The sequence below is a fragment of the Myxocyprinus asiaticus genome, chromosome 25, assembly GCF_019703515.2.
Source record: "Myxocyprinus asiaticus isolate MX2 ecotype Aquarium Trade chromosome 25, UBuf_Myxa_2, whole genome shotgun sequence".
NCBI lineage: Eukaryota > Metazoa > Chordata > Actinopteri > Cypriniformes > Catostomidae > Myxocyprinus > Myxocyprinus asiaticus.
In genome coordinates, this window is record NC_059368.1 from 5,477,974 (window position 1) to 5,622,152 (window position 144,179).

Here is a 144,179-nt window from a genome sequence, read left to right on the forward strand (position 1 = left end):
TGAGAGGCGCCAGGAGGTTGAACCCTCCTAGGCCGTGCCTCTTTCCCTCATGGGACCTCTCTGTGGTCCTTTTAGGCCTACAGAGAGCCCCGTTCGAGCCCCTAGAGTCAGTCGAGTTAAAGGCAGTCTCATTGAAGATGCTCTGAGCAGCTCTTTGTCTGCTTCGGCAGACAGCGGAAAGGGAACGCTGTCTCCAAACAGAGCCTTGCCCACTGGATTGTGGATGCCATTGATTTGGCCTACCAGACCCAGTCCGTGCCTGCCCCTTTGCGGGTTCGACACACTCCACAAGGAGTGTGGCATCCTCGTGGGCACTGGCCAATGGCACCTCTCTAGCAGACATCTGTAGAGCAGCGGGCTGGGCAACACCCAATACCTTCGCAAGATTTTTCAATCTCCGGGTTGAGCCGGTTTCGTTCCGTGTTCTTTCAGGTACAAACAGGTACGTTTTGTTACGCGGGGCAGCTAGCGGGGTGTACCGCTTGTGTATAGCGCCTTTCCCCTTCACGAGGTGAAGCTGTGCGCTCTTCTCTCCCATGCGTGTTCACGACCTGTGAACCCTGGATGTCCTTCCTCCCAGCCCTCTGGCTCATGAATTCAGTGGAGGAATTCATAGTCGAACCCAGTACGTGTGCTAACGTGCCCTGTACTGGGGTAAGTGCTCCACAGGTCTCGGTTACCCCGGTAACCTTCTGTGATGTATTTTCCGCGGTACGGTCTCCCTTTTTCGGTAGACCCGTGTCTCCCTTGGCAGAGCCTCTCTGCCCCGGTCGCTGCGTTTGTAGAGCTCCTCCCCTACGAAGGGCAGGACCTACCACCGCACCGCTTCCATGTGACGCCTTAGGCCCATATGACGTATTTGCCACTTTTTTACCCTACCCTTCAGGGCAGGGTGTGGCCTCCACGGGGTCTTTTCCCCCTGAAAGAATAGGAACGGAAAAGAACGCCTTCCACGGTGCATTTTATGAGTATTTAAAGGCCCCAGCTGAATCTAATTTTCTGTGGAGAGAAAAACTTAGAGAGAAAAGGCTGTGGCTGGTGCGGCCTGCTCCCATACTAGATACATCTCCTTCCCCCCCCCTCAGGGTTGTTGAGAATTACATGACATTTTGGGGCATCTGGGGAGGCAATGTGCAGTCCGAGTGCATCTGTTCCTACGCTCACTGTAGCTTGCCTACACCTGCATCGGCAGTTCACGTAACACAGTTCAGCCATTGTGGCATTTCGTATAGGGACCGCTAGTGTCATTACATCGAAACAACGTCGAGTGAGTGACAGAAGGGGAACATCTCGGTTACTGTCGTAACCTCCGTTCTCTGATGGAGGGAATGAGACGTTGTGTCCCTCTTGCCACAGGCTGAACTACACCGCTGTAATGGCCGGGACCTTGTCTCGGCTCCTTAGTGCAAAAACCTGAATGAATCCGCATTCCTTTTATACCCGTATGTCGGGGGGAGTGGCATGAAAATTCTACTCGCCAATTCTCATTGGCCTTTTCTCAAAGATCTGATGGTGTCTCTGGTTCTCAAGATCGACCCCTAGTGTCACTACATCGACACAACGTCTCATTCCCTCCATCAGGGAACGGAGGTTATGACAGTAACCGAGACGTTTTGGATTTGTCCTTGTTACTTTCCTGAATTCTTAAGTAAATTTCTGGCTTTGCACTTAGGCCTCTACTTGCTTCATTACAAGTTTAATAATTTAATGTTTAATAAGAGTTTTAATAATGATTCAAAGTTTTAAAAGTGATATAATTCAGCATATGTTTACACAAAAACAATTAAAACAGTTTGAATTACTTTTCTTTTCCCTTTATTTTGAATGCCTTTTGTTTCTTAGTGAGTAATGATTAATTAGATAAACTCTAATTATTCCATGTGATCTGTAATTGTGTAGTAACTAACTTGCCAAACATGGTCATATCGCTCTTAGTTCTGTTCTTTTACCTAATAAACATTTCTTTATAACAACTGACAACAGCTTTTCGGTGTCCAAGACTAGAGCTTGTCTTTATACTTGTTCATGTCAGTGTCATGTTTTTCTAAACCTTGTTTGTCTTAGACTTTTTGCTTGTTTACTTCCATTAACATTGGGCAAGTATTACAGGGGTATTTCTATGAAACGGTTGCCTTTTCCATTATGAAAATATGAGTTTAAAAAGTTAATATCTGCAATATTTTGAATATTCTATCAGACAAAGAAGGTCTTTAAGTGATTATAATTGCATTGTGTTACATCAAGCATTGACTTGTCCTTGCAGGGATCACATCATTACGAAGATGTCATTATAAAAACATTTTAATAAGGGATAGTTATGATAATAGGGCTGGCGCATTATGGAACATAACTTCCCAAAAGTCTTGTCAATAATATACAGGTGCATCTCAATAAATTAGAATGTCGTGGAAAAGTTCATTTATTTCAGTAATTCAACTCAAATTGTGAAACTCGTGTATTAAATAAATTCAATGCACACAGACTGAAGTAGTTTAAGTCTTTGGTTCTTTTAATTGTGATGATTTTGGCTCACATTTAGCAAAAACCCACCAATTCACCATCTCAAAAAATTAGAATACATCATAAGACCAATAAAAAAAACATTTTTAGTGAATTGTTGGCCTTCTGGAAAGTATGTTCGTTTACTGTATATGTACTCAATACTTGGTAGGGGCTCCTTTTGCTTTAATTACTGCCTCAATTCGGCGTGGCATGGAGGTGATCAGTTTGTGGCACTGCCGAGGTGGTATGGAAGCCCAGGTTTCTTTGACAGTGGCCTTCAGCTCATCTGCATTTTTTGGTCTCTTGTTTCTCATTTTCCTCTTGACAATACCCCATAGATTCTCTATGGGGTTCAGGTCTGGTGAGTTTGCTGGCCAGTCAAGCACACCAACACCATGGTCATTTAACCAACTTTTGGTGCTTTTGGCAGTGTGGGCAGGTGCCAAATCCTGCTGGAAAATGAAATCAGCATCTTTAAAAAGCTGGTCAGCAGAAGGAAGCATGAAGTGCTCCAAAATTTCTTGGTAAACGGGTGCAGTGACTTTGGTTTTCAAAAAACACAATGGACCAACACCAGCAGATGACATTGCACCTCAAATCATCACAGACTGTGGAAACTTAACACTGGACTTCAAGCAACTTGGGGTATGAGCTTCTCCACCCTTCCTCCAGACTCTAGGACCTTGGTTTCCAAATGAAATACAAAACTTGCTCTCATCTGAAAAGAGGACTTTGGAACACTGGGCAACAGTCCAGTTCTTCTTCTCCTTAGCCCAGGTAAGACGCCTCTGACGTTGTCTGTGGTTCAGGAGTGGCTTAACAAGAGGAATACGACAACTGTAGCCAAATTCCTTGACACGTCTGTGTGTGGTGGCTCTTGATGCCTTGACCCCAGCCTCAGTCCATTCCTTGTGAAGTTCACCCAAATTCTTGAATCGATTTTGCTTGACAATCATAAGGCTGCGGTTCTCTTGGTTGGTTGTGCATCTTTTTCTTCCACACTTTTTCCTTCCACTCAACTTTCTGTTAACATGCTTGGATACAGCACTCTGTGAACAGCCAGCTTCTTTGGCAATGAATGTTTGTGGCTTACCCTCCTTGTGAAGGGTGTCAATGATTGTCTTCTGGACAACTGTCAGATCAGCAGTCTTCCCCATGATTGTGTAGCCTAGTGAACCAAACTGAGAGACCATTTTGAAGGCTCAGGAAACCTTTGCCGGTGTTTTGAGTTGATTAGCTGATTGGCATGTCACCATATTCTAATTTTTTGAGATAGTGAATTGGTGGGTTTTTGTTAAATGTGAGCCAAAATCATCACAATTAAAAGATCCAAAGACTTAAACTACTTCAGTCTGTGTGCATTGAATTTATTTAATACACGAGTTTCACAATTTGAGTTGAATTACTGAAATAAATGAACTTTTCCACGACATTCTAATTTATTGAGATGCACCTGTATTATGTCAGCCTAAATATAAAATGTGTAGGCCTTTATAAAGAAAGAGATCAAATACATTCTGGCTTTATTTCTTCATTTGTGTTTTTAACCAAAATGTGGCATTGGCTAACACAACAAGCTGAAGTTGAAAATCCGGCTGTGGACAAGCCCAAAAACTAAAAACATTAGCAAACTACAGTGTTACAAATAAAATGACTATTAGTTGGCTTTTTCTATTCTTTATTAAAGTCATAATTAAAACATACAAAAGACACCCATTTTGAATATCCCGCACACAAACAGAAGAGTTAAAATCCTGCATTGCTTCCTTGAACACACCAGATGAGCAGTGTGTCAGTATCACCAGTAGAGGTCAGCGAGGCGCTTTAAATGATGAACTTCAGTTTAAAATTCAGCTGCTAATAATCTGTTAGAATGAAATAAAAATTATTGAATCGGCACAAGAAATATACTTGAGAGGGTCTTTATAGCTGTTCAGATTATATGCAGATTACATATATAGTATTATAGAATACTATATATATATAGTATTCTATAAACAAATAAATCTCCATTGGGATTGATGATCACAGTGACTGTGAAAATCCTTCATTACAAATCTATTTTGCCCCACTTAAAAAAACAGTGTGTTTTATGAGTGGCTTTTAGGCCCAGAAACAAGGGAGCTTTTTACCTCAATTATCATCTTTGGAAATGCAATTTATTGTTTGAGTTTTTTTTTATTTAATTAAGGGGCAAAATTTTCCCCTCGAAACTGATTTTCAGGGGCATTTTTTGCTTTATAAGGACATATTTTCCTAACCTTATAAAACACTATGTGTAATGTAAAATGTTTTTAATCAATTCATTAAAATACATTTTAAAGCAGAGCAATAAGGTAACTAGAAAATTATATCAGCATCAATACAATGTTTTGTATGATATGACATTTTACTCAGCCTAGAATCAAATCTATGATACAAACAAAACTTAAAAAGAATAATTCATTACAGGGGCATTTTTTGTCCCCACATTTTGAATTTTGTCTTCATTTTTGTCTATATCAGTGGCATTTATTAATTTCTGACACTGCCAAATCCTTTCACTCATTGGACAGTTATTAAAAACTATTTTAATCATATTGAATTAAAAAATACTGTCAGTATTTTGTCTCAAAATAAATGTAATAATTTCAGGGTATTTCATTAGCTACATAAATTTGAAACATTTTAAAATGATTAAATGCTAGATTTAATTACCTCAAAATTAGGCTTTAGACATTTCATGGATGACCTCATAGATCAGGAAAATTTAGCAGTGCATAGCGACAAACAGGTGTTTAGGAAAGTGGTGTAGTTTTTTTGTTTTTTAGTGTTTTGGAAAAAAAAAAAATTATTAAAAGTGCCTGTAGCCCTGTTGTACCCCACCATTGTAATATTATGAATTTGGTAATCATCCAGTACCATGGTACCAAAGTAGGCTTACCAAGGAGGAACACTGTGGCACACTTAACATGTCTATACACTAGGAGTATATGAGGGCAGCCCATCCATAAAGCTTTAGTCCTGAACGGAACCGTCACAGTACTCTCTCAGTTCAGGGAAATATCCGTTTGAGAAAATATTAAGTATTTAACCTTTATCGAGTGCAAAGAATGACTAACAATGACAAAATATGTTCACATTTATCACAGTTAGTGAAATAATCTGGCTTGACATTGGTGTGGATGCCTACACACAAGGAGCTGAAAACTGCTTACCTTATTCTTCAGGAATGTGTACTGCTTTCTGTTCTATTTTTATAACTCAGATAACTTTGTGGTATTAAGGTGGTGGGACATCTGTTCTTTCAGTGAACACACACATATGTACATACTGGTTTATAGGCTGCAGGAGATCCCAGGGGACCCTATTGGATGCCAGGCTGCAGTTTGCTGACATCACCTGTCACCATCTTTCCTTTGGGCCCAGGAACTGGTGCTGCTGTTGTTGACATCATCTGTGGGATTTCCAGTGTTGTCACACACACACACACACACACACAGAAAATGCAACATCTGCTGATTCTTTCAGCCAATGATTCCTTGCACAATAGAAAAGTATGAATGATTGACAGTTGTCTTTCAATAATTTCAACTATACAAAAACTCTGAGTAAAGTGAGGCTTAAGCAGTTAAGGTAATGCATTTTTAGGTAATGAACAAAGGCATGTGTAGTATCAAAACTTTATGTTGTGTTGTGTCTGTAACACTTTACAATAAGGTTCTATTCATTAGCATTTTTCTACAGCATTTTAAATCTTGGTTAATGTTGATTATGAAAATTAAATTGTTCATTGTTAGTTCAGTTCATAATGCATTAACTAATAATAACATGTACCTGTACAACTTTTAATTTGAATAAATGCATTTGTTTATGTTGAAATTAACATGAACTAAGATAAATAAGTGCTGTAAAAGTATTATTCAATGTTTGTCATGTATTAAGTTGTATTAAGTAAATATGTTATTGAATACAACATTATTTTAAAGTGTTACCGTTATATGTCAGTACTCACTAATGCAGTACATCATCATCCAGGTTTTCCATACATTCATAGAATACTATTATATTCTAGTTTTGTCACGTCACATATCATTGTTTACACTCAGTGTTGACGAACTGTTAGAATGGATAAGAATACATAAATACATGACTCTCTAATAAAGCAGTGCTGATTCATAATCAGTAGGCTAATTAGTAATATGTAATAAACATATTCTCAGTCTCAGTCATCTTGAAGGTGCATGGATGTCTAGAATGATCCAAACATCCTTTTTGCCTGCTATCCGACAACTTCAGTATTCCTGATTTTATTATTATCCATTTTAATATGTCTTTAGCACATAAATGTAACATTCTAAATAACAGTTTGATAATTGATTCTTTGAGTTTATACAGTGCTGCATTCAGAATTCAAAAAAGGTATCTATTAATATGCCAAGTGGAGATTTTCTTACAACGTCTTCCAAATATATCAAACTTTTGACCGAATATCTGTTGCAACAAGCAATTATGGTTAAAAAGAGTTTAAAGCAGCCTTTCCTGAGACGCAGCTGGCTATTAAACATATTGAGCTACACATATCAGCTACACATAAGCTATTCATGTGTATTTTCTCAGGCACTTTTTGAGCCTAAATAGACAGAATTTCAATAGTACACCCAAATGACAATAACCAAATCATACTGTTCATGTGTTACACTTGCTATAGTTTACTTCCACATTGTTTCTTCATTGCAATGTCAAACGTAAATCAAGTTAATCACTGAAACATCAGCGCCACCTTGAGTAAGAACTAGCATGTATAATATGTATGTATACACACATATGGAGTACTGATAATTCAGCATTGTTGCACAGAAAATCAACATGATTTAGTAATCATTTGTATGAATATAATACTCATTTGTCTTGTAATAAAGAGGCTGAGGAATACTTAAGAGTTGTGGGTATAACTCAAAAATGAAAGAGGTCCCGGGACACTAAAGACCCGAGGTATGCATTAAATGGTTTATCCGTCTTGTCTGAAGCATGATGTCATGCAATCTGCCAGCTATGATGTCACATCTGATTTATTTTTGGGTGTGTTCGTGTTCATCTGGGGACTTATTCTTCATTCTAGGTGAATCATTTGCACAAATCTCTACGGCTTTGATCAAAGTTTAAACATCTAACAACATGAGAATGACGAGTGAACACTTTGTGAACATAAGGACTAAAAGGTCAATTGCACCTTCTAAAATATTAAGTTATGTATGATATGTTTTTTAGATTTACTCTAAAATGAACATTTATTCTAAAATTCTATTTATTATTTAAACTTTCAGACTGTTTGTTACTGGGATTTCAGGCACAAACAAAATCCTAAATTTCTTAGGCTTACTAAAAATCAGGGGAAGACCAATGTGAACCACCGAACTAACATTTCCATAATGTAAATTTGGAAGAAAGATGCCCAACAGGAGCACAAACATCAGCACTGAATCTTAGCCAATACTGTTGTGTTCAAATATATAAGAGCAAACATTTAAAGAACTCATGTACATATGCTAACAATACTTGCACTAGTGACATAAGAAGTAGGAATTTTATCGAGTACATTTACTGAGAGATATTACAAGTGGAAAAGGTGTGTAATCATTAGTTAATGAATGCTTGTTTATCATACAAAATACTTCTTACTAAGAGCGGAACGGCAGCAACAACATCATGTGTGGCCAGAATTTGGATGATTGACACAAGTCTAACAACACCCTGTTTCAGTAATAATGGTTTGTTACTAGGAGTCCACGTTGTTGCTCAACCAATCAGAATGAAGAAAACTTGACCTTCTGTTGTGGGTGTATCCCTCCAGGGCAAGAGAGAGCAGTGCAAAACATATGAATGACTGGCAGATCGTAATGAGTAGCCAATGGGCACTGAGCACAGATCAAACCAATCAGAGTTGCATTCTGTTCTGCTAGCTAGACAGTCACCAAGTCACTGTTACTGCCTGATTTGGCTAGGGCTGTTTGCCATTGGCTGAAAGTGGAGAAAACTCAGCGACTCATTGGCTGAATAAACACACGCCGTTGCCGGGGAGCAGCACCAATCACAGTGAGGCAGCAGTCAGCTGTTTGGTTTCTAGGCAGGATTGAGGTTCTGAGATGTTTTGGCGGGAGAGTGGGAAGGAAGGGGGAGGGAGGGGGTGCTCTAGAGTGAAGTGGAGCATGTGATGTGTTTAGCTCTTCCTCTTGTAGGATCTTTCTGATGCAACATGCAGTTGAGGGAGGTGTCTCTTGGGCCTGTTATGTTATTTTTTTTTAACGGGTCTTTACTCTGAAACAAGAACCAATGATGTAGCTGTTGCCACGGAGGCAGTGCCAGCATTTGTTTTGCCTGCGCTCTCATCTCCTGTACCACCCCATCCACAGTTACCGTAGAAACAGAGTCACTTCGAGTCTATTTCAATCCTCTTCCTCTAGTCGCTGATTTGTCTGTCCCTCATCTGCTTCTAAACCATCCCAACTCTACACTTTCCAGCAAACTGAAATTGCTGCCAGCACAGTGTTGGCATGAACTGACTAATGAAGTTAGGATGCAGCCTGTACAGAATCAGATAGACACTTATTTTCATGAACAAAAACAATTCATCCTGACGACCATCTCCCCCCACCCAAAAAAAAAAAAAAAAAAAAAAATAGTGAATCAGTATTTTCATAATCTAAACATCAAGATGCATTTACTTGAGACACAAAATAATAAGCAAAATGTCACAAAATATAGTGAGATTTAAGCTTACAAAAAGAAAAAATATACACATTTGCCAATAGGGTAAGAAAAATAAAATCTTATCTCATTGTTTTAAGCTCACTTTGTTTTGTCAAAAATATCTTATGTAATTTTGTTTATCAAGTAAATGTATCTTGTTTTAAGAACTTTAAATCTTTTTACTGGAAAAACTAGACAAATATACTGATCAAGAAAATGATTTTCTTTGCAGTATATATATATCAGAGTTTTCTAGTGCACTAATTAAACTTTAAATTGGTCATTGCAATCTCATGGTTGAGAACCACAGCAACAGTGTGCAGGAATGCTGAGCGCAAGGGCTGTCAGAAAAGATGATGTCATCGTAAACCAGTGAGTAGAGGAAGACTGTAATATTCATGTGACTCACTGCCCATTTATAAGAAGTGCACTAGAAATCTGCCTTATGCAAATACACATGCACAAAACTTAAAAATGGGTTTGTGTAAATTTATCACAACAGTCCCACATCTTCCTCTGTAAGGTCAATTTAACTAATAAATGCAACTGGCAAATGGTCATCATTGTATTTGTCTTTCACCAAACACCATGCTTTTTCTTTAAAGCAGAAAAGTATATAAAAGTTGGGATGGGCATTTCGAATAATTTTGTAGTGGAGTACTCTAACATGTAAAAAATGAAAAATGGAATACTTGAAATTTAGAATTAAGTTCAAACTTCAACCTTTGAACCTGTATTTCTTTTTTTTTTAGAACTGAGCACTTAGTATAACCAACAACATCTAGATTCAAAAACTAGATCAACATACTTCATATAAATGCTGCTATACTGAATGCATGCTGAAGTCTCTACTTTATACCATAATATTTAGAAGAGAGTTGTTTGATGTCTGGCGGAATGCATATTTTTATTTATTTTCTGCAATAAATTAATAATTTATGGAGAAATAATACTGAAATAGTATTTGCTATTTACCAAGTGTCTTTCTTTAAAAGATCCGAGTGAGACATTAATATAGGATCAGTTTCATTGTGGATGTGTGGTTCATGAATTAGGGACATGTATATCTACTGTAGATTTACATTTCCCTATAGAGGCTTTAGATCTAGATCTCCACTCATACTGCGGCAGAACTGGGGCTCATTACTAGACTGTACTGTTGCATACATTTTGCCTATGAAAAGCAGAAAATGCATTTCTGGCAGAAAATGCCAATTATGTTCAGCGGCAAAGGGACAACCCACTCTTCCTTGACTAACCTTGCAAAAGGTTTTTGCCTTTGAGTTTGTTTCCTCAAGACGTTGTCCTTTAACACTGATATCCTTAACTTTGTTCATGGTCTGTGGCTCTGGATCTCTGTAATGCACTGTTGTTGTAACAATCAAGTTCTTCAGAAATACAACAGAACAAAATTATTCAAATAAGAAATCAATGGGATAAGTAGTTTGCAGTAGTTTGACTTCAACTATGTATTGGTCTGCTTTTGTGAGGCACATCCATAGGCTTCAGAGAAATAATGGGTGCGTCTCATCTCGCTCCCTATGTTGTGAATCAGTATATTGTGAACACGAATTTGGGCACTGTTTAGGTGTTTATCCACTGAACATTGGGTCACTTGTAACTCAAATCACCTGCGACACAATAAAGAGGTCGGGCATTTAAATGCATCTGTTATTAATCAGCAACATTGCTGTATAAATTACAGTGTTGTGAATTAAAACTTACAATGTTTTTAATGAAAGATAAATTACATAAATGAAGAAATAAAAATACAAAGGAGTGTATTTTTAATCTTCTGCCTAAAGCTGAAATATTTAAATGTTTTTTCCCTTAAATGCACGATGGTTTGGATGAAAAGATGAAAGATATCACAAACAACACCTCTTTTAAAGAGAAAATTAGGCTTTCACTGCATAATTTTACACTTGCACTGGTCTTCTTGAGTGAGAAGCTTCAGAAGACTTGAGAGAGTCTTCAGAAGACATGATGTGTTTCCGGTTAGGGAACATAGTGAGCAGCGATGCTCCCTTGTTTTATGGTGCATTCTGGGAATTTTTAAGGTGCTAACATTTCAATGCACTGAAACGATTTTGCCCTAGAAATGGCCGACTCCCTGGTCAGTGCCCTGAATACTAAACTAGGGAGCTTATTGATACGCACCATCATTTTTCAATTTTGTATGGATAATATTTAGTTAGATTGCATAATGTGTTCAAAATATGGGCAGTCAGCCTTTTTAACAACAACATTTGCATCATAAAACACCAAGAACAATACCAACAAAGAAAATGCATGGTAATAAGTTCCTCAGAACTGTTGGTTGTAAATAGATTCAAGAAAGGAAGATCACAAATCACTATGCAAATATTAAAATTACGTCACTGTTGATTACATTCTAAATGCTGAAAACAGGTCTACTATCAATGTTAGTCAAAGGGAGACTTTTAAACTTAAATCTTACATTTCTTAAAATATAAAGTGATGAAGTAGGCAACACAGCTATGGCTGAAAATATAAACGAAACAATGTTGGAATGGAGTCTGTAAAGTTGGCAGATCGAGCTAAATTAAAAGGGCTGTATGGTTTGCTAATGCTAACGGCCTTTCTCCAAAACCCTGAACTTCTAAGACATGACAGCCAATCCGGTGTCAATGAACCTCCATGTGAAAAGCAATAAGTGTTTCTGATTGGCTAAAATAAGGGCGGGCTGCTCCTCCAATTATTTTTGTTGTTTACATTGTAGAGTTGTCACAGAGACAGGTTTGATCTATTACGATACCCATTTCAGTCATACCTGAATTTTAGTTGGGACTTTTTATGCATGGTACAAAACAAATTGTATACAGCACCTTTAATTGCAGAAGTTTAATGCTTATGGTTAGCGATTTAGAACAAACCCCAAACCGTGAATGTTTGAGGAATATCAGTAATACAGTGCTGCATTGCAAACAATTCCATCAAGTTCTCTGCTGGGGGGTATTCAAGAAAGTAGGTTAAGCGACTTACCCCTGTATATTTACTCAGAGTAAGTGGATAACCTCAACTTTCGGTTCCAAAAACTGAGGTAACTTTCGGGGTATGTAGTAGCCATAGCAACTTACTCTCTGAACATAACCTGTTCTGGAGTAGGTTATGTTCCAGAGTTCGTTTATTTCAGGTAGATGTCATTAAGTTTCAGAGGTTGTCAGTGCATGCATGCCCTTCTGATAGTGACACAGTGGGCGTAGAAACTCAGATTATGCACAATATTATACTTTTAAAGCATTATTATGGTAAAATGCAATCTTTACCTTCTTCTCCCTGGCATTTCCAGTCTCATACACCGCAGATCTGCATTCAAAAGTGATCCAGAATGCAGCAGCACATCATGAACCAAAGAGAGTGCATGTTACACCACTTCTTGTCTCTCTTCACTGGCTGCCGGTTGATGCACGTACCAAATTCAAGGCTCTGATGCTGGCATACAGAACAGTCAATGGGTCTGCACCAGCATACCTAAAATCATTTCTGCAGAGCTATGTCCCCGCCAGAAGCCTGCGGTCGGCTAAGGAACGCCGCCTTGTTGTACCAACACAAAGAGGCACCAAAACACTCACCGGACTTTCGGTTTCATCGTACCATGTTGGTGGAACGACCTTCCCAACTCCATCCGTGAAGCTGACTCACTTTCTGTCTTCAAAAAACAGCTAAAAACACATATTTTCCATGAGCACTTAACCAGTCACAAAAAAAAAAAAATCTTGTTGCACTTTAATCTGTCTTGAATACTACTATTCTGATGCTAGTGAAACTTTGTAATATGGCACTTTTCGTACCACTGTCTCCTTAAGATGATTCGCTCATAATGTATTCCTCTTTTGTAAGTCGCTTTGGATAAAAGCGTCTGCCAAATGAATAAATGTAAATATAAATATCAAAGAATAAAGGTATTATAGCACCCACATTCTTTTTACAGTTCCTTCAGTCAGTGAATATTCATGTTATTTATAACATTACATTCCATAGTATCAATATCTTAAGAAATTAATCACTCATTCTTCTTCTTCACTAACTAGATAATGTGTGATCATTTCACAGACCACATATATAGCATAGGGGTTAGAGATTTGATTCCTTATCACTTTAATTCATGAAATGTACATATAAATGCACACATTGCCAGACTTGTTCAATATACTCTATTATCTGAAAATATAAATGAGACATGCTGTCATTTAGAGTAACCTACAGTGCCCTCATGTAGCTTGTGGTCAAGTGATTCAATGAAAAGATGTCTTTCTGATGCTCAGCCTCCTCTACTCCATTAGAAGCTGTATATGGTCCTTCTCTAAATTACACATCTGCCTTTCAATATGGACCTTTTACAGTTTCCTTTACAACTAGGAAGAGATGAGAGTTACTTTTCTCTAATATTCATGAACATCTATAATGTCTAATCAGACACATGATCTTCAGTTAAAACAACATAATTTCATTCAGTTCCAAGTTGTTGGAGGTAGATGGACCTGCTACATGAGACTGCACAGCCATGACCTTTTAGGGAACAAGACAACAAACAAGTTTTCTTGCCACACCAAATAAGGACATAATGGTCACATAACTCTGTGGGCCTCCCATCATTCTCCACCTCTGTTACAGCAGAGTTTCATCTTATGAATAATCAAGTGTGTCCTACAGATAAACATTACTGTCAAGGTCCTGTCACCTTGTCAGGTTGGTTTTTGTCTGACGAGGACCGTGGCATCATCGTTCCCTGTTTGTTTTCTTCCAAGCGTGTCAAAGTTTTTGCCCTCATGTGTTTCAGGTGCCGCTGGCACGCGGAATCAGCGTTTCCATGGGAACCCTGATTGTTTCCATGGGAACACTGATCATGCCAACTTTCATCTGTGAGTGGCACCTGCCCCTTGTTTGTTCATGCCTATATTAATCCCCTCATGTGTCATGTCCGGGGCTGGATTGTTAAATGTAGTTAGATGTTGAATGTTTAATGTTGCTCAGTTTTTGAGCATTGTTGTTTGATGTTGAGTACTAACCTCACTCTCTCTGCCTAGTTGATCCTGTGTATCTGTTGATTGCCCGTGTGTCGGGTATGTGGTTGCCTTCCAGTTTTGCTGTGTGTCAGCTGGTCTTCCATGGAGGATACCTCGTCTCTGCCTGTGTCTCGTTTGGAGGGATACGTCGCATTTCTCGGCCGCATACATCATCGAGGCTGTCTCGTTTCAGAAAAGCGAGTAGGACACTTCGAATGCAGCCTTCGGATGCGACCTTCTTTCATGGGAATTTGGAGGACGCATGAGGTGTATCCTTCATGGGAACTCACAACCCACAATTCTTTGCTTTGGAAATGTCTAAAAAATAACGCCAATTTGCCAGTAAATATGATGTTCAAACGCAAGTAATGTTAATTACATTAAAAGTTGAAGTACCTCAGTAAATGAGTGCAGAGTATATCATATGTATAATTATATTGATATATAATTAAAGTATTAGACTAAAAGTACACCTGTAAAATCTATTTTCTTTTCTCTTTACATCATTATAACTCTCCTAAAATGTAACTCATACATTCCTTTCCAGAGGGAATTTGTTCCCTTCTCACTCAAAGCGCTCGTGCTTGTTAAAGAGTGGCGTGCTGTCATAGCAACCATGTTACGTTCTGTTTCCGTTTGTCCTGAAGGCCCTCTCGTTTAAATGTCGCGACGCTGTTTTGTGGCGCGTTCTGCATAACGCGGCGACCCATGCGGCCCCATTTCGCAGCCACCCCACCGGGAAAAGTCCCGGTTCTCCCAGTCCGGCACTGCATAATATTAATAGAATGTGAAGTTCAGTGCAAACAAATAACATAACGGTCGACATATTAAACATTAATGTAGACGAGAGAGGTCTAATATTAGTGTTGAATAATATAATTTAATATCAAGAAAATGTTTAAATGCTGCGTACTTTTAACAGAGATTGACGGATTCAACACAAACCCTACACTGACGTTTTCCCTCGGGCACCAACAACACACACAGACACCCCGCCCCTTTTAAATAAATTACCATATCATGTGACGTCACCGCAGATGGGCGTGACTTTCGCTGAGCTCGTGTCCAACACAAACAACTCGAGCTGCGGGCGCAGAATGAAAGCGGAGAGAGTCGGTGTTAGTAAATAGACCAGCGTGTACAAGCGTGAAGACGGAATAAAACAGTACTGATACAATATACGGAATAAACAGCACTTGACAGACACATTTTCGCACTGGTGAGTGTCTAAAGTTTATGTGACTTATTTGCGACATTCATTTCTTACTTTTCTCAGTTGGGACGTGATTTGTGCTTTCATACTTAGAAATAAAAAGAACTGAAGTGACTGTGTCAGTTAGACACAAACTTCTTGTGATGGTCTATGAAAGAAAATGTTAAATTACAGAATGAAGAATGATTATCACAACGCACAGAAAAGTATCAGTTTCATTCCAAACTTTAAACAATCAGTTGTGCTTATTCAAATGTTCATGTCTGTCTGAACATTTCAGCTACATTCAAATGATGTTGTATGTGTTTTATTGTGGTATTACTTTATGATAGGTTATGTTTTATTTTGGTTTACTTTGCTAGTTTTCTTAATAACATATGCCCATATTATAATACCTTAATAACTATCTGTTGACATAATTACTTATTAATTATTAATATACTTATAAATCAGTATCCTTTTATATTTAACTGTTCAGCATTTTGAAATGATAAATGATCTGCTGCAGATCTCAAGCATTGTAAAGATCTTACAAGTCTATGCATGCCAGAAAACTGTTTATAATGGATCAGTTTTACTAAATTCACCACCCACTGTAATTGCCCCAATTATATTAAAACATTCTCATTGTAGAGAATCAGTGCTAGACAGAGATTGATTGGTTGATTGTTTGTTTTGATGGGGCTGATTTAAATTGTACCAGTTTGTTTTCTGGGAAATATAATATCAGCCACGGCATACAGAACACCAGCACAGGCCTGAAACTTCCCCTTATTTGCATGTGAGTGCTTTGAAACGCTGCCCTTTCACGTGCTGGTGGTTTTGCTTGCCACTTGCCTATCTTAGTCATCATCTCACAGTCCTTTGATTCCTGAAGTTGCATTTTGCATGCTGAATATTCCTTGTTAAAGCAAACCAATATAAATATAATGACTAAAACTTATTTTAGATCAGTCTCGTTATTAATTGATCATGTGAATATGTGTACACTCACAAAGATACATTGTTTTTATCAGGTCAATTGTTCCAGGACTGTATTGATAAGATGTTTTGCTTTTGAGCAGGGTGGGCCATTTCTAGTCAATATTCTGGGAATATTTTAGAAACTAGAAACTAGATTTCAATCATTTCCATGTCTTTTCCACACCTGGAAACCACAGTTTTAAAATTCACTGATATAGCGAGTTTTTCCTTAACCAAAGGAACTCTGAATCTAGACACAAAAATTCTAATTTCGCATAATAATTTGGCATAATCCTGACTGATATCTACAGGGGTCTTGTCACAGCATGACAGTCTGTGCTGTATTTCAGGGCAGTTTCGGTGACTCCTCTGATGGAGGATGAGGAGGATGAACAGCTTCCTCACTGCTGTGAAACACCATTAAGAAACAAGAGCACAGAGAACAGAGACGCCTTGCGTCGAGAGGTGGGACAATCGACAAACCGACACGGACGTTTTGAAGACAGATTCACTCAGACTGCGAGCTCTGTCCAGAACTCAGGGAGAGCTGGAGATATGGCACCATTCCAGAGGTCTGAAGCAGAGACATCATCACGTCCCTGTGGAAATGTTGATGCCAGGACTGCATTTAGGGCTAATTGTGGAACTGGGGGCTGTGCGTCACTTACTGCGACCCCAGGGGCTCCTGAAGAGCCAAGAGCACTTTTTCATGGTAAAGAAATACAATGTGCATCAAATCCATGCTTGTGAGATTATAATTTGGTTTCTTTAAGGTGAAGTGTGTTATTTGTGCGCCACTAGTTTCAATGAAATGGAATTGCAAAAATAATGACTGTTTTCAAACAGGTTTCCCGAACACTCCCCCGTCTTCTATTGGTCAGCCAAATAGACTGTCCCGCCCCAAATTCACACCTTTGGAATACTCTAACAAACAGAGCAATGTTTTGAAAGCGCCACAGAGGCACAGTGTTTACACTTTATAGGAAAGTCATCCTACGATTGGCTTACTTATAGTTGTCTCTGCATATTAATATGAAAAATGAGAAAGTATTTTAACATTCCAAAAAATTTAACACTTCACCTTTAAATTTGTTTTGCAACTAAATTTAAAAATGTAACTATCACACAGACAAACTGCCTTGAGCAAAATAAGTCAAATTGTTGCTATTTGTTGAAGCAATTACAAAGTTTAAAGTTAATAATTCATAAATGTTTTCCATCTGTAAGGAAATGCTGGGTTTCGAGCCCACTTCCCTGCCCTGTTCGAACCCGTCCCGGATGGTACACCAAACACAAGAGACAGAGCGGTGGATGAAATGAGGCAAGAAGAAAAAGAAGATGAACCTGAGGGGGGGATTAGTGTGGAGATTCAGATTGGACGTAAATTACGAGAAATGGGTGACCAGTTTCAGCAGGAACATCTTCAGCTGGTAAGAGTCATTTCAGATCAGACTAGTTCAGATTTGTTTCTTTCCCTCATGCAAGGCTGAACTCTTGCCATGTGAATCAGATGGGGTAAAACATTTCACAGGTGTTTTGAGACTGGTTTACATTGCAGTGGTTATTGTCATGATGTGAAATGACATCATCGTGTGCTGTTATTTCTACTGCATATGCAAATGCTCAACCGATGACATCCTTGGTTTACTCTTCTCAATGCTCTGTTTACTCATGACATGTTCTTTTAAATTTGTTCAGATGACTTAACAAAAGTTATACTGTATGAAAATACATAAGCCTTTATCCATTATATTACACACAGTTGTTTGTCAGTAAGCCATTTTAATCGCTTGATGCGTTTACGTATATAGTAACATGAGAGTTTGCATCAGTATCCAGTCAAAATTAAGTTTTGGGGTCAAATTCATTTATTTTTAAAGTGTTTTTCAAGGAAATAACACACTAATATACTGTAGGACAGTGGTTCCCAACCCGTTCCTGGAGGCCCCCCCAACGTGGCACATTTTGTATATCTCCCTTTTCTGACACACCCAATTCAGGTCTTGGAGTCACCACAAACAAGCGGATGAGTTGAATTAGGTGTGTTTGATTAGGGAGATATCCAAAATGTGTAGTGTTGGGGGGCTTCCAGGAATAGGGTTGGGGACCACTGCTGTAGGAGATACATTTGAAACAGTGTTAGAAAAAAATATATGAAAGATGGCACATTTTATCATGTAAATATGACCATGTGAGGAGTCTTAGAGTGTTTTGCTATAGAATATTTAGGTTAATATACATTAAGTGCATTCAAGGTATACATATCATCAGTTTATGCAATTCCTGGGAATCAAACCTATGACCTAGGTGTCGCTAACGCTGTGCGCTACCAGTTGAGCCACGTGAATGTGTGAAAAATATTAGAGATATTCTGTTTTGAAAAAAGTGATGTAGTTAAATTAAAATGACCGAAGCAGATGAAGACGACAAGGTTTGATTCAGTAAAGTGGTGTTAATGTTTGAGAGTTACCTACATTTACATTGATTCATTTAGCCACTGACACTTTTATAGAAAGTGACTCTCTACCACTGCATTAAAGGGATTGTTCATCCCAAAATGAAAATTCGGTGACCCTTGTGTTGTTCCAAACCCATATTAATTTTGTTTCTTCAATGAAACACAGAAGGAGATGTTAAGCAAACATTTTTAGCTTCAGTCCCTATGGACTTTTATTGTGTTTGTGAGTGGGGGAAGATGCAATGAACATTTATGGCTGACATATTTGTGTTCCATGAAATAAAGATGGTACTATCCCTTTAAGTACCATAGGATAAATGTAGATCTGTCGAGACTTTCAAACTATGCAAGTTGAATTTAGCTCAGCCCTGACTAGCTGAAGTTTGTGTGTGAGAGCTGAAAGAGGATGTGAAGTGTGCTTATACTCCAGGCTAAATTTAGACACTGACTCAAACTCCACGTCAGCCTGCATGTGACAATGCTTTCAAATGGCGGCTAAGATAACACCGTTTGTTACGCCCTGTGTATATAGTAGTGTGAAATGCCGAACGCGTGTATCTGAGATGGATTAATTGACGTACAGCCCGAAAATGTCCATGTGCTTTTAATAGTTTATGGAAAATTTGCCGGCACGAGTTCAGATACAATTAAAAACTGAAACTTCATGTTCTTACGTATGAAACTCGCCCAAAGGCACTTGAATAATAATAATAATAATAATAAATAATAATAATAAAATTATATATATATATATATATATATATAAACCCTGAAGGATAAAAATATAGCTAAGAATTGTAGAGTGTGTCGGAATAGCAAGGTAATCTAAATTAAAGATTTGATAATTGATTTTAGCGCTATATAAAAGACAGTCGTTAATGTAATACACTGCAAGACTGAACTACAATTCCCACCCACAACTTAGCTGGATCAACTATTGATTGGACACTTTAGCTGTCCATCAATAGGGGTTTTGAAACCAAGCGTTAGGCGGGACACAGCACCATCCAGTGGCAGTTACTCGCCACTGAATTAAAACAGTTTTAACATGAAAAAGTGAACACTAAACAAAAATCTACACTATTTACTTGGTCTTATTGTGCACAAGTCATAATTTTATGTTATTCCAAAAAAATAAAATAAATAAAACGCTTGTCTCCAAAATCTTTCATCATCATGTAATAATTGCTCTATTTATTTATTTTAATTGATTATTAACAACAATAACATCAAGAAATCACGTCCATATGAACAAGATGAGTTCAAAACAAAAGAGGACAATATTACAAAACCCTTATACAGGAAGAAAAAATAACGAAGAGAGAGAGAGAGAGAGAGAGAGAGAGAGAGAGAGAGAGAGAGAGAGAGAGAGAGATGGGCATTGTTTTAGGCTACTGCTGTAGGTAATACAACTTTCTCTTAATGCCAAGAATTAACTCGCTAATTTAATGCCATTTATCATAAAAGTAATAAAGACTACAGCAGTAAATTCAGAGCTGTCTTCATTCTGGTATAAAGCGGCCACTTCTCATGATCAAATTACTTCCCAATGGTCAAAATTAAGTCAAACACTACAATTTGTTTTGTCGTTGCACATTCAGTTTCAGTCTGGATATGTCACCTAGCAGAAGTAAAATGGCTTGCAAATGCTTTTCACGCTGACCTTAAATTCCAACATAAATATAGGCCTTATAATGGATCTTTGATTAATTTGGTCATTTCACTTTTATATTTACATGTTTCTTTTTCTACAGTTCACTCAGCACCACAGGGGCCAGTTGGGTTGGTTCCACCTAGTAACATCACTGTACAACTTCCTGTTTCCACGAGAAGGGCCCCGAAATACAAGAGCCCAGAGATGAGGGGGCCACAGCACAGGTTCAGGACCCAAATGAGTTTCACGCAGCACTGCAAGACCTGGACTGTGCACAGATATGGATTATATGGCTCAAAAACAGTGTGAAAATGAAGCGAGTTGCCGCTGGTCTGAGACTTCCCTCCTTTTTCAACGAAGTCATTATCAGAATGGTGCACTGGGGGAAATGAGACATATTCTGCAGGTTGCATATCAATAGTAAGATATTAATATTCTGCCTCATGTTGTTTCCCCAAAACATCTTCACATTTGAGCGGATCTCGGTGCAGTGGATGCCTTAAAAAATCCCAGAAGAAAGAAACTATGCTGTGAGAACACCGAAGAGGTCCACAGAAATATATTTGTGCTGAAACTTCTACACATACTACACTCTGACACATTCCTGAACAGATCTGGATTGAGCTTTTTCTGCTGGTTCATCAGTGTTCTTGTTTGATTCCCATCCACGTGGCAGTTATCAGTATTATTGGGACAGAGTTGAAGCACTTTTTTAATTGGCAACAGAGACCTGTCGTCTTGACCAGGGCGTTTGTTCATCCATAGGCCAGTAACATGCTTCATAAAGGACTGATGCACAGAAATTTAAACAATGAATTATTTGTTGAAATGAAGACAAATACTTGAACATCAGGTTTTACTCTATCAATATCGAGCCTTTTCTAAAAGTGTTTGCATTTGAGAGGAATGTGAATTTTCTGATAAAAACATGTTGGAATTCCTGCAGAAAATGATGCTTTCTCATTAAGGGAGAATGTACCACAAATTATTCAATTCACAGGTGAAAAACATAAAAAAAAGCTTTTGAAAAATCAATTTGCCTTAATGAATTTGTCTGTTCTGTTGTCTTAAAGACTCCATGAATTCACTTGATGAGACATTTCATTCTAGAGAGCATTTGATTGGACTAAAAGATAGACACGCCCATGAGTGCAGGATGAGTCATCAATATTTTCAGGTTCATTATCCCAGAAAAGACTGTAATTTTTACATTTTATGTGTACACCTACCAGAAGTTTTAGTAAACTTTTAGTAGTACACTAGCTTATGAATTGTTTTGAAGCCACAAAATTCCAATTCCAACTTCATGTGGTCTTCAGGCTCTGTATTTCTGTTCTTCTGTCTCATATCACAGACCTTTGACATTTGATATCAATATGAATTACATAAATGATTTCTTTCAGGCACTGAGGTATTAGTTTAGATATCACTGTTGAAAACCTCCTGTAGTTGTAATTGGGGGTGAGATTATAAAATGTGCTTGAAGAGCAATACACCAAATCATCTTTTACTGTTTAACCCAAGCGAAAAATGCAATCACTAACATAAAATCTGCAAATATTATCAGTTACCCCCCCCCCCCTTTTTTTAAGTTCTAGGAAAAGTTGTATATGTTTGTAAATAGCGATCACTGATTATTGCAAAGATGATTTTATAAATGTAAATGTCTTAGAGGGAAAGTTTCCTCGTTCAGATGGCATAAATATGCTTTTATGAGGAGGACATGAAGGAACTCATGAGAGATGTAGATTTTTATCAGAACGCCCAGTGAGAAGGCCCAGTGACTGGCTCATGATTTGGTGTTGATGTTAATATTTTAGTTTGAATATGATTAATGATAAACTGGGAGATGATTTATTTTCCATATATATCTTTTTAAACTCATATTGTAAAGTGAAATGTATTTAAATATAAGATTAATATAAATGTAAGTTATGAAAATAGATATTCCATTTCTAGTTTCTTAAAGGTGAAGCGTGCAATTTCTGAGACACCAAATGTGATGGCAAAAATAACTAGATAGGTCAAGTTTGTCAAGAGAAACTTTGATGTTGGCTTGGCAAAGCTTTGTCTGAAAGTTTGAAAGTAGTTTTGAATGTTCAAAGTTTGATGGTTATACCAGAGATTATTTAGCAGAGATGGGCCACTTCCATTAAAATGAATGGGAGAAATTGGAATGCTTAACGGCAATCAAAGGTCAACAGATGTAGAAAAGAAGTCCCACCTTAAAGTTAAAAGAGACAATCACCTTTTAGATACAGACATCGCCTGTCAATCAACTAGACAATGCGCGTGTGCGTTAGCTTTACAAGCCCAGAAAATGAGGTAAATATGAGGTAAAGAAGCACAATTTATGATACCAGTGTTTTAAGATTTTACTACTGATTTGAAATATGTCCTTTGATCGTAATCTTGACCAACCGCTTAGCAGATTTCGTTCTTTCCCCATTCAAGTGGAAGCTGCGCTGTCATGACTGGAAATAGCCTCCTGAGAGCATTCGAAAGATGGCCGACATTGGACTGACTTGCTAGAAAGAATTTGGTTATACCGACGCTGCAGTAAGACAAGCAGTTAGCTAGATTGTCAGACTGTCACATAGTCAGATAATCCATCAGATAGACAGAGAAAAGTAACTTAAAGCAGATTAAAAGCCTTTTGTTTGTTTGTTTACATTTGAATTTTTGAACAGTAGGAGTTTGAATTAACGAGCATTCCGTTGGGCAGTTTGAACATTCCGTCAATGTTCAGAATGTTCTATGGGATTTTTCAGATATTTTATTGTCTACTTTTATTTGTCAAGCCAACATAATGATGGACACCTCCCCCAGTCTACCAATGGACAGATAAACAGGTAGTCCCACCCTGAACTCACACCATTGGTTGAGCCCATGTCGTTATGTCGAGCTGGTCAGGTAGATCCTCATTGTTTACACTTTTCAGGGAAATCATCCTGGGACAGGAGGAAGTATCTGAACATCAAAAAATATTACACACTTCACCTTTAAATGCTTTTTTTGTGGTACAATCAAAAAAGGTGCCTGTACTTTGCAGTTCACAACTTTATATAGTTTGCTTGCGCATTATTGATAAAAAGATATACAGTTTATGACATATTTAATGTTGTCTATGATTCCAGCATAAGACGAAACCTACAAATCATGTCTTATAACTTCCTCTGCAATTATTTCAAGACCATTTTGTTTCCTGAAAACATGTTCCACAAATGTGAATTCCAGTGCAGTGACATTATTGTCCTTTTGTTCTTTTGATGAGTGTGCCTGTTATATTTGTGTATTGGTGACAATGACACTTACAGACAATCAAACAGCTGAAGGTGCCTTAGAACAGCAGGCCAACAAAGAATTCATATCACCATCACGCTGAGCTTCAGTCATCATGGGTACACAAATACTGTCGATCCAAATGCTGTTAATGGTTCTTTGGGTCAAGGCAGACATGTATTACAGTTGGGGTGACAACCAATTTTGCAAATACCTCCAGCTAAACAACAGGGAGCTCGAACAGACTATCAAAAGATTTACGTGAGCACAATCTCGCCAACTGAACTGATTTTTGCAGGAAAAAGCTGCTGCTGCCTCTTTATCTGAAATGCCCTTTCAAATGCACTCAAAAAAACAAAAAAAAAAAAGAAAAGAAAAAGGAGTAAAAACTCTGTACTGTTTTTTTATTTTATTTGGAATGTGTACAGGACATTCCTGCTGGTTCTTTTTTAATCTTGCTACTTAAAATAATTTGATAAATGCACAATTCTCATATTAAATACTGTTATGAAAATGTAAGTAAGATGTTTTTTACATACATAAATGCTGTTATATAAATGCTGACACATTTTCTGCAAGATTTGCTGCATTAAAATATTTATGAATACTCATTTGAGAGCTTGTCTTGATTTTATTTCTGTGATTATATTGTATTACTATAATATAATTTAAATATGCATTATTAAATACTGTAGAAGTCAGAAGTTTACATACACCTTAGCCAAATACATTTAACCACAATTCCTGACATTTAATCATAAAACGCATTCCCTGTCTTAAGTCAGTTAGGATCACTACTTTTTAAGGATGTGAAATGTCAGAAAAATAGTAAAAATAATTATTTATTTCAACTTTTATTTCTTTCATCACATTCCCAGTGGGTCAGAAGTTTACATACACTTTGTTAGTATTTGGTAGCATTGCCTTTAAATTGTTTAACTTGGGTCAAACTTTTTGGGTAGCCTTCCACAAGCTTCTCACAATATGTTGCTGGAATTTTGGCCCATTCCTCCAGACAGAACTGGTGTAACTGAGTCAGGTTTGTAGGCCTCCTTGCTCGCACATGCTTTTTTTAGTTCTGCCCACAAATTTTCTATCGGATTGAGGTCAGGACTTTGTGATGGCCACTCCAGCACCTTGACTTTGTTGTCCTTAAGCCATTTAACCACAACTTTGGAGGTATGCTTGGGGTCATTGTCCATTTGGAAGACTCATTTGTGACCGAGCTTTAACTTCCTGGTTGGCGTCTTGAGATGTTGCTTCAATATATCCACATAATTTTCCTTCCTCGTGATGCCATCTATTTTGTGAAGTGCACCAGTCCCTCCTGCAGCAAAGTACCCCCACAACATGATGCTGCCACCCCCATGCTTCACAGTTGGGATGGTGTTCTTCAGCTTGCAAGCCTCACCCTTTTTCCTCTAAACATAACGATGGTGATTATGGCCAAACAGTTTGATTTTTGTTTCATCAGACCAGAGGACATTTCTCCAAAAAGTAAGATCTTTGTCCCCATGTGCACTTGCAAACTGTAGTCTGGCTTTTTTATGGCGGTTTTGGAGCAGTAGCCTCTTCCTTGCTGAGCAGCCTTTGAGGTTATGTTGATATAGGACTCGTTTTACTGTGGATATAGATTCTTGTCTACCTGTTTCCTCCAGCATCTTCACAAGGTCCTTTGCTGTTGTTCTGGGATTGATTTGCACTTTTCACTGCAAACTACGTTCATCTCTAGGAGACAGAATGTGTCTCCTTCCTGAGCGGTATGATGGCTGCATGGTCCCATGGTGTTTATACTTGTGTACTATTGTTTGTACAGATGAACGTGGTACCTTCAGGCATTTGGAAATTGCTTTCAAGGATGAACCAAACTTGTGGAGGTCCACAGTTTTTTTTTTCTGAGGTCTTTTCTTGATTTCTTTTGATTTTCCCATAATGTCAAGCAAAGAGGCACTGAGTTTGAAGGTAGGCCTTAAAATACATCCACAGGTACACCTCCAATTCAGTACACCTCCTATTAGAAGCTGATTGGCTAACTGTCTAAAGGCTTGACATCATTTTCTGGAATTTTCCAAGCTGCTTAAAGGTACAGTTAACTTAGTGTATGTAAACTTGTGACCCACTGGAATTAAAAGTGAAACAATCCGTCTGTAAATAATTTTTGGAAAAATTACTTGTGTCATGCACAAAGTAAATGTCCTAAATGATTTGCCAAAACAATAGTTTGCTAATATTAAATCTGTGGAGTGGTTAAAAAATGAGTTTTAATGTATTCAACAAAAGTGTATGCAAACTTCTGACTTCAACTGTATTTATTACTGAAAGCCATATATAATTCAGTGAAAACCAGGAAAGCTTTAACCTCGTGCAAACCTGTGCCCACATGTGTGGATGCTGTATTTTGGCTTTGCCAGTTTAATTAATTAAAACCGACTGAATACTGTTCACGTTTGACAGACATGGGACAATGATAATCAGTAATGGTCGACCAATAAATCACAGAGGGCGATAAATTGGCCGATATTTGGAATTTTTTAATTATTGGCATTGGTCGACAAATTTCCCCCTTTGGCCGATTTGTTTCTTGAGGGCGCTGAGAATCACCTGCTTGCACGTGAAGCGACTGAGACATGTAAACGACTAATCACAGTTTGTTTTGTTGTTCTGTGCCATCGTGTTACTATAATATTATACCGGTGTGCAACACAGTGTCATTTAAATAGTCTGCATATCAGAGCGGCAGACGCGTTTGAGCTCATAATGCTAAAGCTGATCACCTGTTTCATTCTCCCTCTCTCTCAACAGTATCCTGTAATTTTTAACTGTCTTGTCTAATGAGAAAAAGGCAAATATCAATAAAACTAATAATAAATCATATGCCATCTGCAAATATGCGCATATCTCGTTTAAACAGATGTAATAAACCAACCTCACACAACTTCAGCGCTCATAAATCTTCCTCTGAAGCACGTATTCCGACAGTCTCTCCTCAACAGTTTCCTTTAACTTCTCTAATGATAAAAAGCAAATATCAATAAAACTTGTATACCATCTGCAATTATGCACATATCTCATTTAAACAGATGTAATTCACAAACCTCACAAAAATCCAGCGTTTTCTTCCCGTAGAGCACTCATCTAATATCTTCCTCTGAAGCGTGTATTCCATCAGCTAGAATCAAAAAAGGATCAAAAGTTCCTCTGATTCACAAATCATGAAGGTCAGTCCGTGACAATCCAAGCAGGTGATCCAGTAAATGTCTTATTCACTATGCACTGTATGTGCAATTGGTTTGATTCGGTATTTTTGGCGAAAATGCGATTGCTAACGTGGACATGCCATCCATGGTTGCTGGACTACTGTGTGTACTGTTATTTCCTTCTTCCTAATATATTAACAATTTCTTCATGTGCAAATAAATTACTAAATTTTTATGACTAAACAGAAATCTGAAGAAACTGCTATCTGCCATTTAAAATACAATATATTTTAAGTTTAGTGTGAATTTGAGTAAATATAATTTGAGTAAATAAGAGTTTATTTATTATTTAGCAATTTGATATTTATGTTATTTACTATATTAAATTGTGTGATATATCGCATTGTATCAGCCTATTGACAACCCTGCTCTCTGGATATCAGCATCGGCCATTAAAAAAAAACAACTTAGTCCCGCTGTCTACATGTGGACATCAATTTTTAGGAAAACTATTTTTTTTTTTTTTTTTTGCATGTTTATTAGGTGCTACTAGTTACAAATCTAAAAGGGAAATGGAAAATGCACACAGCAGTCTCAGGATGATAAACATTTTACTAAACAAAAAATAAATAAATAAAAACTTGAAAGCGCTTAGATGTGTTAAAAAAATTTTTTTCATTGCAACTTTTTAGACCTTTAATTATGGTCAAAATACTAAAGAAGAGTAGGAAAATATTGTGTTTTTATTAAACACAATTTATATAGCTGCATAAATGGAAACCAACACAGTGCATTTAACCATGATGCTCTTATTTCTATTCTGTTTCTATTCAGTCACAATTTCTCTTAAATATGCACAATACTGACAAACATTTCGCATTTTTCTTATGGGTTTCATCAGAGGATTTGGTTTTGAAACCTTCTATAAAAACTTTTTGTTATTAAAGAGAATGTTACCCTAATTAATTTTATTCACCAACTGATAAACTAGTTAAAAATTAGATGATATCCTGAGATGATTAGTTAAGATTAGGTAAACTTACAAAAAATGATCTTGTTGAACAAATAGACAAACTTAATAGCAAAGAAACAAGTTCTGTTGAAACTAAAGGATGCAATCCTTGGCTGTTATAAACGTTCAACATAATACAAATTCACACACAAAAACACACACACATAATACGTTTTGAATGATGTACAAGATCCTCAGAAAACGTTTTAGCTTCACTCTTGACATTGAAGGCCAGTTACAAACTATAAAGAAAAAAAAAAGTGTGAAATGCTAAATAAGATCCATTCTGAATTCACATTATCTGACAGAACGATGTGCAAGTGCGTTAGAGTTTGGCTTCAGCTACAACAGAAGGTGCAGTTGATCTCTCCAAAGGGTCCTAAAAACACAACACACATAATAAATATAACAGTGAAACAGCGCCCCCTGTCTGTCTCTCATATTTCACACATGCACATACCAACTGGAGGGCAGTTAGTGAGTCCAAAAAGTTTAATAAAGCTAAATACGACTATAGACAAAACAAATAATTGACAGTGTAGAAGTGCTATTATTAATGAAAACGATTTATTAAAAAAAAAATTGAAGAAAAAAATAAATAAATTGAAAAACTGAAAACTAAATAATTTACACTAAATTAAATTAAGTATTTAAAATACAAATGACTAAAAATGTATTTTAGTTTTTGATATAAACTATTATAAAATATAAAACACTTACAATCTGCATTCATTGCTTATAAGAATGCCACTAGATAGTGATAACAATAGACAGCCTAGAGAAATTAAACAGCGTTAAATGTAAGAAAATTATATTAATTAACGCAACAAATTTGGAAGCCTTAATATACTAAAATTAAAATAAAAACTAAATATATTTAAAAAGCTTAAATTAAACTAAAACTAACAGTCAGAGAGAAGACTAACAAAAAAAAAAAAAAAAAAAATGAAATGTAATGAAAATAACACTACAATGCAGAAAGCAACATGCTACAAAAGACATGCACAGTGCTCAAGGATTAAGTGTTTGGATAAAGCAGACATTTCAGAACAACTAAAATCAAGTAGAACGTCAAATATATCAAAGCATTTTTGAATCAGTTTATAAGATACAATCAAAATGTGTCATAGAGTGTGAATCAGATTGGTGTGTGCCACCTGTACCTGAACCACCAGTGAGTGATAAAATAAGGCACTGATTGATTGATTGATCAGATGTGTGTAGGTGGGAGGAGAGACGTGCCACTGTGATCCTTAACGTCTGATCTGCCCACTGCTGCCTGCAGACACACACACACACACACACACACACACAACCACATCTGATTTGTGCAAATGAGCCAAGCTGAACAAAGAGGAAACTATAACAGAGACGAGAGAAGAGGATAAGTAGAAGAGGGAAAAGGATATGCATACAGACAGAGCATGGGATAAATGAGGAAAAAGGAAGAGTGGAAAGAGGAAACAGGAAGAGTGGAAAGAGGGAACAGAATATAGGATGCGTGGAAAGAGGAAACAGGATGAGTGGAAAGAGGGAACAGAAAATAGTATGTGTGGAAATAGGAAACGGGATGAGTGGAAAGAGATATCAGGATAAGTGGAAAGGAAAACGGGATAAGTGGAAAGAGTAAAACGGGATAAGAGGAAAGAGGAAACAGGATGAGTGGAAATGAAAATGGGATGAGTGGAAAAATAGATGAGTTGAAAAGAGAAAACAAGTTAAGTGGAAAGAGGAAAATGGACGAGTGGAAACAGGAACTGGATGAGTGGAAAGAGGAACTGGATAACTGGAAAGTAAAATGGGTGGAAAAAATAGAGTGGAAAGAGAAAATAGGGATATGTGGAAAAAGGGAAAGGGATGAGTGAAAAGCAGGAACAGGAAGAGTGAAAAGAGGGAACAAGAAATAGGATGTGTGGAAAAAGAATGTAATGCATGGAAAGAGGAAACAAGATGAGTGGGAAAAGGTACTTGATGAATGGAAATGAGTGGAAAGAGTAAAGAGGATAAGTGGAAAGAGGAAATAGGATGAGTCAAGAGAGGAAACGGGATGTAAGGAAACAGAAAGAGGGATGAGTGGAAAGGGGAAACAGAATAAGTGGAAAGAGGAAACGGGATGTAAGGGAACAGAAAAAGGGATTAGTGGGAAGGGGAAACAGGATAAGTGGAAAGAGGAAATGGGATGTAAAGAAACAGAAAAAAGGATGAGTGAGAAGAGGAAACAGGATAAGTGGAAAGAGGAAACCTGATGAGTGAAAAGAGGAAATGTAATATAAGGAAACAGAAAAAGGGATGAGTGGAAAGAGGAAACAGGATGAGTGGGAAGAGGAAACAGGATGAGTGAAAAGAGGAAACATAATGTAAGAAAATAAAAAATAGGATGAGTGGAAAAAGGAAACAGGATGAGTGAAAAGAGGAAACGTAATATAAGGAAACAGAAAACGGGGTGAGAGGAAAGAGGAAACAGAATGGAAAAAGGAAATGGATGACTGGAAAGAGAAAATGGGGATGAGTGGAAAAGTTAAGTCAAGTAATTTTTATTTGTATAGCGCTATTTACAACAGACGTCGTTTCAAAGCAGCTGTACAGGAAATATTGCTATAATATTGCTATAGTATAATTGCACTTAACCCCACACAAATAGAACACTACAGACCAGTCTCTCTCATCCCATTCATGGCAAAAACACTAGAAAGGCAGATATTTGAACTGCCCTATCTCTCACAGAACAAGCTGCTGGATGACAATCAGTCAGGCTTCAAAAGTGGACACTCCACCGAGACTGCCCTGCTGTCTGTCACTGAGACGCTGAGACGGGTGAAAGCTGAATCCAGATCATCCGTCCTGATTCTACTAGACCTTTCTGCAGCCTTCAACACAGTCAACCATCAGATCTTACTCTCCACCCTCTCTTTGCTGGGCATCACAGGAACTGTGCTTGACTGGTTTAATTCCTATCTCTCAGGTAGGTCCTTCAAGGTAGCCTGGAGAGGTGAGGTGTCCAAGTCACATCAGCTACTTACTGGGGTACCTCAGGGCTCAGTGCTTGGGCCACTTCTCTTCTCTATATACACAATATCACTGGGACCCATCATTCAGGCACATGGTTTCTCTTACCACTGCTACGCTGATGACACGCAACTCTACTTGTCTTTCCAGCCCAACGACACCACAGTGACTGTTCGAATCTCTGCCTGCCTGGCAGACATCTTGGCCTGGATGAAGGAACACCACCTGCAACTTAACAGCTAAGACCGAACACCTTGTCTTTCCAGCCAACCCTGCTGTTGAGCACAACATCACCATGCAGCTGGGTGCAACTACAGTAACGCCTTCCAAAACGGTCAGAAATCTAGGGGTAACCATCGATAACAAACTAAATTTCACAGACCACATCTCAAAGACCGTAAGATCATGTAGATTTACATTCTACAATATCAGGAAGATAAGACCCTTCCTCTCTGAACATGCCACAAAACTTCTTGTCCAGTCACTTGTCATAACTAGACTGGACTACTGTAACGCTCTCATTGCAGGCCTCCCTGCATGAGCAATTAGACCCCTGCAAATGATCCAGAATGCAGCAGCACGTCTGGTCTTTAATCAACCAAAGAGAGCACATGTTACACCACTCCTTGTCTCTCTTCACTGGCTGCCGGTTGATGCACGTATCAAGTTCAAGGCTCTGATGCTGGCATACAGAACAGTCACTGGGTCTGCTCTAGCATACCTAAAATAATTTCTGCAGAGCTACGCGCCGACTAGAAACCTGCGGTCGGCTACGGAACGTCGCCTTGTTGTACCAGCACAATGAGGCACCAAAACACTTTCCCGGACTTTCGGCTTCATCATACCACTTTGGTGGAATGACCTTCCCAACTCCATCTGTGAAGCTGACTCACTTTCTGTCTTCAAAAAACGGCTAAAAACACATCTTCTCCATGAGCACTTAACCAGTCACAAAAAAAATAAAAAAATCTTGTTGCACTTTAATCTGTCTTGAATACTACTATTCTGATGCTAGTGAAACTTTGTAATATGGCACTTTTCGTACCACTGTCTCCTTAAAATGATTTGCTTATGTGTTCCTCTTTTGTAAGTCGCTTTGGATAAAAGCGTCTGCCAAATGAATAAATGTAAATGCTTGTCTCTCCATGAATATACAAAGAGTTATGGTGCAATTTCAGTCATATACATGCAAGTGCAGCTGCAACTGTTCCACAAAGCAGCAGGCGTGTTTGGTTTGGTACTTACAGCTGTCAGTGCTTGCTGGTTTGCCAACTGTCTGCGTAGATCTGACTTAATACAGCCTGTAATAAAGAACATAAACTCAATGAGACACATAGGACAGATTCTCAACTTTCTCATATCACTTCACAGTGTTAATTTTAAAGAATAAGATGAAAGATGCGACTTGTGACCTCTATCTATCTGGAGAATCTCACTGCCCATTAAGATTAAGATTTGACTTTATTTTCATGACAGTTAAGCTAACCATCCCCTCCATTAGAATACTATATAATATTTAAATAAATAAATACCATATATATTTTTTGTAACTCTTTATGGTTGCATGTAAAGTTGTATATGTTAAAACATTTTAACTACATCAGTTAACATGAAGCAACAGTGAACAATACTTTTAAAGCACTTATCTTTGTTATATTAATTTCAAATTCTTATGTGTACTAATATATACACTAACGGTCAAAAGTTTTGAAACACGTACTCATTCTTTATTATAATTTTTTTTTCCACATTTTAGAATAATAGTAAAGTCATTAAAACTATGGAATAACATAAATGGAACTATGGGAATTATGTTGTGACTAAACAAAATCCAAAATAAATCAAAACTGTGTTATATTTTAGCATCTTCAAAGTAGTCACCCTTTATCTAGAATTTTCAGAAATGTACTCTTGACATTTTCTCAACCAACTTCTTGAGGTATCACCCTGGGATGCTTTTTAAACAGTATTGAAGGAGTTCCCATCTATGTTGGGCACTTATTGGCTGCTTTTCTTTATTATTTGGTCCAAGTCATCTATTTCAAAAACTTTTTTTTTTTAATTAAATGTTAGTTTTATAATGAAATAAACTGATGTGGTGGCACAATTATATTTTTGTCTACAAAACTCATTTCAAACATTTAAGCATACGCCGTCAGATCAAAAGATTTTTAAGATCATGAGAAACATTTCAGTCAAGTGTTTCAAAAGTTTTGACTGGTAGTGTGTATATATATATATATATTAATTAAAAGTTACATTAACATTACATTAATTGTATTTAATTACCTAACAAAAACTTTTGGCATTTTTACATTTTCAAAAAAACATTGTTTAGTATGTTTTTTATGATGGTTGAATTACGAGGACACTATGGGTGTCCTCATAAACCACGTTTATAGCATAATACCCTTGTAATTACTAGGGTGTAACATAAAAAAATGTCCATGTAAACCACAAAAACCAACACACACACACACACACACACACCTTCATAAATTAAAGACTTGTCCCTGCTGACGCCCAAAAGTCTACCAAAACGGGTGTAAACGAGTTAAAGATGCCTGAAAAGAGTCCACAAAAGCTGCTCTGTTCAGTGTCAACTGTCTTCCAGAACAAAAGAACGATTTTAACTCTCAGCTGAAGGAAGAACAATGCCGTTTTTTTGCATTTCCACAATCCAGTGTTTTTCCGTGCATGTAATCGCTCATACTTTAACTGAAACATTAGAGAACAGAGCAGCTTTTAAAATATCACTCTTGCAGCATAAACTTTTATATTTCTAAGAAGCATTGAAATCACCAGGATATATACTGTAACTTTAAAAAGCAACCACACAATGACCAAATGAGTAAATCTCTAAATTGTGAGCTCTAGTAGACTGTAGAAATAAATGCTTTAAGTGTGTACCTTTAAATGGGATAAAAAAAATAAATAAAACAAAACATGGCTGAACACTCAAGAGCACAGACAAAACAATACAATTACAGTAAGCTTTCTTTATCTACAGTTCAGTTCACATTCATTAATAGTTTATCCATAAATTCAAATTTAATCACCTTTATGTTGTTCCAAATCCATATGACTTCTTTCTTATGTGGAACACAAAAGAAGATTTTTACACTGTTTTTTTCTTCTTTTTTTCATACAATCAAAGCATTTAGTCACCAAACAAGGGCACTATATGGAAAAGAGCAGCATCAACATTCTCCTTTTGCATTTGATGGAAAAAAGAAAGTCATATGGGTTTGGAATGACATGAAAGCGAGCAAATGATGATAGAATTTTTATTTTTCCCTTTAAGAGCCTGTGAGGCAGGTAGAGAGACACCGAGTTGTCTTCACCTGTCATAATGGTTCCTATCAGAAGGAAAACACATAGGAAGAGATTTCCAGCCAGAGTGTTAAACGAGTCCATAATTTTCCCCTGACAGATCGTGAATATGATCCCAAATACCTGCAGTAAGAAAACAGAGTGACATACTGAATACGAAACCTACAGATTTTAGGAGATTTTAGCTGCAGTGATGCGTCATGTTCATAAGGTGCTGCATTTCAGGATTTGGAATTGTTGTGTATCACCATGGAAGCAATATAAATGAGATTCTAATATAAGAGACAATCTGAGCCTCTAATACAGGGGTCGGGAACCAATGGCTCATGAGCCACAAGTGGCTCTTTGTTAAAAATCAAGTGGCTAGCCAGGTGTCTCACCATTCATCACCAACACATAATCGTTTAAAACCTTTTACAATTTTCCTGCAGAAAGTGTGGGTGCGATTGCAAAGTTTGAAGTCAATGACACTGTTTTGATTTCCTTTCTCTCGAATTTGTCGTACAGCCTATTCCTGGTGAACAAGGTTTGAAATGAACACCAGCCAAATGACGAATTTTCATGTGGAGTATTTTGCTGATGTACCAGCCACTGTGGAAGGCGACCTGTAAGACTTCTCGGAGTGATATTTTACAAGATACTAGACACAAAGATGCGCGTTTGACGAAACGTTATTATAATTTGAAGAACAGACGAAAAAAAGCCTCCGATGCACGTCTGATTTGATATGTGTGCACAGTGAGCTCTGCTATTCACGAGTGCAATGAAAGCGCTTCTCCAAAACACGCACATTCATAGAGTTCTGGGCCTCATTTCCCAATAACTATTGATCTTAGCTGTTAAGAGCATTTTCTAAGAGTGATTTTATGAATGTTCGTTATTTTTTATGTGCGCCCAGGGTGTGAAATAGCACCCGCCACACTCCAAATGCGACAAGTCTCAATCCAGTTCATGAGCTCCTCATCCAAATGCAGGTATTTCATGCGTGTGTAAATTTGCTCATCTACCCGCAACAGGTGGGTGACCTGTAACATCTCAGAGTGACACATGACAAGAAATGCTGTTAGTCAAAAAGACACGTGCTTGAAGAAACACACTTTATTATATTTTTAAGAACAGACAAAAGAAAAGCCGTAATTGCTCGTGACTGATTAACTGTTTGTTCAGAGGCATGCAACGGGACCCTGTCTCGTGGAACAAGGGCATGTAAAGAGTCATCACTCCTTTTTCTCTGTTTCAATCGACTGAAAACTGTTTGCAAGAATAATGTCATCTATAAGAATGCTGCAAATGATCTCCGATCATCTCATGAGTTGCTGAGTTTCGCTTTATTTCCACAGAGCAGTTCACTCATACACATTGTGAACACAACTCTGCAGGTTCAGTAATATATACAGGTATCTTTGTATTGAAGAAACAAAGACGAAAGTGATTAAATCATAAAGTAATACAAGACACGTTCACCTTGAACCTAAAATTGAGTTCTATTTTCTTTTTTTTAGGCAGCATTAACTGTATTACCAAAATGCAATACAAACACATTCGATAAGAACACACATTTGGCAGCATTTTTTAGGAACACAAGGGAATTTATTAGACTTATTTATTAGGCTTATGATTATTATAATTATCTTTACATTTATAATTGTCTTTAGTTCTTAATTTGTAGGCTAATAGTAATTTTTCACCTGCTGTCGTTGACGGATGCTTGCACGTTGGCAAATGGGGCCGTTGGAGACGGTAAATGTTTGGATTTGGGGAGGTGGTTATATATAAGATCTTTTAATCACTTCGTTATTTTAATTGCTTTTTTCATTTCGTTTAAAGTGCAATTTGAAATTAGAAATGTCTTTTGTTTAAGTTTATTTTTCAATAAATTAATTACATTTTTAAAGCTATATCAATAAAGCAAAAATATTCACCGACTCTTGGCAGGGGGGTTGACCACACCAGATATCATGATATTTTAAAGGCGATTATCATTCAAATATTTTTTACACATCGCCCAGCCCAAAAGGGAAGTTACATTTTTCATTAACAATTTTAAAATGAAGTAATTTTATGGAGATCAGCACAAACACGTGTACTCAATTCCATATTGCAACATGTTAACTATTAATTTTTGCATATTTATTTGTTTTTGTGTTTTTGAGTAGTTTATGGGCAGTATACACATTTTATTTTATTGAAAAACTTTGTTTTTGAAAATTGCAAATTATTCGTTTGTGCTATGGCTCTTTCGAACAAATGCATCAACCAAAAATTACAAAATTGGCTCCATAGTGAAAAAAGGTTCCCGACCCCTGCTTTAATAAATTATTATAATTTTCCTGCATAGAATCTTTATCTTTGGCATGTCTTTATAGTGACATGCCAAGTGAAATGGATTGAGTTCACTGTAGCAAAATAATACCATGTCTTGCAAATTAAATACTTAGAAAAGAAATAAAAATGATTGACTACAGAAATGTGCATGACTTCAAGATTTTACTCAATTTCCACGACTTTTCCAATGTTGGAAATCACAACTTTAAAATTCTCAGATATTACCAGGTTTTCTATGACTGTAAAATTATTCTGCATTGTCCTAAATGGGTTGTTTTGTGCATTTGAGCATGCAAATGACTAGAGTGGGATTCACCTTTATTTAGGTATGCAAGTGTGAATAGTTCTGATGCAAATTTTTGCTGATTTGCAATATGTTGATTTCATTGTATATGACATTAAAACAGACCTCAGTAATTAAATCACACACACAGACCTGTGCGGAACAGTTCAGAAGACCTGATGATGTTCCCTCAGACTCTGGGTAAGTGAGTTCCACAGCAAACTCAAAGCCGAGGGGCAGATAACCCGTCATGAAGAATCTACAGACAAATACACAAATAAAACCTCTACCATAGATATTTTTGCCCCAAACATACAATATATTTAATAACTCTAGATCCAGGAGCATTTTTCATTTGATAATTAATTTAAGAGGGAACAAAACTTAGCAATTCTATGAGTGTGTTTGGAATCAAACTTAAATAAAAAATGCTGTAAATAATAGTTAGCTCCTGGACAGGCCCCGACAGATTGTCATTTACAAAATTCTACACATCCCCCACCACATGCATCTTAAATTCTCTCTTACCCGAGGCTTCCCGCTGTGATGAAAACCACCCACAGGTGCCCCAGATCCAAAGTAAAAGCATAAAGCAACAGACCCAGAAGGGACATGAGATACACAACTAGAGTGGTCTGTCTGTGGAGAGATCAGATACACAGCTAGAGTCAGAAACACACTTAAAACAAAAGGTTACGGGGTCAGTGAGGTCAAGGTTCAAGGGTCAAAGAGGCAAGCACCTGGACAAACACACTAAACTAAATCATATGAACAGACTCACAGGAGGGAGGACACAATAACAAACTTGTCCAAGAAAGAATCTGCTGGTTTTAAGACTAATATTTATGGAGTGCTGCTGATGTCTGAAAGCCATCTCCAAAGACTTACTTGTATGTTTTGGATCGGTCTAACCAGATTCCACAGATGAGGGAACCCACCATGCCAGCGATTACAATGGTGAGGCCGATCCTACCCACGTTCACTTCCTCTCCCTGCCAAACCAGAATAAACATTCACATACAAACTCTACTGAAATGGTTCTCAACTGGTTTTGCTTCGAGACAACCCAACACAGTGTCAACATTGTTTACTGTACAAAAGTAAACAGAAATATTGTTAAAATCAAATATTGAATTTTTTCAATATTACCACCATGAACTGCATAGGCACAACAAAATACAAACTGAATATAATAGTCTGAATATGGTTCTAATAGAGTTTGAGTGTTTGGTTTCTAAATGTCCACTGAAGTTTGTTTTATGGTTTTGGAAGGCCAATAATTCACTCATCAAAAAAAAAAAAAAAAAAAAAAAAAAACACTGTGGTTGAATTCTCATTGCAAGTGAACCCATATTTAACTGTAGACTTGGTTTAACCGTGCACAGTTTTGTTCATGGTTTTCAAGGATTTATGTTCCAAAGTTTAAGGGATTAGGGGTTTGTCCAAATCCCACCAAGTTTTTATTAGTGTGAATTTAGTGTAGGTCAGGGTCTCTTATGATTGGCTGGACAGCCGATGAGTGGGAGGGACTTACGCTATAGTGTTCGATGATCATTCGGTTGAGAAGTGTACCAACAGCATAGAAACAGCCAACATTCAGTCCTGAAAAAAGACAGAAAAGTTAAATAGCCAATCAGAAACAGGGTCGAAAAATTAAGGAGGGTGCGTTTATATGTTGAGATTACAATGTAGGGTTTAGGGATTTTTTTTTTTTTTGGCATGTAAAGAAAGTCCAATCTTACGTCCATCAAAATGTCCAAAAAGTCTTAAAGGGATAGTCCACCTGAAAATGAAATTTCTGTCATCATTTACTCACCCTCATGTTGTTCCAAACCTGTATGACTTTTTTGTCTTATGTGGAACACAAAGAATTATGTGGAGCCTCAGTCAACATTCACTATTTTTGTATTGAAAAAAGCTGACATTTAGTTTTACAGCTCCTTTTGTGTTCCACATAAGAACACAAGAGGAGAAGCGGTCTATCAGGAGGAGTCTGCAGTTGTGTGTAAGTGTGTGTTTATTACCGTTTCACTTGTTTAGGAGTACTATTCATTGCTAGGTTAGAGTTGTTTGTTTACTGTGTTCTGAACTCGCATTTGCTCCCGTGTTTTCATCTCGCGAATCTCTCAATTTCTGTTAGCCATGTATAGTAGCTTTGTTGTGCTAAATAGAAGGACACAAACTCATGAGGGACGATAAAGGTGAGACAGTCACTGGTCCACGAGCATGTTTTCCAGGGATTTTTTTATTTTTTTTAAGAATAAGCTAAAAGCACCAGTTCCAGTGGTTTTAATGACTCAATTGTAGTAAGTGAACTTCACAACCATCAACAACCAACTCAACGTCACCAACCACATCTCAAAAACAGCCCAATCGTGTAGAATTGCACTCTACAACATTAGGAAGAAAAGACTCTTCTTCTCTGAACATACCACACAACTCAGTTTCTTGTCATATCTAGACTGGACTACTGTAATGCTCTTTTAGCAGGCCTCCCTACATGCGCAATTAGGCCTCTGCAAATGATCCAGAATGCTGCATGCTCAACAAACGCAAGACAGTGCATGTTACACCACTCATTGTCTCTCTACACTGGCTGCTGCACATATCAAAGTTCAAAGCTCTGATGCTGGCATACAGAACAGTCACTGTCGGTCGCTGTCAGTCCAATGGCTTATTCCTTTTTTCATGTAACCAGTAGGCTTTAGTTACGTGCAAGAAGAGTGGCCTGTTTTCCCAGAAGATAAATACTTTTTAAAGGGGTGATGTCATGCATTATAAGGTTCACTTATAATGTTAGAAAACCATTCCAGGCAATAATTGACAGCTATATACCATTTTATGTGAAGCACGCAACCAAACTACTACAGTTGTTCTGACTAAAATAACAATAGAAAACTGAAGCAAAGTTGGCACACTGTTGCTCCCCAATACTTACTTTATTAGGCATATAAGATTTGGTGATACAATAATGCTACTGCATATAAAGTTGAGAAGAGTGAAAATAGTCTAGAATTGCACAAGCTGAGAATGTGAAGGGTTAGGCTAATAAATCTGTATCCAGCTGCAATGGACGGTCACCCTAGGTGTTCACCTCTATAGTGTGGCTGTTTCAATATGCACCCCGTATAATGGGAACTACAGAGTGTTCACCGGGTGGGGAGTTGTACCCCCGATCATTTGGTCGGTCGACAGGGGGAGGGGATCGCAATCAGGGTCCGGTTGCATAAAACTGTTTTAGGCTACTCTTACAAGTTAGTTGTCTAACATTTTGGTCTTTTGCATAAAAGTCAGTTGCATAAAAACTTAGATTGATCTAATTTAAGACCAAAATGTAAGACAGCAGACCCCTAGGCTAAGTTTTGTTTACATTCTATTTTGCCATGGCACATAAGTGTCAGCTGAGCCAGTAGGGGCTTGAGTTGAGACTTTGTAGAAGACTTTGACTTCTACAATGGTAACACAATTCCTTAAGTTTTTTTTATTTTTTATTATATGGGTTAAATTCACTACATTTGTTTATTAAAATCTTTTTTTTAAGCAATATATTCTTCTAATAAGCAAATTTTCCCATAATGCAATGCAAATTGTCTTACTAGGGACAACTGTGAGCTTGTTTTTTGCAACAGGCTTTCTCTGGTGTCTTTAACTAGTCAGACTAATTGTTAGACAATGTCTTAAGTTAATGGCTATGTTTATGCAACCGGCCCTAGGAACCATGTTAAAACTAAACTTCAGTCACTCTTTCCTCACGTTGTTGTCCATCGGAAAACAATGCAGAAAAGCTGAATTTCCACATCCAGGAATGGCAAAACATTTTCAAATCTTCCCAGACATTGCAATCTACTTGTTAGTTAAATAACAACAACAGCAATGGTCCCTCTAGTTGTGCAGCAACTTATAGTGATGTAGTGCACCAGTGGACGGACCAAAGAGGCGATGATGTAAAAGGAGGCATTGATCTCTTGCTGTGGAAGCAGTCATGCATTAATGAAGGCCCCCTAATAACATAGAGAAGTCGCAGAAGTAGAGAACAAACTGTATTTGCAGCTTTGTGTCAATAAATGCTCTTTTTGAACTAGAGAGGAAGTTTTGAATTCTGAAACTTACTGTATGTTTTTTATAATACATTAAACTCTAATGAAACTCTTATTTTAAAATTAAGGAAAATTTGATTCCTCATGACATGACCCCTTTAAATTTTAGATGCATACAACTGCTTAGAGTTAATTTGGTAGACTAGCATTTAGTTGACCTCAAAGCTAATAGACATTGCTTATTAGCCACGAGGGTTGGGCTGTAACGGAATACATGTAATGGCATTACGTATTCAGAATACAAAATTGAAGTAACTGTATTCAGCCGCCTTTACATTGTCAAGCACCTGTTTTCAGAATACAGTTACTTTATAAAATTTTGTTAGAATACTTCTCTCATAATGACCACAAAATAAGGCAGAAAAAAAAAAACATTCTTGTAAATCAAGTGCGAAACTTGTTTGTTTTTCGGAACAGTTTTTCTGAACAGCACTGCACACACGTCCTCTCTGTCTCTCTTCCCCAGAGCAGCTGCAGCATGAGCAGTGTTACCAGGGTTTCATGCCAAACTGGGATAATTTGAAAACACAATTGCGGGATAAAATCACCGAATCGCGGGTCGCGTTTTTGGGATACTTTAATAATGGACTGCAGTCACCAAAATGTTTGATGGTAGTGAAATGTTTGATTTGGTGAGTCACATCCACACAAAACTCCAGACTTACAGAATAAACTGTTTAGAAATAGCAGTTATTAACGAGAGGGCAAAGGACTTGAAGTAGATCAGAGGTGTTCCAAATGATGGCAGAAAAACCTTGTGTAAATAACTACTGTAAAATGTGTGGCTTTTAGATGTATGGGAGGCTAGTTCAGTGTGACACATATTGTAATATACAGGCATATTAATATTAATATTTATATCTCACTTTTTAAAAAACATCTCATACGAAGTGATTCACAAAAAAAAGTCTAAAACAATAAAAATAAAAACAAAGGACGAGTAAAAGAATTAAAAGCACCCAAAAATAGAAGTGCAGATAATAAACGAGATAGAAAATAAAATTAGTAAATAGGCCTAAATATGGAAATATGCAAGCAAGCCTAGTTAAAATCATTAATATACTACATTGTTGTCACATAATCTCACTATGTTTTTTATTTCTGCATGTGGCAATCAGTTATCATCATGAAAATAATTATGGTTAATTTGCATCTCTTATCTAAATTTGTGTCCAAATGTATTATTCTTTGTCAGTCCAATCAAATAATGGGTTAAGAAAAAAGTTAAAATGTTGTTAAAATATTAAAATATTGTAGTTGACCACAAATTGCCTTCTGTTTGTCTTCTGCCTTCCATAAAGAAAAACATTTAGTGTCCTACTCCACATCTAATTTAAAGAAACTAGCCATTCAGATTCACTTAGATGAGTTAAAATTCCAGGTGTAGCGCTTCAGATAAGATAATAATGACATATCACACTTCATTCTTCCAATTGTGATTTGCCTTTATAAATATTTATTCTAAAAGTATTCTGAATACTTTACTTTTTATGTAATGTATTCAGAATACATTACTAAATACATTTAAGAAAGAATATTTAGTATTCAGCCCAGAATACATTCCTCAAGTATTCTGCCCAATGCCACAAAAACATTCTTTAAATGCCAAAGAGCATATGTAATTAAGCCAAGTTCTGAGGTCCTAATTGGGGAGAAACATTCACCATAAGTGATGACGAGTAGGATGAAAGCTTTGTTGCGAAGCAGTCTGAGAATGGAGGCTGTGTATGAGTAGCTTTCCGGAGAGATCTGACGAGCCACGGCCTGGGCGTGAGTGGGAGGGACCTCCGGACGGTCCTGAAACACTGACAACAACATAAAATCACAAACTCATCCAATCACCTGCCAGACACTTCACAGAGAACTCTTTAGATAGAAAAGTTTGAAAGAAAGAAAGTTTGAAAGAAAGAAAGTTGGAAAGAAAAAGTTTGAAAGAAAGTTTGAAAGACAACTCGAAATTTTTAAAGAAAGAAAGTTTGCAATTTAGAAAGAAAGAAAAAGGAAAATTCAAAAGTAAAAGAAAGGTTGAATGTTCGTAAGAAAGTTTGAAAGAAAGAGAAAGAGAAAAAGTTTGAAAGTTGTAATTAAGATAGTTTGAAAGTGGAAAAAAAGTATGAAAGAAAGAATATTCGTAAGTGAAAGAATGTTTTAAAGTGAAAGAAAGTTAGAAAGATTGCAAGTTCGAAAAAAGTTTCAGAAGAAAAAGTTTTCAGGTCAGTTTGAAGGTTTGAAAGTTTGAAAATTGAAAGATAAAAAGAAAGGTCACAGCAACTACATTTGTCAGCGTGTTCTCAGAGGTGAATTTGGATGGAAATGTGCTTGAATTCACCATGTTTTCACATCTGAGAATGTTTGTGTTAAAGTACAAATTTTGCCTGCTGTCCTCAAAACCGCAGGTGACTGAACCCTTGATATTTTCTCTATCAAACATGTGCTAGATATATAAAAAACTCTGCAACAGGATTTGAGCTGTTGGAGATATCTATTAATAGAACTATTAACCAGAAACTCTAGTGCTGTCCTTTAGAAGTCTGTTCTTTACTGAATAATTTCATGACGAAAACATCAAAACAGATCATTCCAAGAGAAGTTAAGACTACACAATAAACATAAAAAAAATTAATTGCATGTGAAACAGCACTGAATTCACATGAGTGTTCCTAAAAAATGTGACCTGGTTCTTGCATAAGGTTTTGTGGCCGTGTCAAGATAAAAAATGGCAGATCGGTATTTAAACAGCTGAAACAAAGAGAATGTAAAGAGTGAAAAGAGAGCAAAAGAGGCTGAAAGTGAAAGAAAAAAAGAATTTCCTTTTTTTGTGATTTGTGCTAAAGGTCATTTTATCATCATCCACACTATCAGTCTCCATTTCTTCCACAGCTGACAAAAGTACACACAAAAAAATACGCTACATGTCAAAGTATAAATTGTGTGTTACAGTACGTGCATGCACATAATCCATGTACAAATATATATTTATATATATGTGGTTTTGTTCAAACTAGAACAAAAACAGGACTCAAAAAGAGGAAGAGAGTCACACACTAACAGACAGTTGAATATTCAGCTTGATCTGAGACATTCTCTGACATCAGCATTGACATTTGTTCATACCAATGACAACCAAGACAAACAGAAAGGTAGCCACGCCCGCTGTGATGTAGAACATGACTCTTATGTGACCCGCCAACTTGTCCAGATCATCCACATTTGGAACCAGGATTGGTGGAACAAGAAAGCCAATGGCGATCCCTAACTGAAAGGAAAACAAATATTTCTAAGGTCAAAAACAAAGCAGGGCTTCTAAAATACATGCTCTACACAAGTTCATGAACGCAAACGCTACACAAGCTCAATTTCAAATGTCGCTGCATTCCGAAATGTGTCCAAAGTCTTTCTAGCAAGACAGTCCACTGTCGGCCATCTTTGGAATGCTCTCGGGAAGCTATTTCCAGTCATGCCAGTGCAGCTCCTATCTACTTGAATGGGAAAAGACCAAAATCTCCTAAATGGTTCGTCAAGATTACGATCAAAGGAGATATTTCAAATCAGCAGTAAAATCTGACATCAATGTTACCCTACCTCAGATTACGCTAAAACACGCAATTTTCTCGGCTTGTATAGCTAATGAACATGCGCTTTTTTGAGTTGATTGACAGGTGATGTATTTTACCTGTAAGGCGGGACTTCATTTCTACATCCGTTGACCGTTGGCTGCTCCAATTTCTCCCATTCATTTTAATAGAAGTGGCCCATCTCTGCTAAATAATCTCTGATGTGTCCGAAAGAAATTCATAACAGCTCAAGTATGTGTTGCATTCTAAGGGTTGCCATAGGAGGCACTAAAGTGGGCATTAGAGTAAACCGTCTTTTTCAGTTTTCAACAGTCAATTTTCTTTTTCCGCTCAACTACCGTTATGGTGGAACAGCATTTTGAAAAGGATATTGCTGAACAATGTCAGTTAAATTTGTTAAACTGTCGACATGTTTTGCTAGCTAGCTACTTCAATAATATTATATATTATAATATATTGCTACCCTTATAATGGGTTTCATTTATGACGATGTAATTTCAAAATCTGAAGTATATTTACTCCTTACCTGGGATTTCAAAGCCCTCAATTGCTCTCACGTACCCAAGGACCAGGGCCGGATCAAAGGACCTTGAGGCCTTAGGCTCAAAAGTCATGAGTCGGGAGCCCTCATAGTGTTTTGTTGGGGTGTAGTGACAAAATGATAGGGCCCTCCATGGTGTTTTGTTTTCGGGAGGGGCCCTAACTGTTTGATTCATATGTAATCATGAAACGACAATAAAAGTTCAGGGGTGAGTTTACTCTGTTTTTTGAAGCTCATCTCAGAGTTGTTGTCATAACAAGGGGAACATAAACTCAAACCTGCTCGGGAGCAGGCTTATTTACCATCAACAGGATTAGAATGCAGCTTTATAAATGCCGGTGATACTGGATGTCCATACAAGCTAAATTTTCTAGGAGCACCCTGTTGAACTAAAGGCAATAAGAATTTTGTATTCTAAAATGTAATAAAATTAAATAATGATAATACATAATAATAAATATTTATTTACTGATAAATACAAAAAATTAATTAACATAATTTTAAATATAAATGATTCGCACAAAAAATATCAAGAAACATCTGGGTTATATTTTACCCTAAAATAATATATATTTTTTTTATACTATGAATAAAACGTGTATATTATATACTATAATTACTATAATTTATTATATCAACTTTTACTAGGATATTAACCTATAATGGCTTACTTATAGTTGGCTCTGCATATTAAGATGGGATCTGAGAAAGTGTTTTTAACAAAAAAGTTACATACTTCAGTTTTAAAGGTACAGTAGCAAAAACAACCAGCATGTTTAATTCCAAAGCCCAAAACATGTTTTCAGGCGAACATTCTAGCCTTTGAAATTATACTCCATCTGACCGTGTGCATAAACACAGATGGTCGACGCATGTACACTATGACTGCTATGAGATACTGGACTATTTCTGTACAGAAGTTCAGACCCATAAATATGTCTTTAAAGTCTTTCAGAGTTGAGTTAAACAAATGCAGATATCACCTGAACTCCTTCCACATGCACTCTTGATGTGTATGACATCCACTGTTGTTCACCGGAGTTTAAGTTGTCTTCAAGCTGTTGGGCCGCACACAGACAGTCCACGCGGACTGTCCTGATGACGACATTTGCGTCACGCATACTGTGCGGAGAGAGCGATCAGCAACGCAGACAAACAAGGTATTCTTTGGCATTAAAGGCCAAAGTATACTTTGGATGTCTGCGTTGCGGATCGCTCTGCACACAGTGTGCTTGCTTGACGCAAATTTCGTAATTTGCACAGTCTGCGCGGACTGACTGCGCGCAACCCATTGCCATTGACTGTACTAAAAGAGATTCACAAAGCAGCTTTACTGGGCATGTGTCAAACACATTCGTATTTGCCCATGGTCTGAAGAGTATACTTTGAAAAGCAACGCGACTGACTGAGTACCGAGCCTTAAGGGTCTGCAAGAGAGTGGAAAATGGTGCAAGAAATCTTGATTAACATTATAAGCAAACTTCCAGGAAAAGAAGTCAAACAAAATTTATAATATGGCACTGTTAAAAAAAATCTTATAACATTAGATTAAATACAGCTCAAATATAAAACTGTGTTGTTATTACAGTGTTATTACAGTTTGCTCTAAACTCATAATCCTAAATATATTAACTTCAGCCATCAGTTAAAGGTGCTGTAAGTGATTTTAGCCTTCTGAAGCTTTCACAGGACTGAGTTGTTGAATTAGCCATGCCCCCTCATTCCAAAACCCCGCCGTACATAGATAATTTGAGACCAACACCTAGCAGAAGAGCAGCATTGTTTGTTCCTGTGGCTGTCAAATTCAATAGAGGCACAATAGCACCACTATTGTATGTATGTTTAGTGGATAATTTCAGCATTAGTTTTTGCAATTTATAATTAAAGGTCAATAAAAAATTAAAGGTACACTCAGTAACTTTTGTGTTTGCGGAATTTTGGACTTGACACCTAGTGGCTTGGATGTAGCATTATTCAAAATCAATAGTTTTCAGTTTCAGATACCATTGTAGAAATGTACTATTCATAGTCAGCCAAATGTAGGTTTCTGAGATTAACTGAGTAGTATTCAGCTGGTCATGTGATCATAACATGGCAGCCCCCATGTACCCCCTGTCCATGTACGACCCCAATTCCAAAAAAGTTGGGACAGTATGAAAAATGCTAATAAAAACAAAAAAGTGATTTGTAAATTATATTCACACTTTGCTATTTTGAAAGCACTACGACTACACATTATATGATGTTTTACTTTGTGAATTTAATTTTTTTTTTTTTAATGTACAGTAATTTCAAATCAGATGATTGCAACATGCTCCAAAAATGTTGGGACAGTCGAGTGATTACCACTGTGAAACATCACCATTTCTTCTAATAACACTTATTAAGCATTTGGGCACTGAAGACACAAGTTTAAGTTTAGAAAGTGGAATTTCCCCCCCCCATTCATCCATTATGTAGGTCTTCAGCTGCACAATTTTACGAGGTCTTTGTTGCCGGATGGTGTGCTTAATAATGTGTCACACATTCTCAATTAGAGACAGGTCAGGACTGCAGGCAGGCCAATCTAGCACCAACACTCTCTGCTTACACAGCCATGCACTTGTAATCTGGGCTGGATGTGGTTTGGTGTTGTCCTGCTGGAAAATGCAGGGATGTCCCTGGAAAAGACGGTGCTGGATGGCAGTATATGTTGCTCCAAAATTTGTACATATCTGTCTACATTCATGGTGTTCACACAGATGTGCAAGTTACCCATGCCATGGGCACTGACACACCCCTGGCCCATACAGACACTGGCTTTTGGACCTGACGCTAATAACAGATTGGATGGTTCTTTTCCTCTTTGGCCCGGATAACACGATAGCTGTGTTTTTCAATAACTTTTTGAAATGTGGACTCTTCAGACCAAAAAAACAGTTCCACTGTTCTACTTTCCATCAATGATTAGACCGAGTCCAAAGAAGTTGGTAGCACTACTGGACAGTGTTGATTTAGGGCTTCTGCTTTACATAACTTGCATCTGTGGATGCAGTGGCGAATGGTGTTGACTAACAAAGGTTTACTAAAGTAACCCAAACCCCATGATCATGACCATTACTGATGAATCACGTTTTTTCGACAGTGATGTCTGAGGGATCAGAGATCACGCACATTCAGAAGTGGTTTTCGTCTCGCCCTTTACACACCGAGATTTGATCCGATTTCTTTAATCTTTTAAATATATTGTGCATTGTAGAGGGAGAAATGCCCAAAATCCTTCCAATTTGTCTTTGGGGAACATTGTTCTCAAAGTGTTGGATTATTTGCTGAAGCATCTGTTGGCAAATTGACAAGTATTGAATGATCCTTGCTCTTGAAGGACTAGGCTGTTGTTGGAGGCTCCTTATACAATGACACGATTGCCTCACCTGTTTAACATTTCGTGTTTCACATCACCTTGTTATTTCAACTCGTCAAATTGTTATTAGTCTTAAATTGCCCCTGTCTCAATTTATTTGGAGCGTGTTGCAATCATCTGATTTGAAATTACTGTACATAAAAAAAAATATAAAAAAAACAACTATGAAATTCACAAGGTAAAACTTCATATAATGTGTAGTTGTAGTGCTTTCAACACAGCAAAGGGTGAATATAATTTACAAATCAGTACTTTTTGTTTTTATTAGCATTTTTCATACTGTCCCAACTTTTTCGGAATTGGGGTCGTAGAATAAAACTTTTTTTTTTTTTTTTTTTATGGTTACGAAAATGACTGGAGTCTCCATCACATGTGAGTTGCTATGATTTTATTCATACATTGCAAAATTGCAATTAATTTATTTAGGAATACAATTTTTTTTTTTTTTTAATGAGGAACACCTTTAAGATGGAAGTTTCAAAATGTTCAGCATTCAACTCAGCATACATTTTTAATATTTGTATACCGCACTGCAATTTGTCTTTTGCATTCACCTATTTGCATACTGGATTATGATTGGTCTTGTCTTCCTTGCATTAACGCATCCATGTGCGCACGCCACATGCCCTGACAATGCGGCATTTCTTTAATACAACTTAAAACCCCTAAAATAATAATAACAAAAATCAACCCACCTGATTTCCGAAGACCCCGATGGAACACGCAGTGGACACCTCATCCGAACCGAACCACACAGACGCGATGCGCGAGGGCATCCCGAGGATGAACACCTGGGCCACGGAGCAAGTGAACTGACCCAGAAATGTCACGGGAAAAAGGTCCGGTCTCGCGCTGGCCACCTTGATCCACGTGCCTGCGCAGTTCAATGCCGCGGCAACGAGCGCGATGACCCGCAGACCTTTTTTATCCAAGAGCCACGAGACGGGAAAAATGAGCGGAATGTATGTTAACATGTAAATCATGGACATCCAGTCAATGGTGAAAGAGTCCACGCTGTAGAAGCGCATGAAGATATTGTTGATGATCCCGTATTGAATCCACTGATAGGAGTTACACAGCGAGTATGAGCTGAATAAACACACTATGATCCATCTCTTCTTATATAAACGCGTTACCGGCGGATGCTCAATACACACCTCAGCATCAGTCACGGCCGTTTTGGATAAATATTTATTATAATTCACCTCCCGACTCACCGACTTTAACTCATCGCCCATTGTCTCTCTATTAAAATGCCTTCGAAACCTAGTAACAATGTCATAGATGTCATTCATTCATGTTAACTTATGTTAAACAGATGCCGATCAAACTACTGCAAGTAATTGTATCACAATATAACATTCAAACTAGCTTGTTTAAATACTTATTTTACAAGGCGGATTAATGATATAACAACTGAGATTAAATTCTAGCAAATAAACACCCCATCTCGCTTCGATTTATATCAATAGCCGCTTGAAGATCCGCTGCTCGGATTTGATCAACTCTGTAGCTCCCGCAGCGAAAACTCTTCAAACATTCGCTCAAAAGTTTCCACACTATGGAGAAGGTCTTAATAATGCAGAAGGGAAAAGTAAACAAACTTGGGGAACGAAATGGGCGGAGCTTAACGACAGGGGCGGAGTTTTCTGACCTCTTATTAAAGGGTTAGTTCACCCCAAAAACGAAAATTCTCTCATCATTTACTCACACTCATGATATCCCAGGTGTGTATGACTTTCTTTCTTCAGCAGAACACAACTGAAAATAAAATAAAATTAAGAAACATATCTTAGCTCAGAAGGTCCTTAAAATGCACGTGGATGGTGATCCGACTTTTGAAGTTCCAAAAAGAACAGACAGTCAGAATAAACGTCATCCATACGACTCCAGTGGTTAAATTAATGTCTTCTAAAGTGATACGATCATTTTTGGTGCAATTAAATACTTATTAAGCTTCCGTTAAGCTTCACGAGAGCGCTGAGTTCACACGGTCTCTCTTATGACGTATTCGTGTTGGCATGTTATGGACGTAATCTCATGTTCTTTTCTTGGTTGAGACATCCAGGATAAGCACACAAACTCACCATTGTGAGTAAAGAAACGAATACAAATTCAGATCTAAACCAAAACCAACTAAGCTTTTGTACAGCATTCCTTCTGCTCGGTTGTAAACAGCGCTGCTCTTCTGGGTGTGTCGCACGTGCGTCAGTTCTCACGTGTCTCACTTGCCAACGCGATTATGTCACATGCGCATACTGCTGCTGAATGGAAGCGATGATTTAGAGTTAAAAAGTACTTTAATATTGATCTTTTCACACCAAAAGCAATCGTGTGCCGTTAGAAGACATTAATTTAACCACTGGAGTCGTATGGATGACGTTTATTCTGACTGTCTGCTCTTTTTGGAGCTTCAAAAGTCAGATCACCATCCACGTGCATTTTAAGGACCTTCTGAGCTAAGATATTTTTCTTCAAATGTGTTCTGCTGAAGAAAGAAAGTCATACACACCTGGTATATCATGAGGGTGAGTAAATGATGAGAGAAATTAAATTTTTGGGTGAACTAACCCTTTAACTGAGAGACTACATGGGGAAAAAATGTTTTGGACTGTTCAAGTTTACAAAACAGTTTAGACTATTTAAGTGAACTTCAAAAATAGATGTGATTAAAGTGGTGAAAAAATTATGACCTGTCACAGCACCAAAAATATTCACTTTATATATCGTAAAAGAAAAAAAAAAAATCATGCCCATGTTATTTTCATTTCATGCTACTCATCACGCATGATGCGAATACAAAGGCAAAGGGGTTCCTTGGTAAATTACATTTCTCAGTGGGACCGGGAAAGAGGGATACCCTGATAGCACACGTACATCACCCAGACGTCTATTTGATGTGTGTTTTTACATTTGGAAGATTTATTTTTTACGTTGTTTGCTGATCTGCAATACATCTATAAGACGTATGTCAATAAGTATGTCTCGGTTGTCAGTAAGACCTTTAGCAGATATCTTTGAGATGTTTAGGATTTAGAATGTTTGTAAATCTGATATACTTAAGATGTTTAGCAGATGTTAATTAGATTGTGATGCTTCCCAGATGAAAAAATCTAAAACAGACTATAAAATTATAGCTTCAGGCCAAGCTTCAAAAACCGCCAGCAAAAATATACAGAGCCTCTAACCTAACCCCTACCATTTTTAGGGTAACCCTTAACCTTATCCTAACCTTTAATCGTTGCCTTTTTAGGGGCCATCGCAGGCCCCCTTCCATACAACATGGTCACGCAGGAAGTCGGCATATTTTTTGCGAGTGTGGTAGTACCCTAGGATTGACCGCATTCTGCAGGCTCACCGACAAGCACCATCTCCTATCAGACATGTTTGCATCGGCTCCTATGTGTTTTCCGGGGTCATATCCCACGTTGAAGCCAGAAAGTTATCACGTTCGTTCTCATAATTAGTAATGAGTGCAATTCAGAGGTTTTATTTTTCCCTCTAACATTACATTTTTACTACACTGATGTTTAAGTTTGGGAGTTATATTGGGGGATACAGTTCTTAAAATATGCATTCCTCTTTACTATATTACAGCCTGAACAGCTGAAAACAACTCGCTTCTCAACTCACTTTTGGCGCCCCTCTGTGGACATGTGCGGAAAATGGACCTCGCGTGCCCAAACGACCAACGACACTTACTGATTTGTCCACTGGGGGCAGTGTTTCACATTTCGGGAAGCACAGACCGATTTTAGCTTAAGAAAAGTCAACCAACTGTTTCCTATTTCACTGTGAGATCAATCTGACCAGGCCTCAGGTTTGCTGCCCTCCCTCTACTGGCTGTAGTTACGCCAGAGATTATTTATGCTGAGATCAACCTCCATGGCTTTTCCATAGGAGAGAGCATAACAGTCAACTTGGATCATGTGGGTCTTCTTTATATAGCCCTGATGTTAATGAACTGAGTTCAGAGTGTTAGAACATTAAATCACAGTTTGTGGGTACCATACAAATGAATGGGTTGAGCCGTAAACTGACTTTTCTCATAGTAATCTCCACACAAAGTTTACTACAAAAGGATTGCTTAGTGTAAAACAAGTTGAAGATAAAGTGGACAGGGGGTCAGTTTATTATGTGATGAGCAGTTTCCTCGCAAAAGCATTTTATTCAGTGTACTGAAGCATCTCCTCCATAGATATCCATTCAAAAAGTACAGCCTGGTATCCTCGCCAGTGAATCGCTGTGTTTTGCTTTGTTTTGCTAACATTGGAGGCCCCCCCCCTTGGAAGAGAGGTTACGCCACTGTCTATGTTATTTTCATTACAAACTAACCTAACCGTGAGTGGAAATATCGCCCCTTTTTGTAGTTGGCCCTACCCCCTTCTGGAGTAACCCCGCCCATTCTGGAGTTACCACGCCCTCTTTTTGAATTCCGGACACATTTTGGAGATGTCCGTGCTTCAGCTACTTAGACAGGGGTGGACCAATGATTATAATTGTTTGTGATCACTGGGTAAGGCATTTTATTGAAATATTTTACAGGAGATGGTTGGGCCGGATTTACATTTTTATGCCAGTTTCTAAAGCTTGAAATGATTTAACGATTACTTTTAGTATACAAACGTCTCCAATAAGACAAAAAGCGTACTTAGAATTAAATGCGTCTCAATGGAGGATTCGGCCTTCTGAGCCGCCAAGCGCCCTCTGGAGGAGAACAATATTTATTGCACATGAGACCGCTGAAAACAATCTGCTCGCTTCATTGGTGAAGCTGCAGTTCCTCTTGTATTTCTTTTCATCGGCTGCCACCATGCTGATGCAGAGACGGCGCCCTCTGCTGGAGGTACAGGTGGAGTTTTGGCTTTGTTGACGTGGGGCGCTGGGTTGTCTCTGGCCAGTTCTGCCCCGTTTTGCTCAAAATATTATATATATATATATATATATATATATATATATATATATATATATATATATATAATATTCTCATTTAGATTTCTATTTTGCATTATATTACATACATTTATATAATATGCTTGTATCACATAGTTTTATAAAATTATTATAATGGTATTGTAAAGACATGGATTTATTGTTAAAATGATCCTACCAACATAGGCAATATTACATACATTACATTATAGGTCTTTCTCCATATTAAAATGTTTGATATCATTCAAGAACATCTTATGCTCTTATACTCTTGTTTGATGTTTAATGTAACACAAACTGCTTCGGGGCAAAAGCCTAGTTAGAAAGTCAATGACTTTGTCAAAGAAAAACACTGTTCAAGATTCAAGAACCGTGACCACACTACAGAAACACAGGAACATGTCACTCGAACGCAAGAGGGTAACATGACTTCAGCCCATGGGTCAGGAGTCAAACAGTCAAATATAGATCAAAGTATATTTACAGTATACTATAAAAGAATGTGTATAATATATTGTGTTATAGGCTATTTTAATATATTACACAATAAATAATATGCTGTATCTTAAGTATACTTCTGTGATCCTTTTATTCTTTGTATTGTTAACCAGATGTTTGACTGGATTCAAAACATTACTCTATATAGGAAAGCACAGGTCAATGACAGGCTTTAGTTGATACAGTATATAAAATATGTATGTATATGTATGCATCATTTCATTTGTCTTTCTACAGTTTTAACAGATTAATATTGAAAATCAGCTTGAAAAATGTAATAATTCATTAACCATTAAGTAAGTGATTGTGTGCTAATAATGAAGATGATATGTATCACACTTTCTGTAATGTTTGGTTTCAGATGGTTTATTGATTAAAGTTATCAAGAGCCATGAGAGGTTAGGCTTTCTCCCTAATTACCAGTTTTGTATGTAAATATAAAATATGTCAAATGTATAAGCTAAAAAAAAAAAAAAATTGCAATATGCAATTTTACTTGTAAACGTCACAATTTTATTAGTTTATTAAATTATGTGCTCCCTTGTGTTTACTGCAATGTTGGCTATAAAAGATGCATAAGTTGATTCTTGACTTTGTTGGCTACAGAAAAACGTGTTATTCATGCACTCTCATTACACAGAGGTTTAATAGATTATAATAGATTTATTACATCCAAAGCAACTTACTGTGCATTTAAGGTGAGTCTATATACACCAATATATGTGTGTTCTCTGGGAATAAAACCAATGATCATTGCATGCTCTACAACTTATGAGGTTTCTTGAGGCCTTGAAACACTCTAAACTCATACTTTTATCCAGTTAGGTTTTACCTTTACATCATAGCATTAAAAATCATTCAAACATTATAACACAATGCTGTTTTCTTAAATACAATTTGATCATGTTTAATATGAAGACATTGATGTGGAGAGATGCATTAGACCAGACAGAGTACATATGTGAAATAAAACAACAGGTAAAATTAACAATGTAAGAACTTACAGGACATTTATCAGAGAAGAGTCTTTGTAAAACACTTTAAAAGTGACAATTAATTTTAGACATCTCTGAAACCAGGGATAGAATAAAGCATAAATTATAGGATTAATGGAGGAGTTCAGAAGAAATATCATTATAGTAACATCTTTAGCATATAACAAGTCAGCATTTGTGAACTGAATTATCAAAGAATAAATATAATACGGCAGTAAACACATCAGAAAGGCAGACACCAGAATGCAGAGCACTAATGCAGCTTTACGTTCTGATTTCATGGAGTCACTCATTAGATTTTTAAAGGGTTCGGTGTTGTTGTGAACTTGAAGAGCTCTTATAGCGATTGCATGTTTCTTAGCAATGAAAAACACATGTGTGTATAATATAATAATAAGCGTACATGGAATAAGAAACACAACCAGGAGATCAATGAGAGATGACACCTCATCTATGATATAACGACATTCTCCTGGACACATTAAATCAGTGAAGTTTCCATTAATAAAAAGAATAGTGAAGTTATAAATGAGTGAAAACATCCAGTTAAACAAAGTTGCTATGTAGATCACAGTGGGAGAGATTTTCTCAGAGTATACAAATGGATAACTTAATGCAAAAAAACGATCAACTGCTATTAGACCCACAGTGTGAACAGAAACACAAGTCACCTGAAAAGTTACAAAATGGAATATAGAGCAAAAAATTGGTCCAGAGATCCAACATGACTCAATCAGCCAAATCAAATGAAATGGCATCACAGAAATTCCAACTAGGGAATCAGACACAGCCAAAGAGAGGATGAGGATATTAGCAGGTGTGTGGAGCTGCTTGAAGTGACTAACAGAGATGATGACCAGCAGGTTTCCACACACGGTCAGAAGAACCACAGCTGCTGCAGCCACATAAATGAACACATAGACAGGAAAAGAAACAGATCTCTCTGGACAGGAAAATTCCAGACAGTCATCAGTTTGGTTCACTGCTGTAAAATTCATAGATTGTGAAATATTTGGAAGAGACGTCAAAAAAAGAGTATTATTCTCGATGACTTCTGTCATATAAAGTGCAATAACCAGAGATAAAGATCTCTCAAGACAAGATTCATGGATTCACATAAACTAATTGTATCTTCAGCAGTAGAATCTACTCTGAACTGATCCTCAGCGTAACACAATCAACATTCACTCCTGGAGGTTCATTCTGTGTTGACTTTTATCTGTTTGACTTGTTTTCCCAATGATGTGAATTCTATTTTTAATGTTGTTTTCAAGGCCATCTGCATCAAGGGAGAATGAAATACAGCTGGGAGATTTGGATTGCTTGAACTGGATGTTGTTTGCAACTTTTTATTGGCCTAGTTGGGCCCCACAGGATTTTAAACCAAAATGACCACACACACACACACACACACACACACACACACACACACACACACACACACACACACGCAAAAGTCATAGTATTTAAATGAACTGCAAAAAATTGTGTGAAAGTGGTGAAAAAAAAAATATGACCTGTCACAGCCAGGTCACAGCACCAAAATTTTTACTTTCCACACATGCATGCACACGCAATGCTTCTGTTGACATGTGGAATTTTGAGTGCATTTTGCGAGGAATTCTGATCGTGTTAAAGAACTTAAATACCAATATGTCCAGGTAAGATGTCTGTACAATAGTGTGCTGCTTTAGAACATAACCAAATATAGCACACACAACCAAATGTTTTGGAATAAAACACAGAATAGACAGTTTTGTCTTGTACGGTTCCTGTACTTTAGAGATTCGTGGAAATTGAAGCCAATACAACACCCCACATAATGATTTTTGTGGATGAGGCTGGTTTCAACTTGGCCAAAACACATAGATGAGGAAAGAATGTGATTGGAAGAAGAGCAACAGTGGATATCCCAGGCCAGGGGGTGGCAGCAATAACTGCTAATGGATTGCAGTTACACAAATCTGTAATTGGGCCATTCAGAGAGGCTCATCTCTTTTCTGGATGACCTCTATGGAAGGCTTGTGCAAGCAGAAGAAGGAGACGAGATGAGGAGAAATGTGCCAACATGTGTGATTATATGGGACAATGTGGCATTTCACCACTCCCGTGCAGTCACGGAGTGGTTTGGAGTCCATGCTACAGTATGATGTGTCTTTACCTTTCACCATATTCTCCATTCCTTAAAGCAACACTAAGATTTTTTTGTTAGAAATGTTTTGCTTGACGAAGAACTAATAATCTAAAAACGTTGCAAGCAAGTGTAAGCCAATAAGGTATCTTTGGAGCAATAAATCAGAGTATACTTGCCATTTTTTCCCCCTTTAAATTGATCCCCATGAATGTATGCTCATCTCAAGTTGTTTATAATGTACCGATTTCATAGCACAGTACTGTATATTCATTTGTTTAGTGTGTAACCAACTCTCTGTTATAACTTTACTTCCAAATAAGCAATTAAACATTTTATAGTAATTGTGATATTGCATATTTTAGTGAATTATTTTCATGTTCAATAAAGTATTTCATCATTATTTAATCCTCATTTTGCATTTGTACATTACAGTGTTACTGTTTGTAGTGCATAGGCCTATGATTGTAATATTACGGTTCACTCATATTCTCCACTGAGGCTGTAGATTGTAATATTAAAATATAGTGTCTTCAATTGAACTTATATCAGCTATTTCACAAGTTTCACCTCCTAAATTGATGTGTAGTACAATACAAACATTAATGTGTATTGTGTAGTAGATAAAACACTTTAATAATAATAATAAAATATAATTAAGAGTGTTGTTTATCTTCCTCTAATTAAGTAATATCAGTTATATATGTTTAAGCGAATAACATTATATCAATTTAAAAATGGCTTATCATGACTCTGCTCTGCAAGTAATCTCTGAGTCCTCCCTCAAACCATGAGATTCATCCACCAAAAGAGCAGTGCTGAATCACAACTGTAAAGTGTTCCTCTGCAAGTAACTTGCAGTTTTATGCTTCAACTGCTAGGCTAAAAGTTACATAATGTAGCTTTAACCCCCTTGAGGAATTATTTGGGTGGTCAAAATCAAAAGTAACAGTCAGTATCTGGTGTGGCCACCAGCTGCATTAAGTACTGCAGTGCATCTCCTCCTCATGGACTGCACCAGATTTGCCAGTTCTTGCTGTGAGATGTTACCCCACTCTTCCATTAAGGCACTTGCAAGTTCCCGGACATTTCTGGGGGGAATGGCCCTAACCCTCACCCTCTGATCCAACAGGTGCCAGACGTGCTCAATGGGATTGAGATCCGGGCTCTTCGCTGGCTATGGCAGAACACTGACATTCCTGTCTTGCAGGAAATCACGCACAGAACGAGCAGTATGGCTGGTGGCATTGTCATGCTGGAGGGTCATGTCAGGATGAGCCTGCAGGAAGGGTACCACATGAGGGAGGAGGATGTCTTCCCTGTAACGCACAGCATTGAGATTGCCTGCAATGACAACAAGCTCAGTCCGATGATGCTGTGACACACCGCCCCTGACCATGTCGGACCCTCCACCTCCAAATTGATCCCGCTCCAGAGTACAGGCCTCAGTGTAACGCTCATTCCTTCGATGATAAACGCGAGTCCAACCATCACCCCTGGTGAGACAAACAATTGTGAAGAGCACTTTTTGCCAGTCCTGTCTGGTCCAGCGAAGGTGGGTTTGTGCCCATAGGCGACGTTGTTGCCGGTGATATCTGGTAAAGGCCTGCCTTACAACAGGCCTACAAGCCCTCAGTCCAGCCTCTCTCAGCCTATTGCGGACAGTCTGAACACTGATGGAGGGATTGTGCATTCCTGGTGTAACTCGGGCAGTTGTTGTTGCCATCCTGTACCTCCTCATGTATCTAGAACAATGTGGGGTCTTTTTGCAGTATTGACCGCTACTATGTTAAATGTTATATTTTTACTCTGTCTTTCTTTCTATACTACATTCGCCGAAGCAGTTTATAGCGTGAAGTTGTTTCCGCAAACTGTCTGCTTCGGCTCTGTATACATATCAAAAAGCTCTCTATGATTGCTTATATGTTGTCCTATCTAAATTTCCCACCAGGAGTGGCCGACTGCGTGAAGCTGTTTCTGCAAACTGGCTGCTTCGGTTCTGTATACATGTCAAACAGCTCTCTACGACAGCTCATATGTTCTCTTATCTAAACTTTCCATCCGGAGCATCCATAAGCCGGACTCCGTGAATGGGTGCTGCTCCGGCTTCATTCCACCTGAGCCCTATTACAGCTTAATTTAAACACGAGGGAAACAAAAGATTAACTATTTAATTCAATCACCATACCAATGCTCCCCAGCATTTCAATCTGGTCCTCCCACACAGGTGATTCCTGTCAGCCTCTTTACCTCACCGCACAGCTCGTTTAGGTTGTGATCCATTCAGCATTTCTGTTTGTCAACTTCTTACATGAATATCACGATCATTCTCCCTTCAAAGTGCCCTTTGGAGTGTGATTTATCCCATTCGGAACACAGGGGCAATCATGCAACAGCGAACTCCCTCCAATCAACCGATACTCTAATTACAACTTCTTTTTAAACCAATGCAGACATTTTAGCGGGGGCTCGCTGCCGCGCAGCACTTGCTCTGACCATTTCACAGCACACTGCAGTTATACACAGCCTCTGTCCGAGCTGACACGAACCGAATTCGGCTCCGCAAAAGGCAGATCACTCATTCATAATCATTCCGCAAACTCGCCTTGCCTCCTCTCAGCATTCGAGCTCAGCCCAAATAACACGAAGCAAGCGCTGCTACAAACTTCCACTCAGCTCTACACTATAACATGACTTTCCCTCCTCCCATCAGAACAAACGCTTCAAGCAGGTAAAATAATTTTACTTTTGCCCGAATCATTGGATTACAAACTTTTATATACAAGCTTGACCATACAACTTAATTGCTGCGTGATTTTAAAAGCGTTCAATAATCTGTCTATTTTAAAGTAACAGGTTTAAATCAATGCCGAATGACTTAGCTTGGCACCTTGCTTTATACTCCAAAATTTCAGCTTTTCTGTAGAATTTATTACAAGTCATCAATATAAACAAATCATTTTATTCACCACACTACTGTACACTGTGCTCTTATAGTATTTATTAAATCCAACTCAGGCACAAACTCTTATGATTTCATACGTCTTCGTCAAATGAGACGAATCACCCCGTGCCAATAATACAAAGTAATGAAATGACTCACATTACATTGGAAAACATTCGACAAAGCTCCAAACCATACGCTTAAGTTAACAAACATCAAACTACGGTATTCATCTGGGCACTCAGTTTCAGGTGCCTTCCATTTTCATGACAAACCAACTCTAATAACGCTGTTCGTATGCACACGCAAGCAAGTTTCTTGATATCATTTCACATATGTTCCCGACATTTAATCTAGCAAACAATTGCGTTCTTTCACCACATTACCATGTTTTCCATTGGCTCAACACATCCCTAAGCAGCACAAATGTGCTGTCCAGGTGCCGAAACTGTGGCGTCTTTCGGGCCGTGCGACTAAACCTCCCACTACACTGCAAAAAGTGCAATGCACTGTCCAAGCACCACAACTGCGGCGTCTTTCGGACCATGCAACAAACTCTCACTACATTGCAAACAGCACACATGCTGTCCAAGCGCCGCAATTGCGGCATGTTTCGGGCTGTGTGATCAAACCTCCCACTGCACCGCAAACAGTGCAATGCACTGTCCAAGTGCTGCAACTGTTGCATCTTTGGGGCCATATGACAAATTCGCACTACACGGCAAACAGCGCAAACGCTGGCATGTCTTTCAGACCATGCGTGTCAGCCTCCATGGCTCTGTAACCCATATTATGCCACTCATACCAAACAAACCATCACCCACCTAGCATCTGACAACAATCGGGCTGTTTCAGGTCTTCCCTAAACAGTTCACCATCAGCCTGCATCTCTGCATCAATCAATTTATTTCGAAAATAGCCTACCAAACATCCTCACATCAAATGCCGTGCTCAACCCATTTGTACCACAGGGTGAGTTCTTGCTTATTCGCAGCATAAACTTTTCACACGAAAACATGGGGTCTTCGTGTTAAACGCCGTGTGAGTCCGCACTCGAACTCTGTAAAATCCAGCATAAACATTCTCACATGAATCGTTTGCTCTCCCATTGAACGTCATGGATTCCCATGCCCGAGGATTCAGCCCATTCATGTCACAAATGCCCATGCAAGCATGTATCCTGACATTGCTTCACATATGTTCCAGACGCAACCTATTCTCTCTGCCAACATCCATCCCTCTACCCCTTCCTATCAATGGGCCACTAGAGCGGATTCCCACGTGAAGGTGCCGCCGCTGGAGAACCCCAGTCCAGACCCATCCCCCTTTATCACTCCAGTACTTTTCAGCTCTCGCAGAGCTCATTTCCATGCGGCCGCAACCGCCACTGTCTCTTCAGTGCTTCCACCTATTTTCATTCTCCATCTCTACCTATTCTACACCTCCCAGTTTCCTATCCACTCGGGAGTGGACCCTAGTGTGAGGCTGCCTCCACTAGCGGCCCCCGCTCGTTCTATCACACTTTGGCACCTCTGCCCACCTCTCACAGGGCTCAGCAAGCGCCTCCCCCTCCCTCAAATTCATTTAATCGTTTCATGCTCTTTTTGTGGGGTACAAGAGGCACTGTTAAATACTTCATCTCGTCTCAAATACAAGGCTCCTTAGACAACAGCTTGCTGTCCCATTTTCTGGCATCATTTGTGTTCCGGTCAAGCCTTGAGCCTCGAGCCCTTCGCTCAGGACAACTTTTACACTATCCTCTAAGCAGGATTACATTCACTTGCGAACTACTGAATATTTAGTATAATTGTATTAGTATTTTCTGTTTTCCTGTTGTGACATCTGACACCTGAACTTATGATCTTACATAGCACCATCAGAATAAAAACTCCCTAATTAATGTATCCTAATGGAAAATCCTTTTTAAAGTAGGCCTACGCTCAGGCACCAGACGTTGATAAAAAACAATGAGACCGGCGAAACGGTTAAAAGACATAATGTCCGTGAACTGCGTTTACATAAGAAAACAATTACATGTCGTATACATGTGCAAAAAAACGATTTATGTGAGCATCATAGAAAACACATTGCTAACGTTTTTTACTTTCATGAAAAACATTTACAAGCATTAGGCTATTTCACCAGCCTATATTGCTGAACAGATTATTCGTTAAAACTTAAAATACATTTCAATGAATGTTCATGACTAATCTGTTAAGAATTCTATAATGTTTGTTAATGACTAATGAAAGTATAAAGTGTTATCAATGTATTTTCATAAAGGTGATCACAGTCATGACTCGTTTTGTTGGTTAACTAAAAAAAAAAAAAATAAAAAAATGTGAAACATGTTGATCAAAAAAGGTGTCTAATGTCCTTTGTCAGGTATATCATATCTTTGTCAATTATATCATTTGTTTCTGAATTATGAAGTAATTCATAATGCCGGCTTCTGCATAATGTATCATGAAATGTCTTTAAAAACTGAACTCTGACTGAACTCTGCCACTAAATTTTTGACTTTGCCCCTAAAACAAATCACTTAGTGGCACGAGCACTCCAAAACTACATGTAGCCTATAATTATTTTTTTTTAAAAGTCACGTTCTATAATTGTTCATACCCCTTACTTAGTCCCATCCAAATCAGTACATGAACTCACAAACATCGGGCCAGGATAATTTAATTCATGAATGAAAGTGTCCAATAACAGGGCAGTTATTGAGATTAAGCGAGTAGTATACAGCTGGTCATGTGATCCTAACATGGCTGCCCCCATGAGGGCGCCCCCGCCCCATGTAGAATAAAAGAGATTTTATAAGGTTACTGATATGACTGAACTCTTCATCTCACATGAGTGGTTATGATTTTATACATATGTTTCAATATTACTATTCATTTCTTTAGAAGTAAAACTTTTTAAATGAGGAAAAAAAAATACTGAATGCACCTTTAAAGCTCATTGTTCAATTGATCTCCTTACAGGTCAGCAATGTTGAGAGCAGAAGGGATGCTTTGAGATACCTTGTTGATTACTTTCAGGAAAGGAGTTAGGAGCTTTTCCAATACTGTCTGGAATATATTCAATAAATGTATAAAGGTGTACAATTCACTATAGTGCATGTCTCTTCAATTGTATTATATTGGCAGTTCAGGTTTTCAACATAATATCAACATAAAAATAAACGTAGCAAAAATGTACTCAAAGCAAGTGAGTGCAAATTGCTGCCTCAATTTTTAAGGGTAAATTCTATAGGTTGTTTTTTTCTCCAGTGTATAGCAAAGCACAGATCAGTGACAGGGTTTAGTCCATACATAAAATATACTGTGTGTATGCATCATTTTATTTTCTTTACAGTTTAAAAGATTAATACAAAAGAATCAGTGTGGAAATGTAAAAAGAAAAAAAAAAATGCATTAGTTTTAACCCTTAATTAAGTGGTTGTGTACCAACAATGAAGACGATGTGATATGCATCACACTTTGTGCAATATTTGGTTTCAGATGGTTTATTAAAACTGATTAAAGTTATTAAGAGCCTTGAGAGGTTAGGCTTTCTCCCTAATTATCAGTTTTGCATGTAAATATAAAATATGTATAAGCTAAACAAAATACATGCAGTACGCAATTTCACTAGTAAACTTCACAATTTTATTAGCAAATAATGTGCTCCCTTTTTTATTAAAGCTGCATAAATTTGATTCTTGAAAAAAACAAAAAAGCAAAAGCAAAACTGGCCCGCATAAGGTGATGTTTTGTTCACATCCCTGGTGTAGAGGATGTCATGACTAGTGCATTACATTAATCCAATCAGTTATTGAAAATAATTGCTGTGCTTGGGTCTACATCTAAATAAGAGAAGATATACTGATTAAAAGACTGATTACATACAAAGCAACTTACTGTGCATTTAAGGTGAGTCTATATACACCAATATATGTGTGTTCTCTGGGAATAAAACCAATGATCATTGCATGCTCTACAACTTATTAGTTTTTGTGAAGCCTTGAAACACTTTAAACTCATACTTTAAAAAAAACAACAAATCAATTTAGGTTTTAACTTAATATCATGAATTTAAAAATAATTCAAGCATTATAACACAATACTGTTTATTAAATTTAGTTTGATCGTGTTTAAAATGAAGAAAGTACATTAATGTGGAGAGATGTATTAGACCAGACAGAGTACATATGTGAAATAAAACAACAGGTAAAATTAACAATGTAAGAACTTACAGGACATTTATCAGAGAAGAGTCTTTGTAAAACACTTTAAAAGTGACAATTAATTTTAGACATCTCTGAAACCAGGGATAGAATAAAGCATAAATTATAGGATTAATGGAGGAGTTCAGAAGAAATATCATTATAGTAACATCTTTAGCATATAACAAGTCAGCATTTGTGAACTGAATTATCAAAGAATAAATATAATACGGCAGTAAACACATCAGAAAGACAGACACCAGAATGCAGAGCACTAATGCAGCTTTACGTTCTGATTTCATGGAGTCACTCATTCTGTTTTTAGAGGATTCGGTGTTGTTGTGAACTTGAAGAGCTCTTATAGCGATCGCATGTTTCTTAGCAATGAAAAACACATGTGTGTATAATATAATAATAAGTGTACATGGTATGAGAAACACAACTAGCAGATCAATAAAGGATGAAACTTCACTTATGATAACATAACACTGTCCAGAACACATCACTGAAACACTTATGTTTCCATTAATAAAAATAATAGTGAAGTTATAAAGGAGTGAAAACACCCAGTTAACCAAAGTTAATATGCCAGTCACAGTGGGTGAGATTTTCTCTGAGTAAAGAAAAGGATAATTTAACGCCAAAAAACGATCAACAGCTATTAGGGTCACAGTATAAATTGACATCATAGTTACTTGAAAACTGACTAAAGAAAAGATGATACAGGAAATCCTTCCCCAAATCCAACATGATTCTGTCATTGAAATCAAATTAAATGGCAATACAAAAACTCCAACTAGGAAATCAGACACAGCCAAAGAGAGGATGAGGATATTAGCAGGTGTGTGGAGCTGCTTGAAGTGACTAACAGAGATGATGACCAGCAGGTTTCCACACACGGTCAGAAGAACCACAGCTGCTGCAGCCACATAAATGAACACATAGACGGGAAAAGAAACAGATCTCTCTGGACAGGAAAATTCCAGACAGTCATCAGTTTGGTTCACTGCTATAAAATTCATAGATTGTGAAATATTTGGAAGAGACGTCAAAAAAAGAGTATTATTCTCGATGACTTCTGTCATATAAAGTGCAATAACTAGAGATAAAGATCTCTCAAGACAAGATTCATGGATTCACATAAACTAATTGTATCTTCAGCAGTGGAATCTACTCTGAACTGATCCTCAGCGTAACACAGTCAACATTCACTCCCGGAGGTTCATTCTGTGTTGACTTTTATCTGTTTGACTTGTTTTCCCAATGATGTGAATTCTATTTTTAATGTTGTTTTCAAGGCCATCTGCATCAAGGGAGAATGAAATACAGCTGGGAGATTTGGATTGCTTGAACTGGATGTTGTTTGCAACTTTTTATTGGCCTAGTTGGGTCCACAAGATTTTTAACCAAAATGACCATTCTTTGTTTTTCCAGAAGAGCTGGAAAATTAACTATTGTATGCCACCTCACATTGCATTCATTCATAGAAATGTATGCTTGTATGAAATGTATGAATAGGACTAGTATTTGTAATAATGACCAGCTCTATAAAATGTTGTTCCAATCTAAACCCAGTGACAGCGGCCCCCAAATTGAGGGAAATGTGGGTGAAAATAAACCTTGGCGTGTAATGCCGTCAACTCACTACTAGCCAATTTGGCAAGGGTTTTCTATCGTGCTACAACATTATTCCTTTTCCCTGACAGTATTTCAACAAACAAGCGTGTTGTCTATTTTCCCTCAGCTGTTTAGAATCAAACACGATGTCCGATTCGTGAACGAATCACTCTTTTAAATCGGTTCTTTCAATCAAACTGCTCAGCAAAATGGTCTGAATCGCAATTGATTCTAAATAATTCAGGTGGCTCACAATCACACACGTACTGAATCGTTTGGAGCGCTTTCTCACTTGGTAAAACATTAATGGGACACATAAAAACAAACAAACTGAAGCGCTGGATGAAATGGAATATTTACAGACAATCCACTGAAACAAAAGCTGCAAATACATCCCATCGTTTTCCAGCAATGCATTAAGCTGAGTGCGCAGTTTGAGGATGACTCTGTAATGTGTGCGGGTAAACATATTCTCATAAAAAAACTAGACTTTCAAAACAATAGCATGAAAGTACCAAAGTTTGGATGAACCATGAATCATTCAGTACCATGGTATGTATGCAGGCCTATATTTCAAAGGTGTTACTTTCTGATACTATTACTGTACCATGGTAAAATATATGTGGACTCATTATGGCCAGCCCACTTAAAAAGTTCTGGAGCCGCCACTGTCCAAGCCTGTATGACTTTCTGTCATGGACTACAAAAGGAGATGTAAGGCAGAATATTAGAAACTGACAGCATCAGTCACCATTCACTTTCATTGCATTTTTTTTTTCATAGAATGAAACTGAATAGAAAGTAAGCCTACACAAGTTGAAATAAAATAAATGGAAATAGGCTATATTTAATGCAAAAGTTTGATTTGTCGCAAAAATAAAAATAAATAGTTATAATAGTTAAATAGCTATAAATAGTTGCTGGTATATTATTTCATTCCCCTTCAAGATAAAGTGGCAGTATATACTTTTGTGTGGGGTGTTCCAAAAAGACACACATGAGACTGTAATGCCTGGCTCTCTTTAGAGTACCCACTTTGGGTCTCTGCCCTTCAGAGTGAGTAGGGCATAGGATGCTCATTTCATCTTGTCTGACCTGTTCCAACATGAGGGTGACCACCTAAAATACTCATCCTTTACCTCAATAAATATACATTTATTAGACAATAATAAGCCATTCACAAGTTAGAACCCCCCCCCAAAAATAAAATAAAAATAAAATAAAAAAAAATAAATGCAAATTACAATTATTAGAATCTGTACATTCTTTTTTTTTTTTTCCATACAATATAAATTTTAGCAATTAAAGATAAAATGTATCAAACTTTTTAAGGGAAAATAGGCAATTGTCAATAGGAAAGAGAAAAAAATAATTATAAAGTATTTAGTTTAAACAAGCAAAACATACATTTATTTCACATTGTTCCTAATTAAGATCTTACAGAGAGCACATTTATCAGGGAGGAATCTGGGTAAAATATTTTAAAAGATACAATTAATTTGAAACTTTTCTTAAACCAAGGGTAGAACAAAGCATAAATAAGTGGATTGATTGAGGAATTAAGGTAAAAAAGAATCAAAACATTGTTGATAACACTATAAAATGTGTCATCTCTTAAATAATTGTTTAAAGAAAAAATATAATATGGCAGTAAGCACAGGAGAAAGACAAAGACCAGAATGCCGAGCACTAATGCAGCTTTACGTTCTGATTTCATGGAGTCACTGAATCTGTTTTTAGAGGATTCTGTGTTATAAACCTTAACTGCTCTAATAGCAGTTGCATGTTTCTTAGCAATGAAAAACACATGTGTGTATAATATAATAATAAGCGTACATGGAATAAGAAACACAACCAGAAGATCAATGAGAGATGACACCTCATCTATGATATAAAGACATTCTCCTGGACACATGAAATCAGTGAAGTTTCCATTAATAAAAAGAATAGTGAAGTTATAAATGAGTGAAAACATCCAGTTAAACAAAGTTGCTATGTAGATCACAGTGGGAGAGATTTTCTCAGAGTATACAAATGGATAACTTAATGCAAAAAAACGATCAACTGCTATTAGACCCACAGTGTGAACAGAAACACAAGTCACCTGAAAAGTCACAAAATTGAATATAGAGCAGAAAATTGGTCCAGAGATCCAACATGACTCAATCAGCCAAATCAAATGAAATGGCATCACAAAAACTCCAATTAGGAAATCAGACACAGCCAAAGAGAGGATGAGGATATTAGCAGGTGTGTGGAGCTGCTTGAAGTGACTAACAGAGATGATGACCAGCAGGTTTCCACACACGGTCAGAAGAACCACAGCTGCTGCAGCCACATAAATGAACACATAGACGGGAAAAGAAACAGATCTCTCTGGACAGGAAAATTCCAGACAGTCATCAGTTTGGTTCACTGCTGAAACATTCATGTTATTTTGGAGAGACATGCAAGCAAACTCTTCCTTCTCTAATTGTATACACTGTAAATTTACACACAAAGCCAACAGATTTAAATATAATACTTGCATTTCCAACAGAGTCCAGTTTCATTTGATCTGTAAGCAGTTTTCATTGTGCCCAGAACATTCTGGAAGGAGGAAGAAACTAACTTGGCAAACAACAAGTCTTGCTGATTTTTATATGCACAGATGTAGCCTGCCCCCTCCCCTTGACAATATTAATAAATAATATTTTAATGATGATTTTCTGCTGGGAGTTTATGTTGCTTTCATTCTTTGCACAGTTCTTAATCATTTTGAAAAGTGTCGATATAACGCATTTATACAGTGCGATTAATTACAGTGTATTAAAAATAACGAGTGAAAAAATAAATGCAATTAATCATTCCCCCTGACTGTGATAAGGAATTTTCCTACAGTACCATCAGAGCAATTCAAGCTTCAAGTACTACTTTCATGTTTTTACGAGTCTTATTCAGCAGGGGACAGTAAGTGCAACTCCAGCTCTTCAGACAACAAACCACAGCAGACAGCTCAAGATGAGGACACATTTTGCATTCAAACACAGCTGAACAAAGAGCAACTGTGAATGCAGGAGTCTCGAGGTGTGTTTTTCTAAGTTTCAAACTACATTTAAATTGACACAACGTCCTTAAAACGCTGTTTATATAGCGATGCATCCAAAGTAAGATGCTCTCAACGCATCCGTCTGATGCATGCACAAAGATGTGTCCTTAGAAAAGCCCATATATTATGTCTATCTCAGACAGATTGATGAATTCAGTTGCAAAATTGATTTCTGTGGACTGTAGGCCAATGACAGGCTTATTCAATGATGTGATTAACAATATATTGCAATCTTGGGGGCCTGGGTAGCTCAGCGAGTATTGACGTTGACTACCACCCCTGGAGTCACGAGTTTGAATCCAGGGTGTGCTGAGTGACTCCAGCCAGGTCTCCTAAGCAACCAAATTGGCCCGGTTGCTAGGGAGGGTAGAGTCACATGTGGTTACCTCCTCGCGGTCGCTATAATGTGTGGTTCTCGCTCTCGGTGGGGCGTGTGGTGAGTTGTGTGGGGATGCCGCAGAGAATAGTGTGGGCCTCCACATGTGCTACATCTCCGCGGTAAGGCGCTCAACAAGCCACGTGATAAAATGCGCGGATTGACGGTCTCAGACGCAGAGGCAACTGATATTCGTCGTCCGCCACTTGGATTGAGGGGAGTCACTACGCCACCAAGAGGACCTAGAGCACATTGGGAATTGGGCATGCCAAATTGGGAGAAAATAAAAAAAATAAAAAATAAAAATGTATTGCATACTAATGCAACTTGTTTTGCCTAATCAATGCTTTACTGCTGTGCCACAATAATAGTATGAATATTTTAATTATCTGAATAATTATGTTTATTACTACATTTATAAGTAGCTCTCTCTCTCTCTCTCTCTATATATATACAGTATATATGAATCATTATATATTTGATTATTTTTATTTAGGGACCTTTCCTGGCAAACACTGATGCAAATAATTACGAGTCATTTGATTAATCAGCATATGATGGCATTAATTCAATTGCAAATTTTAATTTATTGACAGCCCTACATTTTATGCATTACCCTAAATTTGAACAAATGCCTAACTCATCCTGCAAACATTTCTGCGTAACCCGTCCCGCACTGTTTATGCTACGGATATGAATGATACCTCAAATTGAGTGGTTTGTTAAAGATTTTTCTGGATGATAAAACAGGCAACAACAAATCCATTAGACTTACACTGAAGGAGAGATCTGATCCATATCTAGGGACCAGGGTCCAGTTGTATGAAACCTCAAAGTAAATAATGACATAAATTAGGGCTGCGCAATTCATTGAAAATAAAATAAAATAATTTAGATTACAATTAAGTCTGCTGCAATTAACTTGTCATGAAAAGTGTCAATTACAGTATTCCATTTAGATCTACTCCTGTTGAAATCAAATTTTGTATTTACATTTTTTCAGTGGTTGAGCACTGTTACCAATTGCAGACATGTTTGTTGAGTGCATAGGCCTATCAGTAATTGTGCAGCAAAACTAGAACACTCCCATTATAATATAACATATGGGGGCCTATTACAGAAAACTTCCTATCTTAAGTCTTAACTTAAGATCTGATCAGTTAAGTTAGGATTTTTCACAAATTCATATTACAGAAGCAAAAAGTTAGGATCTTTCTGTAATGCGCCCCCAGGGTCCAGTTGTATGAAACCCCTTAAAGTAAATAATGACAGAAATTAGGGCTGCGCAATTAATCAAATTTTTTTGATGATGTTTGTCATAATTGTGCAGACCCAATAGAAACATATTTTTTTATGAATTATACCTTTAAATATTCTAAACAAATAAACATACACCTCTAAGCCACAATTTAAAACGGTATTTGTCTTTATTTCCCCCCACAGCAGCCACAGACCTCTTGAGAAAGAGGCGATCCTGTATTGATAGCAGAATTGTAATTTAATAACAAATGCAAAATATGGACTAAATCACGGAAAGAAAAACCAACAACAAAGCTGCATCTTCAAACAACACATAAAAAATAGTAAAATAAAATATTGCTTTAATAATAAATTAGGCAGCTCATTTGCATGCGCTTGTTACTCATTTAGCAATGATTTTTAAAGTGAGTAATTCAAAGGTGAACTCCCTGTCACAGGATCTTCTAGAGTTAATGCATATTTGACAATGTCTCCATCTCGTGGTTATTCTCTCTCAAAACATGTTATCAAGTAACCCCGTTGGCAGTTAATCACAGCTCTCTTTGATGACACTTTTTATTTTTTGTTAAACTCTCTAAATGTACTCTTTTAGCATGTGTAGTTACAGATTACCAGACTCTCAATAATATCAGACAGAGATGGATAAACGTGGTTCATGGCGATGATAATAACAGTTATAAGACATACACTCTCTCTCTCACACACAGGATAATTTAATTAAGACTTCTGAACACAATAAAACTATATGGCCCGTGATTAATAAGATTGACTGAATATGACTTATGTTGTAATATCATCTAAACATCCTAAGCCATATAAAAGAATACGTATAAAATCCAGTAACTGTCAATGTTCTGTTTTGTGATTCTGATCGATATGTAAAATCCCACTAACTCAATTTTAAATCAATAAAAGTTAAACATTTTAAATCAACTCAATCTGTTATTTTACTTCATTTTACACAAGTTTCTTCAGCAATGCAGAAATATAGTGCACAATAACGGATTTTCTTTTTTATATTACACTGTTATATTTACTTTTCCCAGAGTGTTTGAAATTTGTTCTTATTCAAGCAGTTTGACAGTCAGGTGCCCTTATACACCTTTATAGCAGCAACTTCACTGTCAGAAATAAAAACATGAATTTTCAACAGATTATCAGATATTTTTAAGAATTATGCATTCCAATTTCATAAACTTCTACCAAATTGAATTTAGTAATTTTGAACTAAAAGAAATTGTATATATATATTACATTTTTTTCCATTTTATTTTTTTAAAGAGTACTCAATTCAATTTGATGGAATTTTGTAATGAAACTGAAATGCATAAATCTATCAGGAATGTCTGTATATATAAAAAGGATTTGCATTTGTAAAAAGGATGAATAGTGCTGTCATGATTTATATATATATATATATATACACACACACACACACAGTATATACAGTATGTACTACAAATTTAAAGGAATGTTCTGGGTTATATGACAGAAGATGTGGCAAGTGGCATGCTGTAACTTTAAATGTTTTTTGTTTGTTTGTTTTAGGGCTGATTTAAAACTTTTATTGAATTAATTTCATAATCGGTTAATCACAAATAATCAGATATCAATATTTGCTCAATAAGTCCCCAAACAAAGACAGTTCAAATTACATTGCTTTAGAAAATGAGTAAAGCACTGAATAGACATTATGAAAAGTTGCTTTAGCAGTCAATAAATTGTTTGTTTTGTTATCTTATAATTGGACATAACCCTATCACTGGACACAATTAATTTCACTAAATTAACTTGTTAAATGGACAGCCATAGTTATTTGGTTTGTTTTTACGAACTAAGGGATGAGTCCAAATTATTTTCTGTGGACAACAGAGTTTAACTTGTATTGATCCCGGAACATTCCTTTGATGGCAATATCTTAAATGCATTTAGAAAGCAACTCAGCAGTTTTACTTGGTGAAAAACCTCTACAACTCATTAAAGACACTGCTGAACAAACGTTGTGGAACGTTAGATGAAAAAGATGCAGGCTCATCTTCTGACGGCAGCCCAGATAATCAAACCAATAATGACAGCCAGCACGACCAGAACAGCGATGAGGATGCAAATCTTCTTGCGGGACGACGTCTACAGTGATTAGAACCAAATGAGTCATCAGTATAAGAATTAATGCAATGAGTCAAAATGTACTCATCCTCATGTCGTTCCGAACTTGTATCCTTTTTTGGTCTGTTGAACCAAAGTTATCATTCACTGAAAATCTTCCCATGTCAAATTTCCTTCATGCTTGTGCGCATTCAAACATGACGCCTCAGGACATGTTACTGCAGGTGATTTTAAACATCACTGATTCTCTAATGATTCCAACAAGATTTGAGAGCTACAGTAGCAAATTTTAACTTAAAAATTTGGACTATTCTTGAATAAAGTGATATGGAAAGAAGTCATATGGACTTCTTTAAAAGATCTTTTATGGTACTATTATGTACTTTTTGGAGCTTGACTGCATAAATCACCACCCTTTTTTAATGCAAGGAAAAAAGCAGCACGGACATTCTGCAAAACCTCTCCTTTTGTGTTCCCTAAAAGAAAAACTGCTCTGTGGGTTTGGAATGACATGAGGTTGAATAAATGATTACAGATTGTATTTTTTTGGGGTGAACTTTATTTAACTATACCTTAGTCCAGAATGAAGATTAGGGCTGTGTTTGAAATTGCATATTGTCCAAATACGTACTGCATTTGATATAGACAGTACTTCTCAGCCAGGAAAAGTATGTTATGTTGGTATGTGGGTGAGTGAATAAGTTCCGGACATACTTCATCTGGAAACGTGGGAATTGTCCCGTGATGCGAATATATGACGAAGTACCAATCGCTAAATGAGTCTACTCTTGATTTGTTAAACAATCACAATTTAAGTTTTGAATATGATGTCACCTCGGCTCCCAAGGCATTATTAGATAGTAAAGTGCCCAAACTATTCTCACTTCAGAATCTCGCCGGAAATAGTAGACCACCTTGGGTGTTTTCGCTTACTCTTTTATGAAAACTTCTAATTTGGACACCCTACTCCACTGACATAAAGTTTTTGGCATTCAATATAGTAGAAAAGTATGCCCATTCGGATGTAGCTTAAGCCGGTCTCACACTAGGCGATTTTACTAATGATTTTTTTCAGTTGTGAGCTTCATTTGCATAGTCGCCGGGCAGATGGAGGGAGTTGGAGCATGCATTAGCGTCTGCCAGCGGGAAGCCGTTAATCCCTTGTCCATCTGGACTCCCTGCTGAGTTATTGGCTCTGACAACTGGAAATGCAGATCAAACTTGTTAGAAAAAAATCTTTCTTTTACTGAAGAACTGACAAGACGTCATGCTGATCTGAAAGCTTTCATTAGCAGTCGCACTCACAGCCTCATATAGTGATTCTGTCACTAAGCGTTTTTACTGGGGCTCTCCTACACTAAAAGGACTAATAAAATCGAAGGCAGAACAATCTGTTCTTGTTGAGGATAAATCTTTTACTCATTGAAAGCTACATATGGACATAAGCATTCTACGGCAAGCAGGTCGGTATATCTCCGACTGAAGAGTGCGAGGTCTCCGCAAAACAATCGGTAAGTGTGACAGCCTCGGCCAAAATCCAGTTGCTTGGAGTCAGCTAGTGTGACGCCAGCTTTAGGTGTCAGTTTTTACCATCTGAAAGTCATTAGTCATTATTAATGAATGAGAGCTGTACCTGGAAGTCTGCTGCTCTGGACAGCTGCTGTGTGGCCGACTGCACATGGATCTCTGTGCTTTCTACATTGGCCTCTATACTGTCTGCAAACGAGAGACATAAACAGAGTAAAAACCTTTCACAGTTGAACACTGAGATTTGACTTCTTTTCTTCCTCCAACTATGCAAAAATTCAACTATGCAACTCTTTTCTTTTTCTTTATTTAAAATGTTGCTAATGGATAAAAGATGATAATCCTGGACAATATTTAGTTTCCTCTGCAATCTCATATCATTCATTCAGATATGAATCTTTAGGCACATTTTTGAAGGACAGCACAAGACAATGATGCAAACTCATGTAATTTGTATGAAATAGGAACACCCACATAAAAAACAGAAGTCTGTAATTATAGCTGATGTCTGGTCATTAAAAGTTTAGCATATGAACAAACAATCCCACTGAGGTTTAGTGTGTGAAACCTCACAGGTCTTCATTATCACGGTCTGCTTTTGCCTTTTACACCTTTAATTGCACTTTTCTGTCTATGGGTTTCACCACTAAACATACACTAAAAACTCAAACTCTCTCAGAGGACAAAATTGAAATGCTCAGAAAACCTTATGGACAGGGGCGGTTCTAGGGTCAGTGAATAATCGGGGCATAGCCCAGACATTTGTGGATATGTATTGGGCCATTCTTTGATGAAACATCAGAATATTACACACTTTATAATAAAAGTTTAAATGTTACATCTGTGGTGTCATTTATAAAGTAGGCCCTAAACCTTTAAATATTACTGAAATTAAAACTAAAAGGTCCAACTAACTTTTGTCTCAGCCTCAGATAATGTATGCTCAAAGATCAGACATTGCATGCATTTAACACTATGTACTTTAAAACCTGATTTAATAAACACTATTTTGTCCCTTTGCCTTTGTGCAGTTCAATGCACATTGTTTACTTTTGACAATTTTATAGCTTTTTATTGATTCGTCAGGTGCTTTAAAGGGATAGTTCACCCAAAAATGAAAATTCTCTCATCATTTACTCATCTTCATGCCATCTCAGATCTGTATGACTTTCTTTCTTCTACAGAACACAAACTAAATTTTTTAGAAAAATGTCTTAGTTCTGCAGGTCCAGAACTTTTTTAGATATTTTTCTAAAAATCTTTGTTAGTGTTCTGCAGAAGAAAGAAAGTCATGCACAACTGGGATGGCATGAGGGTGAGTAAATGATGAGAGAATTTTAATTTTTAGGCAAACTATCCCTTTAAGTTAGTTTTGTAGACAGCAGGCTGTAAATAGGCTGAAACAGGTGCTTAGGAGGAAAACTTTTTTTCCCCGAAGCTTGAGGTTCATGGTATCTTGTCCTAATAAAGAAGTTTGGCAAAAACACAAATGTTCTGGCTCGTGACATGAAGTCTGCAAATTCCTTGAGCATATCCGTGCATTACTCTTTGTTTTTAGGGTTATATACTGTACAGTATATCTAAATATTGGTATTTACTACATCTGGATGGAAGAGCTCAATACAGTTTCCCGTATTTCACCAAGACAAGACAAGGCATCACACACAGCTCGCACATACAAGAAGAGCGCGTGGGTACTGAATTGAGTTAGAATGGCTGGTGTCATTACTTTAAACATACAGTTTATTACTTAATATTAAAATATACTTAAAATATTAGTATCAATTTGTTATGAAGCACTGGTACTTCTGACATTAGTACATGATGATAAAAACATTCGGAGCTTTACTGAAAACATTCGTGGCTTAAGCCCCGGTTGCCCAGCCGCCAATGCATTTGGACATTTCATTTTATTTTAAAGGAGCTGCTACATAGTGTGTCTATACTGTGTATATTGGATTATACACTACATGGCCAATACCATTTGTACCACCCACTTCTAAGAATTTATGTCTTTCCACTATGGAGTTTGTTTCATTTCAAGCGTGCAGGACTGCAATGTACAGTAAGGCTGTGTTTCAATCATATATTTCTCTCAGATCTTACCAATCATGTCTCCCTGTTCATGCACCATCATGCCCAAGTCTCTGAAGATTACATTAATGTCTGTGATGTCCGACTGAAAAAGCAAAAGAGTACAAGAGAGGCTACTGATATGGCTGGAGTCTTCATCTCTTCATGTGTAAAACATTTTCAATTAGGACAAAACCATGGAGTGCACATTTTAAAAGACTGAAACTGATGAAGACACCAAAAGCAAATGATGGTTCAAACGATGCATTTAGCAACTGCTGGCTAAATCAGTTGTTCTGTGGTGTCTCAGATTTAAATGTGTCTCACCTCCAGTTGTCTGATTGCTGATTCTCTCTCCTGAATGAGCTGCAGATCTTCTTCTGTGATGTTCACCTCAAAGGACTGAGAATGAATTTGACTCTCACTGGAAAAACACACACACACACACACATTTTATTTTTGGACTTTTATGCCTAAATGTGACAGGACAGACGGTGGAAAGTGAATGGCCAGAGTCAAACAGTGGTTCCAGTACTACAAATCCATTGCAGCAGAATCACAACACACGTGGTTTGACATAGCTCCGAAATATTGCATTTTAGAACACTGCAGAACATTTTGTTCTAGTCATGTCATATTAGGGTGTTTCTTCTACTTCGGCCACTTTTAGCACTGTGGATTACTAGAAATGTTAAAAGTTCAAATGTTAAATCATTTTTCACAATCAAATGTCTTTTTTATTAGTCTACCAACAACAGAGATTTACGTAATTTCTGTCTTTTGGAAAGTCAAGAAATTCCCACCACCGTGTAATTTCCAGCACATCTCAAAGTATGTATTGTGTTTAATAGAATTCCATGGTGGAATGGTGAAATTTTTAACCTTTAGCTCCCTTTCTTTGCCTTGCCAAGGCTACTTTCATAGCTAAAAAATTTTTTGTATCCTAAATGCACATTATGGGCCTCATTCATTAAAATTTCATAAATATATGAACGAATTTGGAGTAATTTCCGCATAAAATGGAGATTCACGGATTCACGAATGCTTTGTATTCCCCAGATTTGTTAGTACAACTTGTGTATGTTAGTGAATTCCAAACGTTCGTAAATAGAGCGTGCACGCACATTCATTCAAAATTATCATAATCCATGCCCATGAAAATGTCATATAAGGAAGGCTTCAGATTCGCTAGTAAATGAGAAAAGAAAGCTTTTAACATATATGCGAACGGTAATAAAAGTTTTTATTACTCACATCGTAAAATATTGATTTAGCAAATACTCGCATCTAAAAATAAAGTTAGGAACTTAGTTATCTTTGCATTCATCAGAAGTTCTTTAGTAATTAACCAGTCCAAGAGGTCAATAAAACTTATTTAACATGAAGCTTTACTGTAAAACATTTTCAGTTCATGCCGACAGGAGGAATGTCCTCCTCTAGTTCAGTTGAAAACTTCGAGTAAATCCAAGACTGTATATACTTGCCTTGCAACAGGAATAATCTTCAAAGAAATTGATAGAATGACTGAAGAAGGTCTTTGACCGAAACGCTGTAATATATTACAGATTTAAAAGCTATACGGCAGTGTTTTTACCACTGACCATTCGTCAACTGAACGCGATTTACTGATGAAATCTAAATAATAGAGCTTATATCAAATAAAGAAAAATGTCCAGCCAGTCTTGTTAGAGGGCATTATTATTTTTTATTATTATTTTCTTTTTTTTTTTGAGAAACTCAAACGCAAACCCATGTCAGGAACTTCTGCTGGAAATAAGCAGAGTTGGGAAAAAACTACACTGTGAAAAAATAAATGCAAGCAGCAAAGAAATGTTTCTGAATAAAAAAAGTTTTTTTTTTTTTTTTTTTTTATAATTTTTTATTATTTGTTATTTTTTTAAGGTTAATTTCACTCATTTAATTATTCATAATTTTTTTCATTACTTATTTAATTTTACTTCTGTCAAAATGTAGTTATGGCAGTTTGTCTGAGAGAATGCAACACATTCAGATGTCTTATGCACGATTTATACATGGTCGGGAGCAGGTGTAAATGTTATTCGTGCCGACTAACATTTTGCTTTACGAACGATTTTCACAAAAATTCGTTCTGCTCGCGTTTCATGAATGAGGGCCAATGAAATATTATCTTCTCAAATTTTAAACAATTTGATAAAATGACAACTTAAAAATGACACCCAATACAAATACTCTGCTCAAAAGTAATATTGACCTTGAATTTTATTTTTCTTTGTCTCATATTTCATCTCAGGCACGCTCTTCACTGACACTTGGTTAACAAGTAAAAAAAAAAATAAAATAAAAATTAGGGGCAAAAATGTTTTGTGTAGTGGAAATGATGCCACTACTTTGGGACAGCTGTAAAAAAAAAAAAAAAAAAAAATGGATAGAAATCACTTTTACACAATACATACTGAAATGTTTTGTTTATTTCACTCTTTGTTTAAATTATCAAAGTTTCCAACATGTAATCATTTCTATTTTATAATGGATTTTCATAGTTTAATATTAAAAGTCTGGGGTTGTATGGATGGCCAATTTACTCAAAATTAAATAATTACATATGTACTTAAATAAATCTTTAAAAACCATAATGAAATTGTTAAAAAAACTAAATAATTAAATGAATCATTAAATCACTAAATAAATCAATAAATGTCCCTTGAATTTCATTTTAGCATTAGTTTGCATTAATTTATTATTTTCGCTTTATTTTTGGGTTGGTTTTTCATTCAAGCATGAGCTTCGTGTCTTTTCTTTTTCATTTTCAGGGTTACGTTTATCGACCAGTCAGTCAACTACAGTGGGCTTCACATTTCAAAATCGTTTTCTTTGGACTTTCTGGTGAGTTAGTTTACATGCGTTTTTTCACACCGCAACTATGGATGTGCTTATTGCAATAAGAGTTCCCCTTCTGTTACTCACTCGACGTTGTGTCGATGTAGTGACACTAGGGGTCGCCCTTGGGAGCCCCAAACACCTCAGATCTTTGAGAAAAGGCCAATGAGAATTGGCGAGTGGAATTTGCATGCCACTCCCCTGGACATACGGGTATAAAAGGAGCTGGTACGCAACCACTCATTCAGAGTTTTTCTTCGGAGCTGAGCGGTTGTACTATCAGCGAGCTAAATACTACTGCTGTTCCATTCACCTCTTAAGAAGCGTATGCTGTTGGATATACGGCGCACTTCCAGCGGCTTTCTCTCCTTCTGCACGACGAGTGCAGATTTCTCCCCGGGTGCTTCGACAGCGCTAAAAGAGTGTATATTCCTGCTAAAGAGTATATTTTCTCTATTAGAGCACACACATTGATGTTGAACGTCTTTTTAAAGATGCGTCTTTATAAGGATGCCTTTCCGTCTTTGTGTGATTCCTGGATGCGGTCGCTATCTCTCCGCTTCCGACAGCAGCGGGCGCTGCCTCACGTGTCTGGGCAGCGATCACACTGAGGCAGCGTTCGTGGATGGTTCATGTTCTCATTGCGAGCATATGACCATGGCAACGTTGCGGTCGCGGCTTTCCTTCTTCTGGGGCAAAGCCACTCTAGCCGCCCCCTGTGCCTCGCCTTTTACTTCCGGGTACGAGGCTGGCCCGGCTGGCGCTGGAAGCGATTTGGGGACTTCAATGGGCGCGGCTCCGCTGGGACCTCCCATTTCCCAGCACGCTCGTTTGCCCCCGGCGAGTTCCGAGAGGAGACCAGCTCGCCCCAGGGCCAGCTTAGTGTCCTTTTCGGAGCTCCGGAGCGGGATGAGTGCTCAATCGCTGCATCGGAGAGCATACTGGCGATGTCAGACACCGAGGACTCGACTGGGCTACCACCTTCGGGTCGGCCCGCCCAGTCTGAGGCTGATGGCGAGATGACCGCCATGCTTGCCTGGACCGGCTGTTAGGTGTTGATTTTGTGAGAGTCATTATGGAAGAAGGACGTCCTACTTTGAAAGGTGATGCCCACAGCCACTGAGAGATGTGTTGTTAACCATAACCCAGAAAATTAAAATACACTAAGTTCTTGCTTAAATGAAAAAAAAAAACTTAAAGATAATGCTAAAATGAAAATGGATCCAAACTAGTGCTAAAACGAAATAAAGGGATATTTATTTATTTATTTAAAGGGACTTACAGTGTAATGATTTAATGATTAATTTAATTACTTAATCGTTTTTCTTTTTTTTTACAACATCATTATGTATTTATTGATATATTTAAATTATTATTTTGAGTAATTTGGCCTTCCATGGGTTTGGGACTAGGCTAAAAAAGTAAATCTGTTTGTTTTAATAAAAATCAACCCCTGTGACATAAAAATGTCTGAAGTTGAAGAAACATATTAATACCCTGACGCTGTTGGATTTCAGATTAAAACACTTGAATAGCATGTAAAGGTGTTACATTAACACTTAAGTGTCTAACCTTGCAAAAGGTGAAGCGATTCCTCCAAAGTCATCATCTGTAGCGCCACTCTGTGGATGAAAAGAGTATTAATCTATTAGTGTAAACCAGAATACACTTGATGTTAACATGCTGGTCAAACTGTAAGCAAAGTATTATTTGCAGTATGGAATAGTAATGCAAGAAATTAAACTACATCTTAAACGCTTACTTGAAATAAAAGGAAAAAACTGAGGAATATGTCTACAAATGTGTACAGAAATGTGTTCATGCTCTCGCATTTTAATAGGGTTCAACCACAGCATCCTTACAATGGGAAATGCCAACTCCACTTGCACTGGAGACATTTTGCCTTTAAGTATTATTCATTTTTGGTCTTTCTATCATATTTATGTGTAATACAATCAAATAGATGGAATTCTTATCGCATTTCACTGTCGACATTGGCACTTACGCTTTAGATATTCAAAATGTACTTCTTTATTATAGTGTCTGTAGGAGAATGTGCTGTACAGTATATCTTAGATCTTAGGGTGTACTCTCAGTCAGGTAGATAATGGCAATCTATGAGTGTTATTGTTTTAACTGAAAGGGCTAAACCGTACACATGTAACTTACTGAAATTCTTGAGCTGGCACGGACACGAGCCACAAACTCCTTCTCTTTTTTGGCCGCCTCTCGCTGAGCTTTCTGGAAAACGCCCAGCGCATTGGAGAATTCCGTGATTAGACGTTCTCGCTGGATTTTTCTTTGTCGCTGTGTGAAAACAGAAGAACGACACTCACTGTACACACATCTGAGAAACTGAGCAGTACTTTTAAGTTAAACATTTACAGTGATTTATGATTTCATCCCAACACCAAACATCTGTTATTTACAGTATAAAATGGATTGTTCCAGTCCTGGATACTAGATGCCGATGTTGTGATAAAATGCATGTTATAGCAACAGATATGATGCAAAACACCTTTTCACCGAGCTACTGTGAATATCACTGCACAGCTCCCATCGAGGCCAACTATTCACTTTGCGGATGTAAGGGACTTTATCTTCTAGCAGAAGGATGGCATTAATGGAATTGCTCTAAAAATAATGAAAATTTGTGACTGCAATATTTTATTATGTAGAAAGTGTTTTATAAAAGCAATAAGGCACCAGAGGCCACTCCATATTGTGACTATATTAACAATATAGCACTTCATCATGCTTATTTCAGTCAGCTTGTTTATTTTTGCCATGAGACCTACTGTAAGTGTGATTATGAGAATAAAGTCAAAATGTTTTGAGAATAATCTCATAACATGCCTTTTATGAGAATAAATTTGTAGCATTATGAGATTAAAGTTATAATATTTTTAGAACAATGTCAAAATCATTAGAATAAAGATGTAGCATGATGAGAGATTTTGTTTTTTGTTTTTTTGGGTGAACTATTCCTTCAAATGTATAAAAAAAAAAAAAAAAAAAAAAAAAAGTCTGGTCAGACACATATGAATTGTGACTGCCATGTTGATCCAGTTGGCAATATGTAAAAATGCACATAGAAATAAAAACAAAGACCATATGATTCACTAAGTACGTAATACACTTTTACTACAACGGAAGCAATCCAATCGGTTTCGAGTAAGAACAGACCAAAATGTAACTCCTTTTTAACTATAAATCTTGACATTAGCAGTCTCCTTGCTGATCACGATCTCAAGCTCAATTTCACTTCCAAGCGCTATCTAGCACTCTGCGCATGCGTCAAGCACTAGGAAGTGTAATCGAGTTTGAAATCATGATTGTAAAGATTGCAATGGCAAAATGTAAACTGAAAAATTAGTTACATTTCGGTCTATTCTCACCCAAAAAATCAATTGGATCGTTTCAGAAGATAGAGATTTAACCACTGGAGTCTTATGGGTTACTTTTATGCCACCTTTATTTGCTTTTTAGAGCTTCAAGAGTTCTGGTCACCATTCACTTGCATTGTATGGACTTACAGAGCTGAGATATTCTTCTAAAAATCTTCATTTGTGTTCAGCAGAATAAAGAAAGTCATGCACATCTGGGATGGCATAGGGTTGAGTAAATTATGAGAGAATTTTCATTTTTGGGTGAACGATCACTTTAAATTGTTGAATGACTGAGATAATATGGAGGGACTGTGAGAATGCTGTACCTGCTCTGTGGTCGCAGGTAAAGAGCTGAACTCTTTCATCAATCTATCGGTCTCTTTAGCAAGATGACTGACATTCTGCTGTTCCTGTTGTCTGTATGTATAGACAAAGAAAGAAATATATATTGGCATTTACTGGCTGAAAACTGTCAGTGACTGGACAATTTTAAAAAAAAAAATCGAAAGCTTAACATTTTTGTATTTTTGATTTATTGTGAGTACTAAGTTATTGTTTATAATTACACTGCATGCCCAATTATTAGGCAAATTGTATTCCTATGACAATGACAATGCTCTCAGTCAATCCAAAATGTTATTGAACCTCAAACCTGAATGTTTAACAAAGAAAAAGTGAGTTTTGTCTTTCTCAGGGGAATATATAAGTGTGCACAATTATTAGGGAACTAAATTACAAAAATAATTTCTCCCAACTCAATTGTTTATTCTCAATTTTTATAGTATGTGCAACAAATAAGTAACACAAAATGACAATTAAATAACATTTTTGGCCTTTCAAAAATATTCAGTGACCAATATAGCCACCCTTCTTTTCAATAACTGCCATGAGCCTTCCATCCATGGAGTCTGTCAGTTTCTTGATCTGTTCACGATCAACTTTCACTGAAGCAGCAACCACAGCCTCCCAAATGCTGTTCGAAGAGGTGTATTGTCTTCCCTCACTGTAAATCTCACGTTTGAGAAGGGCCCACATGTCCTCAGTAGGATTCAAGTCAGGTGAGGAAGGGGGCCAAGTCATTATTTGGGCATCTTTGAGACCCTTGCTGGCTAGCCAAGCAGTGGAGTACTTGGATGCATGTGATGGAGCATTGTCCTGCATAAAGATCATGGCCTTCTTGAATGCTGAGGTCTTCTTCCTGTACCACTGCTTGAAGAAAGTACTTTCCAGAAACTGGCAGTAGGTTTGAGAGTTGAGTTTCAGTCCATCTTCTACTCGAAAAGGTCCAACTACTTAATCCTGAATGATAGCAGCTCATACCAGTACCCCTCCTCCACCTTGCAGGCACCTGACTCGAAGTGGTGCCCTGTGTCCATTAGTGATCCAGCCCATCCATCTGGTCCATCAAGAGTCACTCTCATTTCATCTATCCACAAAACCTTTGAAAAATCTGTCTTCATGTATTTCTTTGCCCAATCTTGATGCTTCACCTTGTGAATATATTCAGTGGTGGTCGTGTTTCAGCCTTCTTGACCTTGGCCATGTCTCTGAGCACTTGGCACCTTGTACTTCTGGACACTCCAGGTAGGTTGTAGTTCTGGAATATGGTAGCATTGGAGGATAATGGGTTTCTGGTAGCTTCACGTTTAATTCTTCTCAAGTCTTTTGCAGTTAATTTGCGCCTTTTCTTCTCCGTGCATTTTTTGCGCCCCAGTTGACTATTTGCAACAAAACGTTTGATTGCCCGGTGGTCACACCTCAATAGTTTAGCTATTTCAAGAGTGTTGCATCCGTCTGAAAGGCATTTTACAATATTTTACTTTTCAGTGTCAGTGAAATCTCTTTTTTGGCCCATTTTACCTAAGGTAATGAAGCTGCCTAATAATTATGCACACCTTGATATAAGGTGTTAGTCACTTTCGCCACACCCTCCCTCATTACACAACTACATATCACCTGAAAATGATTGAATCTAATAAGCATTCAAGTTTATATGGTTTGGAGTTGGAAAATGTGCATGGAAATAATGATAAGATCAGAATACTCACCTGCCTAATAATTGGTCACGCAGTGTAATTAATTTCAGTTATGAACAATTATAATAAACATACTGTATAATGTGTGATAAATTAAAGTGTCTTTATTGACACTGAACTGGATGCTTATGGTTGACTCACAATCTCTGTCGCAGGTCAGTCGAATCGTGTGCTGTTCCAAGGTGGTTTATCGCTTGCTGGATTGTATTAGCTGGAGAAACCAAAAGAATTGTGACCTATAACAAACACACACTGGGCAAATATTTACTTTAAATACCCCCACGAGTTTTAGGTTTATGTAAAAATATATATATATGTTAGGTTGGGATTTGTTTCCTAGTCCACTAAACAAAAAACTCTGCCACTAGGAAAACTCTTAAATAAAGAACTAAAAAGCTTTATTGGTTTGTGTAAAATGTATGTGTATGTATTATGGTTTAACATCACCATCTACTTCAATACTGATTTTACTTCACACTTTATTTTCAATGTTGTAGTTTGTAGATGTGGCATTAAATAATAGAGAAACATTAATACGCAAGCAACATTTGAATGTGCGACTAACTGCTCAAGAAAACTGAACAGAGAGTTTTGACATCAGAAAAACTGAAATTAACCGACCCAAGACTAGATGTGATGTAGTAAATAGTAATTTAGCAGCCACTTTTATTCAAAGTGACGACTAACACACTTATTACAGGGACAATATTACAAAGTTCAAGCGCTTTGCTCAAGGCCACAATAGTGAAAATTCTCATTCCTTGCAGGGTTTAAACCATTAACCTTCCGGTTTTAAGCTCGGGGTTTAGGCCAAAATGGACCCAACTTTACTGATGTGAAGTTCCAGAACTCAACACTTAAATCAATGCTGATGTGGAAAGATAAAGCTTGATTAAGCAACTGATTCAGTTTTTCATATTTGTTGTGAAACTCATGAAAGTATGTTGGTCACATCAGTGATTCAAACTCACACTTTGACCTAAGGTTTGTTGTACTGTAAATAGTAGGAAATGCATCACAAAGATAAGGAGAGACACAGTGAATTTACTCACTTAGCTGTGTTATTCTCTGGATGTTTGAGCTTATAGTCTGTGCCAGCACATTTGCATCAACCTGATTTGATCCAGACATGATGGGGTCCTCTTCAGATCTTCACAGAATGAGTCACCAAATCTAGAAAGATTACAGCAGTTTTAAGTGAGAACAGACCAAAATATAACTAGTTTTTTACTGTACATACTGCTATTGCAGTCTCTAGGCAGAATCATGATTTCAAGCTTGATTAAACTTCCAAGTGCTTGACGCATGCGCAGAGCGCTAGGAAGCGTAATGAAGCTTGAAATCATGATCGCCAAGAAGACTGCTGATGTCAAGATGTACAGTTAAAAAGGAGTTACATTTTGGTCTGTTCTACTGTAACCTAAAACCATTTGGTTCACTTCAGAAGACATGGATTAAATCAACTTGCAATCTAAAAATCTTTGGAGTGGCCTAGTCAAAGTCCTGACTTGAACCCGATTGAGATGCTGTGGCAGGACCTTAAATGGGCTGTTCATGCTCAACACACACACACACACACACACACACACACACACACACACATATATATATATATATATATATATATATTCGATTTCGTAGACTAGTTTAGTTAAACAAGCTTTTGTAGACTAGTGCAATTCATTATTCTGGCTTTGTTGGACTAGTTCAATAGTTAGTAGACCAGCTTTCATAGACTATTTCATAATAAAATACTGGGTAAACTAGTTCGAAACTAAATCTTTCTCAACAGACTAGAAATGTTGACAGTTCAAACGCACCTGCTGAAACAATGCGGAAACTAAACTGCGTCAATCTGACAAACACATTCAATAATGAAATCAGTTATTTTACTTTGCTGGTAGGCTACTCACCAGAAATACACACATCACGCGGGAATGATTATAAATCAGAATCTGTGTGTTTGTGTCAAACTAATGGACCGATAACGCGGCCGTCAAAGAATCTTTGACAAGTGAATGAACTTCAGAATCAGCAGCAGCGCGTGCGAACATTTCATCACCGACTTCCCCGTAAAATTATTATTATTATTATAAGTTCTTATACTTGCACGGTGAAATGAGGGCATACGGTTCTGTCTTTAACTTTGATAGGAACTTTCGTTATTCTGTTTACCTGGATTTTCACGAGCGAAACTCCCGAGTCCTCTGCTGATTTCTTCACTCGGGGTCACGTGATGTTTCTTCAGCCTTCCGCATTTTATGGCTCGAATCTAGAAACACAGACGACCCACTTTACATGACACATATACAGTATTTGGATAATGGGTATTATTTGTGTACATCAAGTAGGTTATTCATATTTTTTTATTTATTTAATAATATTGCAATATTGCCTTTGACTAATATAGATGATCTCAGTGATATACTGTAAATGCCAGTAAAAAGATAGAGCAGACATTACCAGTTCAGATGCACCATTAATATTAGTAGGGTAGTACTGGGCTAAAGGCATCCCTTAAGGAAACTGTGCTTTTTTCTGGTCACAAAATATATCAATGTCAAAATATTTTATTTATTTTTATTGAATATTGATGGAGCAACGTCATTTGCATGAAAAGAAATAATAACGGAAGGTTGTTTCGATTAAAATTCAGTTTTAGAATAAAGGTGGTGACACTAAATATAATTTAATAATCAAACATTTTTCAATAACTTTCCAATAAGTGAAAGGCTAGTATTTGGGGTAAAAAGCCCCCCTGTTGCAGAGGTTTTACCTCGTACCTAAAAGGCCCCTAGGGGGTTTAAAGTGATATTGTGTAGATACCAGGGCAATAGCTGTAGGGCACAATTTGTCAAGTAATGCAAATAATTTTGAGACACCAAGATGCTTGTTTGAGTAACAAATTAACATGATGCTTACTCAAAATAACTACTTTGAAGAAGTCAACCATTTCCTGTTAATTTCAAACACATTTGGCATATTATTACATCTCAAGTGTTCTATAAACAAACTAATCTCTATTATGATTGGATCAGTCAATGTGAGCCCACTTTGAACATTTTTCATATCAAATCCATTCGCCCACTTAAGAAAACCAATGTGTTTAATAGGGGACTTTAGCCCCTGCAACAGTGGGGCTTTTTACCCCAAATAATAGCCTTTCTCTTATTGGACAGTTATTGAAAAATGTTTGATTATTAAATGATATTTAGTGTTTTGGGAGGAAATAAAACCAATGGAAATATAATAAAATCAATCAAAATCAAATCCCTTTATTGTCACTCAACCATATACACAAGTGCAACAGTGGGTGAAAGTCTTGGGTGTGGTTCCAAGCAACACAGCCCCCCCCCCATGTAATCAGTGGAAATAAATATGAAGTGTTGTGTTGACATTCAGCTGTAAAAGGAAAAGAGGAAAAACTCACATGCTGTTCAACATTTATCCACTTTAAACCATTTAAAACACACATTTTACACGCATGTATTATGTCTAATAGGGATATGACACTTTTTGAATGTTACAGTAAGGTTTCACTAACATTAGGCCTGTCAGTCTACTGCATTAAAGTCAAAGACTGAAACAATCATATTTTGCTGCTGTTTGGCGAAGTAATGAAGTTCATGAAAATTGTACTCGATTAAAAGCTAGTTTGTAAAAAGCTGTTTTATAAATCCAATAAAGGTAGACATCATATGTAAAACATATAGGACCTACAAGAAAGACACAAATCACACACAGTCATGTATAATAAATACTGTATTTACATATGAGAAAATTGTTATTCATATAATTAAAATTCATAAACACATTTACAATTCCCTGCACATTATACAGTAATGTCACCTTTTTGCATATTGTCATTATAAAAGCTAAAATAACCAGTCATAAGGATAAAGCATTTCTTTCTTTTATCGAAAAGCCAACAATAGATTACTAACATGCACATGCATGTTTCCTAACAATACAGGTACTGTCATATTAACAGTCTTCATGAAATAAGTTAAGTTGCTTACTTGCTGTGTGTAAATGTTTTTTACTGACGTTTTGAACCAGGGGTATGATATTGCATATACTGTATAAAAGGGTTGATGCAGGAATTAGTGTAAAATAAACACATTAAAGCAGAGAAACTCACATATGAATTTGGAAAATGTTGTATATTAATTATCATTATGTACCAGGGAATCCAGCAAATTAAAAAAATGAACACAATAGTGCCCAATGTTTTTGTTGCTTTCAGTTCTGATTTCCTGGATGACTTTTGATGTATCTGAGACACTCCTTTCTTTGCAGAGTTGGAAATTGCTTTAGCGTACCTCATTGTGAGAATTCTTATATACAGAATCACCATCACTATGCATGGAGCAACAAAGCTGACTATCAAATCAATCAGACCCCGAGTGTCACTCACAGCCACTGCACATTCCCTCACACATCGACACCTATTATTACTAGATTGTAAAATATGGATAGAGTCCACCCAAAACCTATGTAGCCCAATGTGTTTCTAATTGTCATTTTTGACATATACTGGAGTGAATTACACACAGCAAGATATCAATCAATAGCTACAAACATGATACTCATGAGCGACGCAGAACCAAGAATGGACATGCTGATATTAAAGATAAGACAGTGGGAATTTCCCATATAAAAAAAAGTTAATGCTCCTAATGCTTTCAACCGGCATCACGCACATTTAAAAAAAGAAGTCAGACATGGCGAGCGAAAGTACAATGAGGGTGGTTGGCGTGTGAAGCCACTTGAAAACGGCAATAAATACAGTGACAAGTAGATTTCCACACACCGTGAGCATAGAGATAACAGATACAGTACTGTGCAAAAGTTTTAGGCACTTGTGAAATATGTTGCATAGTGAGGATGTCTTCAAAAATAATGACATAAATAGTTTTCATTTATCACTTAATGTCATACAAAGTCCAGTAAACATAAAAAAAAGCTAAATCAATATTCCCGTGTGACCACCTTTGCCTTTAAAACAGCACCAATTCTCCTAGGTACACCTGGACACAGTTTTTCTTGGTTGTTGGCAGATAGGATGTTCCAAGCTTCTTGGAGAATTCACCACAGTTCTTCTATCTATTTCGGCTGTCTCAATTGCTTATGTCTCTTTATGTAATCTCAGACTGACACGATGTTCAGTGGGGGGCTTTGTGGGGGCCATGACATCTGTTGCAGGGCTCCCTGTTCTTCTATTCTAATAATTCCTATTTGCAGAAGTAATGTTTTGGAGTCTAACATTTATATTTCCTATTGAAACACTAAAGCTGAAGATATAAATAACCATCTTAAGACAAATGCTTTTGTGAAACATCTTATGTGCTTAAGACTTTTGCACAGTACTGTATATACAAGAACAACAAGACATTGATGTACTTCAAATTAAAGTTAAGAGAACAGCTTGTATTCCGGAATGGAAAGCAGTGATGGTCAACTGATTCCATGAGCAAGTCTTTACATGCTTAAAGTTCAATGTCCATGTTTATGATAAGAATGCAGAATCCTAAAGCAGAGCTCCACTGCCAGTGAGCAGGAGTTGGCTTTTCTCCTCAATTTGAAATGAAAACGAGAGGTGTCTCTTGTCACTGATGGAAGTGGCAAGGAATTACATCAGCGTCAGCTAGAATGAGCCATGGGACCTTCAACATTTTAATCCTGATTGAGCCTGTTGCATCACTGCCAACTTCATTGTTCATTCAGCACTTTAAACAAAGAATGTATTTGATGTCAGGTATTTTGATTTCTTAAATCTCAAATAATATCTAGTAGTGATGCACTGATAAAAAAGTGTGTGCCAATACTGATATCCAATCATTTGGAACAACATCTGACTAAACCGATAGTTTGGTGATATCTTCTTCCAAATCACTAATAAATAATTACACAACTTTCAAAATATACAGGTGCATCTCAATAAATTAGAATGTCGTGGAAAAGTTCATTTATTTCAGTAATTTAACTCAAATTGTGAAACTCGTGTATTAAATAAATTCAATGCACACAGACTGAAGTAGTTTAAGTCTTTGGTTCTTTTAATTGTGATGATTTTGCTCACATTTAACAAAAACCCACCAATTCACTATCTCAAAAAATTAGAATACATCATAAGACCAATAAAAAAAACATTTTTAGTGAATTGTTGGCCTTCTGGAAAGTATGTTCATTTACTGTATATGTACTCAATACTTGGTAGGGGCTCCTTTTGCTTTAATCACTGCCTCAATTCGGCATGGCAAGGAGGTGATCAGTTTGTGGCACTGCTGAGGTGGTATGGAAGCCCAGGTTTCTTTGACAGTGGCCTTCAGCTCATCTGAATTTTTTGGTCTCTTGTTTCTCATTTTCCTCTTGACAATACCCCATAGATTCTATATGGGGTTCAGGTCTGGTGAGTTTGCTGGCCAGTCAAGCACACCAACACCATGGTCATTTAACCAACTTTTGGTGCTTTTGGCAGTGTGGGCAGGTGCCAAATCCTGCTGGAAAATGAAATCAGCATCTTTAAAAAGCTGGTCAGCAGAAGGAAGCATGAAGTGCTCCAAAATTTCTTGGTAAACGGGTGCAGTGACTTTGGTTTTCAAAAAACACAATGGACCAACACCAGCAGATGACATTTCACCCCAAATCATCACAGACTGTGGAAACTTAACACTGGACTTCAAGCAACTTGGGCTATGAGCTTCTCCACCCTTCCTCCAGACTCTAGGACCTTGGTTTCCAAATGAAATACAAAACTTGCTCTCATCTGAAAAGAGGACTTTGGAACACTGGGCAACAGTCCAGTTCTTCTTCTCCTTAGCCCAGGTAAGACGCCTCTGACGTTGTCTGTGGTTCAGGAGTGGCTTAACAAGAGGAAAACGACAACTGTAGCCAAATTCCTTGACATGTCTGTGTGTGGTGGCTCTTGATGCCTTGACCCCAGCCTCAGTCCATTCCTTGTGAAGTTCACCCAAATTCTTGAATCGATTTTGCAATCATAAGGCTGCGGTTCTCTCGGTTGGTTGTGCATCTTTATCTTCCACGCTTTTTCCTTCCACTCAACTTTCTGTTAACATGCTTGGATACAGCACTCTGTGAACAGCCAGCTTCTTTGGCAATGAATGTTTGTGGCTTACCCTCCTTGTGAAGGGTGTCAATGATTGTCTTCTGGACAACTGTCAGATCAGCAGTCTTCCCCATGATTGTGTAGCCTAGTGAACCAAACTGAGAGACCATTTTGAAGGCTCAGGAAACCTTTGCCGGTGTTTTGAGTTGATTAGCTGATTGGCATGTCACCATATTCTAATTTTTTGAGATAGTGAATTGGGGGGTTTTTGTTAAATGTGAGGCAAAATCATCACAATTAAAAGAACCAAAGACTTAAACTACTTTAGTCTGTGTGCATTGAATTTATTTAATACACGAGTTTCACAATTTGAGTTGAATTACTGAAATAAATGAACTTTTCCATGACATTCTAATTTATTGAGATGCACCTGTATAATAAAAAAAAAAAAAAAAAAAAACTTTATTCTCTATGTCTGTACATGTCTTCCATGTTTAACTCGTTTTCAGTAAAATACTGAAACAAAAATCTGACTATTTTGCAATAAACTACCTATTTTGCAATATGTACCTGCTTGTTTTGATTATTGGGGGTAAGCAAAATAAATTTGTTTTCCCTTTGTATTAAGTTTATTTTGCTTACCCCATATGCAGATTTTTTTTCTTGTTTTAAGTCTAAAGTTCACAAATTTTGTCAGATTTATCTTAAAACAATACTTAATATTTTATCCCATTTTGCTTGACAAGTAAATAAATCATGTTTTAAGAATGTTTAGATAATTTTACAGGAAAACAAGACAAAAATACTTGTCTTGAAAATAATTTTTTGTCGTGTATGAATACATTGCAACTACAGTCCAAATTAGCAGCACCATCACCCATGCAACAGGCATGATTATTCTTGTAGAGTAATGTAGCGGATAACACACAGCCTGATGTCAATCAGTAGTAATATAGATGACATGATAAACAGACACAGAGGAGAGCGTAAACATATGTGGCTTGCTGTCCCTGGTGGAGGGCTCGAGGCTCAAGACTTGACCTGAGCTCAAATGCCCCCTAGGACTGGATTAGTACTGATGGAATAGATAGGAGGAGATGGGGAGGTGGTGGGATGCCAGAAACTCACAACGCTGGTAAGCAGTTGTTTATATAATCTTACTCTGGCTGTGCGATTGGTCTGATTAAATGAACTTGCTCCTCCTCAACTTTGTTAATAAAACACCATTTAAATGAATTGTTGAACAATCAGTCATTTGCATCTCAGGGTAAAGCTGTAAACTCAACATGCATTTCATTTGTAGTAGAATTCATTGTTGTAATGATCTGTAAAAATCTGCAGTGGGATTCCTAAAATATAAAAAATGCAGCAGTACGGACTGTAACAAAACCAACGAGGGGGGCACAAATCTCTTCTTTAAACTGACATCCCTGATGACCTGTATCATGTAGGATAGATTCTTGTACTTGGTTAAAGCACTTAATGGTGTAGCAGAACAGAATCGGTCTTTTTATGTTCCTGCTAATTTGAAAAGGATTTCATGATTAAAAAATAAAACATGACTATAGTTCCTTACAGTACACGTATTACGCAGTTCCCAGGTGAAATTTCCACTGAGTGATGCCAAAAGCTAGTTAAATTTACTCCCAAACAGATTTTTAAGATTAATAATCTATCAAGTTTTAAATCAACAAAACTGTCCTCCCAACCTTGAACCTTAAACCTAAACCTTATTGATAGGTTCATCAAAGCAAATGTGAGATGAAAAATGCAATTGCTGCAGCAACCACGCCATTTTGTTGTCCTTCTACAACACTTTTGGCTCACGTGTCGACTTGCCTGCTCTTTATGACAACATGATCACACGGGAAGTCGGCATGTTGTTTCAGGGAGTTCCAGTACCCTAGGATTGGCCACATTATGCCGACTCACAAACAAGCGCCATCTCCTATCAGACATTTTTGCATCGGCTCCAGCTTGTTTACCCTCCCCTGTTGCACGACCAAAAGTCTGTTGTATCAGCAGCATGGGAAACCCTGGTTTGGTTCCCGTGCTGAAATCAGGAAGTAATCTCGTTTGTATTATCTACCATATAATTTTTACTCCACTGATGGTTAGGTTTATTTTTGGGGTTAGGTGGTACAGTTTATAAAATATGCATTCCTCTTCATTGAATTACAACCTGTACAGCTGAAAACAACTCGCTTCACAACTCATTTTTGGAGCCCCTCTGTGTACATTACACCCGGAAAATGGACCTCACATGTGCCCATATGCCCAACAACACTTACCGCATTGGTCACTGTGGAAAGTGCTTCAAATTTCATTAATAACAGACCGAGTTTAGCTAATGAAAAACTACTGTTTCTATTTCACTGTGAGATCAGTCTGGTGCTTCATGATTCATACCCTGGACATTGCATTGCAAACGCAACACTCTATCAGTTGAGCTCCTGTGAAAATTAGTTGCATTTGATCAAGCTTATAAATGTAGTTGGCTGTGTAAAATGCATTGTCTTACAAGGCATGCGCTGTAGTATTTAGATGTCATAAAATAGCATTGTATGAGGAACAGGGTGTAAATAAGTGTTAATGAATTGTTAATCTGCTGTTAATCTGTGATTCTATGAGACCAGGTAGGCAAATTTCACATATGCAGAACATAAATACATACCCACAGGTATTTCAACAACAGTTGTTTTTTTTTCCTCCATATTTTTTTTAGGGTAATTTAATGTGTCCTTTAGGTGTATATAAAATATAAAATGTATATTCCCAGTTTAAAGGAATCCCATTCCTTTATCCTATTCATGTGTGTGTGTGTGTGTGGTATGTTTTGCTTTTGAGTTGCTGCCTATAAGAGCATTCCAAATCGGTCACTTCTGAGGTTCCATTTCAGATTCTGGCTAAAAGCCTCAGCACACTTACGGCGAAGTGCTTCTTTGTTCTTCATTCAGAGCCAAAAAGAAGTTTGAAACAGCTAAGTAATACTGTTTGCGAACATTCAGACACCGACCACACTGCTGAGGGATGCATTAAGAGGTACATTTAAATATGAGGATGCTCAAGACTACATGTAAAACTTCACCTAATATGACATTAATATGTGTTATCAATGACTTCATGCCTTATTCTATGAGTAGAATTCACACGAGATCAGTAAAAGAAGCTGTTTTAATTACTCAATGATGATTTAAAGTAATAGATGTGCAGTTGATAATGTGTAATTTGTAATGTTTACTTTTTGCATTCATGGTGCTAATGCGCTAACACGCTGTACGTGGCGGATTACACTCTGTTATTGTAATTAATGATGACACTGATACTACTGCAACGATAATGATAATAGAGGCATATTTTACTTTGGGCAGAAGGCACATAAGTGAAGCAGCATATCAAACAACAGAGTGAATGAGCACTTATGTTGAGTTCCAGACAACTCAGAACTTGGGATTTTCCCACCTCCGACTTGAAAATAATGACTGGAATGCCACTTTATGTTGGACACTTGTGAACTCGGGGTAGATCGAAGAACACCGACTTCAGCGAGTAGCATCAATTAACGTCATTTCAAAGATGCAGCGACCTCCGAACAGAAACTGGAAATGGGTTTTGTGAAGCATAAAAGCAAACTTTTTATTATTTTCACTGCAGGAAATGTCTGTGCATGCAATATACAATAAATGTACAAGACGATGTTAAGAAGAAATGTTTATGTATCTATCAATGCCTACGTTTTCACCTATTTTGCTCGTGAAATATCTACTAGATAGCCTGCTAGCTAGCAACTGAAAGGCTGGGCTGTGTTTATGCATTTGGCATGTGTTCATGCCACTGTGACGTATGATAGACTGGTGGTCAGAAGTGGGAAATTTCAACTCGGATATTCCCACCTCTGACTTTGTCTGGAACGCAGCATTACTGTTAGAGTATATAAGTAGATTTGATACCTTTCGTAAACTAATTTAACAAAATTTGCTCGACTTGTTATTGTAAAATCTCTCATTAACAATAATGTAAGTCACTACGTGAACGATTGTACAGATGTAGGTCAGTTTGCATCAGCGCGCTAATAACTCTGCACACCGGCGTGTTCATGTTGACTGATTTTATCTGACTGAATGGGAATAAGCTGTCGGCCTCAAAGTAGGTGGAGCTCCAGGTCACACCTACTGATGACGTGGACCAATGGCAGTAAAAAGGTGTTTAGCAGCCGGTAAGAAGTTTCCCTGAAATTTCCCCCAGAGAGCTGTTACGAACCACCGAAACCAACTCAAAAACTCCTTTTTGGCCAGATTTTGTTCTAAATGACATCACACTTGTTCCTTCTTTGAGTTCGTAGGTAGTGAGCAGGGGCCTTTAAAAGGCAGCTGCCTATATCGGCAGTAGACAGAAAGAGAGCTCACTGGGTTTTGGAACAGAGCGAAAAGAAGGATTTTCTGTGGGTTACACAAAGGTTTTAAGAATTTAAACCAAACATCCTGAGCCCCAACCATTAGGGATGTCTTGGGCCAAATTTTTCCTTCCTTTTTTAATAAAAAAACTCTAAACATTATAAACACTAAATTTTATTTTGATTTCATTTTCATTTAGTTTGTTTTTTAACATTTCGTTCAACATTTCATATATGGGTATATGTTTAGACAAGGCCATCCGGCATAAAACCTGTGCCAAGTCAAGTATGTGGATCACGTATGGTCCGCTGTGGCGACCCCTAACGGGAGCAGCCGAAAGAAGAAGAAGAAGCTGAAGAAGGGTATGACTGGTGCATGACCTTAAAAATATTCACAAAACTGCACTGTGAATAAACTTTTCTAAACCACACACCCTCGGTTGTTTTGAATGCATTATCTAATTAACATCACAATGATGCAAATCACTGAGTGATTGGCAGGTGTGTTCACAGCTGTAGGGATCAGTCAGCGTAAGGTGTGAGTTCTTTGCAGTTTAATGAGGAAAGGTGTGAATGTGTAAGTAAACAGCAGCATGTCTTGCAAGCACATTAGTTGTCATTCTAATAACAAGATTTCTCTTGAGACAGAACTGACATGTGTATTATGATACTGTTTAACTGAGAAGGCTCAAAGAATGTTTATTTTTGATCATATTGCAGATAATCATTATCTGATCATTATCATTATCATTAACTTACAAAGGTTTTAATAAACATTTATATAATGTAAATTAAAAGCACAAACTCATAAACACTGATTAATGGTAACCCAGAACCGGCCACACTACATGTATTCTCCAATCAACAGCCATTCCATCCTCTCTAAGGAAAAGGCCTGAGTCTGTATTTCTAAAGTAATTTTTTTTTTTTTTTTACCATCAAATCATAGTCTTTTGTCTTTTTTTAAATGGTCTTTTTTAAAAATGGAAGAATTTTTTACCGTTAAGACAAATGTACATTTAAATGTATAATATGTCATGGATGCTGCATGGATGCTACATGCCAGCAGTGCATAATACAATGTGCAGTACACTTTTACATACTGTCCAGTATATACTACATGGCACATTGTGTGCTGCACAGTATTTCTATTCAGTACGTAAAAGGTAGTTTTCCATTCCCAATACATCCCATATCTGTCACGGTCCTGTCACTCTGTCAGTCTGGGTTTTTGTCTGACAGGACCGTGGCATCATTGCCCCATGTCTCGTGTTTCATTGTCTATCTTCATGTGAGCGCACGGCTTCGGTTTTTCCCCTGCCATGCGCTCTTCGGTCTGTCTTCTTTCATGTCCGGAGCATGGTGTCTGGATCCTGACTTCACTGTCTGGTTCGGTTTCGGTCTGTGTCGGGACCTGTCTACTATTGACCTGAATGCATTGCACTTATGTCATCTTGGCAGCATGCACTCGCGTCAATAGTTTATGTCTATCTCTCATGAACACGGGTGTGCCTCATGTTGCGCTGAGCCCCCGGGTCGAGCTGTCTTGTGTTTCATGTCCGGAGCATGGTGCCTAGATCCAGACTTCCCTGTCTGGGTTGCGAGCTTTATTCACGTTGTGCTGAGATTTGGTCACTTCCGTCTGAGATTTTGGGCTTGTGTGTGTCCGAACTCTCGCACAGGTGTCCTGTCTTGTTTTTGTCACCTGTTACGTGCATCGTGTGGCATTTGCCTCTATATGTACGCTCTGGTTTTGTTTAGTGTGAGAATGCGTGGCATTGCTTTGTTTGGCATTGCTATGCATTCTCTCGTCTTGTTTGTCGGTTGGCATGAGCTTATATTGCCTTATTGTCTTGGCGATGTGCGCTCATGCCATTTGGGTGTTTTGTTGTCTCATGAGAGCACGTGGCTTTGTTTTTATTTCTGTATTGCTGCGTGTCTCTCTGTCTTACGTCATACCCCGCCTCCTTGTTTGCCCATTACTAGTTCATTTGTTACGCCTGCCCTGCATTAACCTGTTTGATTTCCTTCCCTATTTTAGTCTCCTCGTGTGTGCTGTCCAGTGCCAGTTCGTCTTGTGTGCTTGTGTATTTAGTCGGCCTGTTGGTTTGTACCAGTCGGTCTTGTGTGTTGGTCCTGACTTTGATTCTCCCATCCCTCTCCGTTTGGTCCTGGTTCCCTGTAATCCTCTGCCCCAGCCCGGATTACATTTCCCCCTACGGGGTAGTTTGTGTTTGTTTTTTCCCCCTTGTGGGGGTTTTATGTTGGATTTTGTGTTTTATTTTTTGTATTAAATAAACCTTTATTTTTCACTCTGCGTTTGGGTCCTGAGTCTCTCTGATCCTGACAATATCAAAGCATATCAGTTTCAATGGCATATAGATGCTGACTGCACCACTGCAATTTACTCTAACCAGGAACAAACTACAGTGATACCATTGCACATGCACATCCACAATAATACCCCCTTCCTTCATGCTGAAGATCAGTAGTCTCTTCACACCAATGCACATTTTATACCCAAAAATCTGTTTTCGAGGTGTGAAAGTAAATTTTTAAATCCGCAGAACATTTTTGATTGTGTCATCATTTTGTAAATGATGCAAATGAAAAGAAATAGCCTTGTTTTGATCACAGTCTAGCCAGCTAACAGCAAAGGCAAGTTTTTTAAGCCAAGTCAGTCCACTAGATGGCCATCTTGGGAACACTCCCTTGCAACTATTTTCTATGGGTTCAAGCAGTCTAAAAGTACAGCACTTATCTACTTGAATGGGTAAAGTCCGAAATCTTCGAAACGGTTGGTCAAGATTATGATCAAAGAACGTATTTCAAATCAGCAGTAAAATCTGACAACAATGGTATCATAAATTGCACTTCTTTATCTCAGATCTTGCTAAAAAACAATATTTTTTAAGCTGGTCCATCTAATGTGTATGCCCGTTCTTGAGTTTACTGACAGGCTTGTCTGTATCTAAAATGTGATTGGCTCTTAAACCTATAAGGCAGGATGTCCTTTTCTACATCCACCATATTTGGCGTTACAGTTTGCTACGATTCATTTTAATACAAGTGATCCATCTCTGGCTAATTAGTCTCTGCTGTCAGTTAGCATGATTGACATGTGTCAGTGTTGAAGTGTATGGTTAGCATATCCAATTTCATCATGGCAGACAGGGCGGCGTCAGATGCAACAGTGTTACAAGTGTCCCCATTCATGTGTGCCATGACAGGTTGATGATAATAAGTGTAAATAAATACAGATTAAGCTTTGAATTAAATCTGATAAGCTTTACTGTTTATATATACAGTTGTGCTCAAAAGTTTGCATACCCGTTGGAGAATTGGTAATATATGTACCATTTTTAAAGAAAACATGAGTGAGCAGGCAAAACACATTTCTTTTATTTCTTATGGGATTCATATTCAACTGTAGGTTATAACAGAATGGCACAATCATAAAACTAAACATGGCAACAAAGAAAAAAATGAAATGACCCTTGTTCAAAAGTCTGCATACACTTAGTTCTTAATACTGTGTATTGCCCCCTTTAGCATCAATGACAGCGTGCAGTCTTTTGTAATATTTGTCTTTGAGGCCCCAAATTTGTGCAGGTGGTATAGCTGCCCATTCGTCTTGGCAAAATGCCTACAGATCATGCAAAGCCTTTGGTCGTCTTGCATGAACCACACGCCTGAAATCTCCCCAGAGTGGCTCGATGATAGTAAGGTCAGGAGACTGTGATGGCCACTCCAGAACCTTCACCTTTTTCTGCTGTAACCACTGGAGGGTCAACTTGGCCTTGTGCTTAGGGTCATTGTCATGCTGGAAAGTCCAAGAATCAGAATCAGAATGAGCTTTATTGCCAAGTATGCTTACACATACAAGGAATTTGTCATGGTGACAGGAGCTTCCAGTACACAACAATACAAAACAGCAACAAGACTTTTACATATACACACACACACACACACACACACACACACACACACACACACATATATATATATATATATATATATATATATATATATATATATATATATATATATATATATATATATATATATATATATATATATATATGATATATACATACACATACATATGTATATATATATATACATACACATATACATACATATATATATATATATATATATATATATATATATATATATATATACATACACACATATACATACACACACATACATACATACACACATACACATACGTAGTGCAAATCTAAATACAAATCGGTTATATACAGTGCAAGGGAATGTAATGGCAGAAGAGGTAGGATGTGTTGGATAAATATAAAAAGACTAAGCTGTGTATTGCACATTAATTATTACTCAATGGGGCAGTTTTAACTGTTCATGAGATGGATAGCCTGAGGGAAAAAACTGTTCCTGTGCCTGACGGTCCTGGTGCTCAGAGCTCTGAAGTGTCGGCCAGAAGGCAACAGTTCAAAAAGGTGGTGGGCTGGGTGAGTGGTGTCCAGAGTGATTTTTCCAACCTTTTTCCTCACTCTGGAAGTGTATAGTTCTTGAAGGGAGGGCAGAGGGCAACCAATAATCCTCTCAGCAGTCCGAATTGTCCTTTGTAGTCTTCTGATATCCGATTTCGTAGCTGAACCAAACCAGACAGATATACAAGTGCAGAGGACAGACTCAATGACTGCTGAGTAGAACTGTATCAGCAGCGCCTGTGGCAGGTTGAACTTCCTCAACTGGCAAAGGAAGCACAACCTCTGCTGGGCCTTTTTCACAATGGAGTCAATGTGGGTCTCCCACTTCAGGTCCTGTGAGATTGAGAAGAGCGTCCCATGCGCAGCTTTCGTGCAGAAGAATGCAAATTGTCTGCCAGTATTTTCTGATAACATGCTGCATTCATCTTGCCATCAATTTTCACAAGATTCCCGTGCCTTTAGAGCTCACACACCCCCAAAACATCAGTGAGCCACCACCATGCTTCACAGTGGGGATGGTATTCTTTTCACTATAGGCCTTGTTGACCCATCTCCAAACATAGCACTTATGGTTGTGACAATAAAGCTCTATTTTGGTCTCATCACTCCAAATTACAGTGTGCCAGAAGCTGTGAGGTGTGTCAAGGTGTTGTCGGGCATATTGTAACCGGCTTTTTTGTGGCATTGGCGCAGTAAACACTTCTTTCTGGCATTTTGGCCATGCAGCTCATTTTTGTTCAAGTATCGTCGTATTGTGCTCCTTGAAACAACCACACCATATTTTTCCAGAGCAACCTGTATTTCTCCTGAGGTTACCTGTGGGCTTTTCTTTGTATCCCGAACAATTCTTCTGGCAGTTGTGGCTGAAATCTTTCTTGGTCTACCTGACATTGGCTTGGTATCAAGAGATCCCCGAATTTTCCACTTCTTAATAAGTGATTGAACAGTACTGACTGGCATTTTCAAGGCTTTGGATATCTTTTTAGATCCTTTTCCATCTTTATAAAGTTCCATTACCTTGTTACGCAGGTCTTTTGACAGTTCTTTTCTGCTCCCCATGGCTCAGTATCTAGCCTGCTCAGTGCATCCACGTGAGAGCTAACAAACTCATTGACTATTTATACATAGACACTAATTGCAATTTAAAAAGCCACAGGTGTGGGAAATTAACCTTTAATTGCCATTTAAACCTGTGTGTGTCAACTTGTGTGTCTGTAACAAGGTCAAACATTCAAGGGTATGTAAACTTTTGATCAGGGCCATTTGGGTGATTTCTGTTATCATTATGATTTAAAAAGGATCCAAACAACTATGTGATAATAAATAGCTTCATATGACCACTATCCTTAAATAAAAGACAGTTTTTTTGCATGATCAGTCATATTTTCAAAATCAATGCCAAAATTTCACAATTTCTGCCAGGGTATGCAAACTATTGAGCACAACTGTACAGTACTGTGCAAAAGTCTTAAGCACATAAGATGTTTCACAAAAGCATTTGTCTTAAGATGGTTATTTATATCTTCAGCTTTAGTGTGTCAATAGAAAATATAAATGTTAGACTCCCAAATATTAATTTTGCAAATAGAAATGATTAGAATAGAATAACAGGGAGCCCTGCAACAGATGTCATGGCCCCCACAAAGCCGCCCACTGAACATCGAGTCAGTCTGAGATTACATAAAGAGACAGAAGCAATTTAGACAGCCTAAATAGATAGAAGAACTGTGGCGAATTCTCCAAGAAGCTTGGAACATCCTATCTGCCAGCAACCAAGAAAAACTGTGTCCAGGTGTACCTAGGAGAATTGGTGCTGTTTTAAAGGCAAAGGTGGTCACACCGAATATTGATTTAGCTTTTTTTATGTTTACTGGACTTTGTATGACACTAAGTGATAAATGAAAACTATTTATGTCATTATTTTTGAAGACAAGTGCCTAAAACGTTTGCACAGTACTGTGTGTGTGTATATATATATATATATATATATATATATATATATATATATATATATATATATATATATATATATATATATTATATTCCATCATATGCCATTCTTTATTGTGTGCCATGAGAGCTACTCTCACCCTCATGAGTAGTGTTTGTCATCCAAGCAATGGGCACACAAAAGGATCACTAATGGCAGACCAATGTATGATTGTCACAAAAAGCTGATTGAATATTTACCCTAACATTTCTCTCCATTCTATGTTGTTTTCGTATGTTGGCTAACAGTTCACTATTGTAATCAGCTGTTGTTTAATCTCTTGCTTATCGTTTCTTGCCAACCCAAGCATATAAAAGTATATAACTTACAATACAGTGGTGTGTCGTTCCTGAAAATTGTGCTCAAAACGATTCTCAAGATATGTCTGAGTCAAGATAGGCAACACCTGACAATAAGCAATTGATGTCTGTGTGTGATGCATGTGCCAATTCAAACAGAACTTAAAATGCTGGTACAAAATATTATGCAATATTAAAGTCATTTATTGTAGTCGGGGTCAACTGTAACATTTAATTTGCTTGACTTTATTTAGAATATATTCAAATATTTACATGGTAGAAATACAATACTTTGTTGGTACGAGTGTAACGGGAGCCAGCTGGTATGTGATAGCTGTGCGGTTTGAGGAAACCTCACTCCCATGGCCTCAAGAGGTGCACTAGCGACTTACGTTGTGACTTCGAATCCCACTCGGAGCAGGTAGAGCAGGACTGGTTACACGAATACCTATCAGACACATGTACCTCTTTTTTAATGACAAAAATAAAAAATGGTGGTGTAGTTTATTTTGTTCCTGAGATTTAACCCAAAATGTGAAAAACGTTACAACTGTCTCCACTATCACTTAATACTGTACCGTCCCAGAGTTTTATACCTTTGTAGTAACTGCAGTCATAAAAGCATAACCATATCCCATCATGCTATTTTAACTGAATACTTGTTTCTGTAAAACCAGGAAGACCTCATGGGAAAAGTTACTCCAGTGTCCTTGTTGACTGATAATGAATGTAGAAGTGTACTGATGCAACCCTGGAGGGCTGAGAGATATAAATATGTGCATTCTGCTTGTCTGACTTGATGTAGGCAGGTCAGGACAGTACCAAGAATGTGTAATGGTATGTTTCTTGTACAAGCTGTAGGGTGAATAATGTGTTTTTTGTGTGAGTATGCATTTGAAATCTAATAATTATTTATTACTATATGTACACTGGGGTCCAAAAGTCTGAGACTACTTGTGAAAATGCTTTTAATACAGTTATTTTAATTTCAAATATTATTATCGATAAAGTTAAATCTATCAAAACATTTCAAATTTATTTCAGAATTTTAAGTATTTGGCATGCATCCATTATGCTTGAATGACAGCATGAACTCAGTGCACTGGAAATGTTTCAAGGAGCATCTTGTGTAATGCAAGTGAAGAAAATCTGACTTTTTGTTCAAAGGAGATATGATGGTCAATGTCACAAATTTGCTTATTTAATTAGTGACCAAGAAAGAGTACATATGTTTAAATATGTCTTATTCATTTAGTTCATAATGCTTCTTTAAGCCTAACACTGTTCATTTCAAGTTTAAATTAGATGTTGAATTCCAGATTTTCAATTTGAACTCCACTTTGTGAAATAATCATACCTACGTCTGTTATGACGATTATGATGTGAAAATCTGTTTATAATGTGCTAATGTTGTTGTTTTTAACAGACCATATTCCATTTCTGATAAGTCAATCAGGAGATGGACCCAATCAACTCAACTAGAATTGAAAGTGGGCCTGCTCTCTGCTTTGAATCCTTCAACAACTCGTGCGAGAAGCTTGTCTATGCATCAGAGATTCAGATTTTGCTCTATTTGTTCTTCAGTGCTATAGCACTTACGACAGTATGTGGAAACTTGCTGGTCATCATAGCAATCATTCATTTCAAGCAGCTTCACACATCAACCAACTACCTCATTTTATCTCTAGCTGTGGCCGACCTGTTAATCGGGGGGTTTGTGATGCCCCCGAGTATGATGCGCTCAGTTGAGACTTGCTGGTACTTGGGGGATGTGTTCTGTAAAATACACAGTAGTGCCGATGTTATGTTATGTACCACATCTCTCCTACACATATCTTTCATCTCTATAGATCGATATTATGCCGTGTGCCACCCTCTGCAGTACCATAATAAAATCACACCTCCCATTACCTTGATTATGATTTCCTTAAGCTGGGCTTTGTCTGCCTTTGTTGGATTTGCTATGATATTTCTACAACTCAACATTCTTGGTGCTGAGGAGTTTTATTTCGACAATGTAGTGTGTAAGGGAGCGTGTATCATCTTTCAAACGGCCGCAGCGAGCATGACTTCCTCATTTTTTGCTTTTTATCTTCCTGCTATAATCTGCATCTGCATATATCTCAAAATTCTCCTTGTTGCACGAAGACAATCAACATCTATACAGCATGCAGCAAAAATAGGCAAGGAAACCAGCACGTCTATAATTAAAACAGAGGGGAAGGCCACAAAAACACTAGCTATAATAATGGGGGTATTTTTTGTGAGTATTTCTCCCTTTTTCTTCATTAATCTAATTAATCCATTTGTTGAACACACAATACCACCAGCCTTATTTGACATTTTTTTATGGATTGGATATTTGAATTCTCTTTGTAATCCCTTTGTGTATGCATTTTTTTATAGATGGTTTAGAAAAGCTCTGAGAATCATTCTTTTGGCCAAAATATTTCAAGTTAATTCTTCACAATTGGACTTGATGGCAAGGCATAGTAATTAGGAATGACCTACTGTAACTGTGTAAATATTGTGTATGTAAATAAGAGCAAAACATTCCTGGATAATATGCATGTGTCCATACAGACAGAGATCTGCACAATAACCATGAAGCCAAACCAAATTAAACATGCAATGTTTGTGAACTTAAATTGCCACATTTTCATTTGAGATCAGGATGTAGGTATTATGACTTAAATAATACAACCTCGTACCTGTGTAAAAATTATAAGGGTAAATAAAGGTTCTATAGAACAATTTACATTAACACAACATACTCATATAATCAATAAAGTTGAAACTGTTCAGAACACTGTGTAGTATTTGTGTATTGCTTAATTACTGAATGTCCAGTATATTTTGTGGGTATTGTGTATTATGTGTACGGTACATAAAATATAAGATTTAAAAAGACATAGTCACATGTATGGTAAATATATTTAATACAATGTTAGTACAAAAATGGCATTTGTACTGTATAATGAGTTGGCAAGAGTAAAATGTCCCCTTTATAGACACACTTTTATTGTCTCACCTTATCATTATCAAAGATAAAGCTTCTGAAACTCATTCTAAGCTCAGGTCTATAATTTAATTTTAATTTTAAATTATTTAAGGTTCTTCAAACCTTCCAAGGAACCTATAGACTCATTTTGATTTTGATTCATTTTGATTGTTAAGCACAAAAATAGTTTTGCATTTGATAACACAATTTCAACAAATGTATGAATCATAAAAATATTAAACATTAATTTCCTCAGGATAAATTGCCTCAGTTCTCTTGGACTGTGAGTTTCAGAAACAAATGAATGCAGTCTAATAAAATGGCATGATGGGATATGGTTATCTTTGTTGCTTTTGTAGCTTCAGTTGCTGTAGAGGCAAAAACATCTTTGGGATGGCCCATACAACTAATGTGAAACTGCAATTCATAACACCAGAGACTGTTTAACCTGAAACAGACCACTTATATTAAAATGAATGGTAGAAATTGGAACGCCCAATATGGCTGGTGTAGAAAATGAAGTCTCGCATTACAAGTTAAAGAGCCAATCACCTTTTAAGATTCAGTCAATGCCTGTCAGTCAACTAAAGAATGTGTATGCACATTAGCTGGACCGATCAGAAAAATAGTGTGTTTTATATGTGATCTGAGGTAAAGAAACACAATTTATGATATCATTGTTGTCAGAATTCACTGCTGATTTGAAATTTGTTATTTGATTGTAATCTTGACCAACCATTTTGGAGATTTTGATCTTTCCCCATTCGAGTAGATAAGAACTGTATGCTGCTTGTATACATGGAAATTGGCTGCCCGAGAGTGTTCCTAAGATGGCTGTCAAGTGGACTAACTTGCCTTGAAAATGTTTTTGTTAACACAGCAAGTATATGTTGCATTCTCAATTTAGGAAACATAGAAGAAATCCATAACACTTGAGTGTTTAAATCCATATCTTCAGAAGCAATATAATAGGTGTGGTTGAGAAACAGATATAAAATTATGTATTTTTTTCCACTCTAATTCTCCACTTTTACTTTCACTTTTACATCTGAAAGACACATGTGGTGCCTGTTTAGTTTCACTTTCACATCTGAAAGTGAAAGCTAAAGGGGCGATTTAGAGTAAAAAAGGACATAATATTGTTCTGTTTCTCACTAACACCTATTATATTGCTTCTGAAGATATGGGTGTAAACACTGGAGTCCTATGGATTACTTCTGTTCCCTTTATGTGATTTTCTGGAGCTACAAATATCTGGTCACCATTCACTTGCACTGTATGGACCTACAGAGCTGAGATATTTTTCTAAAAAATTCTGTTTGTGTTCAACTGAAGAAAGAAAGTCATACACATCTGGGATGGCATGAGGGTGAGTAAATGATGAGAGAATTTTCATTTTTGGGTGAACTATTCCTTTAAATGTGCTCCACAGCAAACGCCTTCTCTCTAATTTGAAGCATTGGATGGAGTTTCATTGCCTTTGACCCAAGGTAGCTGGGATAGGCTCCAGCAACCTCCACGACCCTAAAGCCTAAAGTACAGGCCAGCTTCATTTTTTATGCGAATGCTTAGCGTCTGCTTACAGCTGAATGCTCAGCCTTTCAAAGTATGCTTCATTTGACTGTGCGCACATACACAGGTGGTTGCCACATGCGCTACGACTGCTATGAGATCCTGGACTATTTATCTTAAGGAGTTCGGACCCATAACGCTATCTTTATATTATTTCAGACTCAAGTTATACAAATGCAGGTATCTCCTGACCTCCTCACACATGCGCTCTTAACGTACACATCCACTGTTGTGTTTATGCCCAATTCCCAATGTGCTTTTTAAGTCCTCGTGGTCGCGTAGTGATTTGCCTCAGTCCGGGTGGCGGAGGACGAATCCCAGTTGCCTCCGCATCTGAGACCGTCAACCTGCACATCTTATCACATGGCTTGTTGAATGCATTGCCACGGAGACATAGTGCGTGTGGAGGCTTCACGCTATCCACCGCGGCATCCACGCTCAACTCACCACACGCCCCACCGAGAATTAACCACATTATAGTGATCACGAGGAGGTTACCCCATGTGACTCTACCCTCCCTTGCAACCGGGCCAATTTGGTTGCTTAGGAGACCTGGCTGGAGTCACTCAGCGTGCCCTGGATGCGAACTCCAGGGGTGGTAGCCAGCGTATTTTACCACTGAGCTACCCAGACCCCCCACTGTTGTTGTTTTTACCTTTGTCTCCTGATGTTTAGCGGTGATTGCATCTTCATAAAGCATTTTTTTGTGTGTGGCAGCAATGGCTTAACCACGAGTGTTGCCACCTTGTGGACCCATTAATTAGTGCAAATAATTCCAGGCGCAATGGCACACTGCTCTGTCAGAGTATGCGCAGTTAGAAAAATCGGTCAGCACCTGTTCAGTGCTCGAGCAATCTGCTGATGACGATTACACATCCTCTACGCAGAAGCCTAGCATTTGCGTCTGACCGAAGTATACTTTAGGCTTAAGCGGGTATGGATGGATGGGTGGTCTGATTCATTTTAGCGAATCAGTTCGGTCGGATTGTTCATTCAAATGAACAATCATAGCACACAGAGTATACTGGGGGATATATATCAGGGTCCCCCAGACCTTATAAACTGGTGGTTCACTAAAATTAAATGTTGAAATCTTTTTACAAGATGTTGATATGTCCATTATAATGAATTAAATAATTTTCTGTCTATAATTTTTTGTCATTAATGTAAAGATTTATTTATCTTCCTTTGCTGAGAAAGATAAAAAACAGGCTATAAAAGTTTGTCCCTCAGTCTGAACTCAACCCCATTTTTCAGCCCATAAAAATTTTGGTTCCACCCATATGTGACGTATTTAACCAGAAGTGACATCATTTAGCTGTCTTCAACAGCATGGAGCAGAAAAGAAATATCATAATCTGTATTCATATTTTGAAGTGTATTATAGTAAGATGAACTCCACCCCATAACATGAAATTAAGATATTAAATCAGTACATTTCAAAATGATATTTTAATCCATAAATATATGTAGAATGTATTAATATAATGCATGCTATGTGGTCTTCTGTCCTATACCACATCCTGGCACAAAAATTCAAGCAGCTTGGCTTTGTTTGATGGCTTGTGGCCATCCATCTTCATCTTGATCACATTCCAGAGGTTTTCAATGGGGTTCAGGTCTGGAGATTGGAATGGTCATGACAGGGTCTTGATCCGGTGGTCCTCCATCCACACCTTGATTGACCTGGCTGTGTGGCATGGAGTATTGTCCTACTGGAAAAACCAATCCTCAGAGTTGGGGAACATTGTCAGAGCAGAAGGAAGCAAGTTTTCTTCCAGCATAACCTTGTACGTGGTTTGATTCATGCATCCTTCACAAAGACGAATCTGCCCGATTCCAGCCTTGCTGAAGACCCCCAGATCATCACCGACCCTTCAAGCCACAGTGTCTCGCACCCTGTTAATGCAATTAACTTTGTAGCATGGAATCACCTTTGAATTGTGTAAATGGACACCCAAATCAACATCAGCCAAAATGGAATCCTGGAAAAGCCTTTTCTTTGTTTTGTGTTTAGCAACAGCTCTTGTCAGAAGCTTGTCTATTGTTTGGAAACTCAAATATTTCTCTGCAATCTTTTCAGTGTCTCTTCACCTGTCATAATTATAGGAAACTTTCTGATGATCATAACTGTCATTCATTTCAAGCAGCTGCACACACCAACCAGCTACCTCATCCTGTCTCTGGCTGTAGTTGACCTGCTTGTATGAGGAGTTGTGATGCCTCCCAGTATGCTGCGCTCAGTTGAGAGATGCTGGTATCTGGGTGATTTGTTTTGTAAAATACACAGCAGTCTGGATGTGACATTGTGCACAGCTTCAATTCTGAATCATTTCTTTAGAGAGATATTATGCCATATGTCATCCTTTACGATATCATAGTAAAATGACATCAACTGCAACTCTGGTCATGATTATTATTTGCTGGACTGTTTCAGCTGCTTTGGGGATTGACATGATATTTCTGAAGCTTAATATTCTAGGCACTGAAGATTTTTACTATGAAAATATAGATTGTGAAGGAAGTTGCATTTTGATTCATAATAAAGAGGCAGCTACAATAATGTCATTGATCTGTTTTTATATATCTGCTTTTGTAATGCTCTGTGTGTACCTGAAAATGTATTACATGTTGCTCAAAGACAGGTGCAAGCCATCCAGAGCACTAATAGTCAATTAAAGAAGACTTTAGCAATCATTATGGGAGTGTTTCTGTCTTTCTGGATTGCCTTTTTTCTTTGCAATTGTATCGATCCGTTCATTGGCTACTCTGTACCACCACTGTTGTTTGATTTGTTCCTTTGGGTTGGGTATTATAATTCCACTTGTAATCCCATAGTGTATGCCTTCTTTCACAGCTGGTTAAGACAAGCATTCAGAGTCATTTTTTTCCCTGGAGGATTTTCAGACCAATTCTTCAAGAGCAATACTGTTGTAAATGTGATATCATACTGGTCCTTGCCAAATATATGTATTTGAAAGTCATTGTAACAGTTACTGACATGAAATTCTATCATTATGAATTATCTCATCTGTCATATATTGCTATGATACTTGTCAGCACCAATCTCAGAATTTTACCTTGATTGTATTTGATTCCTTTATGTCCTCATCCATTCCTGCCTCAGCAATCTATAAATAAAGTCCACCTGACATCCCTGATCATCCCCTTAATCATTCTTTTCTGACCCAGAGATCCATAAGTGGCAAAATGTTATTAGTGCTCGTTGATAACTCAGCGGTTCTAAAACTTTTCAGGCAAAGTACTACATTTTATCAAAGAAGAACATCAAAGTACCACTTAGTCACCATCAATGTACCCTTTCATTTTTTTCCGCAGTGATCAAACTGACATGTGTTTGAGTGTAAGTTGAAGGGCTGTGTGGCTTAATATATTTTGATTAATATGATTAATCTCAATGTTCCTCTAGTGGAAAAAAATCAATGATGGGTCTGCAAGACCCTCATCAATCCCAATTTACTGGCCCTTTGCAGATGTGAAAGGACCCTATTAGAGCGGCATCTAAAATAAACATACATACTCTGCAATCTTTTCTAAATGTTATTATTTTTGTGTAGTGTAATTGCATGTTAATATGCTATACTTGCAGTCCAATTCAAATACATTAAATGGATATTCCGATTTATTACAAGTTAAGCTCAGTCGACAGCATTTGTGGCATAACACTGATTACCACAAAAATGTATTTAGACTTTTCCCTCCTTTTCTTTAAAGCACAAATCTAGATTTCAGAAAGGCAGTTACAATGGAAGTGAATGGGGGACAATCCATAACATTTGAATACTCACCGTTTTAAAAGTACAGCCACAATACGTGAACAATGTGTGATAACATGATTTTAGTGTGATAAAAATAGCTTACCACCCCTTTCTATGTAAAGATATTTATATTACAACTTTTGTCGACATCGAATTTAAATTCTGGTATAAGTCCGCTGCAAAAACAACGATTTAAACAATTTTTAAACTCAAATCATTAGTTTTAACAGAAGATTTAATGTTAGTTCTTTTATAAAGTAAGCATCACATTTCTGCCTTAAACCCTCCAAGAACTGGCCCCATTCACTTCCATTATGTGTCTCACTTTAACATAAATTTTTGCTCTTAAGAGGAGGGAGGAAATCGGTTGCAATTACTTTGTGGTAATCAACACTATGCCACAAATGCTGCCGATTGAGCTTAACTTGTTTTGAACCTGGAACATTCCTTTAATACTAAAAGTATGTTGGAATTTGATTTTAAAACTTCTGGTTGTCTCCTGCCTGGCCTGGAACAGATGTTTATTGCTTATGGCAAGGAAAATATGCCGATGTTTATTCAGTCACTGAAACAGCATTGCAAAGTCTGGACTAAATACAATTTGGTGACAACTCAAAATTGTTATTGTAATTTTTGATGAGCTGTGCAGCAAAATGGGACATATTTACTAGAAGCAGAACATTTGTTTCTTTCATATTAGGCTATGCCCACACTAATCCTTTTAAATTTGAAAACTCAGTTCTCAAACATCATTTTCCAAAGTATGCAGTGTTTTAGACTTTAAAAATGGTATTCTAGTGCAGATGAGAGGCATAAAAGTAGCATGCTACATCACAGATGGGTTTTTTGGCCCCATAAGGGCCATTTTTTTTGCAGAGATGTTGTATTGCAGAGTGTAGGAGGCAGTTCCCAATGTCTCTTTTAAATGAATGTTATCTGTTATGATATTTAAATATTTTAGGTTTGCACATTATCAGAAGAGAAGGCCTCTGTTTAACCATGGAATCAGAATGAACTTTATTGGCAAGTATGCTTACACATACAAGGAATTTGTCTTGGTGACAGGAGCTTCTAGTGTACAACAATAGAAAGACAGCAGCAAGGCATAGATAATAAAGATTAGAATTATACACATGGGTAGTGCAAATCTAATACAATCTTATGTACAGTGCAAATTTTTTTTTTCCTCCAGAGGAATGAAGTGGCAGAAGAGGTTGGATGCGTTGGATATAAAAAAAAAAAAAAAAAAAAAAAAAGTTAATGTACCTGACAGTTCTGGTCCTCAGAGCTCTGAAGCGTCAGCCAGAAGGCAACAGTTCAAAAAGGTAATGGGCAGGGTGAGTGGGGTCCAGAGTGACTTTTCCCAGCCTTTTTCCTCACTCTGGAAGTGAGTAGTTCTTGGGGGGGGTGGGGGGGGGCAACCAATAATCCTCTCAGCAGTCCAAACTGTCCTTTGTAGTCTTCTGATGTCCGATTTCATAGCTGAACCAAACCAGACAGTTACCGAAGTGCAGAGGACAGACTCGATGACTGCCGAGTAAAACTGTATCAGCAGCGCCTGTGGCAGGTTGAATTTCCTCAGATGGTGAAGCACAACCTCTGCTGAAGCACAACCTCTGCTGAGCCTTTTTCCACAATGGAGTCAATGTGGGTCTCTCACTTCAGATCCTGTGAGATGGTAGTGCCCAGGAACCTGAATGACACCACTGCTGCCACAGTGCTGTTTAGAATGGTGAGGAGTCAATGTTGGGGTGTTTCTCCTGAAGTCTACAATAATCTCCACCATTTTGAGCATGTTCAGCTCAAGGTTGTTTTGACTGCACCAGACAGCCAGCTGTTCAACCTCTCTTCTGAATGCGGACTCATCTCGGATGAGGCCGATGACAGTGGTGTCGTCTGCAAACTTCAGGAGCTTGACAGAGGGGTCCTTGGCGATGCAGTCATTGGTGTAGAGGGAGAAGAGTAGTGGGGAGAGCACACATCCCTGGGTGGAACCAGTGCTGATTGTACAGGTGCTAGAAGGGAGTTTCCCCTGTCTCACAAGCTGCTGCCTGTCCATCAGAAAGCTGGTAATCCACTGACAGATAGACATGGGAACAGAGAGTTGGTATAATTTATTCTGGAGAACAAAAGCACATAAGGAAAAGTTGTTTTATTTCATGTACTGTATCAGTTGTTTCTTAGACATCATTGATATGAGGACACAGGTTTGTTGCTCAAGCAGCATTAAATTCTCTTTCTGAGAAATCTTTGAAAGAATTGGCCATATGGAATTTTGAAAGCAAAATAAATAACAGTAACAGTTGCATTGTTTCATAAAAAGGGACAGAAAAGGCAAGCTGCATGTTAAAATGCACATGATAGTTAAGAAAGTAATGTGTCAGGTTCAAAAAGAACAGCCTGACCTAAATATTGGGAATGTTATTGACACATGCAGACAATTAATGTCAATCTAATCTGTCACGACTAGTGGTAGAGACGGAGGCGAGAAAGGCAATGTATCTATTTGCAGGCTTTAATGAAGATGGTAGAACACCGTGGAGTACCATAAATCAAATAAACAAACTATCACAAGTATTACACAGACAAGAACTGACAAACAATGAACAAAACTGGAAGGTATTTATACACAAAGGAACTAATGAGGGGATGAAAGACAGGTGAGGATGATGAGGAACAGCTGGTAGTGATGAAGGTAGTGCATTGTGGGAGATGTAGTCCGGGAGGAAATTTCAAAATAAGAGTCAGAGGAAAACATGAGGGAGACAGAACGTGACATTACCCCCCCCACCCCCCTCCTTAACAAGGCGACTCCTGGCGCCTAAAGATGGAGGGGCAGGAGGAAACAGGTGACCAAAAGGAACTAATGAAGGGATGACAGACAGGTGAGGATGATGAGGAACAGCTGGTAGTGATGAAGGTAGTGCATTGTGGGAGATGTAGTCCAGGAGGAAACTTCAAAATAAGAATTAGAGGAAAACATGAGGGAGACAGAACGTGACACTTACAAATACAGAGAATGAGAATGTGTATATGCAAGGAACATGATTGATTATGAGAATGATTATAAGAAATGGCACTGTACATTAAATATAATTAAAATGTGCCTCTAGATTTCATTAATAGGCCTATTGGCGCAGTTTGTACAGTTTGTTGTATAGAATTTTTGTTTTTTCTCTGAACCAGCTGTAAAATAAAGCATATATCAAAGGATTAAACACTGCGTTCAAATACTCCACATATAACAGTTCAGGTATTGTATGATTAACTACAGGGTCTATGATGTTACACATGAAAAAAGGTGTCCAACAGCACTGACTGCAAATCAGGTATAAAACCCAGTTCTGTAATAAGCCTCAAGGTTCACTTTGATGTTCTTTTGATATGTGAATTTCAAACCGTATATTTAGGATCACATTTAGAAGCTCTTAGACAGACAATATTCTATATTATTTTATAGGTCTCAACGTGTAAAGACAAAGATTGTCTTATTAGTTTTAACCCAGTCATCAAGTTTAGAAGATTATTGTGATATTGTGAAGATCTTGTGAATTCTCTGTTGTTGTCTTCTGTTTATTCATTTTCAGTCATTTTGTTTTTCTGTGATCTTTCTAACAATCAAAGTTGCTGATGGATTTGAGTAAATACTATATGATTTCCAGCTTAGTAATGTGTTGGCTAAATTCAGCTTTCCTCAGGTTCATGTGGTGTCAGACATCAGCAAAAGACTAAAAAGGCAAACCCGAAACTCTTCGGGTTCATACATAAACACTCATAAAATGTGTCATGTTACAGTCGAAAGCAGACTTTTTCCATTTTTAAACAAAAATCCCCCCATTAAAAAAAAGCAAAAACAAAAATACAGTATACAGCATAGACATAGACATGCATACAGTGACAACTATGCAGACAAGATTTTGGAATGGTGATCTTTTTCAGGGAAAAATATGTAGGCTAAATACATACATTTATAAACAACATCAGGACATTTTCACTAAGATGAGATTTATCGAGACAGTTTTGTTACATTGATGCAGTTATTTTATCTAGCGTTATCCAAGGCTACCCAGGCTTTCTCACTATCACCCATATACTAAAAGGCAAGCTTTGCCAGTCCTCAAAAACATGTATCAATTTGTCATGTATTATCAAATGTTTTATTCACATGTACTTATATACTATATTTATATGGTATAAATCACATTTTGAGTGTTTGCTATTGTTTAACTTCATTAATTTTTATTATGTATTAAGGACTCATCCATTATTGCTCTCATGGTCTGTGATTTGAAGCAAAAAGAAAAAAAAAGGTTAAAGACTGGCAAAAGTTTGTCAGTGTCTGTCTTCCAAATGAGGAAAGGTTCAGCTCTGTGGGACATTATGAGCTATGGGGTGAGGTGTGATACTAGTGTAGCAGGATACAGCTAATGAAGGCATAATAATACATACTAAAAGTGAGCACTGATATTAACACCTTTGATTGGTCAGACTCCTTTGAGAGTCTCTCCAATGAAATTGAGAAATGATAACAAGTCTCATGGGTTTGAGACACAAATATTGCATCATTGCTGGGTTGTGTTTGTGTGTGTGAGTGACAGCCATGATGAGGTCAAATTAACAGTAATTTCTTTTTCTGTTGAGAGGTCAACAGAGAATGGGCAGACTGGTTTGAATATACTCTGGCACCAAAAGTTTGGAATAATGTACAGATTTTGCTCTTATGGAAAGAAATTGATACTTTTATTCACCAAAGTGGCATTCAACTGATCACAATGTATAGTCAAGACATTAATAACATGAAAAATTACTATTACAATTTGAAAAAAAAAAACTACTTAAACTACTTCAGAGATCTCATCAAAAAATCCTCCATGTGCAGCAATGACAGCTTTGCAGATCTTTGGCATTCTAGCTGTTAGTTTGTCCAGATACTCAGGTGACATTTCACCCCACACTTCCTGTAGCACTTGCCATAGATGTGGCTGTCTTGTCGTACACTTCTCACACACCTTACAGTCTAGCTGATCCCACAAAAGCTCAATGGGGTTAAGATCCATAACACTCTTTTCCAATTATCTGTTGTCCAATGTCTGTGTTTCTTTGCCTACTCTAACCTTTTCTTTTTGTTTTTCTGTTTCAAAAGTGGCTTTTTCTTTGCAATTCTTCCCATAAGGCCTGCACCCCCGAGTCTTCTCTTTACTGTAGTACATGAAACTGGTGTTGATTGTGTAGAATTCAATGAAGCTGTCAGCTGAGGACATGTGAGGCGTCTATTTCTCAAACAAGAGACTCTGATGTACTTATCCTCTTGTTTAGTTGTACATCTGGCCTTGGACATCTCTTTCTGTCCTTGTCAGAGCCAGTTGTCCTTTGTCTTTGAAGACTGTAGTGTACACCTTTGTATGAAATCTTCAGTTTTTTGGCAATTTCAAGCATTGTATAGCCTTCATTCCTCAAAACAATGATTGACTGAGAAGTTTCAAGAGAAAGCTGTTTCTTTTTTGCCATTTTTGACCTAATATTGACCTTAAGACATGCCAGTCTATTGCATACTGTGGCTTTATGAGTTGTATCCTTCTTCAGTCTATTACAAATGCACAAAGAGCTCTTGTTCTTATTTCAGCAATCTACAAATAAAGTTGCTGACAAAAGAGACTTTGCAATATATGACATAATCCAACGTGATCTCATGAGTATCCGTAGACATTCTTACATAAAGAGTGGTAAAGAATACAATATTGACATATTGACAGCAACTAAAACATAAATCATTTTATGTATGAACAACTTTAGAGATGCTCAAATGTTGACGAATCTATACTGAAACCATGAATATTGATTTCATGAAGTTATCGGTTAATTTTGTTGTATTTATAATCAATGTTCAATGCCATCACATTTATTTAATGCAGTTAATGCATTTACCTAATTTGCAATGATATTTTTTTTTTCTGTAAGATTTCTGGTGTCGTATTATGCTTGTTTTAAAGGATTTCATCACTTTAACCAAGACTAAACTTGAAAATGTTAAAATGAATAAAACTTACGTAATTATTGTGAGGAACAGTCCCAAATGTAATTTTTTTATTTAATGATCTTCATCTCTGTCAGCCACAGCGGCTGTAACCGTCAAATCCCATACTCATTTAAACATTAAAAATGGCATCCTCAAGAAGCGATACGACACGTTTTACGTCAGTGATGCCAAACGCTTATTTGCTCAAACGTGACCAATTGCTACATATTTTGGGTGGATGGGAACAGGAAAATATTTTCAGATATTAACAACTTAAATTCCACTCATACTGTACTCAAATCTATAAATATTGGAAAGTATATTGTAAATGAAATTATTGTCACCATATATTTATCTACCTGTTACATTTTTGTTTTAATAGACAGATGCTATTTGCACCCTGGTGTCACACAGACACACTACTTTGACCCCTACCCCTACCCCTAAACCTAACATTACCTTAGAAAAAATAACCTTGGTTTTACTACAGTACCCAGTTTCTCCATGGTATTTTGTTGTAAATATACAGTAACCACAAAATTAACATTGGTTACTATATTACCACCATATTACTATAGTAACACCATGGTAAATTGCATTAAAACTATGTTTTCTGCCAAAAAACATGGTTACTACAATATTACTATAGAAATACTGTGATGTAATCTACACACAAGCAAATGCAGAGCCACGGGAACGAATGCGATTGACAGACCCCGCCTCCAGATCAAACCCTTCTCTGCACTCCTCGACATTCACCATGACCACTGCGATGAAATCAACATTTATATTAATTTTTATCTATTATTTTAAGAAGTCTTAAAGGAAATATTAAGAGTGGAAACAGAAAATCGGATGGGAAAAAGAGTGGGACAAATGGTGGTATCGAACTGGTATCAAAAGAACACTACACATTCACATTGTCTTTACACCCCACACCACTGCAGCAACACCTATTGTCTAGTTTATCATATGTCCCTGTGGTTTCACCAGACTATAGAGTGCAACAGTCTGGTTCCGGAAGTAAAAATGGATTGATTTTCAATGATAACTTATAAACCTTAAAAGACAGACTTACCGTGAGCTACAAGGTTGTTCACCGATGGTATATGCTTTCATTGAAGCCATCCGTTTGCGTTATTTTAACGTCTTGTTTGATGGTAGGGTTGCAGCAGTATACTGGTTTCACGGTATACCACGGTATGAAAATTGACGGTTTTCATACCATGTACATTTGCTTCTCTATGGTATTGAGAAAAAAAATGCAACCGGACAGAGAATCTCACCTGCGCGTGCGCATCTCCTTTCCTCCTCGACTGCCTGTCAGACTCGTCACCTTGCGCCACACACACACACACATGCAGCAGAGAAAATATCAGAGAGAAGTGAGGCGAGGGGGTCTGACATAAGTGAGTGTGTGTGTGAGTTAAAGCAGTGTTTCTCAACTGGTGGGTCGTGACCCAAAAGTGGGTCGCAGGTCTATTCTGACTGGGACAGCAGGGAAAGAACAATGCCATGGTTCTCCCATTGAAGATATTTCAGCGGCCGCCCAAGTGATAGCCTATTTAGGACTGCCGAGGCAGATTTAATGATAATCTTGCAATCAGCTAAAAGCTTCTCATCTGCACTTTCGCATGAGTGTAACAGAACCAGCTCGTGATCATGATCTACTCTTATCTTTGGTGCACGCGTGCAACAACCGGGCTTCCTTCGATATTGCGGAGCGCAGACCTCAAAACTGATGTGACCAATTTCAATTCTAGTGAGACTTTTCTAGTCTAAAGCATTACGGAGGAAGTCAAATTGAACCTCTCAAACAGTAGGCAGCCCTGACATGCCAAACAGCACTGAGGAGGCAAAGAGCAACACTGTGCTATGTGCAATTTTTTTATTCATTATACATCATCACCTTTACAAAATTGTTTCACGATTTTACATGAGTAAAATTAACTGTTATATTTTGACAAAATTTTATAGTTTCATACAAAATAAAGTAAAGGTAGAATCTATTAGACCTCATTTTATATCTACAGTTGCAGTTTAAGTTAAAATTTCAAGATGTGTTTCAGCTAGTATTTATTTTTTCATAAATACTATAATTTGTTATTATTATTACTATTATTTAAGACTAGCTACACTTACCTAACCATGGTCAGGGAGGACGAGGAGCAGATCATCCTAGTAGCACCCTTCTGGCACACCCAGACATGGTTCTCAGATCTCAAGCTCCTCGCGACAGCCCCCCCGGTGAATTCCCCTGAGGAAGGACCTTCTTTCTCAGGGAAGGGGCACCATCTGGCACCCATGACCAGACCTCAGGAATCTCCACATCTGGACCTTGGATGGGACGTGGAAGACCTAAGTGGCCTACAACCCGTGATGGTAGACACGATCACTCAGGCTAGGGCACCCTTTACGAGGTGCCTGTATGCCTTGAAGTGGTGTCTGTTCGCTAAGTGGTGTTCTTCCCGATGCGATGACCCCCAGAGATGCGCAGTCGGATCGGTGCTTTCCTTCCTGCAGGAGAGGCTGCAGGGGCGGCTGTCCCCCTCCACCCTGAAGTTGTATGTAGCTGCTATTTCGGCTCATCACGATGCAGTAGATGGTAAGTACTTGGGGAAGCACGACTTGATCATCAGGTTCCCGAGAGGTGCTAGGAGGTTGAATCCCTCCAGACCGTGCCTCGTCCCCTCGTGGGACCTCTCTGTAGTCCTTCAGGGTCTACAGGGAGCTCCCTTTGAGCCCTTGGAGTCAGCTGAGCTTAAGGCACTCTCTTTGAAGACTGCCCTCCTGACTGCGCTCACTTCCATCAAAAGGGTAGGGGATCTGCAGGTGTTCTCTGTTAGCGAATCGTGCCTGGAGTTCGGTCCGGGTTACTCTCACATGATCCTGAGACCCTGACTGGGCTATGTGCCCAAGGTTCCCACGACCCCTTTTAGGGATCAGGTGGTGAAAATGCAAGCACTGCCCCAGGAGGAGGCAGACCCAGCCTTGGCTTTGCTGTGTCCGGTGCGAGCTTTACGCATCTATTTGGATTGCACTCAGAGCCTTAGAAGCTCCGAGCAGCTCTTTGTCTGCTTTGGTGGACAGTGGAAAGGAAGCGCTGTCTCCAAACAGAGGATCGCCCACTGGGTCATTGACGCCATCGCGATGGCATATCAGGCTCAGGAACGTGCCACCCCCCTGCGGGATTACGAGCCCACTCCACCAGGAGTGTGGTGGCCTCCTGGGCTCTGGCCAGTGGCGCCTCTTTGGCAGACATCTGCAGAGCAGCAGGCTGGGCAACACCCAACACCTTTGCGAGGTTCTACAGTTTCCGGGGTGAGCCGGTCTCGTCCCGTGTATTGGCAGGCATGAGCAGGTAAGTTCCGAGACAGCTGGCCGGGTGTACCGCTTGCGCATGGCGCCTTTCTCCTCCCTTGAGGTGTAGACGTGCACTCTTGATTCTCAGTCGTGTTCACAGACTGTGATCCCTGGATGACTTTCCTCCTTAACCCTCTGGCTTTTGAGTTTGCGGAGAATGAGCCCCTGTACTGAGGTAGGTGCTCCACATGTGCTGGCTCCCTGAAGGCGACCCCATGTGATATCTTCCGCAAAATCGTTTCCCTGTTGGCAAACTGCATCTTCCTTGGGCAGAGGCCCCTCTGCCCCCGGTCGTCATGCTCTGTAGAAACTCCTCCCCTTTCGGGTAGTACCTACCATGGGAACTCTCCACATGATATACTTCCGACAAGACTTGGTAAGACCATGTGACGTATTCCACCCAAAATACCCCCCCTCCCTTTTGGGCGGGGTGTGGTCTCCACGGTGTCTTCCCCTTGGGAGGGACACCCCCCGACGCAGACACTTATGGCTCCCAGTCGGTTAACAAATTCCTCTCTTTTTGGGGAGAAAAGAGAGGGAAAGAGGCCTCGGCTGGGCTAGCCCGTCCCTATCGTTGGGCAGTCGACTTGTTCCTGATGGACCATTTGACACTCATGAGAGCGTTGGGGGAGGTTACGTGACGGCCTGGTGTGCTGGCTACAAGGCACACAGTGGTCTGCCCGTCACACACCACGAGTTCACGTAACACAGTTCAGATAGTTTTGTATAAGGGCCCCTAGTGTCACTACATCGACACAACGTCGAGTGAGTGACAGATAGGGAATGTCCTGTTTACTTTCATAACCTCCGTTCCCTGATGGAGGGAACAAGATGTTGTGTCCCTCTTGCCACAAAGCTGAACTACCTGCTGAAATGGCCGGGACCTGGTCTCGGCTCCTCAGCATAAAACCTGAATGAGTGTTTGCATACCAGCTCCTTTTATGCAAATTCCCCTCGCCAATTATCATTGGCCTTTTTTCAAAAAAGCAGAGGTGTTTGGGGCTCCCAAGTGTGACCCCTAGTGTCACTACATCGACACAACGTCTCGTTCCCTCCATCAGGGAATGGAGGTTACGAAAGTAACCAGGACGGTTACGTTTTTACTATGGTGGTGTCACCACTTGATTTCCAATGTAAAATCTGGATCCCGAAGCAAAACCAGTTGAGAACCACTGGGTTAAAGGTTCAGACAGGAGCAGTCTGGCTGTGCTGTCGTGCACCTACAGTAAATGTTAATTATTAATAATCATAGGACATTACTTTAAAAGCTCACACAGCTGATGTTATTTTTCATTTAGTATTAATTTAACATGCTATGCTAACATGTAAACTAACATGCTTTAGTTATATAACATGTTATAGTTACATGCTAGTTTTTATCATGTTTATAATTTGGTTTATTATTATAATTCTGTTAGCTTTCTTATTTATTCTATTTATTTTATTTATTTTCAAAAGGGAGACTTTTTTTTACGCATACTTCCATATAATATTTGTTTTTTCAAGTTTCAGTTATAATAAAGCGTTTGTTCAACCAAAAAAAAAAAAAAAACCTTCTGTTTTCACTCCTTTGTGTAATAACGTATACCGTGAAATCGTGATATTTTCTGAGATGGTTATCGTACCGTGAACATCTCATACCGTTGCAACCCTATTTGATAGTGGAATTCATGGTAAACAACTACATTACCCATGGTACAGCAGAGAAAGATCCAACAATCAGAGAACCTCGGCCAACGAAACCTGCAGAGCGTGCCTCTGCGCGACCGTGCGCTCCCATGACGCACTTGGAATGACGTAATCCAGTTGGTCTCCCTTCACCCTTAAACTACTTATATATTTGTACATATCGGGATATTTTGCAATATACGTAAAATATATTGTTTCTATACTTATAATCAACAACCTAAAATCAATAGTTTTATATATTCCCATCATTTTTTATTAAATAATATCATTCGCAATGCTTCATGGGATTGTAGTTTGTGCCTTCATGGAAGGCTGTAAGTACACTGCCTTGTACCCTTGTCTTTATGTCCGATTTTCAAATACGGTTTGAATATGTTTTTTTTTTTGCCTAAAAACAAAGTTTGTGATGGTGTGATTCTCCTGAGAGCTGGTTGGTTTGGTTCATGGCTTAAAACTCTTTTATGAAGGATTTTATAAGTCTATAGAAGAAATAAATTGGAAAAATACTTCCGGAACCCAGACGGCTGAAAAAGTGGGCGGTAACAGTTGCACTCTATTATGTTGTAAATAGCTGCACTGTGTGGTAGATACTATTTACACTGTGGTGCACTGTGTTTTTTTATATTGTTTAAAAGTGTTTAGGGGTAGGGTTAAGGGATAAACATTATCTATAAAATAATATAAATGTAACACTGAAAAAATATTTATAATATAAAGGATAAATATAAATAGGAAAATATTTGTATGTTTCTAAAGCTGTAAATACCTAAAATGTTTGTTTTAGATGCTGTCTTACATATTGCTCGTTTCAGCGTCTAGCCAAATGGCCAAAAATGTACATTGAAATGTTACATACTAACAGCTAAGAATAATAATGAGATCAGGCTAGATAGTAATTGATAAACCAGTTGTAAAGTTAGTGTTTTAATCAAACTCTTTTCTTTCAGAAAACCAAGGGAAATGTTATATTTGACCAACCTCTCATATCATGAATTCATATCATATTAGACCAGCCAAAGGTCTATATTTTTTTATTTAATACATTTCGTATTTAGTCCATTGATCTCCTATTTTAAGTATACAGATTTTTTTTCAGTGTAATCTCTTGAGTTCAGGATGTTTGTGTAACCATTGAGGGGGGGGGGGGTAATCTTAAGTATATATTGACAAGACTGAGATGCACTGAGTCCATGAAAATTAATATATTGAGTGGGCATGTACTGTATGTATGTTCATCTTTCTTTGGATATTGGTTTTTACCATATTAAAATTCATGAAATAATTCAGGTCAGAATTTGGTTAACTTTTTTGTGGCTTTTTACATTTACAAAGGAAATCTTTTTAAAATATTTTGCTACTTGGGTAGACGTGATGGCTTCAAATGAAACAGACATTTACGCTGAAAACATTCTTCTCTGCTATCCACTTCTACCAAACTCCTGTCCCAGAACGCAACGTCACACTATAGTTAAAGTGGCAATGTACACTTTCATGCTGCTCATTGCTATTATGACTGTTTTTGGGAACCTGCTGGTCATCATCTCTATCTCACACTTCAAACAGCTGCAGTCTCCAACTCATCTCATTGTGCAATCTCTGGCTGCTTGTGACTGTCTGCTGGGCTCTTTGGTCATGCCCTACAGCATGGTGCGATCTGTGGAAGGGTGCTGGTTTTTGGGAGATATTGTTTGTAAAGTTCATTCTAGTTTGGATATGACTTTCTGTATCTCTTCCATACTGCATCTGAGTTTAATATCTATTGATAGGTATTGGGCCATCTGTGACCCTTTAAGATACAAAATGAGGGTGACAAACTGTACTGTAACTGTATTTGTTACTTTCACATGGCTGTTTTCCTTTGTGTATAGCTTTTCTATTGTGTTTTCAGGGGTAAATAACATTGGTTTGGAGGAACTAATATTAGAGATGTCTTGTTTTGGAGGCTGTGTCCTGTATTTTAACAAAGAGTGGGGCCTAATTTGTGTACTTTTGGTATTCCTTATTCCAGGAACTATCATGAGCTCTTTGTACATCAGCATTTTCCATGTTGTGAAAAAACATGCAAAGGTTCTATCTGAGAAAGTGTCCACCACAGTGGGGGTTCATACCCAAAGCTCTGCTCAGAGAGAGAGAAAAGCAGCTAAAACTCTTGCCCTCATTATGGGTGTGTTTTTTCTCTGCTGGCTGCCTTTTTTTATTGCTACCGCTGTTGATCCTTTCCTCAATTTTGTGACTCCTGTTGATGTATTTGATGCTTTGGTTTGGTTTGGGTATTTTAACTCCACTTGTAACCCTTTGATATATGGATTTTTCTATCCTCGCTTTCAAAAGGCCTTTAAGATTCTCATATCCACTTACATCTGTGGCTTCAGTGAAAGAACCATATTGATATTTGAATGAATAGGACATCATACCATATCAATTTATACCAGAAATCATTTTATGCATCTTTTCAAATTAAAGAAATGATAGTCCATGAATGAATAAACTTTTAAATAATACAGAAAATTATAAATTTCTCATGTTTAGAATGAAGATTATCTTTCTCTTATTGTAATGATTATGTTTTGCTTTTTTGTTGAATTTTACTTAAACATCATGATCAAATATATTTTTTAATGCTCTACAAACAAAATTTTTAGACAGTTTTATTTCTGAAATGTATGACATTGGCAAGTATTTAATAATTTGTGCTGTTTAGAGTACCGCTGCAGTCTAAAAGCCTGTACTTTTTGTGCTATAAGGAATTTAAACCCAAGGACATCTTTCATACAAAAGTATTCAGAGGGAAATACACCTGAAAATCAAGTGAATGAAGGCATGATCTGATAAGTGTCTGATTTCTTACCCTAATAAATTCTGTCCCTCTCAATTAATATTGTTTAATTTAAGTCACTGTATCAGGGAAACAAAAAAGAAACAGTTTGATGCATGATGAAAATATTCCCCTCTAAAACTCCATGTTTTACATGTACAGAATCATCACAGCTGCACAAACTGAAGGAAATTATATACTACCTCAGAAGTAGTTTCCTCAAAACTGGCCTTTAGGCCAGTGATAAAAATTGTAGCCAGATCCTAATTTTCAGACATTTTTATTGTCAGACCAGTCAGATAAATGAGGATAAGGCTTTGAATCTTGTCATTCATTAAACAGGCATCCAGTCCTCTACATTTAATTAAGCATTTTGTGATGATTTGGGCATTCAACAAAGTAGTTGAACCTGAAGAGGTCTGTTGGGCTTCAGCAGGGCCGTAGCTAGTGGGGTGAAAGGTGGTAATGATTCTAGGGGTCCACAGGTCCAAAGGGGCCCACAACAAATTCTAAACTGTATAATTTAATAGGAAAGGTGTCCAGAGCAATATACAGTCAGGGGGCCCAGAATACCTTACTACGGCCCTGGGCTTCAGTGTTCTTGACTGATAATTGCTGAAAATTGACAATAAAGGAAGTACAGATTTTCTAAATAAAGTAAACCTCTACAATCGGCCACACTTCAAAATGTATGCAGACAAGAGACAGCTGAACAACAACTGCCAAACTAAAGGCAGCAATAAATTATGGTGAATAAGCTCATGTAAACCAAGGGGTTGGAGGGGAATATCCTCCATCATGCACTATAATTCATAATTCCTACCTGACATGAACTTCAATGAGTGCTTTATCACCATGGGGACTGCACCATAGTACCCTGCACTCTGACCCCAGCTTAGCTGGGATATGTGAAAAAAAGAATTTCACTGTACAGGTGCATCTCAATAAATTAGAATGTCATGGAAAAGTTCATTTATTTCAGTAATTCAACTCAAATTGTGAAACTCGTGTATTAAATAAATTCAATGCACACAGACTGAAGTAGTTTAAGTCTTTGGTTCTTTTAATTGTGATGATTTTGGCTCACATTTAACAAAAACCCACCAATTCACTATCTCAAAAAATTAGAATATGGTGACATGCCAATCAGCTAATCAACTCAAAACACCGGCAAAGGTTTCCTGAGCCTTCAAAATGGTCTCTCAGTTTGGTTCACTAGGCTACACAATCATGGGGAAGACTGCTGATCTGACAGTTGTCCAGAAGACAATCATTGACACCCTTCACAAGGAGGGTAAGCCACAAACATTCATTGCCAAAGAAGCTGGCTGTTCACAGAGTGCTGTATCCAAGCATGTTAACAGAAAGTTGAGTGGAAGGAAAAAGCGTGGAAGATAAAGATGCACAACCAACCGAGAGAACCGCAGCCTTATGATTGCAAAATCGATTCAAGAATTTGGGTGAACTTCACAAGGAATGGACTGAGGCTGGGGTCAAGGCATCAAGAGCCACCACACACAGACATGTCAAGGAATTTGGCTACAGTTGTCGTTTTCCTCTTGTTAAGCCACTCCTGAACCACAGACAACGTCAGAGGCGTCTTACCTGGGCTAAGGAGAAGAAGAACTGGACTGTTGCCCAGTGTTCCAAAGTCCTCTTTTCAGATGAGAGCAAGTTTTGTATTTCATTTGGAAACCAAGGTCCTAGAGTCTGGAGGAAGGGTGGAGAAGCTCATAGCCCAAGTTGCTTGAAGTCCAGTGTTAAGTTTCCACAGTCTGTGATGATTTGGGGTGAAATGTCATCTGCTGGTGTTGGTCCATTGTGTTTTTTGAAAACCAAAGTCACTGCACCCGTTTACCAAGAAATTTTGGAGCACTTCATGCTTCCTTCTGCTGACCAGCTTTTTAAAGATGCTGATTTCATTTTCCAGCAGGATTTGGCACCTGCCCACACTGCCAAAAGCACCAAAAGTTGGTTAAATGACCATGGTGTTGGTGTGCTTGACTGGCCAGCAAACTCACCAGACCTGAACCCCATAGAGAATCTATGGGGTATTGTCAAGAGGAAAATGAGAAACAAGAGACCAAAAAATTCAGATGAGCTGAAGGCCACTGTCAAAGAAACCTGGGCTTCCATACCACCTCAGCAGTGCCACAAACTGATCACCTCCATGCCACGCCGAATTGAGGCAGTGATTAAAGCAAAAGGAGCCCCTACCAAGTATTGAGTACATATACAGTAAATGAACATACTTTCCAGAAGGCCAACAATTCACTAAAAATGTTTTTTTTATTGGTCTTATGATGTATTCTAATTTTTTGAGATAGTGAATTGGTGGGTTTTTGTTAAATGTGAGCAAAATCATCACAATTAAAAGAACCAAAGACTTAAACTACTTCAGTCTGTGTGCATTGAATTTATTTAATACACGAGTTTCACAATTTGAGTTGAATTACTGAAATAAATGAACTTTTCCACGACATTCTAATTTATTGAGATGCACCTGTATATGTGCAAATGTATAATGTGTGATAAATAAATACAATTAATTAAATTAATTAATTAAATTAATTAAATTAATTAAATTAATTAATTAAAATTAAATTAGTAAGGTATCACAATCTAAAAAAAAGAACCAGTAAAACTGAACCAGTGTACATGGCACTGCCATGCTAAAAATACCAGCTTAGCCAGCATACAATTCCCTTCCGGGTCTAGGCTGGTTTATGCTGGCTAGTGTTGGTTTGGTGTTGGCCTAGCTGGTGGACCTGTATAGCCATGCTTTTCACCAGCAAAACCTAGCTGGTGAAGCTGGTTGACCTGAGTGATCTTTCTGATGAAGTTGGTTGAGCTAGTTTAAAAGCCTGGTGAGGATACCAGTACCCAAAACACAACATAAGCTGGTGGCCAGCAATGTTGGTCTTTTCAGCAGGGTGGTAGAAGACAATCATGTGTTTAAATGGTGAGTCATGCAGTAAATGGAAGTAAATGGGCTCTGAAGAGTCTGTTTAAGGAGGCCTTGTCTACAGCCACAACTGCATGTGCACTTCTTACACAAACATTGGCCAAACACCTGGTCTGGTAAAATATTTCTAAACTGAATAGAAATACCTGTTTAATCAATAAGTAAATAATGTTTATGTCTTCTGTCAACAATTTTTTTAGTCAAAATTTTGTTTTGTAGTGATGATGCTAAAGTACAAAACAAAGGTTTGAACCATGCAAAATGCTGGTCAATTACAAGAACCTATACCTCAATAATGGATCCTTGTGCTGTATTACATAGAAATATAATATGTTAAAAGATATCAAATGTAAATGTTATTTTAGGACATGGAAATAATTCCAGAATATTCGTTTTCGGAAAAAAAAATTAAAATTTGTTTTGCAAATAAGTCACAAATATCTCACGCATTTTAAGTGACTAAGGATTTTACAAATGTAACAATACAAAGCATAAAGAGTCATGCAGTAAGCTAAAGACAAGTAATAATGGTTATCCAAGTTCAAGTAAACAACGTTGATTTGATGTGAGATTTGATAACCAACCAGTCTGGGACCTGCTACATAACAAAACAATAACTGTCTGAGTGTCTGTCAACAATGGGAATTGATCACCTTTGAGAGTCACTCTGCCATTAAAAGTGAGAAATGATAATAAGTCTCCTAGGTGCTGTTGTATTTATATGCTAAACACAAACATTGCATCATAACTATCATGAATGAGTGGCATTTGTTGAAGCATTAAACAGCACAGATCAAACCTTGTGGTCAATTCCAAAATATTAATTTATTACGAGATACCTGAGTTTTAATTCATAAAGGGTCTATAACATTCTGTATATCCTGAGAGGTTACAATGAAAGGAAAACTAAAATATTTTACAATACACACAATTGTTTGTACGTACTGTGTAGGCCTGTGGGCAGCTGACATGACAGGTCAAGCAGTAACAGCAGTGAGATGCTCAATCTAAAACTATTTTAATGATTTTTTGTAATTCCTTTAGAATTATTATGCATGTATTTTTTTTTTCTATACGTTTATATGAATTAGAAGACTGCTATTTGCACTTTTGAAAACAGGTAGTAACACCACAGTGCCATTTCAGTGAACTGCACATAAGTGATTAAAATTGGTGAAAACCCTATTTTATATTTTACATTCAGTCCTTAGAAATTTAATTCAGTTTAAATCACTGGATTAGACCCAAAAAGTTTCACTTTGATTTTTTGTATGCACATAGGCTATAATACAGTCCTATTTTAACATGGTAGCTCAACTTCTCAAACATTGTTAATGGAATACAGTGGCCCCTGAGTGTTTCGTGGGAGCGTAAGCACTGCTTTAAAGGAATATTCCGGAATCGATAAAATTTAAGCACGACTGACAGCATTTGTGTTCCTCCTTTTCTTTAAATAAAAGCAAAAATCAAGGTTACGGTGAGGCACTGTAGTGAAGTGAATGTGGCCAATGTTTTGAGGGTTTAAAAGCAGAAATACGAAGCTTATAATTTTATAAAAGCACTTACATTAATTCTTCTGTTAAAACTCATGTATTATTTGAGCTGTAAAGTTGTTTAAATTGACATTTTTACAGTTATTTTAGGGTTTGTTGGCATTACATCGTCATGGCAACGAAGTTGTAAAATTGGCCAAAACTTTACACAGAAAAGGTTTGTAAGTTTACACGCATATTGTTTATGCCCCATTCACTTCTATTGTAAGTGCCTCACTGTTAACCCAGATTTGTGCTTTTTTTTTTTAAAGAAAAGGAGGGGCAAGTAAAAATAAATTTTTGTGGAAATCAAAATTATGCCACAAATGCTGTCGATAGATCTTAGCTTGTATAAAACCCAGAATATTATTTTAAGGACTTTAGCAAAATACACATAATGGGTGCCTCTCAATCGGAGGGCTGTAGACTCGTTAGGCTGGTTAGGCTGCCACGTCATCAAGCATCGTCAAAGGCCATCTTAATTCTAAGGACACTTGGAAGGCAGCCTCGTTTCGCAGCCTTCGTTTGCCATATTTTGGAGGATGCATCGGGTGTATCCTTCGTGGTCCTCAATCACAAGCCTTTACACATGTCCCAAATTAGGGGGAAAACGAGTCGTGTGACCGCAGAGGCGGAAACCTTTACAACGCAGCATACTTTTTTCTCTCCCTTCAAGTTTAATTTGCATTTGCAGCAATGACAATATGTAGAAAAATAAGTAGTTTAGACAATACAACAAATTAGATGATACAAAGCACCAAAAAAGAAATAAATACAATTAATAAAAGTTATAATTAAATACTTTCAATAATGAAAAACTGAACCCTAGACTTTCTATGGTTCCGTCTTTCATTATTGAAAGGATTTAAATATATTCTAAGATCATTGTTGCAAGATGTATTATATAAAGGCTTTTTTTTTTTTTTGGAGTGATTCTAGCTTTGTGAATAACAAATTTTGCTAAAATAATTTAGAGATTAAGGACATATTTCTTGTTTTCTGAGTATATGGGTTTTCTAAAAAAAAAGTAAAATATCCCATGGCTCTAAGCATATGGTATGCCATGCGCACTTACAAGACCGTCTCATTCTAGCGCTGAATGCTGAAGAGTGTACAGCCTCAGAAGGACTGGTCTAGGAAGGACACAGCCTAACTAGGCTGCAGCCTTCCATTTGAAAAGCGCCCAATGTCATTTTTGCTTGATATCAATGTGACTGTAGTTAAGCGAGATCATGGGCCTCCAAGACCATCATCAGTTTCTTGAATACCCTTTACAGAGGGAATCTTTCAGAGAAGCATCTACAATTAGGCCTATAACATTTAGAAAGGATTACAATGTAATTCCATGAGTTAGCATGCACATTTTGCAGTCCAATTTAAACACAGAAATAATAAAATATAGCCTACTTTGGACTATGAGGTAACCAACATTTTAAACTTCTCCTGTCTGCCTAGAAGTGTTTTGAGCAGACTGGTTACCTTGTCAATAGGCTTAGCCTATTTGTTCAATGATCAGTGCATAACCAAGCGGTTTCGAATCAAAAGCAGCCCTTTCTTAAAGCCTGCCCTCATTGAATCAACTTTGATGTCAAAAGAATAAAGTCCACTTTGGAGTTCTTTTCAGCGTAGCCACGGCAATAAAATTTGCATCTCGCAATTTCCGAAGGAATATGTTGCAGATAGCACATGTACATCTCTGAGATGTCTGTTTTCGATCATTGTCTAGAAGGCATCACAGTCTAATTAACATCTGCTAAATATCTTAAAAAGATCATATTTACAAACATTTTAAATCTTAAATGTCTCAAAAACATCTGCTGAATGTCTTGTTGACATCTGAGTCTGATAGACTTTTGCAGATGAGCAAACAACGAAGAAGATATGTCTTCCAAATGTTAACACACACATCATATAGACGTCTGGGTGATGTACGTGTGCTATCAAGGGTGAACTATCCAAAGAGTCTTTAAAAAAGCTATATTAAACCTTTACAGAAATTAGAAATAAAACATTGATATTTGATATTAGTAATTTTCGAGAGTAATGTTGCATGCCACCTGGGAGCCACAGTTTGAGAACCACTGTTTTAACATATTCAGATATGTTTATGAGAGTCAGGGCGTTACCCATTTTGAAACGTGAGTATATATATACATTAGACTGAGCTGTACATTTATGCCCATGTAGTTTCATTGAATGGGCATGTACTATATCGTTTTCTCTTTATATTTTGTACTCTATCAGACTGTGGTTGATTTCCTTCAGAGTTTTGTCAATACCTGTGTGACTTTTTACATTTATGTAGAAAATATTGTGTTTTTATAGTGCATCCCAATCAGCATCTCGGGCAGACGTGATGACTTCAAATGAGACAGACATTTATGTTGAGAATCTACTTCTCTGCTATCCACTTCTACCGGACTCGTGTCCCAGAGCGAATCGGCTTACTGTAATTAAATTGGCAATGTACACTGTCATGCTGTGCATGATCATCACCACAGTTTTTGGGAACCTGCTGGTCATCATCTCCATCTCGCACTTCAGACAGCTTCAGTCTCCAACTCATCTAATTGTTCGCTCTCTGGCTGCCAGCGACTGTCTGCTAGGTTCTTTGGTCATGCCATACAGCATGGTGCGATCTGTGGAAGGGTGCTGGTTTTTGGGAGATGTTGTTTGTAAAGTTCATTCTAGTTTGGATATGACTTTCAGCATCTCTTCTTTAATACATCTAAGTTTAATATCTGTTGACAGGTACTGGGCCATCTGTGACCCTTTAAGGTACAAAATGAGGGTGACAAACAACACTGTGACTGTTTTTACTACCTTCACGTGGCTGTTTTCCTTTTTGTACAGCTTTTCTATTGTATTTTCAGGTGTAAATGCAATCGGTCTAGAATTGTTCATTTTGCAGATTTATTGTGTGGGAAATTGTGTTCTGTATTTTAACAAACAGTGGGGTCTTGTTTGCTCACTTCTCACGTTCTTCCTTCCAGGGACTATCATGAGCTCTTTGTATATGAAAATCTTTCATGTTGCAAGAAAACATTCAAAGGTTATGTCTGAAAGAGTGACTATGGGGGCTAAAGGGGAAATGAAAAGTCAAAGCTCTGCGCAGAGAGAGAGCAAGGCAGCTAAGACTCTGGCCATTGTTATGGGTGTGTTTTTTCTCTGCTGGCTGCCCTTTTTTACTGCCACTGCTATTGATCCTTTCCTCAATTTTGTGATTCCAGGTGATGTTTATGATGCTTTGGTTTGGTTTGGGTACTTTAACTCGACTTGTAACCCACTGATCTATGGTTTTTTTTATCCTCGCTTTCAGAAGGCCTTTAAGATTCTCATATCCACTTATGCCTGTGGCTTCAATTACTTAAACACCGTAACACTTGAATGAATGTATTTTTTCACCTTTATACCCGACAAAATTTTATTCATTTTTAAATGAATTAATAATGCTACTCATGAATAAACATTTGTTACTGTTATTAAATGTTGAATTTGTACTACCATTGTAAGAAATGTTTGATCTAGAATGCATTTCCAACTGAGGATTTCCATAAACAGCATAACTACCTGCATGTTAGTCATATTTACATGGATGCCTCAAAACTTTTTGAATCAGTACAAGACTTATATATAGAAATGGGTATAAAAAAATACATTGGGATCTTTTGCTTCAAATATTTATACTAACATACAACTGGGTGTTTTGGATCTTTATTTTATGCTTTGTATCATCTTTGTCACTAAGGTTGCATTTTATTTTGAGAAATTTTGTGAAAGATTTTATTCCAAGGCAATGTAGAAAATTCTGACCTTGCATTTATTATTGTTACTCATCCTCAAAACACAGCAGCACACATATAAACAGAAACTATGAAGTTAACTCACACAGTGGAAATTATTCAAATATTCGGTTATCACATGAATGTATTTGTCTAATAATCAGTGGATGTTGTTATTAATAACTTTAGTAGGCGACTGTGGTCCCTGTATTTACCATCATGAATCAATAATGTTCTTTTCACCTGTTTGTGAAGAACCCAATTAAAGGAGTTCAGCGAGGTTTGGTGGTGTTCAGAAAGGAATGTTCAGGTTGATATATGTTCATTCCATGATGGAAAAATTCATAATAACTTAAGTATCTTTCACTATATTTAGAATTCACATTGCAAAAAGACTTTCTACAGTATATCAATTTTACAAACGGCAAGAAATCTTTGTCTCCATCTGTTGGAACATTATTGAAAGTACAATTGTAAAATTCTCAGTCTGATTGGAAAATCAATGTTTTAACAAGGCACCATGGCTCTGTGTGTAGTATTTTTTGTAGGTATGGTAGTATTTATATGTCCACATTATGATTACAACAGTAAGGCACTTGGTTTTGGTTCTCCTACTGGGCCAGAAAAAAAAAATCATATCAAGAAAATGTTAAGGCTATGGGCAGGACAGGAATAATTAGGGTTAAGGGAAAGTTATAGGTTGTTATAGGTTAAGGTTGGGGCAAGGTGGATAAGTAAATGAGTAAAGACGTCATGTAGCTCTTATATTTGTTCATTAAAGCAATGGACGATGTTTATTTTTTTATTTTTATTTTTTTTCCACTGTTATAGATTACCCCAACAAGTTGCACAAATTAATGAACCCAGATACTGGAATAGGTTGTAACAATGGAACTCAATAAATTCAACATTAGTTCTTAATGTCGGCTTTATAACCACATACATTATCTAAGAATTATTGATACAGTATTCGTAGTAGACAGATGTTGCTACTTTGTGTTACCTTAAAGAGTTCTAAGACCAGAACTCTTATGGTAAATAAAATTAAATCACAAAATCAAAGTCATGTTAAAATAATCACAGTCTTGCATATTTGTTTATTTGATGATGCCTTGTTGCTCTCTCAACTACCTGTTGAGTACAAATACCAGAAGCTTGTGACTCATTTTGGAAGAACTGGAATAATACTTATTTCAGTCAGGACCACTTCTGTCAAATTAATACTTGACTTGAATACTTGAATGAATACTTTAATTCACTTGTAGACAATTAAAGCATCTGTTGCTGTTGGGAGTATGGTTCTGTTTTGGGCAAACTCTCCACCCATCCATGCAGCCAGCCATACATGGACAGAGCAGGGAGTGCAGTGAATACAACCACAATATGTCCACATATTCGGTATTTTCAACATTTTATTGACTGCGAAGTTCAACAATGGACAAAAGTTGTTCAATGGACCAACATGTTTTGAGTGAGGTTATATGGATTTACTGCTGTCATTCTGATTTCTTGTAAACCACTCCCAAGCAAAGAACAGACACATTCAAATGAGTCATTAAAGCTACTTTTCCAATAACCCTAGTGCTACTGCCTTTAAGTCTGATCAACAGTCCCAGTGATGTTAAACTAAAGGCACTGTCACTCTTCCACCATCGGGCCAAACGGTTCTTGATGTAACATTGTACCGTTCCAGCCAAGTTTTCTTATTCTACGTGTGATAATTGACAAAACCCTAGTGGCATTCTCTTTAAGACTAAACAAGTGCCTCTTTCAATAATGAGGTCATTTCAGACATCAAAACACATTTTGTTTTTGAGTTTTATTCAAATAAAAAATGCCATATTAGATTCCTTAGAAATGTGTAACATTCTAACCTATATTTGTGAACATTCAAGTTATTTCTAACGATTCATTTCTATGCAATCATGGACAACTGAAGCAACACCACTGACCCAAGTTGCCTGCAGTAAACAGAATAGTGCAGCTTGAGTTATCATTTATGAAAGAGAGTCGATTTATGGTGTTTAAATAGCAAAGTCCTTTCAAAATTTATATTTCATAGCCAAGTGGAGAAATTTCATGTAATTTAACTCTAGTCATAAATTGGATGTGGCCCCTTTAAGTACCAGAGTTTTGCGACACCTTCTTTTCGGCACTTTTTCGTGTTAGAGACATGAGAACATACATTGTGCTGGAGAGCTCCCAGTTTTGTTCATCGTTTGAGAATTCTTTGAGTAAATATACAATTTCACACAAGATGCTAACAAATTGCATTAATTTTTTTTGTTCAGAAGAGTCATATGTTAAAATGTAGTGTTTGTTATGGATAATTTTTGAAGGATATATATGGATTGCATGTGTGGAGTTTGACCACGTTTGGTGCACATGCTAGGACTGGGTATGTAAATTTAGAATAAATTATATCTCATTTAATGATTTATAGCCTAGAGTGTTTTCCAAATAAGTGTAATACATGTTATATGTGAAAATATGAGAATTCTATTGTTTTAAACTGTTGTCTTTAATGCCTGTTTAAAAATGCATAAAATGCTTTGAGTGATTTAAGTATGTGTTGAATGCATAAAATCAGAGGTGTGTAGAGTAGCCAAAAACTGTACTCAATAAAAGTGCTAAATAAAATAATAATAATAAAATTATTATTATTATTATTATTAATGGAAATTCTTTCATCATTCACCATCATGTTCTTCCAAACCCATATGACTTTCTTTCTTCCATGCAACACAATAAGGAGATTTTAGACAGAATGTTTGCCATGAGTCACCATGTACTTTCACTGCATGTGTTTTTTTTCTCCATAATTTGAAAGTGAATGGTGACTGAGACTGTCGGCCCCTAACATTCTGTCTAACATCTTTTGTGTTCCACAGAATACAGCTATTTCATAGCTTTTAAAGTCCTACCTGGATTCTTAGTTCAGTGTAGTTACAGTTCATTGTTGAAAGAATTTAGGTAATTAGTTCTGTAACTCTTCGACATATGATCAACATCTCTCACACGTGCACAACACGCTGTCTGTGACTTGGATTTATACAGTAGGCAGTTTAATTCACTTGTTAAGGAATTTTCCCTGCCTTTATCAGCCCGAAGTAGATGCGATAGTTTCTAGTAAGTACTGCTCATGACATGCGGAACGCGGGACAAAGCGCACTGATATATTGCTGCACTGTTTTAAAAATGTCGGCTACACTTAAAAACTGAAGTCACAAGGGCTCATATTTACAGAATCACCCTGAAAATGACCATCACCATTTCACAGAAAAGCCCACGTTATCATTAGAGCCACAACTTACCTCAACGTGCTACGTTAATTTGGAGCTTCAATTTTAATCTTGAAATATCTGCTTTGTCTTGGTGTTAAATGAAAGCACTGCATGACGAAACTATTATTTTTTCACTGTGTGGAGCGAAGAAAGTATTTCTCTTTGTTTGAAGAGCTTGATGCTGCAGCAGTGATGGACTTGAGTGACAATCTGTGACAGCGGCTCAGCGCGCGCAGCTGTGTGAACATCCACTGTAGTAAAAGTTCCATTCGATAATATCTCAATAAATTATGCACTAATTAAAATTAAACCCAGTAATGTAAGGACAGGAACACTGCCCATTGTAACGAAGTAAAAGTAAAATGTTCTCATTAGAAATTTACTTGAGCGAGAGTAAAAAGTACCCACTTTAAAACCTACTCTAAAAGTAATTTTCCTCCCAAAAATTTACTCAAGTAAATGTAACAGAGTAAAAGTAGCACGTTACTACCCACTTCTGCATAAAATGCTGTGAATGATATAAGCATGCATTAAGGTGATGTATGCTGAAGCATATAGGTAGGCTAATGCTCTGTTTGTGTTTTCATTTAACATTAGCCTCTACCGTATTTCTTTACTGTATTTAATTTCCGTATTCCATATATATATATATATATATATATATATATATATATATATATATATATATATATACAAGCCCGATCAACCACTGTTTTTTTTTTTTTTTTTTTTTGACAGCCATCAGAATAAAACCCCAAAAGATATTTTTGTATCCTGTGGTGATTATTTTCAACCCCACCGCCTACATTTACATTTATAGAAAACATCAAATTACTCTAGAATAATACTGGAAGGTATTGCACATTACCAAACAGGAAAACAAGAACCTGCAATGTTCCGTGAAACAACTAGTTTTCCTGTAAGTATAAGAGCAATATTAGACTGAGAAGCATGGTGTGGCTGTAATTAATCAGGAATGTGGACAGACCTGATGACAGGCTCCACACCCTGTTGCTTGGAGACTTTTAAAGGCACAAAGAATACAGAATGTACAACAGACTTTAGCCATTTTGACAAAATGTACAGCAAACTGAGAACTTCTAGAACTTCATTAAAAGAAGTCAATGAAAGATTCAAAGTACAAATACTTAAAAAGTACACTTAACTGTTTATGGATTATTTTTAAATTCTGTTCATGGAATGCATCACTTATTGATTAACAAAACTGTAATAAGATCATTTCTCTATAAAAGCACCTCCCTTGTACAACCCATAAAATATGATTGGTTCAGAGCTTCTATAAATCAGAGAGAGTTCAAAGGTGGTCTTTGAAGCTGATAAAATATTTGGAAAGGTATGGCTTTGTAAATCCATTTTTATTATGAAGAAGAATTTGTTTATTTCTAATTAATTAAGCTAATTCATTCTGTTTTTTTTTATTATTATTTTTTTTATTTGAATATTTGAATCAGACAATGGGTAATTTTATGAGTTACGATTTGAATATGGGAACTGAGGAAAAGCATTTTAATAATGAAAAATCTGATGATTTAGAAGATGAATTTAATTTAGAAGGTTTGTATTTTCTATTAAAAAATGATATAACATCTAGAAGCGCTTTAAACAAATTAAAAAATAATTCTGGTCCAATATTTATAATAAAAGGAGAGATTATATCACCTAAAAACTTCAAATTGGCATGGCATCTTCCGTGTTTTATTGTAATTTGGTCTGACACTGACAATGAATGGAAGAGTAGGGGCCTTGGTTTTTATTTGGCATCAGATTTAATAATAACTGCAAACCATGTTTTAGGGAATCTTCATAATTGTAGAATATCTGTGATTCTTCCACATAAAGATTATTATGTGATGTATTTAGCTGAATGTCAAGAGGCTTATCAAAAGTATGATTTGGCTAAAATTAAATTGCAAGGAAGTGTTGATACTCTAAAACATACAGGCCAAAATATAAAATTACTAAATGATACTGATTTTTTTGAAAATGACAATGAACACCTATACTTTTTCATAATACAGTCAGGAGTCTTATTAAAGAAGCAATGTAAAATTATTAAGGAACCCCATCCAAATTTAAAGAAGGAGATGCTTGACAATGAATTTGTAATTTCTGAAGTAGGTAGTAATGGAGACAGTGGAGGCCCTGTTTTTTTAAGAACAGGTAAATGTGTTGGGATATACCGTGGGGAATCCACTTCCGAATGTGGAAAATACAAATATGGCCGGGTATCAAAACTACTCAAATCATTTCTAAAATAAGATTTATTTTTTATTTCTTAATTAGACCTTAACACATCAATAATCTGCAATGGAAATTAACCAAATTGATCTTCAAGGTATTTTAATGATTAAAATGTATTTTTCTTAATCACAACAAAAAAAAATTGTTACATATATATTTTCCTTTTTTATTTGGGTGATCTAATTTCAATTTAACTTGTGGGAAAATATTGTGTGCAAATAAAATAAAAAATACTGTATATAATCATATACTGTCTTAGTCCACTTTAAAAATGCTCAAAATGTGTTTCTCTAACAATAACAACAACAACAACAACAAAAATAGTATTGAAAATAGATTTTCATTCTTAATTCCCCCTCGGTTAAGCTGCTTGGTGTGGTTACTGACAATGTTACAGTTCTCATTAGCAGTTGTGTACTTGTGAAATTACCCATTGTCCAGCAGCTTCCCGGAGAGAGATGTTGTGTCTCACCCAAAACAACACCATGTAAGTCTATCTTTAAAATATTGGTGTACACCAACCTGCGCACACGTTTTGTAAAATAGCACATATTGAAACATGTTTTCTAATAATTGTATAAAGTAGGATAAATGATCTAGTGGTCACATTCCAAATGTTACTTACAGGTGTCCATGTTGGTCTGGAGCGGGTATCTTGGAAAAAAGATGTTGTATGTGTGGTTTTTAAAGCTTTGGTAATGCAAAAACATCTGTTTCAAGGTAATAATTCTGATGTAAACAGTTTTTAAAAAAATCAAAATTATAATAGAAATAGAAAACATAATGTAGCTATTAGCATATTAGATAAACACAATGCAAATAAATAGAAGATTGTGGTAGCAAATAAAAACTTAAATCTTGCCAAAAGGTCTCAAATACTGTATAGATGCAGAACTTTGGTGAGATGTTTGTAGCAAAGTTACATGGGCATATATAAATTAGAAACTTTTTGAAGATGAATTAACTACTAAATTTCATTGTATTTTGACAGAAATAATTGTTTCTTTCTTTCTTTCCAGGAATCCCTCTCAACAACTAAACTAAACAAACCAACTAAAAACCACCACCGCCACCAGACTGAATACATGAATATGGGTCAAGCCGCAATCAGACAATCTCTCTCTGTATAATATAAAAAATGTATGTTCTTTTGAAAACATTGTTTTTTATTAAAGAACAATACACATATATCCTGGTAGTTATTTCTCACTATTGAGTACTGCTGTTCTAAAAAGGATACAATTGACCATTCTGGAAAGGATGAACTCAAAATGAGAGTTTGTGGCATTTAGTCCATGCATAATAGCTTTGAGGTTATCTATATGTAGTCCTAAATGTTGAGAACATTATTCCATGCAGTGTGCTTTGTTGGATACTGCATATTTTGGTAAATGTAGTGTTTAGATTCATTTCATATAATTATTTAGGTATTTATACAATTCATAACAATTTATTCCACCCAACATCATCTTTTGTAAAAAAAAAAAAACATTGATTGTTCTGAATAATTATTTCTACTAATAATTCTTATTGTTTTTTATTTTTTTATTTTGAAGCATACAAATTTGACGAGTAAATGTTTTATAAGAGTTACCTCAAACTGCAACACAATGTATGTCATCCGGCAGTGGCCAGATCATGCCACTGAGAAAAAGAGAGCAGCTCCAGTTGGCATATGACGAATTTTCATTTATTAAAAGAAAAAATATCAGAGATAATTTAGCCCGAGACGGAGCACTGTTATTAAAATCAAACAGAAGAAATTGGAACACCTAATATGGCGGATGTAGAAAAGAATGTCCCACCTTGTGTTTTCAGACCTGTAGCTTGCTAGATTTGTTCCGATACAGGGGCTAAAATAGTTACGATGTTGCATTTTCTTCACGGTTCGGTTCGTTTTCACAAGGTAATATTTTAAAATGGACCAAAACTGTAACATTTCTGTTGTGGTTATTTTTATTCGTCATTTGTATCTTTTGCATTATTTCTGCATTGAAAAGTACCTGTTCTCACTGTCACAGCTTTCTATCTCTCTCTCCCCATTTCGACCGCCCACAAACACGCACACTTGCACACACACATACACACAGACAGAGTGAAGCCACATTTTTATTTATCAAAAAGTTACTGACACTGTCCTAACTGTGTCTGTTCTGCCGCTACCCAAAAGAGAGAAGCGATCATGAAAATCGACCTACAGTATATGTAATATAGCCGCCAAACGGCTACATCCACATTCTGATGATGAATAACAGTTACAAGCTGACCTGCAGATTTCTTGATAGTCCATGGGGTCTCGAACCGATTGTTTTAGTGCTGATCCAAGTGCTATTGCCGTGTTCATATATGCCTAAATGAACTGAACCAAGGGAGAAAATGCACTAGGTTCCGAAACGCCCTTAGGAAGCGATTCATATCTTTACCTTGTGAAGCGTATCAATATATGCAGCTTTCAGTAAGTAAAGAAATTACATTCAATAAAAACATAGTGTCTCCACATTCTGATGTCATTTTAGTGTAGGACAAAAAGGCAGAAAAAATGCTTGGTGACAGAATCACTTCGGATACAAATCAGCATTTGTGATGATACACAACTGAGTGCGATCACAGACAAAAACGTTCAGATCAGCTTGACGTCTGTTTACGGAAAAAGACAGAAATCACCAAAACGGTTGGTCAGGATTTTAATCAAAGAACATATTTAAAATCAGCAGTAAAATCTGACAAAAATGGTATCATAAATTGTGCTTCTTCAGCTCAACTCACACTAAAAAGGCTATTTTTCAGATTGGTCCAGGTAATTCGCATGTGTGTTCTCGAGTTGACTGACAGGTGATGTATTCCTGTTATTATTTCAGCAAGCTCCACATGACAGGGAATCAAACAGAGAGAGTTGCAGTGAGTTGGTGTGTTTGTCACCTCTCTATCATTTTGTATCGGCAAGTGTGTCATATCTCCAACTTAAGAGAGCGAGATCTTAGCAAAACCAGTGTGACACCCTCTGCCAAAACAGCTTTTTCTACATCCGCCATATTGGGTGTTCCAGTTTCTGCCATTCAATTTAAAACAAGTGGTCCATCTCGGGCTAAATAGTCTCTGGTAATATTCAGCTGGTCATATGATCTCAACATGGCGGCGCTCATGACTGTGCGTCCAGCATCATATATAGAATAGAGCTTTTTCTCTGTCTCTTTCTATCTCATCTCATGAGATTATACATCATTTCAATCGCTTAAATGCATGCGTATTTCACCAAACATTATTACACACTTGGGTCTTTAGAGACCCGACACGTATATCATGTATATCAAATAGATCTACAAAACTCTCATATATCCTGATATATTTTTATGTTTTATTTTTCATATGTTATAAAGAGATGGTGCAACAAATCAGGGCAAGGAAAAGGAGGTTTCATGAAAACAAAACCCATATTTTTTAAAACATACTGTTCAACTATTCCTTTAAATATGACTGTTCAGAGAGAAAAAGCACTTTATAGGGCATTATCATTTGAAATATAAAAAGCTACTTTATATACACTATACAAATACATACCGTCTTGCCACAGAAACAATGTCCATGTATGGCAGGGTTGTGCACCATTCTGAATTGAATGAAGTATGCCAATTCAATTCTAATTCAGTTCTTGAATTTGGATTGAATATGAATTGACGGAGCAAAAAGAATGTGTAATTGCAATTTGAATTTGAGTTTAAGGAAGTAGAATTAACAAATGAAATGAAATTAAAGAATGGAATTCAAAGACATTAATATGATTTTTGTACGTTTATTTTTTAATAACATTTGATTTTTAACTATAACAGATTTTTTTTTTTTTTTTTTTTTTTTTAATCATATTATAAAATGCATGACAAATGGGGTATTTCCAGAAACATTACACTGTACAAAAAACTAAGATAAAGTAAACAATGCTGAAACAAAAGCATTGAAAAATGTACTTGATTTTTGTGATTTTTTTTTGGGCTTCGCAAATTTAAGGAATGCATCTCAATGCGGCTTTTCTATTACAACATACTTAGTCGAACCAACAAGTACAGCAGCAAGTTGGATTAATGCATTTATTTCAAATTGGCCTACGTGAAATGTTTATGTGGTTCAGTCCCATTTACAGTACCCCCTTCCCAGCATGCACTAGGGCATGAATAATATGGTTGCATTGTTTGACCATTTACATGGTTTTATTTACATTGTTGGTGCTGATTTTTTTTTTTTTTTTTTTTTTTTGTCATGGTAGGTAACTTGTTGTTTTGTGATTTCAGTTCAGTGTTTCTTTCTCTTATTGTTAACCTTGTCATGTTTTAAGTGTCAAGGGTCGAGGTCTGTGTGTGCCATTTTAAAATACTTTATATGTTTTTGTTTTTTTTCTCTCTCATGTGTTCATGTGATGAGTAAAAATGTGATATTATTGATTTAAGACAGCAAGCACATCGCTCTCCATTAAATATATGTTTATAGAAATGTGTATGAGATGCTCAGAATACTGAAGTTTAAAACCACGTAAAAAAAAAAAAAAAGAAAAGAAAAAAAAAGGATGCAATTGTCATTGGTCTAAGTTGACAGCTTAAGAAATCTTCTTAAAGTTACTTAATTTAAATGTTATTTATAAAAATGTTATCATAAATAAATAGGCTATGTAATATGTACATCCAATATGTAATAGTCATGGCAAGTTAGCATTTGAAGTTCAGTTAATTTACTTAAAATGAAGTAGATTAAATCATCTTAAAAAGCAATGCAAATTTAATTTCTTTAAGTTTCACAAAGACATCACTTTTTACAGTATTAACAATCAATAATAAAGAAAAATAAAATGTAAATGTTTAAAATGCCACTTATAGAAATTTGTATTACAATTTTAAAATTATAATTCATTTTCATTTTATGGACCATGATGGAAGAACAATTCATTTTCAGGGATGCATTAATTTGCTCAATATATTAAACCATCTTCCCTCCCTCCAGGACATACAGGTGCATCTCAATAAATTAGAATGTCGTGGAAAAGTTCATTTATTTCAGTAATTCAACTCAAATTGTGAAACTCGTGTATTAAATAAATTCAATGCACACAGACTGAAGTAGTTTAAGTCTTTGGTTCTTTTAATTGTGATGATTTTGGCTCACATTTAACAAAAACCCACCAATTCACTCTCTCAAAAAATTAGAATACATCATAAGACCAATAAAAAAAACATTTTTAGTGAATTGTTGGCCTTCTGGAAAGTATGTTCATT

At 37.2% G+C, this 144,179-nt stretch overlaps 9 protein-coding genes, 1 long non-coding RNA gene and 2 pseudogenes across 16 annotated transcripts; 5 read left to right on the top strand and 7 right to left on the bottom strand.

Moving 5' to 3' along the window:
- Window positions 1–3,960: 3,960 nt before the first annotated feature.
- LOC127415703 (uncharacterized) lies at window positions 3,961–15,219 on the bottom strand. 2 transcript variants are annotated; one of them, XR_007892976.1, is made up of 4 exons: window positions 14,265–15,219; window positions 12,522–12,917; window positions 10,491–10,619; window positions 3,967–5,938 (listed from the first exon to the last, which is right to left on the bottom strand). It is a non-coding gene; the product is annotated as an uncharacterized LOC127415703 (long non-coding RNA). The 2 variants fall into 2 exon arrangements; XR_007892975.1 differs by having other exon boundaries at window positions 3,961–5,938; window positions 10,491–12,917.
- Window positions 15,220–15,348: 129 nt separating this feature from the next.
- On the top strand, window positions 15,349–24,452 carry LOC127415694 (uncharacterized). The gene is made up of 4 exons (XM_051654515.1): window positions 15,349–15,480; window positions 16,788–17,149; window positions 17,665–17,867; window positions 20,650–24,452. Exons 2-4 carry the CDS (start codon window positions 16,810–16,812, stop codon window positions 20,755–20,757), a joined length of 651 nt encoding a protein of 216 aa, XP_051510475.1. The 5' UTR covers window positions 15,349–15,480; window positions 16,788–16,809; the 3' UTR covers window positions 20,758–24,452.
- Window positions 24,453–27,622: 3,170 nt separating this feature from the next.
- LOC127415659 (feline leukemia virus subgroup C receptor-related protein 2-like) lies at window positions 27,623–50,148 on the bottom strand. Of its 6 annotated transcripts, none has more exons than XR_007892971.1 (11): window positions 49,296–50,148; window positions 44,199–44,340; window positions 42,749–42,889; window positions 38,522–38,589; window positions 37,876–37,979; window positions 37,516–37,626; window positions 37,141–37,246; window positions 34,391–34,502; window positions 32,292–32,347; window positions 28,761–29,319; window positions 27,623–28,419 (listed from the first exon to the last, which is right to left on the bottom strand). XR_007892971.1 is itself a non-coding variant. In XM_051654459.1 (11 exons), the coding sequence occupies exons 1-10, from the start codon at window positions 49,893–49,895 to the stop codon at window positions 29,251–29,253; spliced, it is 1,509 nt and encodes a 502-aa protein (XP_051510419.1). In that variant the 5' UTR covers window positions 49,896–50,148; the 3' UTR covers window positions 27,623–28,419; window positions 29,204–29,250. The 6 variants fall into 6 exon arrangements, 3 of the variants coding, with proteins under 3 accessions (XP_051510419.1, XP_051510420.1, XP_051510422.1); XM_051654459.1 differs by having other exon boundaries at window positions 29,204–29,319; XR_007892972.1 differs by lacking the exon at window positions 34,391–34,502.
- A 4,882-nt stretch (window positions 50,149–55,030) lies between these two features.
- LOC127415685 (trace amine-associated receptor 13c-like) lies at window positions 55,031–56,023 on the bottom strand. The gene has a single exon (XM_051654504.1). It carries the CDS (start codon window positions 56,021–56,023, stop codon window positions 55,031–55,033), a length of 993 nt encoding a protein of 330 aa, XP_051510464.1.
- An 8,259-nt stretch (window positions 56,024–64,282) lies between these two features.
- On the bottom strand, window positions 64,283–66,594 carry LOC127415680 (trace amine-associated receptor 13c-like). The gene has a single exon (XM_051654499.1). The coding sequence runs from the start codon at window positions 65,390–65,392 to the stop codon at window positions 64,334–64,336; it is 1,059 nt and encodes a 352-aa protein (XP_051510459.1). The 5' UTR covers window positions 65,393–66,594; the 3' UTR covers window positions 64,283–64,333.
- A 256-nt stretch (window positions 66,595–66,850) lies between these two features.
- LOC127415673 (trace amine-associated receptor 13c-like) lies at window positions 66,851–71,916 on the bottom strand. Its single transcript, XM_051654487.1, has one exon. The coding sequence runs from the start codon at window positions 68,452–68,454 to the stop codon at window positions 67,354–67,356; it is 1,101 nt and encodes a 366-aa protein (XP_051510447.1). The 5' UTR covers window positions 68,455–71,916; the 3' UTR covers window positions 66,851–67,353.
- Window positions 71,917–72,210: 294 nt separating this feature from the next.
- stx7l (syntaxin 7-like) lies at window positions 72,211–86,891 on the bottom strand. The gene is made up of 10 exons (XM_051654509.1): window positions 86,814–86,891; window positions 85,691–85,811; window positions 84,780–84,849; window positions 82,929–83,019; window positions 81,383–81,520; window positions 80,786–80,835; window positions 76,682–76,778; window positions 76,388–76,460; window positions 74,388–74,470; window positions 72,211–72,775 (listed from the first exon to the last, which is right to left on the bottom strand). The coding sequence occupies exons 2-10, from the start codon at window positions 85,767–85,769 to the stop codon at window positions 72,680–72,682; spliced, it is 777 nt and encodes a 258-aa protein (XP_051510469.1). The 5' UTR covers window positions 85,770–85,811; window positions 86,814–86,891; the 3' UTR covers window positions 72,211–72,679.
- On the bottom strand, window positions 86,779–90,109 carry LOC127415583 (trace amine-associated receptor 13c-like; annotated as a pseudogene).
- A 14,211-nt stretch (window positions 90,110–104,320) lies between these two features.
- On the top strand, window positions 104,321–105,361 carry taar10 (trace amine-associated receptor 10). The gene is made up of 2 exons (XM_051654354.1): window positions 104,321–104,639; window positions 104,712–105,361. The coding sequence occupies exons 1-2, from the start codon at window positions 104,321–104,323 to the stop codon at window positions 105,359–105,361; spliced, it is 969 nt and encodes a 322-aa protein (XP_051510314.1).
- A 4,022-nt stretch (window positions 105,362–109,383) lies between these two features.
- Window positions 109,384–110,272, top strand: LOC127415697 (trace amine-associated receptor 1-like; annotated as a pseudogene).
- A 13,377-nt stretch (window positions 110,273–123,649) lies between these two features.
- On the top strand, window positions 123,650–124,681 carry LOC127415585 (trace amine-associated receptor 4-like). Its single transcript, XM_051654356.1, has one exon. The coding sequence runs from the start codon at window positions 123,653–123,655 to the stop codon at window positions 124,679–124,681; it is 1,029 nt and encodes a 342-aa protein (XP_051510316.1). The 5' UTR covers window positions 123,650–123,652.
- Window positions 124,682–131,949: 7,268 nt separating this feature from the next.
- LOC127415682 (trace amine-associated receptor 4-like) lies at window positions 131,950–132,984 on the top strand. Its single transcript, XM_051654501.1, has one exon. The coding sequence runs from the start codon at window positions 131,950–131,952 to the stop codon at window positions 132,982–132,984; it is 1,035 nt and encodes a 344-aa protein (XP_051510461.1).
- Window positions 132,985–144,179: the final 11,195 nt, after the last annotated feature.

Excerpts from the sequence above, each read along its gene's own strand:
- LOC127415685 (XM_051654504.1), bottom strand. The coding sequence starts at position 56,023 with ATGAATTTTACAGCAGTGAACCAAACTGATGACTGTCTGGAATTTTCC.
- LOC127415659 (XM_051654459.1), bottom strand. The coding sequence starts at position 49,895 with ATGAATGACATCTATGACATTGTTACTAGGTTTCGAAGGCATTTTAAT. Across the intron at positions 44,341-49,295 it reads TCGGGGTCTTCGGAAATCAG|TTAGGGATCGCCATTGGCTT; the intron begins GTGGGTTGATTT and ends TTTTCCTTTCAG. Across the intron at positions 32,348-34,390 it reads GATAGGAACCATTATGACAG|GCTGTATTAAGTCAGATCTA; the intron begins GTGAAGACAACT and ends TCTTTATTACAG.
- stx7l (XM_051654509.1), bottom strand. The coding sequence starts at position 85,769 with ATGTCTGGATCAAATCAGGTTGATGCAAATGTGCTGGCACAGACTATA. Across the intron at positions 83,020-84,779 it reads ACTGACCTGCGACAGAGATT|ACAACAGGAACAGCAGAATG; the intron begins GTGAGTCAACCA and ends CTATACATACAG. Across the intron at positions 80,836-81,382 it reads GTGCCAGCTCAAGAATTTCA|AGTGGCGCTACAGATGATGA; the intron begins GTAAGTTACATG and ends TTTCATCCACAG.
- LOC127415585 (XM_051654356.1), top strand. The coding sequence starts at position 123,653 with ATGGCTTCAAATGAAACAGACATTTACGCTGAAAACATTCTTCTCTGC.
- LOC127415682 (XM_051654501.1), top strand. The coding sequence starts at position 131,950 with ATGACTTCAAATGAGACAGACATTTATGTTGAGAATCTACTTCTCTGC.
- taar10 (XM_051654354.1), top strand. The coding sequence starts at position 104,321 with ATGGACCCAATCAACTCAACTAGAATTGAAAGTGGGCCTGCTCTCTGC. Across the intron at positions 104,640-104,711 it reads GTACTTGGGGGATGTGTTCT|ATCGATATTATGCCGTGTGC; the intron begins GTAAAATACACA and ends TCATCTCTATAG.
- LOC127415680 (XM_051654499.1), bottom strand. The coding sequence starts at position 65,392 with ATGACAGAAGTCATCGAGAATAATACTCTTTTTTTGACGTCTCTTCCA.
- LOC127415673 (XM_051654487.1), bottom strand. The coding sequence starts at position 68,454 with ATGCAAGTATTATATTTAAATCTGTTGGCTTTGTGTGTAAATTTACAG.
- LOC127415694 (XM_051654515.1), top strand. The coding sequence starts at position 16,810 with ATGGAGGATGAGGAGGATGAACAGCTTCCTCACTGCTGTGAAACACCA. Across the intron at positions 17,150-17,664 it reads GCCAAGAGCACTTTTTCATG|GAAATGCTGGGTTTCGAGCC; the intron begins GTAAAGAAATAC and ends TCCATCTGTAAG. Across the intron at positions 17,868-20,649 it reads AGCAGGAACATCTTCAGCTG|TTCACTCAGCACCACAGGGG; the intron begins GTAAGAGTCATT and ends CTTTTTCTACAG.